This window comes from Crinia signifera, chromosome 9, assembly GCF_055691185.1.
Source record: "Crinia signifera chromosome 9, ASM5569118v1, whole genome shotgun sequence".
Lineage (NCBI taxonomy): Eukaryota > Metazoa > Chordata > Amphibia > Anura > Myobatrachidae > Crinia > Crinia signifera.
The window spans coordinates 126110181-126212673 of NC_139225.1; the positions used below are offsets into that span (position 1 = coordinate 126110181).

Consider the following 102493-nt stretch of genomic DNA (forward strand, 5'->3'; position numbering starts at 1 on the left):
GTGACCCATATTATAATAAAACTGGGATAACTGTTTATACGTCAATATATTGTTATATAAGACTGTTACCAGCAGAGGTCACCAGTGTTCCTTTGAGACTTAAATCATTACACTTCCCAACAGTTATATAGTTGTGGTCTGTAATGTCTGGGCAAAATCCCAGCAAATGCATGACTATAAATACAATTGTATCAATTTCTGAATAAGCCATATGTGGAGACAAATCCTCCTTGTTATATTATATGAAGGCAATTGCTACATATTGTAAAGCCAATTACGGCATCTTATAACAAGGTATTCCTATCATCTATCAGTGCAATTTCTTCAGTAATAAAGACATCATTCCAGTGGGATTTATCCCCTGCATTACAAAGACCACATCCTCCAACCACATCTGCCTACATTTTTAAATTCTATAAACACACTATTCTCTTTTTTTCGTCACCATATTTGTATGTTTATGTTTTAATTTAAACCCTTATTTTTGCTATGGTGGTGGGCATCTCCTTACCCAAAACATACCAATAAAGATATTAGGAGCTCCCACGGTTTTAAAAGAAATGGTCTACATTGACACTTATCAATTGTTCTAATAGGAGTACATCCATCCACAACTGCTTTTCTCTTTTTTCTTCTTTTTTTGACTATTGACCCCTAGTTGGCCAGGATGGCACCCCCGCTAACATGAATAAACAAATATAAAGCGGTTCTCTGCATGCGTAATAAAGGGCATAAATTTATTGTGTGTGCAGAATCCCTAACTTGTATCTTTATGTAGTGTACAAGTACCTGACATAGTGCAGTCCATCAGGCCCCTGTGTATAACACTCTTCTCTGCATGATTCCCCGGGCCCCACCTCCAAGTCTGAGAGCTTCTTCAGTAGAGTCGACTAATTGCTGCACCATCTTGGCAGCACGCAGTCTGTACTGCCGCTGCAGCTCCAAGTTTCTTTACTTCTTTACTTCACTATATCATCTTGAAATACTGACACTAATAGTTGCCTGGACGTGACGTTATCAATGTCTATACCACACACAGCATGGCAGCTATTGATGATGATGTTTACCATGTACAATTTTGTTGCACATGCAGTTATACTTTACATGGTAATCCTCATCATCAATTGCTGCCAGGCTGTGTACCATACTATAGGCAGGAGGGATAGGTTGTGTCAGTCGCACAAGATAGTGAATAATCGTAAGGACCCCTAAGTACGTATGGTCTAATATGATGTATAAAACTTAAAGGGGTGTGCTACCTATGGACACAAAAATTGAGAACAAGATTTACAAAGAAAGAAAGAATGTCCTTAGTAAGGTGCACCTCAAAGAAAGTATAAAATTTAACTTTTATTAATTCATATTAAAAGGCTGCGAAAATTTATTAAAAATTGACAAATAACATATAACATGGGTGGGGAACACACAACGTTAAAAAGAACTATGGTGGCAGGCAGAAGTGGCTATCCAATGTTGGTATCAAATTGATTGAGACAGGCTACCATACATATAAGGTGCCTGATAGGAGTGGGTAAACTTAACCTCTTACAACTCCAATGTGCCACTAGGTGAGTGAATGTGTTAGCCCGTCCTAGATAAATGCCGTCGGGTATTTTTATCTCAGCCCGGGCAATTTATAAGAACACCTGGGTTATTGTCATGGGAGTGGGTGTACTGTATATAAGACACCACTAATGACTCCTGTGTATCCCTACAGCTGCTGGTAAGTATATCACTGGGATAATCCCCCACTTGGCTGATAGTACAGAGAAGTAACAGAGTAGTAACAGAGCCTCCTTAGTATTACTGGGTATCCCACTAGGTAAATACTCTAGGGAATCTCAACCCAGGGAGGAAATCTCTTCTTTAAGGTATATATACCAGTCTGTCTCACTACTAGCCAGCGCCCAGTTAAACTGGTGTATATGGGTCCAGCGCAGCAGTTACAGGGATAGTCACCCAGCTAGGCACAACAACAATCAAAATACATTTGTAAGAAAAATAATAAACATGGAGCCAACTGCCTGCGCACCGCTAGCCGGCACGCGCTTCGCAGATTAGCTTCCTCAGGGCCAACCAGATGCTGCCACGTATCGAGTTTAAATACGTAATGCACATGTATAAGGTCCAATCCCTATCCACGGATCAGTCGCGCCTCCAGCGCATCACCTGGGCTATCCCGTCCTATAAGGTGATGCGTTAGCGTCTAGCGTGTTGACGTCACACGCTTCCGGCGGTTGGCATGGAAATCATGACTCAAATCGCCGTCAGTCGTGCTGTTAGTGGGCGTATACCTAAAGACGCGGGTGTGTATGTAGTCATGGGAGCCGCTGACGCGTGCCTCCCAGGTCTTCTCTCATTGGTGGAAACCGTCCTTGGTTAGACGTTGTCACGGAGACCGCTATCAGCGTCTCTTTCGTGACAACACAGCAGAGATCACTGCCCAGACAGCGGATAATCGCCGATGCCCAGTGTATGGATCTGCCTCTGTTGTTGTGGTTGAGAGATAAAATCCTACTCGTGTGAGTACATTGGTAAGCATATATGTCTCAAGTTCATGATGATATATCAAGATGGATGGCATAACGTAGAGTCCAGAAGGGAAAGAATAGGAAACGTTGGACAATTATATCTTTTTAAAGTATATAACAGATGGATATCCTTACATAGTGTAACTAGAGTTGGATCATCAATGTAGATTTGTGCACATTACATATGTATCCTAAAAATGTGAATTATACAAAGAAAAAAGGTGGGCTCAATAAATTAGAGTGTCTGGAAAAGTAGGAGTGTCTGCTATAAGCAGAGTACAACTATATGAGTGTGTAGATCTGTGAAATATATTGTGCATGTGTATTGCTGCATCTTACATGGCAATATAATGGTATGTGAATTCATGTGTTAGGATCCTTACATAAGGTCCAAAGTTATAATGAAGAAACATCAAAGAATCGTGTCCTCATACAGTGAGAAGAAAAAAAGAAAACAAGTGACATCATACTCAACAAAGCAAAAGTGACGTGCTAAAACCAGGAAACGACGCTTGTAATATAAGTGAACAGAGGATACCAAAATAAAATTAAATTAAATAAAAAATATATATAAAAATAAAAATAAAAATCAGAAATTTTAAGAAGTCAAAATATTATTATAGAATAATGCACCTAAAATAGGAATTTTTCAATGATCACAGTGGTGTCCAAAGGGTATGTGCATAGGACCTCCAACGTGTCTACCATCACCTCCAAAGTCAGGTAAATATCCATGGGGCCTGATATAAATTCTCAAAGAAATGCCGAATAGCTATTTTCTTCATTGAGACCATGGGGTGTCATAGAGTCCATCATAAAAATAAGCCTGGTCTCTTGTCTCAGAAGTTCAGTGTCGACATCTCCTCTTCTTATCCCCATGTCTATCTTCAGCATCCCATAGGCTAATAAGCCCGTGGTTTTACTGTCATGATGTCTGTAGAAATGGCGAGCTACTGGGGTGAGTATTTTCATTGCCCGTCTGTCCTTTTCTGCATTACGGATGCTGGAAATGTGTTCCAGCAACCTCTTCTTGAGAGGTCTCACGGTCTTACCAATGTACATCTTTTTGCAGGGACACTCCAAGTTGTACACTACTCCTGCTGTATTGCAGTTAATGTAGTCTTTAATTTGGTATACGCGTCCAAATTTATCTGTGTATTGTTGTTTTTGTCTCATAAAAGTACAGGCCTTGCATGTGCCACATTTGTAAGAGCCCACTCTTTGCTGTGTTGGTTTTTTGATTTTCTCCAAGTGGCTGTGTACCAGTGTGTCACGCAAATTGGTACTTCTACGCCAACTCAGTTGTATCCGATCTCCTAGCACTTCTGCTAGATCATGATCCGTTTTTAACACATGTATGTGTTTGTTGAGGATCCCCTGAATTTTTTGCCACTCGTTACAGTAAGTACCTATGAAGCGTATGGGTTCACTCTCTCTATTAGTCTTCTTGCTGGTTTTGGGTACCAGGAGTTGTTCTCTCTTATACCCCTTGCTTTCATTATAGGCTCGTTTAATACTCCTTTTACTGTAGCCCCTCTCCATCAAACGCATGCTCAACTCTTTAGCCCTTATCTCATATGTGGCCTCATCTGAGCAGTTCCTTTTTGCTCTCAAGAATTCTCCCTTCGGTAACCCTTGAATCACTGGGAGGAAGTGGGAGCTCGAGCTGTGTAATAAAGAGTTCGTAGCTGTTGACTTCCTGTACATGTCAGTCTTTAGGGAACCATCTTCCTCAATGGTGATGTGTAAGTCAAGATAATTAACCGTTTTTTTGCTAATTTCAAACGTTAGATGTAAGTTGAGATGATTTTTGTTAAGGATGTCCATAAAGGCAATAAACAGATCTTTTTCTCCTTCCCAAAGGATCAGGAGATCGTCTATATATCTTATCCATAATAGAACATGCTCCGTGAATCTCTCATTCTCCTCACTAAATACCACCTCCCGCTCCCACCACCCCAGGTACAGGTTCACATACATGGGGGCACAAGTGCTCCCCATCGCAGTCCCCCGTACCTGGAGGTAGTAGTTTTCATTGCACACGAAATAATTTTTGGTTAAAACAAACCGTAATAGCTGTACAATTAAATCATGGAGGTCGTTTTTCTTGTCCATCTGCAAAAAATACTTAACTGCCTCCAGGCCATATTGATGGTGAATACTTGTGTACAAGCTTTCTATGTCACAAGTTATTATCCAAGTGTCTTGGCTCAGAGTCACATCCTGGAGTTTGTTTAAAACCTCCATCGTATCTCTCACATACGACGGTGTACCATACTAGCAGGATATATCATCAATTTCTGGGGTACAGTATATATTACAATTATATGATTTCCTTCCTTTCAAATCAAGGGGGTAACGTCGGCATATCTAAATATATTTTGGAGTAAAAGGTAAAAAAGTTCCCTGACCCCTGCTCTAAAACATAAATCACGTGTTTTGAATGACAGGTGATAAATTGTTTGATGGAATAGGTTTTATCATTCTCAGTGCAACTTGTGAGTTTCCTCTCTTTGTTTTTTACCTTTCTGCAGACCATGCAGGATCCACAACGGTGAAAACTGTGTGTTCTCTCATTTTGTCCAAGGGGGAGGTCAATTCTACTCCTGACTAAATGGTCCTTAAGTGAAGGTGCTCTCTGATGTTGATGTACACAAAGTATTTTGACTCCAATAATGGATTTATCACAAAGCTATTAAGCACAATAGCACATTTCAACCAATCAACAAGCCACGATTCCAAATGCCTATCATATACATCCCAACTTAACCCTCTCCTGGAGGGACACAATACTCTATTCCTGGACTTCCCTCTTACTGTATGGTTACCATCACATGTGTTAAAGCACCTTTCTTTTCAAATAACCTGTTCAACACAGGTGATGACAATCATAAATTACGAGGGAAGTCCAGGAACAGACCATTGTGTCCCTCCTGGAGAGAGTCATGCTGGGAGGTATGCTGTCAGGCTACATATGACCCACAGCTATCATCATATATATATATATATATATATATATATATATATATATATATATATATATATGGATCCAATTTCCCTGATAGGAAAGAACGGCACTCAGAAGACTGATTGAAGAAAAAATAAATTGTATTGAAGGTGTAAAGGGGAATGTTTCGGGGAGTGACCCCCGTCTTCAGCCCCAACCTACAGCACAGGAGTGAACCACAGACATACAATTTATACTTACCTGACCCAGGAACGCTCTAAGATGCGCTGACAGCGTGTATCCAGCCGGCGGAAGTTGTCAGCTCACCGCTTCCTGTGCGTGACGCGGACCTGAGGTTGCTAGGCAACCACTGGTTTGCGCTTCACCAACCAGGAAGCGTAGCGCCACACTGCACACACGGCGGAACACTCTGTTGCCGCATACTAAGGATGTCCCAGGTCAGGTACAACAATATATCAACAGGCTAAATACCGCACATAGATCCAGCTCCAGTTTCAAAGCACCATGCGGCCAGTAACATGGACCTGCAGCCTGGTCGGAGTCTTCATAAAGCGCATCTTACCGTGGATATCCCACACAGTGATGTCACACAGGACACAGGGGTATGATAACATGAACTGTTGCCAGCACAGTGCCTTTTGCTGGGCTTCTTGATCCGTTGTGTAGGTAAACCTAAAGAAACAGAAAAAAAATACAATAAAGCAATTATAATACAGGTGGAACAGGAGAAACAATACACATGCACGGAATTACAGACTAGAAAATAAACAATCGACACAGTTTCACCACTGGGTCAATACTAAGACTTAATACAAAGTGTTACAATTGATCTTCTCATTGAGGTCATCAGGATGTATGGTCCCCGGTCTGAAGATCCATTCGGATTAATTTATTAGATCTATCCCCAACCTGTAGAGTTTCAGCTACATGATCGATCATGAAGTATTTGAGGGCAGAGATGGGATGACCACATTTTTTTAAATGGCGGGCCACCGGTTGGTCACCTCCCTGCCACGAAGGAACAGGTTGATGGCCGACCGGTGAGCCGTCATTCTTTCCCTGAAAGTGCGGGTGGTTTGCCCGATGTAGTATAGCCCACATGGGCATACGATAATGTACACCACATAGGACATCCTGCAGGTCAACACCTGTCGGATGTCAAACATTTTGGACCTGTGTGGATGTTTTAATTGTTTACAAGAAATGAGGTGTTTACAGGTCTCACAGGACCCGCAGCTGTAACAGCCTGGTGCTTTTGTGTAGGTGTTGGGCGGCTTGGGGATGCCTCTGCCAGTGATGTCAGCTTTCACAAGGTGATCCCTCAGATTAGAGCCTTTGCAAAAGGCTGCAAGTGGTCTAATCTTGTTCAATCCCGGTAAATCCGGGTCAGTTTTTACAATAGGCCAGAGGGCATTAGTCGCATGACGAATCACCACACTGGCCGTCGAGAATTAACTGGACCACGGTAATACGGCTGCAGGATTTTGGTGTCTGGGAGTGAGAAGATCTGTTTTTGACATCTGGAGAACCTCTTGTTTTTGCAGATGTAACGTGTTGGGATCATAGCCCCTGACTGCAAATTTGGAAACCAAGGAATCCAAGCGTGGCTCCACCTCAGATGGATTGCTAATTATGCGAGCAACATGCATCATCTGAGAGCGTGGTAAACCACACTTGAGGACTGGTGGGTGGTGGCTTGAACCTATCAGAAAGGTATTTCTGTCAATGTCTTTGTAAAAAACATCAGTGCCAATTTTGTTATTCCTAATTGACACTGCAACATCAAGGAAATGGGTCTCGTTACTGCTGTGAGTGGCTGTATATTTGATGGTGGAGTTGCCGCTATTAAAGTTGGCAATTAATTTGAATAACGCCTCCTGTCCAACCGTCCACAAGATGAAAATATCATCAATGTAGCGGGTGAACAGGAGCAGATCATCCCTGACAGCAGGATCATCAAAGAATCTTAATTCCTCCTCAAAGAACATAAAAATATTAGCATAAGAGGGGGCCACAGGAGACCCTATGGCACACCCTCTTAGCTGCAGGTAGTACCCACCATCGAACAAAAAATAATTGCGCTGTAATGTTAACATCAACAGCTCAATAAATAACTTGTGATCAAAGATGTTAGGATTCAGAAACTGTGCAATAAACTTACGTACAGCCTCCACCCCCACATCATGTGGGATGGAGGTGTACAGACTGCACACATTAAGGCAAACCATAATAGTGCCTTCTGGTAGCACATCGAATTGATTCAGCAAATGTAAAAAGCTGGTGGTGTCTTTCAGAAAAGATGGTTTGAGTTATAATAATGGCTGCAGTAGATGATCTAACAGTTGGGCAACAGTTTGATATAATGAGTCACGGGCCGAAATGATTGCCTTCCTGGGGGTAACAGAGAGTCTTTATGTACTTTGGGCAATGAGTAAAGCACAGGAAACAACGGATGTTCTTTGTAGACTGCTTTGAGCATTTTAGATTAAATCTTTCCTTCATTGACAGCCTTGGTTAGAATGTTAAACAATTCCTGTTGGTAGGAGAATTGTGTGGTTACAGCGCTTGTATATATGGGGAGCAGCTCCTATAGGGTTAAGGTATTGAAGGTTTTTCAAAGGAGCGCTAAGGGTTTTTTTCTGATCTGTTTATGAAATTAATTTTATGTAAATGAGGGGGTGGGGGGTGATGAATGTCTAAATAAAATCAATAAATCAATATAAGAGTGGTACCTGTAAGGAATGAAATGGGTTAGTATTGATGTTTACACCCTTTTGGTGGAAAAGGTTGGTATTATTGTGGAAATGGTGATCGTCCCGGTGCGTCTGTCCCTATCTTACCCTACTTCCGTAGATGTTAACTTCTCTGACTGTTGGTGGGTCCCTTCGGGGTGATGTTATGAGAGGGCTTCCAAGCGCAGAGAACAGCTGAACCACACTTGTGTGCGGCAGCCGCTACGCCGATGCTCCGTCTCTCCTGGCGAAACCGGAAGTGGCCGGAAGTTTTTATACGGCCGCAGAGAGAGTTGGAAATGGGTGTAGGTGACAGCCTGCCGGGAGATCTTTGTTGGGTCCAACGCATTTCGTGCGACATGCGCACTTTATCAAGGATATCCTTGATAAAGTGCGCATGTCTGCGGCCGTATAACAACTTCCGCTACTTCCAGTTTCACCAGGAGAGACGGAGCATCGGCGTAGTGGCTGCCGCACACAAGTGTGGTTCAGCTGTTCTCTGCGCTTGGAAGCCCTCTCATAACATCACCCCGAAGGGACCCACCAACAGTCAGAGAAGTTAACATCTACGGAAGTAGGGTAAGATAGGGACAGACGCACCGGGACAATCACCATTTCCACAATAATACCAACCTTTTCCACCAAAAGGGTGTAAACATCAATACTAACCACTTTTATTCCTTACAGGTACCACTCTAATATTTTATTGATTTTATTTAGACATTCATCACCCCCCACCCCCTCATTTACATAAACTTAATTTCATAAACAGATCAGAAAAAAACCCTTAGCGCTCCTTTGAAAAACCTTCAAGTTCCTGTTGGTACTTAAGCGTGGGGTTGGCAGGGAATTTTTTGTAAACATGGACGTTGGATAGTTGGTTTTGAAGTTCATGGCGGTATGTGGCTATATCTTGGACGACAATTGCCCTGCCTTTATCGGCGGGTCGAATTACAATGTCCTCGTATTTGCTTAAAGCACTCAGGGCTTGAGATTCAGGTATAGTTAGATTCATTTTCATCTTCCCTGGTGCCGACGAGAACTTGGATACTGATTCGTCCAAAAGCCTTCCAAATGTCCGAATTGATGAATTAGTAGAAACAGGGTCAAAGTGTGATTTGATATATATATTGATATATATCAATATCAATATATATAGTGACATTGAGGCTCAGAAACACTGCCATCTGTTGGCAGCAAGTGAAACTACAGCTAGTAGCTTTCGAAGCATTTGCTTCGAGCGGGCATACTAGCACTGTATACCCTACATGTTCTTCATCTTCTAGACAGTAATTACAGTCACAGGCTCAGTAGCAAGCTGTTTACCGAACATATTTTGGCAGGCATGCAGACATAAAGAGATAGAGGATCTACCCAAAAGGTTATTCACCACAAATGTGACCTCGTACCTCTCCTTTTGCTGCGTTCTAATGACATTGGCTGAAGTGCAGTTAAGCAGAGATTAGCTGAGTTTGATGGTACTGGGTAGTGGAACCAAATTTAATTGAAAACAGTAGTTGCACGAGGTGAGTTGGATATAGGAAATAACCTGCATTGTGCAGTGGGATAGGGGGTGCGTTATATAATGGTGTATGGCTGCATTGTGTAGTGGGATAGGGATGCATTATAAAATGGTGCACGGCTGCATTGTGTAGTGACAGAGGGATGCATTATATACAGTAATGGTGCACAGCTGTATTGTGTAGTGACAGAGGGATGCATTATATAATTCATACCCTTCAACATGACCCATTCCATTAGGTACAAAATGCTTTGTTCCTGGACTTCCCTCTTAATTGATGATTGCCGTCACCTGTGTTGAACTAGTTCATTTATAATACAGGTGTCAACACAGGTGACGGCAATCAGATAATTAAGTGTAAAGTCCTGGAACAGAGCATTTTGTACCTAATGGAATGGGTCATGTTGGAGGGTATGATATAATGGTGCATGGTTGCATTATGTAGTGACAGAGGGATGCATTATATAATGGTGCATGGCTGCATTGTGTAGTGACAGAGGGATGCATTATATAATGGTGCAAGGCTGCCTTGTGTAGTGACAGAGGGATGCATTATATAATGGTGCAAGGCTGCATTGTGTAGTGTAATAGGGATGCATTATATAATAGTGCACGGCTGCATTGTGTAGTGACAGAGGGATGCATTATATAATGGTGCACGGCTGCATTGTGTAATGTGATAGGGATGCATTATATAATGTGCACGGCTGCATTGTGTAGTGACAGAGGGATGCATTGCATAATGGTGCACGGCTGCATTGTGTAGTGATAGAGTGATGCATTGAATAATCGTGCATGGCTGCACTGTGTAGTGTGATAGGGATCCAGTATATAATGGTGCACGGCTGTAAGTGAGTAGTGACTGAGGGATGCATTATATAATGGGTGCACGGCTGCATTTTGTAGTGACAGAGGGATGTGTTATATAGAGTAATGGCGCATGGCTGCATTGTGTAGTGTGATTGGGATGCATTATATACAGTAATGGTGCATGGCTGCATTGTGTAGTGATAGAGGGATGCATTATATAATGGTGAACGGCTGCATTTTGTAGTGACAGAGGGATGTGTCATATACAGTAATGGCGCATAGCTGCATTGTGTAGTGTGATAGGGATGCATTATATACAGTGTTTGTGCACGGCTGCATTGTTTAGTGACAGAGGGATGCATTATATAATGGTGAACGGCTGCATTGTGTAGTTGTGTCACGATCCTAAGCATGGCGATTCCCCAGATACGGCAATCTGTGAATCCCTGCCATATGACACCGTTACTGGACACCCAAGCGTGTGTCTATTTTAACAAGATTTTCCGCTTGCCACCAACCATAGTACCTTTTGGACCTAGTCCACGACAGCTCTGGTTCTGCCGACTCACAAAATTATGAATATTACAATAGCGCTCTGTCAATTTCTTCAGAGAGCTGGATTGACAACATATACCGGAGCTAAATTATGATTTTTAATGGTACATGTGTAGTTTCACGGCGCCGCTACTTCCGGGTTCTACGCTCACCACAAACTATCTAAAATAAACTAACTTAACTCCATGCCAACATGGATAATTCATACCCCCACTATCCATGTTGGCATGGAGTTGATTTTAGATAGCGAAGGCGCCGTGAAACTACACAAGTACCTTTTTAATTTAAGTGAAAACACTACAAGGCTTATTACAAGAAAAAGGTTACAATATATTTTGATTCAAGTTAAAAGTCACTGGTAAAAACAATTTCAGAGAAAGCAATGATAGGGAAAAAACAGGAGATAGCGGGTTGGAGTGCAATCTCTCCTGGTATTGGGACATCACAGGGACAGGTTTCTGACCTGTCTCATTACAAGGATAATGAACAACTTTCCTTGTGTCAGTCACGTATTTAAGATCTGCAAATTGCACTCACTCATAGCCCCCACCTCAGAAATCCCCCATGGGGTCTCCTAGCCATTGCTGCAGGGGCTGGATAATTATCTTTCTTTGAATCTGAGCAATTAGCTTTCAACAAACAAAACACTGACACATTGGGATCTGGTTTGTATAAGAGGGACCCCCCTTGGTGTCTCCCGATTCTTATTTCTGATTTCTAAGGAGATTACTTTCATGAAGTCTTCCTGGCCTGAGAAGACATTTACCAGACTTCCGTGCCTAAGATCACTTAATTAGGACAAGTTTGATAGAAGTAAAGGGGAAGGAGATACAGTAACATCTGCTTCTCTGCTTGATTTATCACAAGGGCTGGGGTAAGGGTGGTTGGAATAAACATCTCACCCACAATTTATTCATAACCATACAGGATAAATGCAGGTCACTTAACAATATTATCATGTACATTTAGGCCCATTCTAGCATCAGAATGGCATTTAATCATGACAAGTGGAATAGGGATGCATCATATAATGGTGCACGGCTGCATTGTATAGTGTGATAGGGATGCATTATATAATGGTGCATGGCTCTAAATGTGTAGTGACAGAGGGATGCATTATATAATGGGGCACAGCTGCATTGCGTAGTGATAGAGTGATGCATTATATAGTGTGCAAGGCTGCATTGTGTAGTCACAGTGTGATAGGGTTGCATTATATAATGGTGCACGGCTGTAATTGTGTAGTGACAGAGGTATGCATTATATAATGGTGCACAGTTGCACTTTGTAGTGACAGAGGGATGTATTATATACAGTAATGGTGCATGGCTGCATTGTGTGGTGTAATAGGAATTCATTATATAATGGTGCACAGCTGCATTATGTAGTGATAGAGGGATGCATTATATAATGTGCATGGCTGCACTGTGTAGTGCAGTGGTTCCCAAACTGTGTGCCGTGGCTCCCTGGGGTGCCTCGGGACACATGCAGGGTTGCCCTAGGATGGTGGTCCAGGACCAACTCAAATTATTAATAGTTAATTATTTATGAGCAAAACCAGTGCTGGTGGCTGCCAATCATAAAATGTGTACAAACAGAAGCAAATCCTGCCCTTTACCACATAACTGACCTAAGAATCGCATATAAACCGCATATTAACCCAGTCAAATTTAAAAAAAAATTGGCCTAGGGGTGCCGTGAAAAAATTCTGATACTCTAGGGTGCCGTGATTCAAAAAAGATTGGGAACCCCTGGTGTAGTGTGATAGGGTAGCATTATATAATGGTGCACGGCTGTAATTGTGTATTGACAGAGGGATGCATTATATAATGGTGCACAGCTGCATTTTGTAGTGACAGAGGGATGTGTTATATACAGTAATGGTGCATGGCTGCATTGTGTAGTGATAGATGGATGCATTATATAATGGTGCACGGCTGCATTTTGTAGTGACAGAGGGATGTGTTATATACAGTAATGGTGCATGGCTGCACTGTGTAGCGTGATAGGGTTGCATTATATAATGGTGCACGGCTGTAATTGTGTAGTGACAGAGGGATGCATTATATAATGGTGCACGGCTGCATTTTGTAGTGACAGAGGGATGTTTTATATACAGTAATGGTGCAAGGCTGCACTGTGTAGTGACAGAGGGATGCTTTATATATTGGTACACGGCTGCAGTGTATAGTGGGATAGGGATGCATTATATAATGATGCATGGCTGTATATGTGTAGTGACAGAGGGATGCATTATATAATGGAGCACGGCTGCATTGTGTAGTGATAGAGGGATGCATTATATAATGTGCATGGCTGCATTTTTTATAGTGACAGAGGGATGTATTATATACAGTAATGGTACATGGCTGCATTGTGTAGTGATAGAGGAATGTATTATATACAGTAATGGTGCATGGCTGCATTATGTAGTGACAGAGGGATGCATTATATAATGTGCATGGCTGCACTGTGTAGCGTGATAGGGTTGCATTATATAATGGTGCACGGCTGTAATTGTGTATTGACAGAGGGATGCATTATATAATGGTGCACGGCTGCATTTTGTAGTGACAGAGGGATGTGTTATATACAGTAATGGTGCATGGCTGCATTGTGTAGTGATAGATGGATGCATTATATAATGGTGCACGGCTGCATTTTGTAGTGACAGAGGGATGTGTTATATACAGTAATGGTGCATGGCTGCACTGTGTAGCGTGATAGGGTTGCATTATATAATGGTGCACGGCTGTAATTGTGTAGTGACAAAGGGATGCATTATATAATGGTGCACGGCTGCATTTTGTAGTGACAGAGGGATGTTTTATATACAGTAATGGTGCAAGGCTGCACTGTGTAGTGACAGAGGGATGCTTTATATATTGGTACACGGCTGCAGTGTATAGTGGGATAGGGATGCATTATATAATGATGCATGGCTGTATATGTGTAGTGACAGAGGGATGCATTATATAATGGAGCACGGCTGCATTGTGTAGTGATAGAGGGATGCATTATATAATGTGCATGGCTGCATTTTTTATAGTGACAGAGGGATGTATTATATACAGTAATGGTGCATGGCTGCATTGTGTAGTGATAGAGGAATGTATTATATACAGTAATGGTGCATGGCTGCATTATGTAGTGACAGAGGGATGCATTATATAATGGTGCATGGCTGCATTGTGTAGTGACAGAGGGATGCATTATATAATGGTGCATGGCTGCATTGTGTAGTGACAGAGGGATGCATTATATAATGGTGCAAGGCTGCATTGTGTAGTGAAATAGGGATGCATTATATAATGGTGCATGGCTGCATTGTGTAGTGACAGAGGGATGCATTATATAATGGTGCACGGCTGCATTGTGTAGTGACAGAGGGATGCATTATATTATGGTGCAAGGCTGCATTGTGTAGTGTAATAGGGATGCATTATATAATAGTGCACGGCTGCATTGTGTAGTGACAGAGGGATGCATTATATAATGGTGCACGGCTGCATTGACTAGTGACAGAGGGATGCATTATATTATGGTGCAAGGCTGCATTGTGTAGTGTAATAGGGATGCATTATATAATAGTGCACGGCTACATTGTGTAGTGACAGAGGGATGCATTATATAATGGTGCACGGCTGCATTGTGTAGTGACAGAGGGATGCATTATATAATGGTGCACGGCTGAATTGTGTAATGTGATAGGGATGCATTATATAATGTGCACGGCTGAAATTGTGTAGTGACAGAGGGATGCATTACATAATGTGCACGGCTGCATTGTGTAATGTGATAGGGATGCATTATATAATGTGTACGGCTGTAATTGTGTAGTGACAGAGGGATGCATTGTATAATGGTGCACGGCTGCACTGTGTAGTGTGATAGGGATCCATTATATAATGGTGCACGGCTGCATTGTTTAGTGACAGAGTGATGCATTATATAATGGTGCAAGGCTGCATTGTATAGTGTAATAGGGATGCATTATATAATACTGCATGGCTGCGTTGTGTAGTGACAGAGGGATGCATTATATAATGTGCACGGCTGCATTGTGTAATGTGATAAGGATGCATTATATAGTGTGTACGGCTGCATTGTGTAGTGATAGAGTGATGCATTGAATAATCGTGCATGGCTGCACTGTGTAGTGTGATAGGGATCCATTATATAATGGTGCACGGCTGTAAGTGAGTAGTGACTGAGAGATGCATTATATAATGGGTGCACGGCTGCATTTTGTAGTGACAGAGGGATGTGTTATATAGAGTAATGGAGCATGGCTGCATTGTGTAGTGTGATTGGGATGCATTATATACAGTATTTGTGCATGGCTGCATTGTTTACTGACAGAGGGATGCATTATATAATGGTGAACGGCTGCATTTTGTAGTGACAGAGGGATGTGTTATACTGTATACAGTAATGGCGCATGGCTGCATTGTGTAGTGTGATAGGGATGCATTATATACAGTGTTTGTGCACGTCTGCATTGTTTAGTGACAGAGGGATGCATTATATAATGGTGAACGGCTGCATTGTTTAATGTGATAGTGATGCATTATATAATGTGCACGGCTGAAATTGTGTAGTGAGAGAGGGATGCATTATATAATGTGCACGGCTGCATTGTGTAATGTGATAGGGATGCATTATATAGTGTGTACGGCTGTAATTGTGTAGTGACAGAGGGATGCATTGTATAATGGTGCACGGCTGCATTGTGTAGTGATAGAGTGATGCATTGTATAATGGTGCACGGCTGCACTGTGTAGTGTGATAGGGATCCAGTATATAATGGTGCACGGCTGTAAGTGAGTAGTGACTGAGGGATGCATTATATAATGGGTGCACGGCTGCATTTTGTAGTGACAGAGGGATGTGTTATATAGAGTAATGGCGCATGGCTGCATTGTGTTGTGTGATAGGGATGCATTATATACAGTGTTTGTGCATGGCTGCATTGTTTAGTGACAGAGGGATGCATTATATAATGGTGAACGGCTGCATTTTGTAATGACAGAGGGATGTGTTATATACAGTAATGGTGCATGGCTGCATTGTGTATTGTGATAGGGATGCATTATATACAGTGTTTGTGCACGGCTGCATTGTTTAGTGACAGAGGGATGCATTATATATTGGTGAACGGCTGCATTGTGTAGTTGTGTCACGATCCTAAGCATGGCGATTCCCCAGATACGGCAATCTGCGAATCCCTGCCATGTGACAGCGTTTCTGGACACCCAAGCGTGTGTCTATTTTAACAAGATTTTCCGCTTGCCACCAACCATAGTACCTTTTGGACCTAGTCCACGACAGCTCTGGTTCTGCCGACTCACAAAATTATGAATATTACAATAGCGCTCTGTCAATTTCTTCAGAGAGCTGGATTGACAACATATACCGGAGCTAAATTATGATTTTTAATGGTACATGTGTAGTTTCACGGCGCCGCTACTTCCGGGTTCTACGCTCACCACAAACTATCTAAAATAAACTAACTTAACTCCATGCCAACATGGATAGTTCATACCCCCACTATCCATGTTGGCATGGAGTTGATTTTAGATAGCGTGGCGAGCGTAGCGAGCTACCAAGCCAGCAGCGTGGGCGAGCGAAGGCGCCGTGAAACTACACAAGTACCTTTTTAATTTAAGTGAAAACACTACAAGGCTTATTACAAGAAAAAGGTTACAATATATTTTGATTCAATTTAAAAGTCACTGGTAAAAACAATTTCAGAGAAAGCAATGATAGGGAACAAACAGGAGATAGCGGGTTGGAGTGCAATCTCTCCTGGTATTGGGACATCACAGGGACAGGTTTCTGACCTGTCTCATTACAAGGATAATGAACAACTTTCCTTGTGTCAGTCACGTATTTAAGATCTGCAAATTGCACTCACTCATAGCCCCCACCTCAGAAATCCCCCATGGGGTCTCCTAGCCATTGCTGCAGGGGCTGGATAATTATCTTTTTTTGAATCTGAGAAATTAGCTTTCAACAAACAAAACACTGACACATAGGTAGTTGAGGGGGGATCTGGTTTGTATAAGAGGGACCCCCCTTGGTGTCTCCCGATTCTTATTTCTGATTTCTAAGGAAATTACTTTCATGATGTCTTCCTGGCCTGAGAAGACATTTACAAGACTTCCGTGCCTAAGATCACTTAGGCCCTTATTCTGGTTGGTGCGGTAATATCCGCGTGCGTTCGTGCCGCCGATGTTTTGTGTCTGCGCATGTGCAGAGGCGTCTCTGCGCATGTGCCAGCGGAGCGTACGGCCAAATCCCGCATGAAATGTGAACACTCCGAACAGGGGGTGGAGAGGGGCGTGAAGGGCTATTTGGGCTCATTACCATATGCATACGCCCCGCGTTTCATGGGCGTTCCCATGCAAATGCTGGGCGTACGTATGGTAATGCAGCCGTGACGCACGTGTAGGGGGCGGACATATGACATCGCCGGATGTCAGCTGCCCGCCCAGATCCCTGCTTTTGCACGGAAAAATGTCCGTGTGGTCTGAGGTTGCGGGAGCTGGTGGAGCACTCGGTCCTGCATTCGATGGTCTGCGACCATCGAATGATGGGGGAGGTTCCCTGGGATGGAGGAGGCGTATTCCATGAAAAATACACGTGCGGTCCGTTCGGCCAGCTTCTTACCGCGTACGGACGGAGTTGGCGATCCGTATGGAAGGCGGGGTTTCGCACGCACGGTCCTGGCCGCATATTCGGATCCGGCCGCACCGATCAGAATAAGGCCCTTAATTAGGACAAGTTTGATAGAAGTAAAGGGGAAGGAGATACAGTAACATCTGCTTCTCTGCTTGATTTATCACAAGGGCGGGGGTAAGGGTGGTTGGAATAACCATCTCACCCACAATTTCTTCATAACCATACAGGATAAATGCAGGTCACTTAACAATATTATCATGTACATTTAGGCCCATTCTAGCATCAGAATGGCATTTAATCATGACAAGTGGAATAGGGATGTGTTATATACAGTAATGGTGCACGGCTGCATTGTGTAGTGATAGAGGGATGCATTATATAATGTGCACAGCTGCACTGTGTAGTGACAGAGGGATGCATTATAAAATGGGGCACGGCTGTATTGTGTAGTGATAGAGGGATGCATTATATAGTGTGCAAGGCTGCATTGTGTAGTCACAGTGGCCCTTATTCTGATCGGTGCGGCCGGAGCCGAATATGCGGCCAGGACCGTGCGTGCGAAACCCCGCCTTCCATAGGGATCGCCAACTCCGTCCGTATGCGGTAAGAAGCTGGCCGAACGGACTGCACGTGTATTTTTCACGGAATACGCCTCCTCCATCTAAGGGAACCTCCCCCATCATTCGATGGTCGCAGACCATCGAATGCAGGACCGAGTGCTCCACCAGCTCCCGCAACCTCAGACCACACGGACATGTTTCCGTGCAAAAGCAGGGATCTGGGCGGGCAGCTGACATCCGGCGATGTCATATGTCCGCCCCCTACACGTGCGTCACGACTGCATTACCATACGTACGCCCAGCGTTTGCATGGGAACGCCCATGAAACGCGGGGCGTATGCATATGGTAATGAGCCCAAATAGCCCTTCACGCCCCTCTCCACCCCCTGTTCGGAGTGTTCACAGATCATGCGGGATTTGGCCGTACGCCCCGCTCGCACATGCGCAGAGACGCCTCTGCACATGCACAGACACAAAACATCGGCGGGCCGAACGCACGCGGATATATCCGCACCGATCAGAATAAGGGCCAGTGTGATAGGGTTGCATTATATAATGGTGCACGGCTGTAATTGTGTAGTGACAGAGGGATGCATTATATAATGGTGCACAGTTGCACTTTGTAGTGACAGAGGGATGTATTATATACAGTAATGGTGCATGGCTGCATTGTGTGGTGTAATAGGGATTCATTATATAATGGTGCACAGCTGCATTATGTAGTGATAGAGGGATGCATTATATACCGTATTTTTCGCACTATAAGACGCACTTTTTCTCCCCAAAAAAGTGGGAGGAAAAGTGTGTGCGTCTTATGGAGCGAATACTACAAATAAAGCGAACTCCTGGATGCTGCTGCTGCTGCATCAGCATCTCAGTAGCTGCAGCAGAGCCCGATACCCCCTCCGCTGGTAATTGTAAGCAGCTCACAGAGGTCTGGGCAGCGGGGGTCATTAAGTGTGCTGTGGGGTCCATTTGGTGAATGGGATATCATCGGCGGGGTCCCTGTGGGAGATGGAACTAGCAGGGACCCCGCCGATGATATCCCATTCACCGAACGAACTCCACAGCACACTTAATGATCCCCGCTGCCCGGACCTCTGTGAGCTGCTTAAAAAATACTGATCCCCCGTAGCCCACTCACACAAACGAAGCCTCAGCACCGGTACTGACTGTAACACACGGAGCTTCACAGCGTGGACGGCGCACGGTGACATCATCAACCGGTGCACACCGGGAGGTCGCCCGACGTAGTGTAATAGATTTCGGTGGGAGGACACAGAGATACCCCGGCAAATCGTTAACGGTGGGAAGCGGCACAGAGGGATCGACTGCACAGCGTGGGACCGTGCTAGGAGCCTGTCCGCTGAACTTGTCTGCTTGCTGAGGTATCACCAGGGGTTCTGTGCCCTGTTCATTGTTACTCTGCTTCATTGCCTGGTGGGCCACAGCTCAGAGACCCTTTCCCAACCAACCACTTGGTTAAGAGGATTATTCTAAAAGTGCATGCTTGCTTATGTTTGTTTTTCACAATAAATGTACCCCTTTATTCACTATATACACTGTCTTATGCCTATATGTTAGTAAATCTAGTGACCACTAGCCATATTGTCATTTACATTGTACCAGGGGAGGGGGGGAGTGGGCATTACACTATTTGGTTCAGGATATTTTTTTTTCCTGTTTTCCTCCTCTAAACCTAGGTGCGTCTTATGGTCAGGTGCGTCTTATAGTGCGAAAAATACGGTAATGTGCATGGCTGCACTGTGTAGTGCAGTGGTTCCCAAACTGTGTGCCGTGGCTCCCTGGGGTGCCTCGGGACACATGCAGGGGTGCCCTAGGTTGGTGGTCCAGGACCAACTCAAATTATTAATAGTTAATTATTTATGAGCAAAACAGTGCTGGTGGCTGCCAATCATAAAATGTGTACAAACAGAAGCAAATCCTGCCCTTTACCACATAACTGACCTAAGAATCGCATATAAACCGCATATAAACCCAGTCAAATTTAAAAAACAATTGGCCTAGGGGTGCCGTGAAAAAATTCTGATACTCTAGGGTGACGTGATTCAAAAAAGATTGGGAACCCCTGGTGTAGTGTGATAGGGTAGCATTATATAATGGTGCACGGCTGTAATTGTGTATTGACAGAGGGATGCATTATATAATGATGCACGGCTGCATTTTGTAGTGACAGAGGGATGTGTTATATACAGTAATGGTGCAAGGCTGCACTGTGTAGTGACAGAGGGATGCTTTATATAATGGTGCACGGCTGCATTGTGTAGTGATAGAGGGATGTATTATATATAGTAATGGTGCATGGCTGCATTGTGTAGTGTAATAGGGATTCATTATATAATGGTGCACAGCTGCATTATGTAGTGATAGAGGGATGCATTATATAATGGTGCACGGCTGCATTTTGTAGTGACAGAGGGATGTTTTATATACAGTAATGGTGCAAGGCTGCACTGTGTAGTGACAGAGGGATGCTTTATAAAATGGTACACGGCTGCAGTGTGTAGTGGGATAGGGATGCATTATATAATGGTGCATGGCTGTATATGTGTAGTGACAGAGGGATGCATTATATAATAGTGCACGGCTGTATATGTGTAGTGACAGAGGGATGCATTATATAATGGTGCACGGCTGCATTGTGTAGTGATAGAGGGATGCATTATATAATGTGCATGGCTGCATTTTTTATAGTGACAGAAGGATGTATTATATACAGTAATGGTGCATGGCTGCATTGTGTAGTGATAGAGGGATGTATTATATACAGTAATAGAGACCCAGCGGATGGTGGCTTGTGCATCTGGCCCAAGAAATGGGTACCATGAGACTGTCATGTTAGACCCCTCAGAAGGGCTATATAAGAGTTGTCAAAACAGGCGGCAGGCTTTCCTCCCTGAGCCAGCCAACACCGCTGTAAACGACAGCTCAGCAGAGAGTATAGGTTGGGAAGGAGTCCAGGTCCTGTTCAGTATTAAGGGCCAAAGAAAGAGGCTGATACCGCTCATGGAAAAGGGTGCTACTTTGTCTCTATGTTTCCCCCACCACTGCAGCTGTAAACTTGCTGGCCAGCCAGATCTGACAATCGATCTACAGATCGATTGTCAGATCTGGCTGGTTCACACAAAAACCTGGTAATATCTGAATGCGGCTCCTCCTCCCGAATACCGCTATTGGCCACTTAGCGGCTCCTGATTGACCCTGAATCCCTGCCCAGGATGACCAGGCAGGGGGTTAATGGTTTGGCCGGGGGGACTTGAATAAAAAGTCTCCCCCCGGCTGTGGCATTACCCTGATGGCTGATTGGGCCTGATGCTGGTTCATAAAATACGTGGGACCCCTAGTTGTTTTGTCTCCCATATTTTGGAGACCAGGACAGGCCCTTGGGCCTGGTGCTGGTTTTAAAAAATACAGGGAACCCCTATTTGGCTTCCCTGATTTTTTTAAACCAGGACCGGCTCTTTGAGCCTGGGGCTGGTTATGGCCAATTATTATGGTATTTTTTCATTTTTTCTATTTTTTTTTACACTGCAGCCTACACGGATCTGACTGATCTGTGCAGTCTGCTGACTCGTATTTTTTAGCATACATACGGCCGCTAAATGCGAATTCGTATGGCCCAGCATATGAATGAATACGCCATCGGCCAAATACGAATTCGTAAACAGGGCAGCTTAAAAAATCTACCCTACTTACAATTCGTATTCGTACCAATGACCGGCCGTTAGCGGTCATTTGCATTCGTATTAAGAATACGAATAAGAGTTGTATTCGTATTCTTAGTAAATTTCCCCCTATGAAATTTACTAAGCTAAATACACATAAAATATGCGTATTCATATTAAAAAATATGCCTATTTTATGCGTATTGGTATTTTCGGCATTTAAAACCGCAATTCGTATTCATGTTCATGGCACATTCGTATTCGTATTTACAAATACCAATGTATACGCCATCAATAGAATATGAATAGGAATCACCATTCAGTTGAATGGTGATTTTTAATTTAATAACCGGCCGTAGGCAAGATACGGTCTGTAATTGCCATGAAAATACACCTCATTTTCCAGGTGTATTTAGTTGAAGCCTGCATGGATCAATTAGAATTCAATGGGGGGACGAATTAGTGACTTTTTTGGCTAGTAGAAAAAATGGCACGTAATTGAATACCCCCCTTAGAGGGGGCTGATCGTCAGTCAGATAAAAGGGAATAGAGCAAGCTGAGGTGATGTGGGAAGATGTGAATAAGGTAGCGTAAGGGGTATCATTATTGGCCCATGGCATGGTACTAGTGCAATATTGGTAGATACAGATGTGTCCTCATACACTATTGTCTCTACATCCACATGTGCAACCTGATATGTGGGGAATTATCATATAACCAGAATATATACTGCGTACCCATGTTTAATATTCTATTATGCAATATTCAAGTGCAGACCAATGCTCCCATTTCTCGGTACCATACCAGAAAAGTCCTTCTATATTCACACACTGAAAGTTCCACTTATTGCTTGTAGTCTGCTGGGCTATAAAAGGGCGTCTGGTCCGTTACGTACCAGTAGAATGGACTCGCCGGCAAGCTGAGCAGTCACAGAATATATAAAATGTACCGTAGGGTAACATGATGCCATACTGTATGCTACAGCTACAGACTAGAGGCTAGAGGTAATGTTGGGGTTTCACTGTCTCCACAGAACACTTTCATGGTCTCATGTGTATACTATATGAATGTGTGTTTTCTGTGGCAGGTGGAAACATGGAGTGGAACAGCACCCTCGTCCTCTTATTTGTCTTCTGTCTATCCTATGTCATCCTGAGCTTTCTGAAGTTATATAAGGAGAAAGCATCACTTCCCCCTGGACCCATGCCTCTACCATTCATCGGGAACCTTCTACAGATTGACACAAATGACATTGTCAGCTCACTTATGCAGGTGAGGAACACTCAGGACCTTATTCTGTTCACACATTTCCACGAGGGAGCAATGTTTTCGTAGTGGGCATGCGCATTTCTGCGCATGTGCATTTCAGAGCATGTGCATTTATGCACGTGTGCATACGCTGGGTGTGAAAGGGTACAGCGAACTACAAGTTTGCTGTTCCGTTCACACCCACCAGTGCGGATGGGGGTGTGAGTCTGCTGCGAGGGGACGGGCCAATGGGAATGCCCATCGTTTATTGGGTGTTCCCATGGATATTAGGCAGTGACGCAGCTGCCGGGGGCCGGCAGCTGACATCACCGGATGTCAGCTGCCTGCCCTCTTCTCGTCGGCAGCTGTGTGAGTGGCGGGCGGCATTGCGTGTGAATCAGAATAAGGTCCTAAATGTAGAGAACACTAGTGTGCTCACAGAACATGGCAATAAGGTGTTTTAAACAATATTTAAAGTAATATATTATTTACACACACGTCATTTCTATATATAATACTGTGATAAGGAAACACTCACACTGGATCAGATGAAGTCTCGGGGTTTATTTTTGTAGCAGGTAAACAGCATACCAGGTAATCAGCAGTGCAAGATTGGTTGCAGCATACAGGTGTACATATCTGGGTTTAGGGGGGGCTCTCAGAGTCAGTACCCCTGGTCCCCCCTCTCTGAAAGGGCCTGCTGTAAGATGCCACAGATCGGAACTCTGTTCCGATCCGTGGCACTGCTCTCCCCAGGCATACTCAGCCGCCAACGCTGCTTAGCCAGCACAGGATGTGATGGCTGATTTCCTGCCCGTCACATCAGCATGTGCTTTTTATGTAGTTGTAAAAAAAAACTAAGCAGTACAATAAACAATAAATGATTTTATTTGTATTTTTTTACAGCTTTGTTTGCCGGGTTGCTCTCATAGGCTTGTGGGTCCAGGGGGTCAACCTGCACCCATTTCTTCAATACCAAGCCCTCGAGAATACTATATGAGCGGCTGAAGCCCTGCACAGTGGGCATTTTCCTGGCATTTTGCACCTGTGGCATAACTATTAATTAAATAAACGCCTCCCTGCCCCCCAAAAAATCTAACACCCCCACCCCCCCCCCTACATTCATTGCAATTTTTTATACCTACATGCTCATTGTCAGTCGTTGCATGTTCATTGCCAGGGGGTTGTATGCTCTTTTCTAATGGTTTCTATGCTCGTTCCAAGACTATTTCATGCACTGCCATCCACTAGGGCATGGAGGGAGACTATAATAGGGTGCCAAGCATAGCGAGGCACAGAGTCCAAAGCATGGCGAGCACACACTGTGTCAAAAAAAAGGACAAAAAAAGTGAAAAACCTATGTGAACATGTTAACTGTCGACCTTTCCAAGGTCGACAGTTAACATGTCAAGGTCGACCCAATACTTGAGTCGACCTTTTGACCCTGTCAAACTTTTTTGTGTGTTGACCTAAGACCTGTCAATCTTCAGTGGTCGACATAATTCATGTCGACCTTAGTTTGGTGGATCTAATGACCCTGTGCAATGTGTCTATAAGGAATGATTGTAGCAACATCTGTTTAGATCTGGGGTAGCCAACCCTAGTCTTCGAGAGCTACCAACAGTGCATGTTTTGCAGGTCTCCTCACAGAGGCCCTTATTCTGGTTGGTGCGGATATTCCCGCATTCTTACGGAGCGGTCCGCACGCCACGGTGTTTTGCTGCATGCGGCCATCGTCCGTAGAAACGCCCACGTGTCCTCCGCATTCGGACGGACTCACTCTTTAAGAACAGGGCGTGTTTACGGACGACATACAAACCATGCGTGTGCGGGAGAAACACTCCGATTCTGCACGGTATTACAGAGTATTACAGAGTATGCTCGGAAATACCGCATCCGAACGGGAGCCAAGCGGTGCTACCGCCCGTAAGCGGAGTATTTACGCCAAACAACCCACTATGAAGTATCTTCTGCAATACATCACATGACCCACTTATTCAATTACCTATCCTCATAAAAAACAGCTTATTTGGAATTGGAATCAATTAGATGCCAATATATCCTTACAAGCATGCCTAACACATGCATTGCACACATTAACCCTTACAGCAATTGAAGTGCAATGGTTTCAATTAAAGCACTGACAAGCGTCCTATTAGTGAGTAATGAGTAAAGGAGTAGATTCTATTGGGTTCAGGTGTTAATGCTTGTAGTCATTAGGCGTACGTTCGCCTCCCGCATGAACGAGTGGTGTCCGCAAAGCAATAGTACACTTGTGGACACCGCACATTTCTGCCCTTTTTCATCGCGTGCATTCGGAGTGGTATCCGAATGTACGCCCCCCAACATAAGTGTACTCCCCCGTGTCCGCCCATGTTTCCGCCCCGTTTTGCCCACTTTGAAACTACGCCCATGTGCCATTCCGCATGACGCCCATAATACGCCCAGATTTCCCGACTGATTGCGGGGAACAGTTTTGGACGGGATTTGGCCGAACTGGTACGGAGTCTAGGCGTGGCACATGCGCGTTGCGTTCTCCACGCATGCGCAGACGCCGAAAAGACGCGATCCGTAAGAATGCGGTAAAGTCCGCGTCAATCAGAATAAGGGCCAGAATCACAAGTGAGCTCATTAGCTCCATCTGTGGATCTTTTAAAATGTGTCGGTAATTAATGAGTGCAGCTGGAAAATCTGAACTGTTGGTAGCTCTCGAGGGCTAGGGTTGGCTACCACTGGTCTAGATAGACAGTCAGTAGGTCAAAAGGTTGACGTGGTCAAAATGTCGACAATCAAAAGGTCGACATAAGTTTTTATTTTTTAAATGTTGGTGTCAATGTTGACAGCTGACAACATGGACCATCGATTAGTGTTACGATGCACTCAAAAATGCTTTGGGCATGGTGCCTTACCATACTCAGCACACTATTATTTTCTCCCTTGATGCCGACATGGATGGGGTAGTATGAAAAAGTCCAAAAAATTGTAAAAACAAGTTCGGTAAAAAAATCATGTCGACCTTTTGACACTGTCGACCTATTGACTGTCTATCTAGGCACTGTAGTTTATTCTCTCTCTCTCTCTCCTCAACCTACAGTATTTTTCCAGAAACATAGGGCCTTATTCTAGTTCACTCTTAAAGGCAAATTCTTTCTCAAATGGACAAAACCATGTGCACTGCAGGTGGGGCAGATGTAATGTGCAGAGAGAGTTAGATTTGGGTGGGGTTTTTCTTCAAAGTCAGATCTATATTGCACTGTAGAAATAAAGCAGCCAGTATTTTTCCTGCACCAAAACAAAATAACTCACCCAAATCGAATTCTATCTGCACCTGTTACATCTGCCCCCCTGCAGTGCACATGGTTTTGTCCATCTGAGAAGGAATTTGCCTCTAAGAGTGAACTAGAATAAGAGCCATAGTACTGTTTTTGTTTGTGTACCTCAGTGGATAATATCTTGTTGAAGGAGAACATTCTACGTTAGTAATCATTAACTAAAGATCCTCTGACAATATAATTTTCACGAATCCCTCTGACGGAGCCAAGCCTAGTCTTACAACAGCCCTGGTTTACAGACAACCTTCCTTATTGTAACCTCCTGTGGTAGTGCAAATGATTGTCCTTCAGTACGGATGCTCTCAATAAATGTTGGGTTGAGACCATAATTGTTCTGAATAAAATATTATGTAATGCTTTAGAGTTCTTTGGTGCACAACATGTTAAGGTTTATAATGATAGAAAGTAAAATCTGATTAGCTGGACAACATCCCATCTTCAATAGAACTCCCATCTTAGTAAATGTACCCCTCTGTGTCAACCCCCATCTGTCTGCCCCCTCCCTTTTAATATATAAGCTCTCACAAGCAGGGCCCTCTACTCTCATATGATATTCCATCTTCAGACCCGTTTCCGACATAGACGCTCATGCGCATGTAGAATCCTCCGGAGCAAACGCCTTCACCGAGTTTCACACTCGCCAGGGCATCACAAAATGAGTGACAGGCTGTGGCAGTTCTTGGGGTCCACCCAGTGTTTCATGTCATACACACAAAATCAGTGGGCGCACCCATGGAAACACTGGACAGACACCTGTGAATCCCAATAATTGGAATAGCTCATGGTTGCTGCACCACACTGACTGTTCAAAAATAGAAAAAAGTAGTGTGTGTGCATGGTGCGCAACCAATCAGCAGCTGACACGGGGTTGTCAGACCTCAAGGGGTGAAGAGGATAAAAAAGCAAGAAGTGTCAGCGCTGGCTATACCAATGAATGGATCAGACGGTTCTCAAAAGTATAACAAATTTAATAATACAGTATAATATACAATAAAACATAAAAAATAGGATTAAAAATGTGTGAAGCAAATAGACTGAATGTCCAATAATTTCTTTAAAAAGAATATCACCGGGATATTTGGATATATAGGCACTTATTGACTGACATATATGTTACCATCCTGGGTGGTCTGGTTGGTAGATGAATCCAGACTGGTGATCGATTGTATCCTTAGGTGTCCTATAATTTCAAGGACTCACGGTTCCCACTTGTATTGATTGCCTCTTGTTTTGCTGGAAGAATTAGGGATCGTGCTGTTATCCCAATAAGATAGGTCCAGTATTGATTGAGGAGTATCTGTGGGTGGATCGGACAAGTCACCAAATGGTCAGAGATGGAGTCAGTCGGCCAGGTATTGTGCAGCTCAACGCGTTTCCCCGGAAGGTTTGTGCATCCGGCTTCTTCAGGAGCAAGTGTCCAAATGAGAGCTCAGGGCTCATATATATACCAGAGGACTTAATTGTCTAATTGATTCACCTTGTTCATTCAGATTATTCCCGATTTGGCAAAATAAAATGTCACCAGCAATCTATTCGTCCTGACTCACCTGCTGCTGCTGCTGTTGTTGCTGGTGCGAACCGGACTCCTCACTGACAGCTGCTACTGCTACCGGCTCCTCCGCTTTGTTGTTCCTCCTCCCTGGCTGTCAGGCTAATGACAGCCAGGGAGGAGGAACAACAAAGCGGAGGAGCCGGTAGCAGTAGCAGCTGTCAGTGAGGAGTCCGGTTCGCGCCAGCAACAACAGCAGTAGCAGGTGAGTCAGGACGAATAGATTGCTGGTGACATTTTATTTTGCCAAATCGGGAATAATCTGAATGAACAAGGTGAATCAATTAGACAATTAAGTCCTCTGGTATATATATGAGCCCTGAGCTCTCATTTGAACACTTGCTCCTGAAGAAGCCGGATGCACAAACCTTCCGGGGAAACGCGTTGAGCTGCACAATACCTGGCCGACTGACTCCATCTCTGACCATTTGGTGACTTGTCCGATCCACCCACAGATACTCCTCAATCAATACTGGACCTATCTTATTGGGATAACAGCACGATCCCTAATTCTTCCAGCAAAACAAGAGGCAATCAATACAAGTGGGAACCGTGAGTCCTTGAAATTATAGGACACCTAAGGACACAATCGATCACCAGTCTGGATTCATCTACCAACCAGACCACCCAGGATGGTAACATATATGTCAGTCAATAAGTGCCTATATATCCAAATATCCCGGTGATATTCTTTTTAAAGAAATTATTGGACATTCAGTCTATTTGATTCACACCTTTTTAATCCTATTTTTTTTATGTTTTATTGTATATTATACTGTATTATTAAATTTGTTATACTTTTGAGAACCGTCTGATCCATTCATTGGTATAGCCAGCGCTGACACTTCTTGCTTTTTTATCCTTTTCACCCCTTGGGGTCTGACAACCCCGTGTCAGCTGCTGATTGGTTGCGCACCACGCACACACACTACTTTTTTCTACCTGTGAATCCCTGCCAGCTTGGAGTGAGCGGATGACGTCACATGACAAGTCTGAAATAACCCCAAATACCGAAATTCTGATACTTCTCCGTGCAGTGCAGTGATGTCTATGTACCCTGCACTTGTCTTCTATTGTATTCAAATGTAAGTTCGTTTATAGGTATTCTGTAATTGGGCGCTGTGGATACCTTGTGACGCCATATAAATTAAGGATAATAATAATAATAATTCTAAAGACTCTACTCACTTCTTTACAGCTAAAAGATAAATATGGACCAGTATACACTCTGTATTTGGGACCTAAACCAGGACTGGTCATATGTGGATACAGCGCCGTGAAGGAGGCTTTGATAGACCAAAATGATGTATTTGGTGACAGAGGGGACTATCCCGTTTTTAAGAACTTCATAGGGGAACATGGTAAGGTTATCTCGAATCTAACTTTCCCAGCTGTTCTGTTGGATCATCTATTCCATTTCCAATTAAGGCTTATTTAGGATTAAAGAAGAATTTATTGGAGACTCGCAGAAGCAGAAACACAGAGGTCTTGGACAAGGATTCCATGATTAAATAGTTAAAGTAGACGGGAGACTGAAGGGAGACAGGGTTGATGGGAAGAAAAGAGTAATGAACATAAACATTTTATAAAATTAAGACTCAAACATTATAATGTCTGAGGCAGGGCAGGGGCTGGCGGTGGATTCGCCAGCCGCCAGCCCCCGACAGCCGCTGGAAGGGGATGCGCATGCACGAGACGCACATGCATCCCCTTCAACCATAGCTCCCCCGGTCTCTGCCGCCTCGTTGCTGTCCCCCACCTCCCCACTTCCTCCCCCTAATCCTGCCTGTCTCCCATAAGCGGAGACGGCAGGGTTCGCATCCCAACCCGCACGGTAACTGGGACGCTCGGTGACTATGCAAGTTGCCAAAGCTGTTAGCAAAGGGGAGCTGAACATAAAAGACCATGTGCATGAGCAGAGCCCCAAACATCGGAACTGGGCCGAATTCACCCCATTCGAATTAATTAGAATCAGGCCCTCGATGCCTTCACTCTGTAAATAAAGATTAGCACTTGGCTATGAGGTTACCAGGAACCGATTATGGAAAATGCATCATTCATTCTCCTGCATATCAGCATTCTTAGTACATATGCATGCATTCTGTGTTTCTGCGGCTTTCACTCTATGGGAACTCCTAATACAAGTCAAGGAAGCTATGGTACGAGAATTATGCTCAGTCACTTGCCTTTAATGCACACCTTTGGCTATCTGCATGTGTTTGGTTATAAATCTATAGAAACTTTTGATCATATACCAACATTACTTGCACCATAGACATGGCCTTCACTAACGGGGAGATGTGGCAGAAACGCCGGCGCTTCATTCTGCAAACCCTGAGGAACTTTGGGATGGGGAAGCAGAGCGTGGAAGAACGGATACTGGAGGAGGCTCATTTCCTCATCAAAGAGTTTGAGAAAACAAAGGGTAAAACACTTTATGTAAACTTTTTGATTGATCTGATTATTTCACAGGATATCTACTTACAGTATGTAGCATTGCAATACAAAGTAGCAAGTGAATTGCAACATCACTGTACTTTGTAGTTCCATTCCCCATCACAGTAAACACAGGTTTGGATATACTGTATACAGAATAGGGTCGGGATGCAATGACGCAAGAGTTTGGTGGCCGTGCGGAGTCTCAGCTGAACTTTGATGTTCTTTAAAGGGGAAATCACTTACAAGGCAAAACCATGCCCTGTAAATGATTGCCCCTTTTAAGAAAAGATCCAAGTTCAGCCAACATCCCTTCACAGACGTCAAACTCAGGCTTCATTATATCTCACACAGAACATTTATTGAGTCATTCATTAATTTTTATTGTAGCTGGTGTGAGAGGACTGAGAGTTTAGGCTGAGGGGCAAGGCCAAGGTGGAGGCTGAAATAGTTCCACCTCACCATTACAGGTGGTGGAACTCAGGGGCAGATTTATTAAGCTTGGAGAAGAGATAAACTGGAGATAAAGCGGAGAAAAGGTAAAAGATAAAGCACCAGCCAATCAGCTGTGTTTGAAAAAGACAGTTGGGAGTTGATTGGCTGGTGCTTTATCTCCTTTTACCTTTTCTCCGCTTTATCTCCAGTTTATCTCTTCTCCAAGTTTAATAAATCTGCCCCCCAGTTCCACCCCACTTTAACCCTTGTATATCCTAAAATATAATATTGACATAGTTTAGACTGTTCGTATTGTACACGGCTGATAGTCATGTCTCACAGATCTGTATAACAGGTGTCCCGGTGCCTAGAAGACCCCCTGGAGTGACCAGGAAGTGAGGCACCGGGACTCGAGGGAGCTGATACCTGTGATTCTGCCCCGGGACATTTTCACATGCGCTATACGAACTGGCGATTCAGTTCCACCGTATCCGGTAATTGCCCCATTGTTTTGAGTCACTCAGAGGACTTCCCATAAGGAATTATTTTAATCATCTTGTCTTTGGAGTTTTTAAATTGTATCTGCACATTTCTGGAGGATTTGATTGTAACCTACCAGAGGGTGCAGTGTGTTCATTAAAATTTTGTTGTACCTAAGCTGTACTTCACTATATACATGTTTCCCTCCGCATGGTACACTGAGTACATCTACGTCGGAGAAGTACCATAGAAGTAGAACATATCAGCGCCTGTCCAAAAGTTATGTATACCTTCTGCTTGCATGTCTCACAGATCCTTGACAATTAGATCTTTACTCATTTGTATTGTAATCCCACTTCTCTCACTCATACCCTCACATTTCCCTGCCCAACTATTTCTTATCCCTAAGTCAAAAGTTCACTGTCTCGCAGCAGTGTATGGTCAGCCGATCCCCCAAGTGCCAGAATAAGAGTACCAGTAGGCGCCGTATGTACACAATAAAAATTTATTAACACTCAATAATATAATAGTAATGCAATGAATAAAAAACTAATAACAAACTAAAACAACACAAACATACAGACACATTGGCCAATGGTATTAACGTGCTCTGTACAGGTTCTTAATAGAACGGGGCTAGCTGTAAGTCAATGCGTGTCTCACTAATGGAGTAATACAGCTCCCAGTTTCTTAAATATGCGCACTTCCCAGATGGTATTGGGGCAAGAGCAGAGGTAAAAATTGGGGGAATCCTTGTGGAGTGCAATGCTCTTTAACGGAGCAATCGTACCCGTGACCGGTGGTAATCAGAACAGTCTGTATTGCCGGTGATCGGCTTCACAATGCTGGTAGTATGGGCGAATGCCGCTCTCCTCACTATTGTAGACTTTTCCGTCCAGCGGGCTTAGTCGGGAGGTGAGAGTGATCTGTGCGTCTACGTAGTTCTAAAAGGGGGAAAAAAAACCATGAAGAATGGCCCCTTTGTAAAATATGCACTTATCGTTTTCCCTATTCCTTTCTCGCCTGCTATTTATCTCTCTCTTCTTCTCCCCTCCTGTTTTCGATAATTCAGATATATACTGTATATTGCTAATTACTATAGCATGCTGTTTACATCTAGAATACCTCCTACAATTGTGAGACTGCATGATAGACAATAGATAATAGAGAATAGAAAATAGATATATGTTGATGAAAGAAACTGTCGACACGGAGGCGTGTCCTCACCTCCAATGTACTCTCTATCTGCACATGACGTATAACATCTTGAACTGCCCCGCTGTGGGGTGGGCAGCTTTAACATCTATTCATTTGTCTAAACCTAACACCTAACAGGGGTATACCCTCTTGGGCTGACATAAGAAATGAATGGAGCAATAAAGGATTCGAAATTATTAAAAATAAGTACTCTAGTTTCTTATGAGTAAATGAGTAAAGATCTAATTGTCAAGGATCTGTGAGACATCACTATCAGCCGTGTACAATACGAACAAACAGTCTAAACTATGTTGTCAATATTATATTTTAGGATATACAAGGGTTAAAGTGGGGTGGAACTGAGTTCCACCACCTGTAATGGTGAGGTGGAACTAGTTCAACCTCCACCTTGGCCCTGCACCTCAGCCTAAACTCTCAGTCCTCGGGTAAGATTGCTCTGTTAAAGAGCATTGCACTCCACAATGATTCCCCCAATTTTTACCTCTGCTCTTGCCCCAATTCCATCTGGGAAGTGTGCATATTTAAGAAACTGGGAGCCGTATTACTCCATTAGTGAGACACGCATTGACTTACAGCTAGCCCCGTTCTACTAAGAACCTGTACAGAGCACGTTATTACCATTGGCCAATGTGTCTGTATGTTTGTGTTATTTTAGTTTGTTATTAGTTTTTTTATTCATTGCATTACTATTATTTTATTGAGTGTTAATACATTTTTATTGTGTACATACGGTGCCTACTGGTACTCTTTTTCTACTTCTGTAAACTTTTGAGGATGGCATCCCTCCACCATAAGGCGGCCATTTGCACACAACATACAATCACCTGTCCCTAGCGCTCAAAACTTGTAATGGATCACATTTGACCTTTGTTTTCTGCCCCTGGGTGGGGGTCCGATATTGGATGTCAGACCAGCATGCTGAACCGTCCTCCAACTCAGGTCCAATGTGCACAGGACCGCACATCGGACACGAGGGAACAAAACACTAACCCGATTTGGGCTGATTTCTCGTCCCGATCTGACGGTAACGGGTGAAATCGAGGTAGTATATGGGGGCCTTCAGGTGAACAAATATGTTGACAGTGATTTGTACAGCTGATCAGTACTTGTGTAGTGTTTGCTTCAGCAGTCGGTCATGTCTTTGGCATGTGTTATTTGACCTACACCATAGATTTAAAAAATTGTGTTTAAAAATAATAACTATAGGTGCCAGCAGAGGTGACATAGGATCCTGGTGGTTTTTGTAGGTTGGGGGGGATTACCGCTATTATAAAAACTCAACCTCTTGGCTCACACGGTGATGATATGAATAAAGTATAATATTACACTATAGATATTACGCTGGTATCACATATAACAAAGGCAATAAATAAAGGTAAAAGAATAAGGTTGAAAGATTAACGAAAAGTCTGATGTCAATGGAGCAGCAATATAATGTATACAATAGTAGTTATTCATCTAAAGGGCAAAACACATTTTCTTGTATAAGCATACAGAATTAATGAAAAAAAATACAGGAAAATAAACCAAAAAGTGATAACAAAAGTTCTTGGAAACAATGACGTATTGTATGGCATTAAAATAATTCAAATATTTGCACCATTCTATGGAAACGCAGATGCAAAACAGTTAAATGCAGAACAGAGTCACGCCAATTTTCACTCAGCAACAAGTGCAACGGCACCTGTTCTCAGCCCTCTCTGTGTGAAGGAGACCGCTTACATGGAACCCTCCCTTAATCTTGTCCTGGAAAGGGGTTTCAAAATAATGCACACTATAATCTGATTTTCTATACAATTTGTACAATTATAAATTTGTAAGGTTAAAAATAATCAAAACAATAAAAACATTCTTCCATGTTATCACATAAAGGAGTATCTGAAGCTAATGCTAATGCAAATACAATAATTCATAAAAGAAAAAAAGCCTGAACTATTTGCAATATTCGTTGGAAGCTGGGCTGCCATCAGAAATGAAGTGGGCGTCGGTACTGACAACACAGGCAGGACTCGTCTTCGACCGGCATGCCTGGTGAGTTGTCCGGTTTCCGAAGTACTGGACAAACTACTCAAAACGGGCATTGCTTCAATCAAAATGTAACCTTTGTTTAAGACAAATTATATTTGACAGACTCCAGTCCTCGGCCCACTTTCTGGAGTCCGGGTACTCTTCCACCAGTTGGCATCCCTGGTTAGAAGTATGTTTGTACAGTTTTGACGGTGCGGCAGAGTTTGTGTAGACAGTCAGACGTCCTGAATAAACAAACAACCCATTTGCTTAACCCTATGAGTACCAACATCTTTGTGAGAGAGGTGCAAAATATTCACTAAAAAGACCAGCATCACTCACATTTGTTATATAAATTCAAATAAAAATGTTGTGTAAAAAAGATTATATTTTCTATATAAAGTAAGGTAAACACTACAGGTCATTATGATTAATAAAAAGGAAACAGGCGTACTTATTGTTACACACACTGATGGTGCGGAGCTTGATTCAGATGCATCACAACTTTGACGGAATTGCAACTGAGCATTATCGGTGACTGCACATGCATCGTGGCTGTTGCTGTATTTAATTTGGGCCATGACTTTGATGCCGGGTCATGCGATGTGAAAGGGCCTTTTCAAAATAGCCCGGTCCAGCAATCCAGCCTTCCGGCCCTGGTTAAAAGTAGGGTTGATTCTAGGTTTGACCCGGGTTGCTGTGCAGTGTGAATGGGTAACTTGGGTCAAGTAACACCCACCCCCCTGATGGCGCGCCTCCACTCCGCAATGCTGGCTTTTGGGGGGGCCAGACATTGCAAATGCCGGGTTGCTCCCGGGATGGACTCGTGTCCAAATTCCGTGTGCGGTCTGGCGTTTGCAATGTGAAAGGGGTATGATGTACATAGGTGGCCTCACTAAGTATTCCTGCCCATTCCACAATATATATGCAATGCAGTGGGTCTTTGAGAACATGATGATATTTTGTATTCATCAACATTGTTTATAAGGACAACTTCATCACCTCTTATTTCCATACTAAAAAATTATATTCATCAATAAAATAACTAGTTTATGTGGTTTTCCTGTTAGTTACATGCCGCTATTGAATTGCATCTCTTTTTAGCACTGCTTCATTGATTTCCATCCATGTATTGCCTTTGTTATATATAATACCAGCTTAATGCCTATAGTGCAATATTACACCTTATTTATATCACCACCTGGCGCACTGTTTTATTCTATCTTTCAATCGTTTATTTTAGCAATCCTGGTACATTTCAGTGTACAATCTACAGTGACATCTACTTACATAGAAACTTATGGGGCCTACATATGGGGCGATTTCAGGGCATTTTCTAAGCAATGTAACTAAGGACCTTATTCTGGTTGACTCGCAAGGCTGTGAACTTCGCAGCCTTGCAAGTCCACCAGACCCTCCCCCCCCTCTCACATGCCATGATCCCCCCACAGGGCTGTAAATGCATTTGCAGCCTTGGGTGCAGAGGAGAAATCTTTTGATGGTCTGTGAATTCTGAGACACCTCTGTGATGGCTTAGCTCTCTGAGGGGTGGATTTATCAATGTGTGGCAAATGGTCGTTATGGGCGCAGGTATTTTTCGCCACTTTTGCGCAGCGAAGCGTACCTGTTTCATGCCCTTATTTATGAATATGTGTGCGCACGTTATGGGAGTGCGTTATCACTGACCTGTGGTGATACGCCTCCTCCCATAACGAAGGGTGATCCTCCGTCCGGCGGTGTCTTCTGCGCATGCGCCGGATACCTTGGTCTCGCGTTGTGTATCCGGCACATGCGCAGTTTTCCGCTTGCTGATCTCCGGCGTCTGCAAATTCAAACTGCGCATGCGCCGGGTAATGTTCGCCGGGGATGTTGTGTACCCGGCGCATGCGCAGTTTGAATTTGCAGACGCCGGAGATCAGCAAGCGGCAGGAGAGACCTGCAGCGCCAGATATTTCTGGCGATAAGGACAGCGCCTCAGAGGCGCATAAAGAACGTTGATAAATCAGGTATGCAATAAGCGCCCTGTACTGAAAAAAGTACATGCGCTATCTCTCCGTCCCCGCACCGCCGCCGATATTTTACCTGTCAAGCAGGTTTGATAAATGAGGGGAAGCGCTATCCCCTGCTTTAGCGCAGGGGGATAGCGCAAAAACCCCTCTGCGCACAATCGTAAATCTACCCCTGAGCACCCTGTGCGGGAAGCAGGCAGGCAGCTCACTTCCGCTGAGGCGACAAAACAACACCCTGCAACCTGTCACCAGGACATTATCATGGGAACGCCCAGAGCTTTCATAGGAACGCCCATGAAATGCTGGGCGTTCCCATGGACTGTGCCTACCCCATGCCTCCCACTCGGACCAAGCGTCTGCACATACTGATAATTGCGCATGTGCAGATGCTAAATATCGGTCCCCCGTGTGAACGCGTGGTGGACCGATTAAATCAGAATAGCCTCCTAAATTTGAGTAGCTCAACTAGAAAATGCCCCTACATCGTTCCGTGTATAGAGGCTATAGCGATGTGCAGCGGTGTAGCTAGAATTTATGCGCCCCCCTGCCGATATCGGCAGTGCCGCCCCCCCTACCCCTCCCACCCACCTTCCCAAATTAAGTCAAAACCCCCCTTACCCCTCCGCGTGCCGCCGCCGCCGCATTCAGGGTCCCGCAGCCGTCTCCGTCTCCATCTTCTCCTGCAGTTCTATAATGACCATCAGAAAATGGCTGCCCCCTAACAGCAGACAGTTTTTAAAGATGCTAGAGGAGGCCCGCACCTCCTCTAGCATCACAAAAAACTGTCTGCTGTTAGGGGGCAGCCATTTTCTGATAGTTATTTTTCATTAGAAGTACTGCAGGAGGATACAGAGCCAGGACAAGATCTGCGCTGCGGCCGGAGTCGGGACCCTGAATGCGGCGGCGCTGGCGGCGGCTTGCGGAGGGGTAAGGGGGGGGGGGTTGTTAAATTTAGTTAACTATAGCCCCGCAGATCTGCGCCCACATCCCCTCAGCGCCTCTCCGCCACCGCGGGGGCTGCGGGGCTATAGTTACGCCACTGGCGATGTGCAGCCTAGCCCGTTGCTAGCACCCGGCGATTAAGATCTAGCATGCTGGATAAATCTAGTTAGATCACCGGCCAGGGCCAGTGTTCTCACCGTGCAGCGCTGTGTGCTGAGCAATATGAGCAATCTAGACCCCATTACATAGAAACAGCATACAGATACTTTCAGTAACTTTACCGTACACACAGTAGCCGCACTTACATAGAAACAACATACAGATGTGGTCTCATACGCTATGGCTGCAGTCACATGGCTGCTAGGTCCTGTATGACTCTGAATGCACCAAATGTCTTTATATGTCTTATTTTCTCAACACTGCACCTTAGTCACAATTATAAAGCTGGTTATACACTATGCGATATTATGGACTTTTTATATTTACAAAGTGATTGTGTCCCTCCTGGAATGGGTCATGTTGGGAGGTATGGTTTAACACATGACTTCCTCTTCCTTAGGGTCTCCAGTGAACCCCAGCATATACTTTGCACGAACAGTTTCCAATGTTATTTGCTCCATCGTCTATGGCAATCGTTTTGATTATACCGATAAGAGACTCTTGGCCATAACTGCCAGCATCAATAATAACTTCCATATCATGAGCAGCACATGGGGGACGGTGGGTATACACACACATTTGGATATTTGAATGTAAAAATCCAAAATGCAGTGAACATATGCATAAAAATAACCCTGTGCCTATGGGTCTTCAGACCATCCAATACTGTAAATAGGAAGGGACCCAACTATAAATACAGACCAATGTACAAGATCATATACAGAACAGGGATGCAGCCAATTTACCTACAATCAAGATCCAGTTGGTCAAAACATGGGCACCCATTGACAAAGATCAAAATACACTGTCAAAATGTCAACATTTAAAATGTCAAAAAGTCGACATACGTTTTTATAATTTTTTTCATTGAAACTGCCTATTTCATACTTTACCATTCCAGGACGTGGAGGGGGAATATAATAGTGTGCGGAGTGCACCGAGGCACTGTGCCCGAAGCATGGCGAATGCAGGGAGCCACGGGAGGGGACACGGTACACTTGTACAGTGTCAATGTCGACCTATATTGACACACACACCAATAATAACCTGATGTCGACTTTTTGACCTGTTGACATTTTAAATTATAGCATTTTGACCATCTCTGTATTTTGTAGAGAATTTCTTGTTGTATCTGCGCACTGAGATTGATGTTATGACTAGCTGCGAACACTTATGGATCTGACTGGGATCCAATATTTTTGAACGTATATAATTTTTGTGTGTTAGTGTCGCGCTCTGTCTTAATTATTAATCAATATGCAGTGAATATACATATACATGGGTGCATATGGCTGTATACAGTAGAAATTGGTAATAGACTCAGTATGTTTTCAATTGTAATTTACTTCAAACAAGGATTCAATTAAAATGTACACAATTGGCCACAAAAAAGTGTAAATTGGTCATAAGCATAAGTTGGATAGTCTGTATGCTCAGTCCTAACTGTGCGCATCAAAGGTTGGTGATTCCTCCCTAGGATTGCGTAAACTTTAGGAACAGTCTGATAAGTCTCTGGTGAGAGCACTAGTATAATAGTCCCTTAGGGTTATCTGAGTGTGGCGTCCCGCTGTCAGATAAGCTAGTGGATTCTTCGGGTACCCCTTTAACAGCCTGATGTCACTCCTAGGTTTTCGGAGGAGTGTGCGGTAGATGCAGTTTAGGGGGACCGGTGTCACTTCTGCTTGATGCCGAGTTGCTGCGGCGTCGCACACGTGTGGGGGACACTGTATATGTCCAGGGCCGGTTCTAGGGTGTTTGGCGCCCTCCTGCAAAATATAAATTTGCGCCCTCAAATACTTTTAGCGCACGCAACAACAAAAGAGCTTCATTTTACAAAAAACATGGCCACACAATAGTACCCACATATCATATTACACCAGTAGCACAATCTTATTTACAATACACCACATATTCACATTATGACACACAGTAGTACCCCTATTACATGTTAGGCTACACAGTAATACCCCTTATACACAGTGCCCACTGCGCTGGCTGTTAGTAGTGACAGTGACGGAGAGGGGGAGCCGCACTGTCCATACAGGATGACAGGGCAGTGCGGATAAGAGCCGCAGCGCACAGCAGCAGGGTCAGCAGTACAGGGAGTGCGCCTATTCAGCGCAGTGCCTCCCTGTTTTGCAGGACCTGCTGAGCGGCTAGCGCCGGCCCTGTATACGTCTGGCGCTGCCCTCAGATACCCCTAAGAGACTATTATACAAGTGCTCTCACCAGAGACTTATCAGACTGTTTCTAAAGTTCCTAAAGTTTACGCAATCCTAGGGAGGAACCACCAACCTTTGATGCGCACAGTTAGGACTGAGCATACAGACTATCCAAGTTATGCTTATGACCAATTTACACTTTTTGTGGCCAATTGTGTACATTTTAATTTAATCCTTGTTTACAGTAAATTACAATTGCAAACATACTGAGTCTATTACCAATTTCTACTGTATACAGCCATATGCACCTATATGTATTCACTGAGACTTGATTAATAATTAAGACACTAACCCACAAAAATTATAAACATCTCTGTATTTTGACCATCGACCATCAATGGTTTTGACCGCCGTGATTTTGACTGTAGGTAGATCATACTGAACCCACAGAACAAATGCAAATCCATAAACCTAGCCACTGAGTGACAGACAGATCATTATCTAAAATTCTCAACATACAGTAACCCAGACTATCTTGGATACAAATAGGAATTGGAAGGAGAAAAAGGATTTGTCTCGGTAGTGGTGAACCACTACCGAGACAAATCCTTTTTCTCCTTCCAATTCCTATTTGTGAATTTTGTCCTGTGGTAGCACACCCCCATGGAGCTCATATAAATACCCAATATTATATCCAACGGGGGCCTTCTCTCCAAACATAAATATACAATACATACTGCTGTCCTGTGCGACTGACCCCCCAAAATCCCGTTTGTATCTTGGATACAAAACAGATGCATTTCACCATTAAAAAGCAGCAATCTCTCTGGACCACCACAACATACACATCCAATCAATAATAGGTAGGTCTTCAGCAATAAATGGCAGCATTAGATATTTACTATTTTTATGATATTGTTTTACTGTAATTACTTTATGTACTATATACAGTAGGCATACTGCCTATCACTTCACTCAGCAAAAGTTGTCATGCCAATAGGGTGCATATGAGAGGGGAAAATACACAAATGATATGTACAGTATCAGTACATGAGCTATTTTGACAGATCAAAGTATTGTCATTAGCACAATATAGTACTATACAATCTGCAAATACAGTACGCTGCAATATACAATACACTGTATTGTATTGTATCATATTAATGGGCTCTCATCAGCATTCTGGTATATAGCAAATAGAAGAGGTTGAAGTAAATATTCATGTGGATGTAAAAAATATTTTAAAGTCAATGAAAAATATAAACAATTTAATTTATTTCTCCTCAGTTATACAACATGTTTCCAGGCGTTATGGATTATCTCCCAGGGCAACACAGGGCAATAAAAAAAAACTTTCAAGACATTTATGAAATCACAGCAGACATGATCAAGTATCATGAGGACACATTGGACCCAAACAATCCTCGTGATTATATTGACTGTTTCCTCATCAAGATCAAGGAGGTAATAATAAACATGTTACAGATGTGCACAGACAAGCATGTTTTGGATTTGGTTGTAAATCATCATCTTGATTTGGTTTTGGATTAGGCAAAACCAGATGTATTGTGGATCTGGATTTCTTAACAAAATTTGAAAAAGTTAAAATCATGCAATTAATTATTATTAACATTAACAACATGTATTTCCAGTCAATTCGACCACCTCACAGCTCAGAATGTTGTTCATCAATAAACTAAGCAACAGAAGCAGAGGCACAAACACATGGCAGTTATTTTTGTTTAAAAATGTTTTGAAAATTAGAAATCTTTTAGCAATAACCAATAGCACCAACTTGCAAGAACTTCTAATAGGAAACAATACAACACAGAAATGTACTAACAATCATGGGTGTGGGATATCATTGCTCAAAAGTGCTGTAGTTAACATAGTAACAGCAGATGTAGATGCCCCCTACACAAATTCACATGCACCCAGCAGATGTCTATTTCAGTGCCCAGCCTGTACCTCCCTTATTGGGGCACTGGGTTATGGGCTCTGTGCCCATGTAAAGCACTGATGTCTATGATGATGAAGATTGTTCAAGTGCTGCAGTATACACAGCAGTCTCTTTGTACCTGCCATGCTGGATTGTCTGCGGAAACATCTCCCTCAGCCAATAAGAGGTCAGCCCATAGATTTAAATTTGGCACCCAAATCCAGAAACCGCAAGATCCAACAGCAGGAAGATGATGTTTTGCCTTGTTTTAGGATCCAAGGCAGGTGGGGAGTCCTGGCTCCAATCTACTCTGCTCACGGAATTTAGAGTGGGTCCGGGTTTCTGAGAACAGAGGTTTATTTTTACAATTAAACATAGCCTAACAATACAGTTATCAAACTTAAATAAGTAAAATTAAAAAATAAAGGAATAAAAAAAAAGAAAAGAGAGAAAAAAGAGATCCAGCGACTGAGGATACTGAGTCCAACCAAATGGTGACCTGTTAGACGCAGCTAAGGAAGCTCATGGAGTAATAAAAAAGGGAGTAGCTAAGGCTTAGATAAACCCACAGAATGCTTTACACAGGTATCACTAATGCACAAAGGCCCTAAAGAGAAGCCAAGTGTGCCAAATCGCCATAAATTCTTGGATCTCTGGTAGAGGGCAACAAGCTTAGCTAAGCGGGCAGCAGAGCCGGCAGCATGATGTAAAATGGGTGGGGCTTACTGGATGAGGCCGTGCAGGGGGCATGGTACTTGACCCCCACACACACACTAAGGAGGGTTGTGGGGGACTGCAGGGGGTTACGTGGGCTTGCTTACAATTCTGAGAGGGTAGGCAAATATGCAGTAAGGGCTCCAATTACCAATTTGCCACCAAAAATAGCGCCAAATATGACATTTGGAGACAGGAGACCCAGCAGACAGTGCGGAAATGCAGTCAGCAGCACTTATTGAGCGCGCTGCCTGCTTTCCTCACATACCCAGCTCAGGGATTCAGATGGGGAATAGGCCACAACCCACAGGATCTGAGGAAAGAACTCCAGGCTTGACAGTCAGCGTCCTCCAGCAGTGGCAGGTGAGGGTAGGCTGGGTAATGCTGTGGGCAGACAGTGATAGGTATGAGGAAACAAAGGTTGCAGACAGGAGCTGCCTCAAAACATGGTTGGTCCCAATGGTTGCCAGGCCTTGCCCCCCATCCTCACACTTTAACATGTTCTAATCACCCTTGTTAATTATATAACCATTACAGTTTGTAATTGGCAGTAACATAAGTTTTTCCAAAGTAGCCTCCCAATCCAGTCCTGGTTCCTGGGTTTGCTAAACACGCTTTCTGAATAAAATATATTAAGTAAGAGTGCCGAAAGGTCACAGGATAAGGAAAACAATCATTTGTTCAGTAGGTGAACATTAATGCCAGATTCTAGAATGAGACAATCACTTTAAAGCTACTTTAAAGCTACTGTAGACACAGTATAATTAAAATTCTGATCGCTTGGGGTAGTAATGTTCAGCCTAATGGAGCAGGTAACAAAATAAAAATGAATGCAAACTTTTGACTCATTTTCAAATGAATCTACAAAATACTCTATTTAAACATTAGCTGCATTTCCATCTCCACTTGAAGCCATTTAAAATATGTGATAAGAGCAAGACTGTGCAAGTTATTGTTTGACATTATATTATACAGTATTTGTTATGTGCCTATCTACAAATGGATCTATATAAGGAATAACAGTTTCTACGATAATACAGTAGTTCAATTGAAATTTTTTTTATTTTTGTAAAAAAGACATGAAACCCACTTGTAATATTACATCTGTCCCTGTAATGATATAATGCTGCCATTTGTTCAGGAAATTGGTGACCCAGACTCTGCATTTTACTATGAAAGTTTGAGGAGAACCATTCAAAATCTACTCTTTGGGGGAACAGAGACCGTCAGCACAACTATCAGATATGGCATCCTGGTCCTTATGAAGCACCCCGAGGTTATAGGTAATCGCACATACTGTATGCAACATGTTATTAGCATTTAATTAAACTTAATACATATGGACAAAATGCATTGTAAACCTCTTGTTTGATCTCATGGTCTGATCTGCTAAGATAATGAACCTTTTAAACTTTTTATTACTGCTTTTGTGTTATCTGAAAAGGTTTTTTAAAATACTATTTTGCTCGGTTTTATTGGAATAAACTAGCTGAGGTACCCAGCGTTGCCCAGGTTGGGTTGTGCAATTAGCATTACTTGAACTTTATCCTATTTTTTGTTTTAAGCTTCACCACTCGCCATGCCCATGGTGTGACTGGAATACACCTGTTTGTGGTGGGTTCCCGGATCTGAACACTGTTTTTTTTTTCTACCCCCTTTATGTTATGCCACTCTGCCATATCTTGCATCTCTGACCCACTTTGTAGTGCCCGGTCACTTTTTTGGGCCCGGCAGTGTCAGGAATGTGGGTGTTAGTGACTGTGAACCTAATATGGACCCAATCAATGTCCTCTACCACCTCTATGTTATGCAACTTTGCCATATGTTGCTTCCCTGACCCCCTTTTTAGGGAACGGGACCCCCATGGGAGTGCTAAGGGTGTCTTACTCCCACAGTAATTTTTTCCAGATTCCAGAGTTATGGTGGATATCTTGCTTCCCTGATCCACTTTGTGTAGTGGTCGGAACCTATTTTGGGCCCCTGGGACCCCCACAGTATTTTTTTTCCAGATTGTAAGTAATATGTGTACCAAGTTTGGTACAAATTGCTCCAGACGTTCCAGAGTTATGCTGGAACATGCACGTATACACACGTACATCCATTTATATATGTATAGATTGTTATGGTGGTGCACATTTGTAGTGGAACTAGACCCAGTTCTATTTGTACAATAGAACTCATTAATTTATACATTTTTAAATATTTCTCTTGTCCCAGGAAAATGTGCAGTTGTTTTTGTTTTATGGACTTCTCTTGGTACCTGGCCAAAGCTGTCCTGAATGTGCTTGGAATACATTGTATATGAATGCCCTTTTTGCTTTATTTTCTTCATTGTAGTCAAGTTTTAGGACTTTATAAACCTTCTGTGCACTGAAGAAGTTGCCAAATATGTGGAGGACCCCTATTTTTTTTTTGGCTTTGTGGGACTGACAATCCTACTTTTAAGTGGCTGCTATTGACACCGCACCTCTGGTAGCCTCTGCTCACGTTACCATGGTAACACACCCCATGTGGATATGCCTATCTTTGGGACTTGAATTGTGTCAGATCTTTTAGGAATACTATCCCTGTCAGGTGTGGAAGAGTTGTGGCCTGGTGAATAATCCAGGATGTTTGAACAGTGCTAAGTGGCGGCTCCAGAGATTGGGCTGCAGCACAGTCCAACATTTTAATATCGGAACCACACCAACTGCCACCCCAAATGCTGCCAAACATCCCTATCTGGGACTTACAGGCAGTTGGTGTGGCATCGCTTTTAGAATTTTGGACTACAGTGCAGCCCCATAGGTCATCTCTATCAGAGAATATACATATAGGAAAAAGGTGCACCCACAGAGATGTAATAACCAGAACATATGATATATATATATATATATATATATATATATATATATATATATATATATATATATACAGGGCTATTTTTGTGCAGGCTCCAGCAGGAACTGTGGCCCTTATTCTAGTTCACTGTTTCTGACAAAATATTCCTCAGATGGACAAAACCATGTGCACTGCAGGTGAGGCAGGTGTTACTTGTGCAGAGATAATTAGATTTGGGTGGGGTTTTACACCTGCCTCACCTGCAGTGCACACGGTTTTGTCCATCTGAGGAATATTTTGTCAGAAACAGTGAACTAGAATAAGGGCCTCAGTTCCTGCTGGAGCCTGCACAAAAATAGCCCTGTATATATATATATATATATATATATATATATATATATAGTAAGTAAATTAACTTTGGTCCCTCATAGAGGGGATAATACATTTGAATGTTAACAAACACTGATAGGGGAACTGATATATCCCTCAATTCGGACACAATGGACTAATCCGACTGCTTAGTTAATGCAGGAGGGCTACGGGTTAAAGCATATCTCCTGCAATGAAGGGAAGAAGCCTCTGTGAACCACTACAGAGGTAAAAAGACTAATAAAGTTGGGGTGCTCGAGTCCCAAATCTGCGTGGCCACAGAATGACTGAGGTGGTCACGTGTGGGGACATATATAAGGAGAGAGCCGTTAACGGCTGTTGGTGGTTGTTGTCCCTGGGTTGAAAAAAAGCAGAGCTACGCATCATAGCGGAGGCGGAGAGCGACTGCTGGGACTGGACTGACAGGCTAAAAATGGGCTGCAAAGGCGATACTCCCCAAGGACAGAGATCCGGTGACCGGGTGCAGGAGCCGATCGCATCCTGGTCCGCCAGGAGGCATGACCCCACCCGCTGGGCGGTCCAGGAGCTGTGGGCGCCAATACAGAGGAGAGCCTGGTAGAAGAAGGCTTGCACTGGGTGGAGCCTAGGTGGATGCCGGGAGCGGCTATAGCAAAAGGAGAGCAGCGACTGGGTGACTGACTGATCAGTGCGGCTGCTGCTGGGCAAAGCTGTGCAGCCAGGGATGTGGTGCAGAAACACATCCAGTTCATTCACAGTCATCCATTAGGCAGCACCAGAGGCAGGGTTTATCCCGAACCCTGACATAGATGAGATGCAGAGGGGAATAGTGAGTGCTAAACCAAACCCCAAATCAGCATAGTACCACCTCTGGACAGTCCCAGATAAGTCCATAGCCAATCATAGAGATCCCTTGAAAGCTCTAGGGACAGCTGTCACAGGTATCATAGTGGGCACTCGGTGAAGAGGAATGTAAGCAGGCAGAAAGTGTAAAGGCTTATAGGTGCACAGTCACAGCGCTAAGTTATATCACCTGCTTATAGATTAGAGTGAAACAGGCTGCATATATCTTCACAATAGGGCATCACGGATGGTGTAATGGTTAGCATTACTGCCTCACAGCGCTGAGGTCATGGGTTCAATACCCACCATGGCCCTAACTGTGCGGAGTTTGTATATTCACCCCGTGTTTACGTGGGTTTACTCCGGGTACTCCGGTTTCCTCCCACAAACCAAAAATATACTGGTAGGTCAATTGGCTTCCAACAAAATTAACCCTAGAATGTCTGTGTGTGCAAGTACAAATATAGATTGTAAGCTCCACATTGCCATTTGAGTAAGGGCCATCAATCATCCGGGATCTGGCAGCACAGATTTTGTAAAGCTAACAGGAGAGAATCCAGTATAGCTATTTCCAGCATTTAGGATTACAAATTAAGCTAGTGAAGCGGATGAAGCTTTCTTCAGCAGTAGTCGTATAAAGACACCGATATTGTTACATTGGGGCAGATGTATTAAGCTTTAACAAGAGATAAATGCAAGGGTAATAAGGAGAGATAAATGCCCAGCCAAACACCTGCCAACTGCCATGTTACAGGCTGTGTTTCAAAAAAGTCAGTAAGGAGCTGATTGGCTGGATGTTTATCTCTCCTTATCACCCTTGCATTTATCTCTTGTTAAGGCTTAATACATCTGCCCCACTGTTACCAAGACTTATACATTGTAGCAGGAGAAATAAACTATAAAGCAAGATAACAGGAGACCCAGAGCCCTGGGAAGACAGTGTGACGTAACCGCATAAATCTGTCTGTGTTATATTATTTATGGTTTTTAATGTAATGGACATGTTAAGTATGTGAGAAAAATTGTTATATTATCATATGTTTATGCTTGTTTTAGGAGAATTTAAATGTAATGACAGAGTCATTAATACTGAAGTTGCATGATAAGAGAATTTGTAACGTATTGTCACATAGTCCAAATTGTAATTTTGTGCTGCATAATTTATGACAGTTCAAATGCTTTAAATGTTGCATATTTACAATCAATTACCTATTATAAAATAAATGACCTATACTTACCGCAAATGGAACAGTTCTTGTGGTGAAGAAGACAAGAGAATAACCTGAGAAGAAAGGGTTGAAATATTATTACAAAATTCCAGTATATTACAGAGACACAAGCAGGATTTATTTTAGAGCAGGTACATACAGGCTGGAGTGCACAGTATATGGGCATCGCAGGTAAAAAAATCGCGGGCATCACGGGCATTGAATGCACTAAAAATCAGGTGCGACGCGACCGACGCGATGCCCACGATTTCCCATAGGGAACAATGTTAAATGTCTCAATTGACCCGATTTTCCTGTTCAATGCCTCAATTGACCCGATTTTTCCATAGGAAACAATGTTAAATGGCCCACAGAGGCCAAATAGGCACCCTAAAGTGTGAAATGGCCCCCACAATTGTTAATGCCACCCCACGATCAACGTGAACCCGAAGCGTGGCGAGCGTAGCGAGCCCGCGCGGGTCGGCGGTACGCGTCCTACGACCTTTTCATACCCCCACTATCCACGTCGGCGTGGAGTTGAGAATATAATAGTGTGGTGAGCGCAGCGAGCCACCGAGCCCGAAGCGTGGCGAGCGCAGCGAGGGGACGCGGATACCTTCACAGGTAAACGCGTCCCTTTGCGGCCTTCACAGGTATCCTCGTCCCCTCGCGGGGCTCGCTGCGCTCGCCACGCTTCGGGCTCGGTGGCTCGCCACACTATTCTATTCTCAACTCCACGCCGACGTGGATAGTGGGGGTATGAAAAGGTCGTAGGACGCGTACCGCCGCCCCTCGTGGGCTCTCTACGCTCGCCACGCTTCGGGTTCACGTTGATCGTGGGGTGGCGTTAACAATTGTGGGGGCCATTTCACACTTTAGGGTGCCTATTTGGCCTCTGTGGGCCATTTAACATTGTTTCCTATGGAAAAATCGGGTCAATTGAGGCATTGAACAGGAAAATCGGCATTTAACATTGTTCCCTATGGGAAATCGCGGGCATCGCGTCGGTCGCGTCGCACCCGATTTTTTAGTGCATTCAATGCCCGCAATGGCCGCGATGGGCGCCATGCTAAGTAAAGAGTACCGAAACTGATAATTCAGAGAAAACAGGCGTAATCAGCACTAGACACTAGCAGTATAACCAGCACAGAGCTTAGAGTAAGCTGGTGAAATTTAGGGAGCCATTCTTAATGAAAACAACCAGGTAGGACAAGCCCCCTAATCACCACAGCTGGGCAGCCAGACACACAGGCAGGGTGCAGGTCATAATAGTTACTCATAGCGCAGAACAAAGGCTTTAATATGAGGTTTGCTGAGATTCCTCAGGATTTCCAAAAGTGCAGGATATTTAAGAAAAAAATATTGAAACATAAAGTTAGAATATGCACCATACAGTGGAAGTCATGTTTTACTCATTCATGTCTACAACTTTTTCACCTTTATACAGAGAGAATGCAGGAGGAAATTGACCGAGTTGTGGGGAGAGATCGAACTCCAGCTATAGTGGACAGGAATAAGATGCCTTTTACCAATGCAACTATCTATGAGATCATGAGGTTTTGTGACGTTATACCGATTGGGCTTCCTCATAGAACATCAAAAGATGCTGTTTTCAGAGGCTACTACATTCCAAACGTCAGTGAAATGGAATCTTAGTGCACTGTTAAATGAAAAATTTGAAATGTCTACTTAATCCTTAATCATTTTCACTGATATTATATGTCGTCTACATAACTTCAACAGATTACAAATTCTAAAAATAGTTCTATGAAATACTGTAACCTGATCTTCTTCATTGTGTAAAGCCCCATAAACACTAGAGGATATTGTGTAATATATCGCCCAGAAAGGGCCTTCTGAGGAATATCGTTAACAATACCATCTAGTGTGTATCTAATATTGTTAACGATGTGCGCTCCCACTTGCCGACAATATCAAAAGTGATTCATATTCCTCGAATACGACCGTGGCATATTTAGAGGATATTTTGCACATCTCCCACAGCAACATTGGCACTCAAATGGTTAACTCGGGTAATTAAAACACTACGGTATCCCTCCTACCTACTAAACTGTGGTTGGCACATTGGACTTTATTCTGGTTGACTCGCATGGCTGCAAATTTTGAAGCCTTGTGAGTACACCAGACACCGGCCACAGTGCCGGCCTCCTACCCCCATCGCACGCCGCAATCCCCCGCATGATTACGAATGGATTATTTTGTATAATCATCCATTCGCATGCTGGGGAGAAATCATTCGATTGTTGGCAACCATCAAACGATTTCTCCGGGCGCTGGCAGATCAGAAACACCTCTGATGTGTCTCTGATCTCTGAGCACCCTGTGCAGGAAGTGGGCGGGCAGCTGACATCTGGTCGTGTCAGTTGCCCGCTCCCCGCACCCACATCGCTGGGCGATTAACATGGGAACGCCCAGCATTTTCATGGGAATGCTCATGAAATGCTGGGCATTCCCATGGGCTGAGCCCCCCCGCTGCGGCCCCACACCCCCAGCCACACTGCTAGGTGCGAGCAGGACAGCAAACCTGTAGTTGGCCGTGCCCGCTCGCACCCTGCGTCTGCACATGCACAGAAATGCTCTGCATATAACAATAATTTATTTATTAGCGGTTATTTATATAGCGCACACATATTCTGCAGCACTTTACAGAGAGTTTTTTGGCCATCCACATCAGTCCATTACCCTGGGGGAGCTTACAGTTAATTTTTGCAAGAGCTAATTCACCTACCAGTATATTTTTGGATTGTGGAAGGAATTATACATACATGAACGAAACCCAAATGAGCAAAGAGACAAATACAAACCGCACAGTTAGGGCCATGGTGGGAATCAAATCCATCACCTCATATATATGAGAATAAAAATATTCTGGTCATTCTTTACAGTGTCCAATGTTCTAACTTGCAAAAAATAAAAATATTACATAACCAAGAAACTAATACGAAATACTCCATTTAACCTCTGCATCTTCTAGGGCACTCATGTCACCCCACTGCTGCACTCTGTCCACTATGATCCAAATAATTATGCGGAACCAAACAAGTTCAACCCAAACAATTTCCTGGATGACAAAGGTCGTTTTAAACAGAATGACGCACACATGCCCTTTGCTGCAGGTAAGCTGGATATTGATAGAGTCCGATTTTTTAGTGTGCCCAGTGAAATAATAGACTTTTAAAGTACAATTGTCTCATAAAGATGTGTCCTCATATAACTACCCTTTTTGTGCTATTTTGCGAGTGATGCCTGGTGCAATTCCTGTGCTGTATACTTTTTCCTAATTTTTGCTATTTTTTTCTCAGTTTGTAGCTCAGGTCAGATATAGGGCCTGGTTCAGGTCCTGACGAGAGTGGGCTTAAACCAGACCACCCATTCACTCAAAACATCCCTTTTTCAAATTTAAACAGCAGGTTGGCAGGGAGCAGCGCCTAATGCCTATTACACATTATGCCAAACACCGTAATGCCTATTATATATTATACCACACACCATAATGCCTATTACATATTATGCCAAACACCGTAATGCCTATTATATATTATACCACACACCATAATGCCTATTACATATTATGCCAAAAAAAGGACCCCTTACCTACAATAGATGCCAGGAATTACATGCTCATTGCCAGAGGTTTCTTGCTCGATTAAACATAGCAGGAAATGGATCTGCACAGACTGCATATTTATCATAGCGAATACCAACTTATAACATATATAAGAATTTATGGAAATAGTTGAAATGAAGGGTTGATGGTGCTCTGACATTTCAGTTAATAAGAACTATAAGCAAAAAAAGTGCAGAAGGCACAGAAGATAGAAATCCTTACTGGGGCACTCTTATTTTAATATTGTTAGTTTAAAATATAACTTTTAATATGACTTAAGTTTAAGATAAATTGAGGCAAACAAACAACAAATACTTTATACAAACATGAGCTTGTGTTTGTATAAAGTATTTGTTGTTTGTTTGCCACAAATTATCTTAAACTTAAGTCGTATTAAAAGTTATATTTTAAACTAACAATATTACAATAAGAGTGCCCCAGTAAGGATTTCTATGTTCTGTGCCTTCTTCTCTTTGTTTGCTTATAGCTTCTTGCTCAATGCCAGGGGTTACATGCTCTTTGTATGAAATGTGAGGAAGGTACATAGTACCACTACAGTCTAAGAACTATAGTAAACCCCAAGGAAACACCAGTAGGCAGACAGACATTAAATCAGTGAATATTACAGCTCCATAAGTGTCGTTAAAAAAAATGTTGAATAGTCTATAAATCCTGCCCCCCCCCCCCCCACACCAAAAGGCTTGTTATGGCCTTATGGCCCTGGTTACAAGGTTTTGTACTGGCCAAAGAGGAAAGTAAGAAATGTTGGTACGGATACTGCAAATGAATAGGAATTAATATTTTTAAGATAAAGCACAGGAAAAGTGGCAGTCTGACATACCGTCATATACTGTCCCACCTAATCATCTTATAATACCATGAAAATTAATAAAAACAACTACAGTATGTCACTGACAATTGGCTTACCACTCTAGCTGTCTTAAAGCAAGTTTCACTGGACACAAATTGTTTCTCTCTATCAAGGAAAGCGGTTATGTGTGGGCGAGAGCCTGGCCCGGATGGAGCTCTTTCTCCTCTTCACATCTCTGTTTCAAAATTTTCACTTTACACCAGTGATTGGGAAGGACGAGATAGACATCAGACCAACAGGAAGTGGATTGGGGAGTCTCCCTACTAAGTACAAGTGCTGTGTTTTACCTCGCTAGTCAACCGTTCTCTCTAAATTCAAGTCGGACAATGGGCCTTATTTTGGTTCATTCTTTCTGACAAAATCCTTCTTAGATGGACAAAACCATGTGCACTGCAGGGGGGGGGGGGCAGATGTAACATGTGCAGAGAGAATTAGATTTGGGTGAGTAATTTTGTTTCTGTGCGGGGAAAATACTGACTGCTTTATTTTTACACTGCAATATAGATCTCACTTTGAAGTAAAACCCCACCCAAATCTAATTCTCTCTGCACAAGTAACACCTGCCCCACCTGCAGTGCACATGGTTTTGCCCATCTAAGAAGGATTTTGTCAGAAAGAATGAACCAAAATAAGGCCCAATATGATTCCATCTGTTCCAAAATCCTTTTTCTTGGAAAACTACTGTAGGTACAGTATAGCAAGGTCTTTCAACTCAACTACTCATGTACCACCAACAGATTATATTGTATTTTGTGGATTCATTAAATCATGCACAGGTTAGTTTATCTATTTTTTGGAGTGCGTAATTATCCAACAGAAATTCTAAAAACATGACCTGGTCGGAAAGTCAGGGTTGAAGTTGAAAAGCACTGCACTATATTGTAGCATTGCATTCTGGCACACGCTGGACAATATTTATAACAATATTGAAGATTCTGATGGTTGGGAATGACAAAATCGAAATATTGTCCAGTGCATTTCTACTGTATAATGTCGCTGACAATGGGCAGTATTCAATGCGCCCATTTCGCTTATTTTTTGGTGAGGTTATTTTTATTTTGGGGGGGGGGGGGGGGGCGAGAAGGCCAGTCCTCTCTCCAAAAATGTTCCTCACCCTATTCAATGCTCCCGGTTTGCCAAAAATAAACTTAGAGCTTCGCCCTGTTCACCGCTTGGTCATGGTCATTGTTCACCATTGCTTTCTTATGTGGAATTTTCTGTACTTTGCCGTTTGTGTATTCAATGCAAAAAAAGGAGAACGCTGCCCGTTTTGTTTTTTTTGTTTTTTTTTGGGGGGGGGGCTTGCCTTACCGTTTTGCTCTCTGCATTTCGTTTAGGTCAACTGAACTTAAGTACTTATATATAAAAAAAAAAATCTTTTCTTTTTGGTAGTCTATTTTTTTTTTATTATTTGAAGCATCTATATTATTTTTTTACTTTAGAAGAGCCACATTAATATATTTTTATTATTTTGTGGTAATTCCCTCCCCCATAAAGCATTTTTTTCGCACTGTGGGCCTTATTCTAGTTCACTCTTATAGGCAAATTCCTTCTCAGATAGACAAAACCATGTGCACTGCAGGAGGGCAGATGCAACAGGTGCAGATAGAATTAGATTTGGGTGAGTTATTTTGTTTCTGTGCAGGGAAAATACTGACTGCTTTATTTTTACACTGCAATATAGATCTCACTTTGAAGAAAAACCCCACCCGAATCTAACTCTCTCTGCACATATTATATCTGCCCCACCTGCAGTGCACATGGTTTTGTCCATCTAAGAAGGAATTTGTCAGAAAGAGTGAACCAAAATAACCCCCTGTATTTTCTACCCATGATTCACCTCAGTTATTACCCATGACTCACCTCTTCTTCCTCACTCCTTTGTTGTGACTTTAAGGAGATACTCAGGTTTTCACACATTAGCTGCTTTGGAAACCGTTTTTTAGGCTAATTTGCATTTTTCACACTTGCATCAGCAAGTGTGTATGCACATCATTTAGTGAGTACCCAGCCTTACTCATGTTGAGTTGATGGACTACTGTGATATGAACTATGATGATTGTTTGCTTAAGTGAGATTCTTTGTACCATTTTGCAACCTTACAACATTCTTCAATAAAAATGACATTACATAATCATTCTTTTGTCTACATTCATTGTCTGTGGCACACCAGATAAGTTGTTGGGATGAATGTTTTTTGAATGTATTAATGCTGCATGTTACTCTTTTACAGCACATCTATTTTTTTCTCAATGTATGAAACTGCATTGATGCCTTGAACTCTGTCATATGTCTTATACCATACCTCCTAACTTCTTGGGAGCCGGAGGAGGGACAGGGGACTGCGCGCTGGAAAATTGGGGGGCGTGGCCTAATTTCGGGGCATGGCCTATACTCGCGGTTCACCCGCGAGGCCAAGCCCCATTTTGACGCTATGGGGGCATGACCCAGAGGCTCTGTGAGCCTCTAGCCATGCCCCCAGCCCCCTGGCTGCGGGAATAGATGCGCATGCGCACAGCGTTTATTCCCCGCTGCTCACCAGCCGACAGGAGGAACTGCCAACAGCCCCCCCCCCCTCGACACGGGACACTGCCGACCGCGGGAGGGATGCAGGAATGTCCCCAAAAACCGGGACATTCCAGCAGTTTTCGGGACTGTTGAGAGATATGATATACACAGAGGCAGATTAAGGGGCTTCGAAAATAATATGAAAAAAAGTGTTTCTCACACTTTTTGCATTATGTTAGCATCACATAAATGAATTACAGGGCCTTTGGAGTAGTGTTTGTGAAGTAAGTAGATCTCCTTTCCCATACTTATATTGTGAAATGTAATCTGGTTGAATTGACTTAAATAAAAAATGTAGTGAGCTTACTGTGAATTCCCTATCTAGGTAGAGAACGCAGTGTATGGACATGACCAATGTTCCCTCTAATTTTACGAAGGCTATGTGCGGCAAAAGATTTTAGCTGTGCAACTTTGGAAGGAAATTTAAATTTTTGTGCATCACTTATATATAACTGGAAAATGACGTTCAGAATTTGTGTTTACTTCACTTCAAAATGATATTAAACATTTAAACATTCAAAACACAGCACACAATGTAGTTAATGGGTAAAACACACATTAATTGAGTCCACAACTGCAAAAATGGACCACTGCTGCTTTGTGCGCTCTGTTATAATGTCTGTGCGCACACTCGAGTTGTGTGCGCGCGCACATGCGCACAGCTTAGAGGGAACACTGGACATGACCAGTGTGATCAGCTATGTGTGTCAGACGAACATACTGCAGTGCTACCAAGCGCCATCACACTTTACAGCCCTGTAGGTCAGAGCAGCTGGAAGCCACAGTAATTGAGAACCCTCCAAGAGCTACGATAAGCCATTCCCCTGGGTTTAGTAATTATAAACAGTGGTGGTTGGAGGGGGGTCACGGGATCGGGGTTGTCAAGATGTGGAGGGGGTGGTAGCCTAAGCAAAGTGGCTGGTGCTGTACATGCAGCTTATGGTCAGTGTATTTTTTTGGGGGGGTCAATACGCACCCAATATGGCTGCGTAGTGACATCGCAGGGACAAAGCTTACTCGCAAGCTCTGTCAGTGCATGCATTAATTTAAATATCTGCTAAAAATGTCAGCATTGCTCACAGCGACTGTTCTTTTAGTATAAATAAATACAAATACAGCCAAGTCAATGAATTGAAGTTTAGATAATTATTGCACCCAAAAAAAGTACAGTCTCTGTGAGTGGAGCAGGCATTTGTTGAGGATCTCTCACACCAATGTGGCACTCAAAGGGTTAATAAAACCATTTGCTTAGCAATTGTCTATGTTGTCAAATTCCCTTGGCACTCAAAGGGTTTAAGAAAGTATGAAAATATACCTACCGGATACAATAAAAGTAAATGTGTCCACAGAGATCTTGGTTTCATTGTGCCATGTATAGCATCATTTGGCACGCCTTGGACTCTGCAAAAGTCACGCTTTGTGATTTTTCTAAAAATTTGCTTCTCTAATCTATTACTTTGTACAATTTCTGCAAAATTTTTTAGAATCCATCTACTTCGGAAAAGCAGCTAAGCCGTGTTTTGCATATTATGCCACATTGAGAAAAAAAAGCCAAGATATATATGGACACATCTGTATCTGTATCTGTGGAAGTGTCATTTGAAATGGAGACAAATCTGTTGACTTTTTAGGAGGTGGATATATTTGTCCGCCCCTGTACACAATTTCAAATAAACAGTACATTAATCACAATGTACATGTTTGTTCTCTCATTGGGCCAGATGCACTAAGCTTCAAAAAGTGATACAATGGAGAGTGATAAACAACCAACCAATCAGCTCCTGTCTGTCATTTTTCAAACACAGTCTGAGATATGGCAGTTAGCTCCTGATTGGCTAGATGTTTATCTCTCTCCATTTTATCACTTGTTGAAGCTTAGTGCATCTGGACATACAGTATGTCTGGTTGTTTTCCTGCAGGAGACTATTTGGATAGTATACTCTATTGAACCAGCTTATACCGCTTTCACATTGCCAAAACGTTTCAAAAACCGGTATTTTTAAATGGTATTTAAAACGGGTCTGAGCCTTCACATTGCAGTAGATTATCGTTTTAAATACCGTCTAAGTCCCATTCACATCAGTCAACTTGTTTAATCCCCTGAACGCGTTTCAAGGCAGAATGCAGGGACAGCCTATCACAGGTCTTTAATCTGTCGTTTTTTACTAAATACCGTTTCAGAGCCATTCTTACTGCATAAAACCCGGCTCTGAAACGTGTAGGACTCTGCTTTTTAAACGTTTTGAAATACCGGTTATCTTTAACCAGTAAATCAACTCTGGCGCTTTCCCACTGCAGCCTTAAACGTTTTGAAATGTGAAAAAAATGGCAATATACCGTTTAACAAGTGCAGTGTGAAAGGGGTATTAAATGTACTTCTATTGTTATTGCTTTGTATCATTTTTGACGATCAACATTTACAACTTCTATAACAGATATGAATGAAACATAAAAAAGGAAAATATAATAATAGAATGCAAACTTATACAAAGTGTTAAAATGTTATGGTAAACACCCCCCGGAACCCCTCCCTCCCTCCCTCCTAAAAAAATAACATAAAAATAAAACTCTGCTTATAGCTACTGTTACCCTTATACAACCATGGGTCTAATTCAATTCTTTCATTTATGACTTCACATTCTTCACATTAAAGGTCTGATTCAGCCTGTTCGCTAAGCTGCGTTTACTCACAGCCTAGTGAACAGATCAGTGCTACCCCGCTAAATGCCTGCCCATACCCCCTGCTCCCCACGCCTCCCGCATCCCCTCACTAGCATGCAAGGGCATGTGTACTTGAACACATCCCCTTGTATGCGGCCGATGGCGAGACAAATTGTTCGATGGTTGCCGACCATCAAATGATTTTTCTCCGCTTTGGAAATAAAAGTAATTTTGAACTGACTTTTATTGCCACCGCTGATGGCTGAAAAGGGGGCATCCACCCGCCTGCGTTCCCAGGGGAAAACGCAACATTTTCATGGGGACACCCATAAAACACTGGGCATTCCAATGCTGCCGGACCCTGTCCGCCTCCCTCCCTTACCCATGAAAACGCCTCGTGAGTGTGATACTCTCCAAAGGCATTCGCTAAGAAGGTTCTGCACATGCTCCGACCCCCAACATAGGAAACGTGCTGCATTTGGGGTCTGAATTAGGCTCTAAATGACACGAAGAATAAACGAAGAATCTATATTGCAAAAGATGAAATATTGTAAATCTTTATTCTGGCCAATCCACGCAGTCCATTTGCATACATGTATCCCTTAAGTGCTGCTACATGAATACCAGTGTATCTCATATCTGGCCTTGACAAATAATGTACTGTATTACTTTTCTGCTCCACTTCAGGCGATTATGTTTTCCAGTGCATGGACCACGTTATTACTGGGAACGAGATAAAAGGCAAAACTCATAGTTGGGAGGAATCTGTACAATGCCCACTCCCACTGGAGCAATGGAGATCTCCTCGGGGGGCACCGGTGACTTAATGGTGAAGTTCTGAAGCATTGTGGTGACGTACAGGAAAATTTCCATAGCGGCCAGGCTCATTCCGGGACAAATTCTCTTCCCTAAAAACGAGAAGGTAGAAAAATTTTACACAGAATGGGCCAGATGCACCAAGATTCAAAAAGTGATAATGTGGAAAGTGATAACAACCAACAAGCAGCCCCTAACTGCCATGTGACAGACTGGGTTTAAAGGTGACAGTTGGGTGCTGATTGGTTGTTGATCACTCTCCACTTTATCACTTTTTGAAGTTTGGTGCATCTGGCTCAATGTATAAAAAATGCATTCTTGTCTATCTGGTTGATTAGGGTCCCCTTTGGACTAAGCCCATATCAATAAATTTTGTGTGGCATATTGGGAGGATATCAAGCGTATGTGCCCGTAGTTGGATTGCAGAATGCAAAAAAAAAGTTCCTGTTTAATCATTCGGTAGGTCATAGGAGGTTTTAAAGTTTCAAGTAGTCTGAGGTTTTCCTAACTTAAGTAAGTCTTTAATTAAGATTTGTGTCTGCGTACAATGCAAGTTGGAACCCATATTTATAGACCATGACCTCTCCAGCAGTGGATTGTACAGATCGAGCCATCCTCATCTATCCCTTTAATACTGTGGGACTAAGTGAGTCTGAGCTGTCAGACGGGTGGCTGACATCACATGACATCAGCGCCCGCCCCGAAATCGACCATCTCCGGCCAGAATAAAAGTAGGTCTTGCCGAATGTAAACAGCCTAGCAAGAAGGTCTGAATCAGGTTCAATGTTTGCAGCTCTTCTGAGTAGGTTTGGTGTGGGATTTCCCTAGTGGGACTGACCCTGCCTGACTTGCGCTACCGTACAGTGTTGGCCTGGTGCCAATGTTTTTTTTTTGTATCAAGCTTTCCACTTTCTTAATTACTGTTAAACGGTGTAATGAAGAGAAATTCCTCTTTCTTTTCTTTATCCCACATCTTATATTGGATCAATTCTTTCCTTTCTATTTTTTTTTTTATTCTCTTCAGTTGTGTATCCAGAGGGATTTCCTTCTGTCCTTTTTGTATGAATTTTTGTTTTCATTCGTTGCTTTGATTATCAAAAATGTTATAATCTGCGCACTTGCGTTTTATTCTCATAAACTGTCCTGCTGGAATATTTGCAATCCAGTCGTGATTATGATGTTCACACTCACGGGCCACCTGATAATTTTATGGAATTTTAACGTATAAATAAGAAAATACGTTTTTCGTGATTTTTTCTAAAAATGACATGTGCATGTCACCAAAACCTACAGGAAATCCCGGCACCGGGCTTCCAGTTCCGGTTTTAACTAAAGACAATAATAGGAAGAAAATGTTTCTCAAATGGATCCTTTCTAAAGTCCAATAATTGCACGAAACGCATTGGAACCATAACATAGGATGACTAGAGCGCACTGCCCCAGCCACGACTTTGGGATACTCCCCAGCAATGCCACATTATGTCATCAGAGCAGCTCACTGTTGTGGGAGGATTATCATAGGCCTTTTTTAAGTTGGGTGGAAAGTGAAATGTGATGATGCAGCAGTCAATCAAGTTCTGTCATTTTTAAACCCAGCCTGTAACTTGACAGATAAGAGCTGATTGGCTGGTGCGTTATTAGCTTCCAATTTATCACTTCACCAAGCATAACACATCTGCCCTGTTGTTTGCTACTTCAGGCATTTCTGTTGCATTGCAACCATTTGATTTAACTGCCATCGCCTCACCTGCTGAAAATGGCATCAGTGCATTGTTGTTCTTAAATTTCCCATTTTCATCAAGAAAGTTATTTGGGTTAAACTCTTTTGGGTTATTGAACTGGGTTTTGTCATAGTGTACACCTGCCAGTAGTGTGAGGAACATGGTTCCCTGTTAATGTAAAAAAAAAAATAGAAGAAATTCAATAGCAATTTTTATTATTTGATTTCCCATATTCCATTATCAGACAAAATTACTTTTACCTCACGAAATTCATAATTCCGAATCTTCGTGTCCATGATCAGCTCCCGTGGAAGACCTAATGGAGCTACATTCGCATATCTCTGAACCTCATGTAGAAATGCTTCCGTATAAGGCATCTTATGTCTGTCTTCGTAATTTGGAGGACGATGACCAATGACATCATCTATCTCTTGGTAGACCTTCTCTGTGGAGACAGAATGTTACCTACCAATCAACAAACAAATTCTTATGTGAAAGAGCCTATCATGGACTTGGTACTAACCTGATAGATCAGGGTGTTTCAAGAGAAGTAAAAAGATGTAACACAGTGTACTGGCCACTGTTTCTGTCCCAGCAACAATCAAAATCATGGTATTCATCAACAGTGTGTTGTGGTTATAGTAGGTGGCGTTGTTTTTCTCTTCCTGAAGTAGAAAAGGTAATTTAGATTTTTTGGAAACATACTGTAAAAAAGATTAACTTAGATTTCTATGAATTCTATAGAATGTTAAGGAAACAAAGAAAAGATTTACTTAGATCACCGGTTTAACCAATAGGGAGTGCTAGCGCTAGATACCAAGTGTTGCGAGGGGGCTGCCAGGCTGGAGTGGTCCAGGCTCCTAAACGGTAATATATTATTGGGTAGGTAGCCTTGCGCTCAACCTCTATATGTGACACTGATGTATGTGGTTGGATATAATGAGTGAAGTGGCACGTGATGTTACTTTTAAAGGTTTTATTTTGCTTAACAAACTTTAAACTAAAATGCAATGTGAGTCCGTTTGCACACAACCAGTGCTGCAAGGTGGTATCGATGCACAGTGGTGGGTACGGGTTGTATTATTGCGGTGGTGGTGGTGGATCGGGGTATAGGGATGACTCTGTGATAATAATCTCACAGAGTGAGTGTTCTGGTGGGTATAGTTAATGACAGTTTATGCAGTGAGGTCAAGGTGAGAGTGTAAATGTCACCGGGGGCTGACGTCCCTAACCTCCCGGTGATACACTCAACTCTTACCCGATACCTGATCTTCTGAGGCTCCGAGTCCCTCGCCGAGGTCTGTCTGTCTTCACCTGTGTGTGCACTTGCAGCCGGCAGCTGTTCCACACTGCTCTACGGCGTCTCCCGTCACTTCCGGGTTTAGCTGGTGGGCGTGCGCCCGGAGTTCAGGTTCTGCCGGAGCTGTGTGTGCTCTACTCCTGTGTGTGGAGGAGACTTGGAGATGGATGTCTGGAATGTAGTGGAGCTCTGTCTTTAAGCACAATAAAACCTTTAAAAGTAACATCACGTGCCACTTCTCTCATTATATCCAACCACATACATCAGTGTCACATATAGAGGTTGAGCGCAAGGCTACCTACCTAATAATAACTTAGATCACCGGTTCCCAACCTTTTTTCTTTCCTGTAACCCCTGATTAGGCTTTTAATTTTTGAGTACCCCTCCTCTCAATTTGAAATATCCAAAGTCCTTTCTGATTGGAGTGGAAGTGAGCACTATGCGTGTCCTTATTTGTATCCTGATATTAAGGAATAGCGGAGGAGTTGTGTGCGATCAGGAATCGGGTCCCTCTATGGGGTTCCCAGAGATGCCTGAAGAATTAATGCCGCTGCTTCCTCCACCCGTGTCAGTGCAAAGCAGATGATCATCTGAGGGCACCGTGGGTAGCTCCCAGTGGATTGCTGATCGGGCAAAAGCATGAGGAGACTCTGATGACGGAATCGGAAGTGACTTCTTCTTCCCCCATTACCAATATTATTTTCAAGTACCCCCCAACCGGTCTGCAGAGTACCCCCAGGGCTACTGACTTAGATAAATATGAGTTAATTGAGGACATAGAAAAGATTAAATTACTAGAACAATGAACACTTCTGAAATACATTGCATCTGATTCAAAGGTGAACAAAATGTTGATTTTTTTTCTTAGCTGATGTTTTTTCTATTGCACATGATCCGAGTCGCACTAAGCATGTTCCATTCGCCGGGAGTAAAGTACAGGGGAATTCTCGAGAGAGGTTGGTAGTTCTCGTGAGATTCCTCTTAATCAACAGCAGCCATAGACTGTCAGTCCTATTCAGCAGCAGCCGCCGGAGCGTGGGACGGCTGCAGCAGGACAATATGTAAGAGAATTTTTTACATTTGGCCCCCGAAGGATTTTTTCCCCATACAAATGGCCCTTGGCACAAAAATGGTACCCACCCCTGCTTTATGGGATGCATAAATAGGAATCTGGCCTTTTTTTTTTTTTTTTTTGCTGAAACATGGAAATAGTAAGTAAGTAAGTAAGTTTTATTTATATAGCGCACTTTCTCCAACAGGACTCAAGGTGCTTTACAGACATTAAAAATAATGCACATACTGTAATATAAAGGGTTGTCAGAACGAGCAACAATGGCAGTACAGATATACATCACACATACAGCTATGCACTAGATACTGAGCTGTGCAGAACCCAGGAAGCCATTCAGCTGCGCCACATGGTGATTACACAGCCAGATAGGTAGCCGGTAACAGTACAGATATATATAAAGATATATATATATATCTATATCTATATAGATATATATATAGATATATATATAGATATATATATATATATACTAGATGTACTCTAATGGGGGACACGGACATGGGGAACATATAATTTCTGAGCTATGCAGCACCCCGGCAGCCATTCAGCAGCACCACATGGTGATTGCACCAGCCAGATAGGTAGACAAGTAAAACAGTACAATAATTAAATAGATTGGTGTAAATGCACAACTTTAATACATCAGTGGAAGGGCATGCAAATACAAGTGTTGAATAGCCATAGATATGTGGCCTCCACTTACTATATGCATATTGGTCTAAATAATTATCATTTGCATTTTTTTGTTTTCCCATTATTTTAGTTACATTTATGTACTATATGAAGAGGCTTTCAGAGAAGAGCCAGCTAAATTGTCCTCCAAACACATTTACATTTTGAAATGAAACAGATTACATTGCCATACTTGTAATGGAAAATATGATCTGTTCAAATATACTGTACTAATTTTACAATGTAGAAAAACACAGAAGGGAGCAATGCGATATCTATGTCACCTTCAAGTTGCAGAGATACTGTAGGCTCCCTCAGTACAGCATTTTGTTTTCAGGCAGTCAAAAGCAAGAGATGCTTGAAGCTCCATTCTCCCCATCACCACCACCACCTCTGCTGCAGTGGAAAGTACAGCATATGGAGCAGAGCCAGGAGATTCCTGATGTGTTTTTACAAAAATAGTGTGTTCTAGCTGCTTTTATTTTTGTAATAAAAACCTTTAATTTTCACAAACTGATGCCTTATGTTTACTTGTAAAAAACATTCCTGCACCTTTCATTTTTAAATTTGCATCCATTTCCGTTTGTTTTCTACCCTCAGTGACCAGTGTCTTTTTTCAGCAGCATGTATTATATGTTGTTAGATGTAACGATGTCTTCAGCACTGAGTATATGTATGTGGTTTTAAGTGCCTCCACCCCAAGGTTTGGTATTATATAGAATGAATATATAGCTATTTAGATAAGGGGATCAGGGCGAACTTGGGGAATCACCCTGAGGAACATCAATCCACTACGCAAGTTAACAAGTCATTTACATAACAATCATATTATGTACATATATAAATTCACGCATCACAAATAACTAAGGCCCTTATTCCGATCTAAGCGGTAACGGCTGCATGCGGCCGTTCCGCCGATGTTTTCGCTCTGCGCATGTGCAGAGGGCACTCTGCGCATGTGCAGGCAAAATCGCCGCACAATTTTTTTTACCGCCGCAAAGGGGGTGGATAGGGGCGTGAGGGGCTACTTAGCCTCATTTCCCTATGCATACGCCCCGCGTTTCATGGGCGTTCCCATGCAAACGCGGGGCGTACGCATGGTAATGAGGCTGTGACGCATGTGTTGGGGGCGGGCATCTGACATCGCCGGATGTCAGCTGCCCGCCCCCATACATGCTTTCACACGGACAAGTGTCCGTGAGGTCTATGGTTGCGGGAGCTGGTGGAGCGTGCGGCCCTGCCTTCGATGGTCGGCGACCATCGAATGCAGGGGGCTGCTCCAAGATGGTGGATGCGTATCCCCCGCCATTTTCATGCGGACCGCCACATGTCCGCGTACGGACGGCCGTGGCGATCCGTATGGAAGGCGGGGATTCGCCTGCACGGTCGGAGCCGCATATGCGGCTCCGGCCGCACCAAGCAGAATAAGGGCCTTAGTTGTGATAAGGGCATCCACCAACACCAAAGTTTTATTTGACTGGAACTTTAGAAGTGTAGTTCGACTCAGTCCTACTTCAGGGATGCCTCCTTGAAAGAAAACAGTTTACAATCCTACTGTATTATGCTAAAACAAACACATTTCACTTCAAACACAAAGAAAGAGAACCGTGTCATACAATAGTAAAAAACAGACATTAATTAACTTTAAATTATTATTGCGCAATAATATAAGTGTTAGCCAGTGTACACTAGTTCTAGACAAAAAATATATATAAGCGCTTTGTTTTTTCTTTTAGAGTTTCGAGAACTGTTCCCACCTGAGTCCTTTAAGGTGTGTACTTAAATTATAGGAGTGTAACTTCATATGAAGTATTTGTAATCCACTAGAGTAATAGCTTGAAAAAATAGAAACTGAAATTCCAAATATGAAAGTAATAATATCTGCCAAAATTCTGTCCTTCCTGTTTTATAGCCGTTAACTGAAAAGTATAGAAATTGGTTGGATGTGATAATTTACAGGTGCCAGAGGTTTAGTAAAAACATAAAGATTTATTTAGACAAATGACATGTAATTAAAAAAGAGAAAAGATGAATCCTTACTCCTAAGGGTATTTGGAGCCAGCAAGGGATGGAAAAAGGCAGGGGTGCAGTCCAGAAGTGCACCCTACTGTGGCCCCAAATACCTTAGCACTGGTCAGGTTCAGTCCAATGAAAGTCCAAAGAGTCACTGCCTCCAACGCGTTTCGAGCATCAGGTGCTCTTCTTCTAGGGCATAATAAGGGTTACGAGATAACCCAAAGGCAGCCTGAGAGGGAGCGCAGGACAATTGGTACTCAAATCTACAATGTTATCTGAAAAGTATCTGTTCTTATTACAGTATGTTCTTACTATGTCAGCTTATGATACGTATTAAACTTTTGCCACATTGTAATACTTCATGTATGCAGTGTGAACTTTTCTACATCTCTCTGTGGTAGCTTGCTCCTGCTTTCAACAATGTACTGTACTCATACAATATATATATATATATATATATATATATATATATATATATATATTCAGCGTGCGATCTTCAAATACACTGGGTTTTGCTCTGCTGTCTCTCAGAAGGTTATATCTGTCTGTACTGTATCATCTGTTACATTTATACCTGGACTCAAGGATGATGTAATTCATCTAAATCTTCTATATCCAGACTACTCCAGAATAGTCAAAAGTCTCTGCCTATAGCCTGCAGGGGAATTTTCGTTAGGCTGCCGAGGTTCTCCCCACCTGCCCAGGGTTGTTTGCTGCTTCTGAGGAGACTTCAGGGTCCTCCGGTAAGCGTGCTTTCCCTACAGCACCGCTATCTGACCTGCCTGCTGTGTAACTCTGCAGATCCCAAAACGATCACCTCAGGACTCCCAGCCATTAGCGGCTCTCTTCTTTTTATAACTTCAGTTTAAGCTGGCAGAAATGGTGCTCGTGTCAAGCGCAAGCACCCCAACATTATTAACTCTCTGGGGTAAAGTAATTTCACTTTGAAGTCTCTCCCCCAACTGCAGGGAACTTGGACCAGTCCACAAATTATCTTCAGTAAATAGCTGATAAAGGCCAGCCCACCTCCATGGCGGTGAGGGGGGTTTCTGTTATAATGGGAATTTTCAAATATACAACAGTATTACCAGTCTTTTCTTTGAAAAGGTGATTCTATAAATTATTCCCTTACATAGTCCATATACAAGCATTAATATAACAGGGTGAATAAGACTGTACCTACACCTTACACAGATACATCTTTCTATATAATAAGTTGAAGAGTGTGTGTGCGTGTGTGCATGTCCGTCGCATTGCGGACACACCGCGGCACTCAGAGACACCAAATTTGGGAACAAGATACCTCTGGACCCGGTGGTGTGCACCTCGAAGCCGTTTTGGGGAAATTTGACTTAGAATTTTAAAAAACACCAAGTTTTAATTTTCCTTCATTGATGATCTGGGGAAAAGATCGACGATCTGGGAAACCGTTGACGAAGGAACAACTCCACACTTGATTTCATTGCTGTTATTGAGCATGAATGACACATTCTAACATTATGGTGAAGGCTTTAAACAATTAGGAAATAATTGAGGATATACATAGACCATACATAACACACACACACACACACACGTACACATTGTACACGCACACACAGAGAGTACACCACATACGCACACATAGCACACAACACACACATTTATACGTAGAGCACCACTTAAGCTGTGTACACATGGGGAGATAGGGGCAGAAAATGCTGGAAATATGGTCGCTGGCGACCATATTGCCAGTGATTGGAGTGCGCACCAGCGATCCCATTTTCAGCCCCATTCTAATCACTGGTCGCAGGAGCTTGCTCCTGCGACCAGCTGATTACCTCGGCTGCTCCCCCGGCAGAGGTTCCCTTTCATCAGCGACCATATCTGGTCGCTGATGAAAAGGAGAAATTGAGAAATATATTGCTCAGCCATATATTGCTAGCAATATATGGCTGAGCAATATATCTCCCCCGTGTGTACGGGGCTTTACACATTGGACAGATACACACACACAACACAACACATGCAGTACAATACAAATCCATACACACTACAACACACACCCAAAAACAGTACAACAAACACACAGAACACACACACTTAAACATTGCCAGGATACGCACAGCACACTACACACACATATATACGTAGTGCACCTCACAAACTTACACATTCGGCAGATACACACAACACAACACACACACACATAACACACCACTCACAGTACAACACACACCCACATTCACTACAACACACACCCAAAAACAGTACAGAACACACACACTTAAACATTGCACAGATACACACAGCACACTACACACACATAACATACTTCTAACAGCACAACACACACCCACATTCACCACACACACCCAAAAAACAGTACAACACACACTTAAACATTGCAGATACACAAAGACACAACACACACATACTGTATATACATAGCACACCTCAAACACTTACGCATTGGACAGATACATACAATAAAACACACAACCACATACACAACAACACACACACAAAAACAGTACAACACACACAAACACACAAAAAATAATTTGCAGTTTATTTAACAGTCTATACCGGCAAATAAAACTGTACCTAATGTACCGTTTCTACTTTGTTCCCCATATCTGTCTCTCCAGTCCTCCAGTTGCACTGAGAAATCTTTGTCCTGGCCAATGCAACCATTGATCAATACAAAGTGGGTACACTGCACTTACCCTGTTAGTCAGTTGGATATCAGGCACTGCTCTGCCTTAAGGGTTTCCCAGACTCTTTTAGTTCATAGATAATGTTTGGTCGATGGGCATGAGCACTGCATGCATTTGTTTGAATGTTATGAATGTAAGAAGTTGAAGAATAAGACTGAGATGAAGATTTGTCACGTTACAGTGTACAATTTACTCAATAAATCGTGAAAAAAATATGTGTACATAGAAGTACAATCAAGAAATGAAAGTAGGATTAAAAAATAAATTATAGGTGGAGGGGGTGGTGAGAAACAAATCTATAGGTGGAGGGGGTATGGATATTGTGGGCATAATTGGTGTTTGGTACACCTACAGGGGGTCCCCAGTTGATGAGAAATTTTCACTACAGTTTCACCGTAGGGGGATTTCCAATTGGGGTTCAGGTGGTCTTTTAGGGACCCCTTTACAATCCAGTTGGTCTCTTCTCCTGGAGCCTATGGTCTCCCTCAGTGATTGACTATCATTAAGGGAGACCATAAGCTCAAGTAGAAGAGACCTACAGGATTGTTAAGGGTCCCTAAAAGACCACCTGGACCCCAATTGGGAATCCCCCTATGGTGACACTGTGACCGTGACACTGTAGTGAAACTCCCATCAATTGAGGGCCCCCTGTAGGTGTAACAAACACCAATTATGCCCACAATATCCATACCCCCACCTATAGATTTGTTTCACAACCCACTCCCATCCAAACAATTATCAGTTTGAATCAGAACTTATTTTTTAATCCTACTTTCATTTCTTGATTGTACTTCTATGTACACTTACCTTTTTGTTTTTCACGATTTATTGAGTAAATTGTACACTTTGTAACATGGCAATTCTTTTTCTCAGTCTTATTCTTCAACTTCTTACACTTAAACCTTATCAATGCACCCATTGATGATTGTGATGGCTGGATCAGTGGATTGGCCCAGCGGGTGTAGGGAAGAATTTGGCCCATTGCACCCATTCCCAGTGGGGCATTACAGTGGTGCGGGTAGCTTGCTTCGCGTCATGACATCATGTGGCCAGGTCCGCGGACCTGCTCCCACACTCAGGGGCTGCCCCACTGTTTGGTAGAGATGCCCGGTGCATGTGCTTTACAGATCCCCAGACCTCAGAGACTGCTGCAGGTTCAGTGAGGGGAGTGGCAGTGGCAGGGAGCAGTGAATTTTTTGTTAATAATGGCGGGGTAAGTAACGCCCACCCCGGTCCCCACGCACTCAGCGCCTGTAATTACACACCCTAGAAACTGTACCATTTGAAAGTATAGAAATGGAGGTGTGGCCACGTCCCTTTCTGATTTTGTACCGATTTCTGACCCTCAGATGTTGGAGGATATGTCATATAGTAGTTGCTAAATCTCAGGAGTGGATGTGGAATTCATCAACACATACAAGTTATCAACTCAGGAGCGTTGTGTTTCAAACAACAACACCACACCTGATTTCATTGCCATCATTGAGTATCAATGCAAACACATTCTAACATTATGGTGGAATCTATAACAAATAACAATCTTAGGTCTTTGGCACAGCATACTGTAAGATGACATTTTTCAGCAATTTTGGAAGTAAAGAAACCCCAAGGTTTTCCCGGGCAACACCGGGGGGGTCAGCTAGTATATATATATAAAACTATACCAATGGGTATGACAAAGAGGAGGGACTTTAATTTGACAACTGCAGTACTGTAATATCAGGATGATACCTTCTCCATTTTGATCAGGAAACAGTCTATAAAATCTCTGGGGCTATTCCTGTCCAACGTCTTCATATTGCTCTCCACTCTTTTCTTGATGTAGTCTGTTACAGATATAAAATTCTTCATCATTTGCTTATGAGGTCCTGGTATGTACTTCATGAACTCCGGATAGGTGTTGTATAACTAAACAAGACAAAACATTGTATATAAACTGAATGCTAAAGTGTACCACACAACTTCACAAACACATGTATGTATCATCCATAGTATACATCACTATAGCCACCAATCATAGCATATGATGTTGTTACAGTAGAGTACAGCATGTAAGAATAACAGAAGCCCAAATACAGTAAAACTGGATTTTACACACAACTTGGTTCTTGATTCAAATCACCATTAGTTGGATGGGAAGAGGATAGCTTTTTGGATCTCTTTGTTGCGCTCAGGGTGTAAAGTGGTTTTGGAGAGGTGGGGGAACTCATTTCCATCTGCCACCAACTTATCATCCTCCCATTCGGCAGAGCAAGGGCCAGTGGTAGGATTTTTGGTACCCCCCTGCAAACTATAAATTATATATCATTTATAGATAATTTTTTTGTTAGAATTACTGTTCAGGGCCAAGGTGGAGGTTGAACTAGTTCCACTTGACCATTAGAGTTGGTGGAACTCAGTTCCACCCCTTTCACTTTAACCCCTGGTTGCCATTCTGTTCCACAAGAAGGTAGATGGTTCTATGAGCTTTCATTAGGACATCTGAATTACATTTAGACCACTGTGCCACCCGGTCAAGCTCATCATCTGTAATAAGGATCCAATGCCATGCTAAAGAACATTGCAAAGTTAAAGAGGGTGCTTGCAAGATTGTGGACCATATATAAATGTATATGGATGGCGTGCACCTCACTTTAACATCAGGAGGAATATGATGCAGTCTGCCCGACTCTGGTGATTTGAAACTTGATGTATATCCTAATCACCGTCAACATGTCTTGATAAAGGCTCAGACAAGAGCTGAAACATTGGCCAACCATGTGGCAGCTTGCTTAAATAAAGGTAAATGGATGTTTAGATCTAGTATAAGTAAAAGGTAAGTCACCTGGTGGACCGACAGGTCTGTAGGGCCACTGGTGGCCAGTAGAGCATAAAGACACACTGGTGCTTTGGGTGTATAAGGAAGTAGAGGGTGGCAGGCTAGTAATGTGGGTGTATAAGGGGCCACTTTTTGAAAAAAATCCAACATTTCCATCCTATTCAGTTATAGCCAAAATCAACAAATGATCCTACATTTTACTTAGTAACCTTACCTGTATTTATATTATACTGTAGATGTTCAAATGTGGGTTTAGGACATCAGTTATTAGGGCATTTATAATAACAGGAGCCCAGATTGGACTGAGGGATATCAAACCACAATGCCGATTCATGAATGAAGAATAGCTTAGTTGGGATTATTAATGGTGTGCTGGGGCTGGGAACATTGGAGAGTTAACAAGGGTGTTGCAGTATTGGGGTTTCTTTTTCTTTTTAGATTTTACACACTGGGTTTGGTGGGTCCAGTATTGGTTCAATGGTAAGCCCAACAAACAGGCCCAGTGGCCATATAAGATGTGCAGAAGATGGTGTAATCAATAGTCACCACCCACATGAGGGTCTATTTGGATAGTAGGCATAAGAGCAATGGGACCCAAAATTGTAGTACATTGTCCAAAAGGAAATGTTTTAATCTCCTCCCCAATTCATTTATATTGGTTTGTGAATATTATAAAGCTGATATTACCTGTTTGCTTGGGTTTGGGTCACCACTAGTTGTTTTTATTCGGTTGTAATATTTAAATATACTCAAACGAATAAATTATCCTCAAATTTAGGCCCAGCTCAAGCTGTGGGTTTAGGACATCGGCTGATACTGTATTTACATTTTAATAATTATGTTAACTATATGATTACAATATTTCCACAGTAAAAATACATACTAGCCCCCAAGGATTACTCATGATTCTGATGCTATCCTGGATGCAATGTATAAGATTTTGGAACTCTTCATCTTGGTAATCAAACCGCTTCCCAAACAGGACAGAGCAAATGACGTTAGACACAGAGTAGTGCAATTGATGTTTGGGATCTATAGGGGAACCTAAAATATAAACAGCAGATAGAAAGAAATTTAGAAATATGGAAGAAGACCAAAAAATTATTGGGCAGATATTTCATGCACGTCTTATTAATGTGAAAAGTGGACAAAGGGGTTGATTCAGGAATGGCCGTTTCGATCCAAATTCGGTCTCAGCCACGACAGTCGGAGTTTGCGCATGTTTGCTTCGGCGAGTAACACACTCGCCAGACCATTCGCTGCGGGGAGGGAGTGCAGGGAGCGATAACCAGGCTAATGCCCATTGATTTATGGGCATTCCCTAGGGAATGCAGAGGGGTCGATGCCTGTCAGGGTCGGGTGGCTGACGTCACATGACATCAGGGCCCGCCTCCTCTTTGGTGGACACTGCAAGGGGAGAGAAATTGGCTGCATGCAAGGGGATGTGTTCTCTTACACATCCCCTATCATTGTACCAAGGGGATTCAGTGGTAGGGGGGCACGTTCAGCCGGGAGGCGGGTGGCGTTAAGCCCCTCACTAAGCAGCTAACAACTACTGCTTATACTGCAATGTGTATGCCTGTGCGTATGCAGCACAGTATGAAAGGTTGTGGCTACATCTGTATGATTTCTATTGGGTACAGCCCTACTCACTTAGATACACACTGATTGGATACTGTAGACCAGAGCTTGAGTGAAGCGGCCAGCCAGTGAGTTTATAGTATGCAGGATGGCCATCTTTGTTAAGGAATGAAGCCACCCCCTAGGAACCAACAAGGAGTCTGTGCAGTAGCCGCTCCACTGTCCAAATGCAATGGATCTGCTTCAGAGTTGCTTCTTATGCATATATTCACAATAAACGGACATAGTTTCTCATCTGCGCATGCATCTGAGTAGCACAAATATACAAGGCACATCTGTGTATTTTTACATTTACTACATTTCAGACATGGAAAGGGGTAATATAGATGCTTTGAAGGTAATAGTATTGCCAAAGACATATTATCAATGTAAGTCACTAATGCAGGAGATGAGGTCTCAGGACTTTCTAACTGCGACAAATTTCATTAACGCAAATCCCCTCAGTAGCCTGTGAGCTAATGTGTACACTAACATATCCCCTCGCATGCGGCCGCATAGCCGAAAAATCATTCGGTGTCCGCTCAATGATTATTCTGCCATTCGCTAATAAAAAATCAGTCTAGATTGACTTTTATTATGCCCGCAGATCACCGAATTCGGGGTAGGCGCATCGTCACGCCTGTGTCTGCAGGGGAACGCCCAGTGTTTTCATGGAGACACCCATAAAACATTAGGCATTTCTCTGCCCGCCCCCCTTCCCTCCCCTCCTCGAGCAAACGGACCGGCGAGTGTGAAACTCAACAAAGCTGTTCGCTCCTGGGGTTTGATCATGGGCAAACACCGAACATCGGGGATGGGGACTAATTCAGCCCATAACGAATTGGTCTGAATCCGCCGAAGATTTTTGAGTTTATGTACTGTACATTACCATTTGTTTTTCTTAGAACATCAATGAGATATTCGGCCTCCTCCTTTATTCGCTCCTCAATGCTACGTTTCCCCATCCCAAAGTTACTCAGTGTTAATAAGGTAAAGTTCCTCAGCTCCTTCCACTTCTCACCATTGCTGAACACCACATCTGGATAACATAAATAGTGAACCATTCATTAATGGAATAATGTGCTCTAATTTATAAGTAAAAATGCTAATCATGCCATTTTCAGCCCGGACAACGTAGGGGTGTGCAGACCATTTGCGGGGGATGCGGTTCTGGCTACTCAGCTAGGCTAGGCAGTCAGGGGGCTACTGGTATTACATGAGCGCACATAGGACCTTATTCTGGTCCATATGGAACGCTGCAAATTTTGCATGTGAACCAAACGCCCCCTGCAATGCCAGCCACTTCCCCTCGCACCCACGATCTCCCTCCCCCCCCACACCCACCTGCAAATGGATGATTTGCATAAATATCCATTCACATCCTTGAGTCGGGAGAGAAATCATTCAAGGGTTTAGCGGCCATCAAATAATTTCTCCACTGCATGCAGATCAGAGACACCTATATAACACACACATTTTCTGTATCAGAGAATATTTGTTTATTCACATTAGCCCCACCCCAGAGGAGCTTATAATCAATGTTCCTTACCACATGCTCACACATACAGTACATATCAGACTTCTTGTGAGCCAGTTAACCAACCAGTATATTTTTGTAGTGTGGGAGGAAGCCCTGAGTACCTGGAGGAAATTTACAAAGACTCACGGAGAATGTAAGAACTCAACCCAGTTGGTTGGAATCTTGTACTGTAATGTACTATTCCACCATCCGTGCTACCCTAAATGTGATTTAGATTGAAAAAGCAAGTTTTTTTTTTCAGACAGCCAATGAGTAGCCTGTTACTATGATAGTAGCTGACTATTGGTTGGCAGCAACGCAAATGACGGAACACATGTGGATACTGCCATTTGAATAGAGAAGAGCCATATGTGCATTGAAATCCGATTGCAGTTTAGTTTGTTTTACTTTGAACTTAATCTTGTTTAACCCACTAAACCAGAGTCCAGCTCATATTCCAATCTGTGTATAAATCTAATTTTCTTTTCTCCGGACATTCATTATTTCAGTGCATATATTAGTGTAGCTCTGAGATGCTCAAAGGAACGGTATTAAAGGATCAATCACTAAGATCCATATCCGGCTAAACCATCTGAGATCCTTCAAAAACGAGACAAGCTGGTCTGGCTAAGAAGAAACACAACGTGTGTGTACTGAAGAGATGTCCATATAACCTACATATAATTCTGAGCCAGTACTTACCATCTCCCTTGGTAAAGTCAAAGAATGAAGGGTAATAAGCTCGACCACTGAACTCTTCTGCCTTGTCAATCAGAGTCTCCTTTATGGCTTTATATCCACACAGCACCACACAAGGGCGGTTCCCTTGATAGATAGTAAATATATCTCCATAGGTTTTTTGCAACTAATAAAAGTACAGAAGAAAAATTATATAGTTTTTATTATTTTTTTTGGTACTTGTTTCCTAGCACGGCCACAACGATTTAGATCGTTGTGGTCGTAAGATAAAAAATCGGATCGATCGCATCGCATGCGATTTGGTCGCATACGATGCGACCGATCCGACCGACCGATTTTTCACCCGATTTTTTTTTTTTTTTCACCAGATTTTTTTCAATTGCCCCCCCCAAATGTTACTAAGTGGGCTAGACCCCACGATAGACGTCAACCCGAAGCGTGGCGAGCGCAGCGAGCCCGCGAGGGGCGGCGGTGCGCGTCCTCCGACCTTTTCATTCCCCTACTATCCACGTCGGCGTGGAGTTGAGAATATATAGTGTGGCGAGCGCAGCGAGCCACCGAGCCCGAAGCGTGTCGAGCGCAGCGAGCCCCGCGAGGGGACGCGTATAACTTCACAGGTATACGCGTCCCCTCGCGGGGCTCGCTGCGCTCGCCACGCTTCGGGCTCGGTGGCTCGCTGCGCTCGCCACACTATATATTCTCAACTCCACGCCGACGTGGATAGTAGGGGAATGAAAAGGTCGGAGGACGCGTACCGCCGCCCCTCGCGGGCTCGCTGCGCTCGCCACGCTTCGGGTTGACGTCTATCGTGGGGTCATGGCGGGCACATAAAAAATGTGAAATGGGTCATATTGGCCCATTTCACCTTTTTTATCATTTTTCCCTATGTGAGATGGACTTAATCAAGTCCATCTAATCTTGTGCCATTATAATGGCACAAGACCAACGCGATCCTCCCGATTTCAATGTTAAAAGATTTTTTAACATTGAAGTCTATGGAAAAATCGGGTGAATCGGTCGGTCGCATCGCGGCCGATTTTAATTGGTCGCGACCGACCGATTGACCCGATTTCTGTCATTCAAAGTGAAAAAATTGTAAAAAATCGGCCACATCGTGAGGATCGTGTCCCTTAATTAAGAGCCACGATCACTCACGATTGTGGCCGTTCTAGGAAACAAGTACCTTTTTTTTTATTTTTTAGGCGTAAAAATAAAACATTGCATACCAATGGGATAGTTACTGTAAGTGTGCATACTGTACATTTAAAACAACAAAGAGCAATAAACCGAAGTACATAGTAGTATGTAGTATGCAGACAAGACGGAATTGGAATATTGGGAGGGTAGCTGACATCCGATGATGTCAGCTGGCTGCCCCCAGAGCCCATGTCACAGCCTCATTAGCATGAACACGCCCAGCATTCTCATGGGAACGCCCATAAAATACTGGCCATTCACATATGCTTATGGGGCCGCCCATCGCCCCATGCCCCTCTCCACCCCCTTCCGCTGTCCTCGGTGCATGCAGTGGGTGCACGCACCATGCACATGCACAGAAATGTGCATGTACATTAAGAAAACATCGGCCCCCATGCAAAAGAACCCCCTTTGTGAACGGACCTGAATAAGTTAATAGCAGTCAATTGAATTGGAATCACTTTATACCCATTCAATTTAAGACCACATGAAATGATATAAGGGACTGGTACGGTCCAAATGTATACATGCGGTTATTCTATACGGTATTTATTGCTTTTAAAGACCATTCAGGTCTTTAGTATTAATGTGAATATTGGCCACTTTTATTAAAGAATATATTGTACATTTGTAAAACTTTATTGAACCATATTTTTTTGACCAGAGTTGTCCAAGTTGGACTAATTAAGTATAAAAGTAAGAAAAACCAATATTTGATTTGTTGCCTTTACTTCTCCTGCAGTTGTATAGGTCACGGTCTCACCTCCAGTAGTGACTGGACAATATTGCCGATGTTTATCTTGTGTAGGGTTCCGATAATGGGAAGAGGAGTTGGTCCAGGAGGAAGTTTGGCTTTTTCCAACATCATCTTCCTGTATGTAGCCCACAAGCAGCTGATGAGAAGTACCAGGAGTACAGTGCATAGAGAGTAGACGACCATCCTAGAGAAGAAATTGATTACTGGGCACACAGCTTACTTAATTGGAACAATTTCGAAATCAGCTTCCAGCAAACAAAAGGATTGCGATATCTTTGCTATTGTAAAAAAAAAACAAAGGGAATAATTCAGCTGCATATATTTGCTGCATAGGGAACAGGTAAATGCTGCCCCACCAAACACATGCCCACCCCGCCGGGGTGTGTGCTTACACATCCACTTGCATATGTCTGCACAGAGGAAAAATCATTCGATACTTACTTTTCATATATATATATATATATATATATATATATATATATATATATATATATATATATATATATATATGTTATCTGCCGAATTCAGGGCGGGTGCTGACATCATGGACATCATCCGCTCAGCCCAAGCAGGCAGGGCCACACCTGCCATTGTTGGGGTCTGCCCAGCATTTCCATGGGCGCACCCACAATTTTTGTGGGCAAGTCCATAAAAAGGACATGGCAGGTCCCCCCTGCCTGTCACTCATTTTGTGAACGTCCCAGCGACCTCACCAAAGGCGTACACTCCGGGAGATTGCACATGCCATGAGAGACTATGCGCATGTCCATCAAACACAGGGACGAATTTGTACCTGGTCTGAATCCTCCCCCAAAGTTTCCCTGAGGTTTTATTTGTGTATTATCCACTAGGTGATTCATCGCGCCCTACGGGCGCTCTTCACACCGTCGTAAGGGGCTGCGCCCCCTTAATTTGTGAACGTTTGTATTATGAGAAATATGGTTAGAATTGTATGAAAGATGCCCTGTATTGCAACTTGAGTTATAGGTGAAATGTGTTAAATAGAGAGCATATGATTTGGAAGGGGGTGTGTATTGTTTTGTTTAATTAAAAAGCGGTTACAGAGAAAGATGTACATTGATAGTGTGGATGGTACAGTGACATTTGTGGGTGTGTGGGGGGGGGGCTGTGTGTGCATGTTGTTTAGGTGTGTGTGTGTGTGTGTGTGTATGTGCAATAGTATAGTAGGGTGTTTTGGAGTCAGCGGCTCCCAACTGGCGGAGGTCACGACACAGAAAAACACGAGGCTGGGTAGTGATAGGGGTGTGTGGGCATAAGGGGGACTAAAGAGGAGGGTGGGAGATACTGTGCAGCTTCTGCCAGTGGGTGAGGGTCCAGCGTGGCAGTACAGGATGGTGGCCCTGAGTCAGAGCCGGCCCTAGCCTAAATGATGCCCTAGGCAAGATTTTGGCTGGTGCCCCCTAGCACCGCCACTAGTTCCGCCTCTGACACTGCTCCCCTTTCCCAGCACCATCAACCCTCATCATAGCAGTCATCATTTTGGTGCTCCTACCTGCAATATTTTAAATAGAAACAGTGCACACATTTGGTGCGCAGCCCAAATAGGGGTGCGTTCTTGCTGGGAAGGGGCATGGCCACACAATTTTACCCCAAATTCAAATGATGCCACACAGTAGTGCAACTTTATTCACATTATATCATGTGAGAGTGTCCCTTATTCATGTTACATCACATTGTAGTACCACTTTACCTTATATACATTACTCATCAAATTATACCCTTAGAAAAAAATCCTGAGAAAATATTGTATTTTAACCACCTCCATGGCCACACTGCAACCCAGCACAAAGCAGTGTGTGCTGGGCAGAGGAGAAGAGCTGCAGCTGCTGCTGTCACTTAAGGGGAGGGGGCCCAGGGCCCCCACTGGGCCCTCCCATCAGGCTTTGGCCTGGGTAATTTGTACCCCCTACCCCTTTCTCTCGGCACCCCTGATAATACCACACAGTAATGCCCCTTACACATGACACACATTATTTATGTCCTTATAACCGTAATGCCCCTTACACATTATGCCAACCTTTATTAATGCCCTTCATACACATGACACACATAATGCCCCTTACACATATGTTTCACATTATTAATGCCCTTATACACATGACACACAAAATGCCCATTACACATGTCGCACATTATTAATGCCCTTATACACATGACACACATAATGCTTGTTACACGTATGTCGCACATTATTAATGCATTTATACATGACACACATAATGCCCCTTACACATATGCCGAACACTATTGCACAACCAACCCACCCGCAGACCGCACTCGCACAGCCGCTAATACTGTGGCCTCTGCCTCTGCTTGGATTCAGATGTTTCCTCATACATCTTGTCTCAATAGGCCATGCAGCTCCTGGCCAGTTCTGCTAACGTTGGGTGCCTTTTTTGCTGAAAATTCGTCTTATTTGCATTGTTATGTGACCAGGATACACAAGGAGCTTCCGATGATTAAAATGATATGCGGCATGCCTATATTCTGTGTGCGACTGTGGCTGTACCTGCATACGGAATGCTATGTTACAGTGATTTCCATGAATACACTATTTCATATGCAGATACAGCCTCACTCACACAGAATATAGGCATGCTGCATATCATTTTAATCAGCAGAAGCTGCTGATGCCCCTAGGAATTCCAAATGCCCTAGGCAATTGCCTAGTGTGCCTATGCCTAAGGCCGGCCCTGAGTGTCTCCTCCTACTGGGTGGGAGTTAGGGAGCATGAGAGCAGGAGGCTGGGCTATGAGGCATGATAGGGGCATGTGGGCAAAACAGCATCAGCGACTCCCCAGTGATGGAAGTTACGGTTCAGGAAAGCAGGAAGCTGGGTAGTATAGGGGTGTGTGAGTATACGGGGGACTAAAGAGCGGCACGGGGGGTGCCGTGAATCAAGGGAGGGAGGGGGCGCAGGTGTCCGCAAATCGCAGGAGAGGGCGGGGGTCCGCAAAGCGCGGGAGGGGGCGTGAATCGCGCGAGGGGGGGTTGCGAATTGCGGGAGGGGGGGGGTTCGCGGGGGTGACGTGAATTGTGGGAGGGGGGCGTGAATCGCGGGAGGGAGGGTGCGCGGGGGGGCCGGGATTTGCGGGAGGGGGGGCACGGGGCGCGATGAATCAACCTAGTTGGTTATATATTCTTGTAGAAGGATGGTAGGATGTTGCTGTCATTCAGAATGCATTTACATAAACAGTAATAGTAGCAGTAAAAGATCTGACTTAAAGCACCTACAGTAAAACAGAACAGGTGTTATATATTATACAAAGAATTGGTTGATGATGTCTAGGTTGACGTGCACATAGTTGTCACTGGAAAAAATAGCCACAAGAAAAAATCAACACAGAAAGGTCAACACATGTAAATGTTGACATAAGTGTGACACCTCATTGGTGTCCATGTCGACACATGAGAATGAATATGAAAACATTCAAAAAATGAAAAATAAATTTACAAAAACTCATGTCAACCTTTTTCATTGTCGACCATAGCCGTGTCAGTGTTTTGCATGTGCCATTTAATCCTGGGGTTGCCGTGAATCACGCGCGGGGGGGGAGAGGAGGTGAGGGGTGTCCGCGAATCACGGGAGGAGGGGTCGTGGGTGGATGCCGTGAATTGCGGGAGGGGGGATGTCGCAAATAGTGGGAGGGGGGGTTGCAGTGAATCGTGGGAGGGTGGGTCGCGGGGGCGGGGGGTTGCCTCAATGACAGGAGGGGGGGTCGGGGGGGGAATCGCGGTGTGGGTACCGTGAACCGCGGGAGGGGGGGCCCCGGGGGGTTGGCCTGAATCGTGGGAGGGGGGGTCGCAGGGTGCGGCGAATCGCAGGAGGGGGAGGGTCATGGGGTGGGGCCGCGAATCGCGGGAGTCGCTGGGAGTGCCGCGAATTGTGGGGGGTGTGCTGCGAATCGCGGGAGGGTGCCGCAAATCGCCACAAGAAAAAATCAACACAGAAGAAAGGTCAACACATGTAAATGTTGACATAAGTGTGCCTCTTCATTGGTGTCCATGTCGACACATGAGAATGAATATGAAAACATTCAAAAAGTGAAAAATAAATCTCATGTCAACCTTTTTCATTGTCGACCATAGCCATGTCAGTGTTTTGCATGTGCCATTTAATCGTGGGGTTGCCGTGAATGGGGGGGGGGGAGGGAGGTGGGGGGTGTCTGCGAATTGCGCGTGGGGGGGGTCGCGGGGGGTTCCGCGAAATGCGGGAGGGGGGGTTGTGGGGGGTGGGTGACGCAAATCGCGGGAGGGGGGTCGACACAGAAAGGTCAACACATTAAATGTTGACATAAGTGTGGCACTTCATTGGTGACCATGTCGACACATGAGAATGAATATGAAAACATTCTTAAAATGAAAAATAAATCTTCAAAAACTCATATCAACCTTTTTCATCGTCGACCATAGCCGTGTCAGTGTTTTGCATGTGCCATTTGATCCTGGGGTTGCTGTGAATCGCGGCGGCTGGGGGGGGGGGTGGTGAGGGGTGTCCATGGGAGGGGGGGTGGTGGGGGGGGTGTGCCATGAATTGGGGGAGGGGGGGTCGTGGGGGTGGGTGCTGGGAATTGCGGGAGGGGTGGGTGCGGGGGTTGCAGCAAATCGCGGGAGGGGGGTTGCGGGGCCGGGGGGTTTGCCGCGAATCACGGGAGGGGGGGGTCAGGGGGGGTGCCACGAATCACGGGAGGGTCGCGGGGGATGCAGGGGGGGATGGGCGCGGGGGGTTGCAGCGAATCGCAGAAGGGTGGGGACGCGGGGGGTGGGGTGCCCCGAATCGCCGGAGGGGGGGGTCGTGGGGGCTGGGGTTGCCGCAAATCGTGTGTGGGGGGCGGGGGGTGCCGCGAATCTGTGTTGAACAGGTTAATTGATAGGAAAGGTGCTTCAACACAGGTGATGGCAATCATACATTAAAAGGAAAGTGCAGGAGCAGAGCAATGTGTCCCTCCTATGACTGTGGGCTCACTGGACTGGTTCTCTGTCATGTGAGTCAGAGGCTCCACCCAGCGTTAGAGGGTCAGACACACTTTGAGTGACAGATGTAGCCAAATATATAAGAGATTAGGCAAACAATTTAGTTTTACTGTTATAGTAAATGTCATATAGGTTTACTATTTCAAATTATATGATATGATTGTATGCTTGTTGTATTATGTGTAAAGTTATTTTACTTTTAATAGCACTATTGGTCTCATTCCAATATTTCTGGTTTAGTATCCAAGCTTCATCGCCAAACGTTTTCCTTTTTGTCTACTGTACAAATCCATCATGTAAACAGAGACCAGATAATCATTCTCAAGTTCACAATGCAACAATTACAAATTGAAAGTTTTCAAGATGAGTACCATTGTAATAGTCCCGTAGTTAATCCGTGTATTTAAAGCTTAAGTGTAAAAAAAAGATGAAATCACTTTGGAATTAATGACGGTTGGTCTGAACCAGTAACAGTGATTTTGCTGCCAATGAGTTCTGTTATAATACACATCTGCAGTCTCCAATCATTTATTCCCCATACTCATCACATTGCGCCACATTACATCTCAACATTATCCGTAACTTAAGATGTATAGCAGTAGAGAGAAACGGAAAAAGGCACACAGAGAAGCACAGGTCACAAACAGGAAGCAAAACACCATGTAGAGGAGAAAAGGGCAGGATAAACCAAAAACGACAATAGTAAAAATGAAAACAAAAAGCTACTGCACATGCGAATGATAATCAATATAATAAAATTAAGTGCTGATAAAGTAAATAGAGAAGTTAAATGGAATAAATGGAGAAGGGTGGGAGTGAAAAGGGGGGGGGGGGGGGCTTAAAAGACAGTTGGGTCATTCTAATTAAGTGTAAAGTGCCATTGCTGATGAATTTTATCACCAGCACCCAAACTTTCACCCTTCACGGACTGAATTCAGCATGGCTTTGCACAAGTGTTCACAGTCCTATGGGGTAGTGAGCACTTTTGTGACTTGCACATGCGAGATCATTGCATCAATAATGGATTGACCAAAGAGAGAGTGAGAGAGAATGGAAGAATACTCAGCACAACATCTAATTGTATATATATATATATATCTCCTATATATTTGGCTACATCTGTCACTCAAAGTGGGTGTCTGTGTCTATAACGCTCTGTTCCTGGACTTTCCTCTTAATGTGTGATTGCCTTCATCTGTGCTGAACACCTTTCTGAGAAATCAACCTGTTTAAAACAGGTGATGGCAATCATACATTAAGGGGAAGTCTAGAAACAGAGCACTGTGTCCCTCCTGGAGAGGGTCATGTTGGGAGGTATGTGACAGAGAACCAGCCCAGTGAGCCCACAGACAGTGCCAGACACCCACTGCCTTCCCATGTTGCCCAGCACTGCTACTCCACAGCCACCAGGTGAGTGCCCCCCTCCCGCGATTTGCGGCAAAACCCCCCCCCCCTCCCGCGATTCGCTGCAAAAACACCCGCTCCCCCGCGACCCCCCCTACCGCGGTTCGCAGCAAAAACACCCCCCGCAACCCCCCCTCCTGCGATTCGCTGCAAAAAGACCCCCCCCACGACCCCTCCCGCAATTCGGGGCGGCACCCCCCCTGCGACCCCCCTCCCGCGATTCGCGGCACCCCCCCTTCCCCCTGCAATTCGCAGCAGCCCCAGGATTAAATGGCACATGCAAAACACTGACATGGCTATGGTAGACAATGAAAAAGGTTGACATGAGTTTTTGAAGATTTATTTTTAATTTTTTTAATTTTTTCATATTCATTGTCATGTGTCGACATGGACACCAATGAAGTGGCACACTTATGTCAACATTTACATGTGTTGACCTTTCTGTGTTGATTTTTTCTTGTGGCGATTCGCGTCACACCCGCCCGCAACCCCCCCTCCCGCGATTTGCGGCAACCCCCGTGACCCCACACCTCCCGCAATTCGCGGCAACCCCCCACCGGAACCCCTGTGAACCCCGCTCCCGCGATTCGCGGCACCCACCCCCGCGACCCCCCCTCCCGCAATTTGCGGCACCCCCCCCCCCCCCCCCCGTGATTCGCGGCAGCTCCAGAATTAAATTGCACATGGAAAACACTGATATGGCTATGGTCGACAATGAAAAAGGTTGACATGAGTTTTTGAAGGTTTTTTTTTCATTTTTTGAATATTTTCATATTCATTCTCATGTGTCGACATGGATACCAATGAAGTGCCACACTTATGTCAACATTTACATGTGTTGACCTTTCTGTGTTGAATTTTTCTTGTGGCGATTTGCGTCACACCCCCCCCACCCCCCCCACACCCCCCCCCCCCCCACAACCCCCACTCCCGCGATTCACGGCACACACACACCTCCCCCACGATTCTCGGCACCCCACCCCGTGACCCCCCTCCCGTGATTCACGGCACACCCCCGCGACCCCCCCTCCCATGATTCGCCGCAACCCCCGCCCCGTAACCCCCCCTCCCGCGATTCGCGGCACCCACCCCCGCGACCCCCCCTCCCGCAATTCGCGGCACCCCCCCCCCGCGATTCGCGGCAGCTCCAGAATTAAATTGCACATGGAAAACACTGACATGGCTATGGTCGACAATGAAAAAGGTTGACATGAGTTTTTGAAGTTTTTTTTTTCATTTTTTTAATGTTTTCATATTCATTCTCATGTGTCGACATGGACACCAATGAAGTGCCACACTTTGTCAACATTTACATGTGTTGACCTTTCTGTGTTGATTTTTTCTTGTGGCGATTCGCGTCACACCCCCCCGGAACCCCCACTCCCGCGATTCACGGCACACACACCCCCCCCGCGATTCTCGGCACCCCACCCCGTGACCCCCCCTCCCGTGATTCACGGCACACCCCCCGCGACCCCCCCTACCATGATTCGCCGCAACCCCCGCCCCGTAACCCCCCCTCCCGCGATTCGCGGCACCCACCCCCGCGACCCCCCCTCCCGCAATTCGCGGCAAACCCCCCCCCCGCGATTCGCGGCAGCTCCAGAATTAAATTGCACATGGAAAACACTGACATGGCTATGGTCGACAATGAAAAAGGTTGACATGAGTTTTTGAAGTTTTTTTTTCATTTTTTGAATGTTTTCATATTCATTCTCATGTGTCGACATGGACACCAATGAAGTGCCACACTTTGTCAACATTTACATGTGTTGACCTTTCTGTGTTGATTTTTTCTTGTGGCGATTCGCGTCACACCCCCCCGGAACTCCCACTCCCGCGATTCACGGCACACACACCCCCCCGCGATTCTCGGCACCCCACCCCGTGACCCCCCCTCCCGTGATTCACGGCACACCCCCCGCGACCACCCCTACCATGAATCGCCGCAACCCCCGCCCCCGTAACCCCCCTCCCGCGATTCTCTGCAATCCCTCCCCTCCCGCGATTCGCAGCATCCACCCCCCCACAACCCCCCCTCCTGCAATTCGAGGCACCCCCCGCGACCCCCCCTTCTGCAATTCGCGGCACCCTCCGCGACCCCCCCTCCCGCGATTCGCGGACACCTAAGTTGCAATACAGGGCATCTTTCATACAATTCTAACCATATTTCTCATATACAAACGTTCACAAATTAAGGGGGCGCAGCCCCTTACGACGGTGTGAAGAGCGCCCGTAGGGCGCGATGAATCACCTAGTATATATATATATGTCTAGTGTCCGGTTGTGTGTCTCCGAAACACTTCCATCTGTTGGCAGCGAGTGAAGATACATCTATTTCTCACACATGCACAAACACAGAGGCAATCACAAGGTAGCAGAAAAGCATTTGCTTTGAGTGGACTTACTAGTTTATAAATAAGCTGTGGCAAACAGAAACATTTTAGAGTAGGATTTCAAATTGCGTACATGCAGTGGGGTGCTCTTCCAATAGAACAGTCATATTTAGCACTTAATTGCTTCCAGTCACATTTCTAATTACCATATCTCAATTGATTCGTAATTGCATCCTCTACTATTTGATTATAATCTTCATTGCTGTTTTTCTTGTCTTACTCTCATCCTCACCATTTCCAATATGTTCTGGCTGACCCTCTAATGGCTAATTACCACCCCCAATATCCACATTCCTGTCTGATTCCTACCTACAGTACTGTTCCCTTCTTTGTCTGACACATTGACCTTGCTGTCCTTCCCCTAATAGAGTGCTCAATTCTAAGAGATCACAACACTTAGAAATAATAGACGTGATTCAATATAAGCAAAAAAAACCCTGATTTATTCTGGGAAATTTACTAAGATTTTGATTTCACTTGGGATGTGGCTATAGGCAACCAATCATAATCGACTTATTTATTGAGCACCTTCTAGAAGATAATAGATATAATCTTATTGGTTGCCCATAGCAACATCCCATCTGAAATATAACACCCATGTTAGTAAATTTCCCCCATTGGCAGGTATTCAATGCCGGTGCGAGCGGCCGGCGAGGGGGTTAAACTGCGAGGATCACAGAAAACCAGTGATCCTCGCAGTTTAACCCCCGCGCCGGCCGCTCGCACTATGCAACGTTCCGGGGGAATCCACGCCGTCACAGAACGGCGAGGATTCCCCTAAACTGCGAGAGCCGCGGCTAGTGCAGCAAACTCGCTGTAATTAGCCTCGATTCTCGCAGCTTTTGGAGGCACATTCGCAAATTCCCCCTCGCTCAAAAAACGGAGCAAGGGGGAATTTGCGAATGAGGGGGGTCAGTTGAATACTGACAGGGTGAGCGGTGACTGCGAGCAAAAAGTCCTGCTCGCAGCCGCCGCTCGCCCACGGCATTGAATATAAAAGATAATATAGGTCACATATATGTAGAAAATATGAACAAATAATTTATGATTTTTATCAAAGCATATGTATCAAATCAAGTATATATATTAAAAATGCTTTCACATTTGTACGATGATGATGATGATGATAATGATGATAGAAATGTATATCAAGGAAATGAACAGGCAAATTACTATACCAAATTATATTTAAATACACAGAATACTGTTTAAACAAAACACAATATACATAACATACACCTAATGCTGATCATGCAGAAAAGGCTTAATTAACTACTCATAAAGGAATGCATCAAAATCAAAACTACTTCTATTAATACTATCTACCAGTCTGTACTCTACTCTCACTTTAATTTTCGCACTCATTCCTAACTTCGTGGTGCGGTAAAGGGCAATCTCGAAATCACTTACTTGAAAATGTTGTGTATGGGACAAGATTTCAGTTTACAGTTGCTGTACCTCTGAGCGGAGTAGATTGTTGCATTTGGATACACATGAAAGTGCCTGTTGAATACAGTACATCATGTTTCTTCGGCTGGAAACTACCTACAGTGCCAAGTCAGGGATGGCTTACCCTGGCTCAAATCCAAAATGTCCTTTCTTTAATCAGCCACTGGTTACTCTATTTATAAAGGATTATATGATAAAAGGATATAAAATGTACCATTAGCCTACAATGATAGCAACAGACTTCACAACACTTATTTTTCAGGAATCAAAAATGATTAATAAAATATATTAACAAGACAGGGAGTGAAGCAGAATTTTGCTTACATTAACAGTAGCTGGGGGGTGGGGTGGGGAAGGGGGCAGGGCACTTAAGACAGGGAGCCTGGGGGAAGATTATACATACTGCATAACATGACATATTCCAAGATGGACAAAATGCTCTCTATCTGGACTTCCCTCTTGATATAGGATTGGTCTCATCTCGTTAAATCCTATAATTTAGTAAACCGATGGACAATAAGTCAGTTACGCTGTTTACGTAGTGCTATGCAAACCTGTTCACCTTTATTTCTGACTACGGGCATACCTAATTGTACCTTCCCAGCGTTCGTGACGCTATAGTAATACCCTTATGGCGGTACAGTATATTTGGTGATGTCAGTGCACTCACACAAACCTTAATATATTTCAGGGAGCGTCTCTGACGCTCTGTCAGCTCTCAGTAATAATTTAGACAAGACTGTTGGATATATTCAGATCAAGGGTCCAAACCCCTAATCCAGTGGCGTAACTCCCGGAGGCAATGGAGACATTGGCCGCCGGGCGTTAGCCACTAGGGGGGGCACAGAGGAGCCGACACCAGGAGCCTATAGACTGACTTCTGCAGTGAGCGGTAACCACCCGCTGCTGCAGTTGTCAAAGCAGAGAAGGAGCCAGCACAGCCCACAACTATTAGAAGTCAGGACAAGTATTCTCCAAAGTCCACTTACAAAGCTGAAGCAGCAGCAGCCGGGTCACGGTGACACACTACACTGCAGGAGATGAAACTGAAAGTGAACTCGTACATCATCATTCACAGCGTCTTCCTGGACCAGGAAACTGCAATCAAAGATTGAGCACAGCATACTAAGTTCCTGGCCCAGGGAACAGCAATTTATAGTTACTAGACAATAGGATCCGGAAGGTCTTCCATTGGTCAGGGGGTCAGCTTTCACCTATTCTGATTGGCTCAGTAAAGATGCACAACTGGGTCTTTGTTCTAGGCTCGCCATCATGTTCTGAGGTCCCGCTGTGCCACTTGTTCAAACTGGCCATCATATGTCCCCTTTCCATGTGGGAATACCTTTATGTGTCATATCTATAGTCCATAACATGTGAATGATATATGCTGCTGTTTCCAATCAAACACGAACGCTGCATATGAGACGCTGAACACACAGATACCAAACACGGGAGGGAAAGACTATGTTTTAACATTTACTATGTGTAGTGCATAACAAAGATAAAGGACTATTTTTCTAGTATTATGTTGGTATGAGTATGAAACTATCTGCACATGTTACATCTGCCCCCCTGCAGTGCACATGGTTTTGTCCATTTGAGAAGGAATTTGCCTCTGCGAGTGAACCAAAATAAGGGCCTATGTGTAATATTATGGGGGAGATTCTCTAAGAATCTCAGCCCCCTTCGCCTCTCTTTGCATTTATAATTATCGCATATGTTCTAACATATGCGATAATTATAGCAATGGACAGCTCTTGCGTTAAGAGCTGTCCTTTGCGGTGAGAGTCGACGGGTCCCAGCAGGTCCCGGCGGCTCCCCCCTCCCTCACACACCCGGCGCTGCTGCTGCTGCGCCGGGCTCTCCTCCTCCCTGCACCTGGAAGAGGATCAGTGCAGGGAAGAGGTCACAGGTCCGGGCAGCACAGCTGTGTGCTGCCCGGACACAGGTGAGGGGGCGATGCGGGGCGGCGGGGGTCCGTGCGGGGCGGTGGGGGGTCGTTGCAGGGCGGCGGTGGGATGCGGGAAGACCATTGGCTTCTATGGGGCATCGCCAGATTTTTCTGGCGATGCCCCCCCCCCGCGGTAACCCGGCGGGGGGATGCTTACAGCATCCCAAAATGTGGTAATAACTCCGATAACAGGGTTTTTACCGCATTTTTCGCTTAGAGAATCTCCCCCTATGAGAGCAATTAGCAAACACACCTTCTCTCGTTCTCCTCATTGCGCCCTTTACATAAATATGCGAAAGCGAATGGTGGCCATTATATTATAAAGTTGTGTAGATGCAGTTCAACTTCGACTACCTGGTGATTGCAATCATATATTAAAAGTAAATTCCAGCTAGAGAACATTTTGTCTCTTGTGAAATGAGTCATGTTGGGAGGTATCTATTAAATTAAAACCAGCTGTATTTATTAGATTTAAACTAATAGTTTAATAATACCTTGATACTGTTAATAGCTCCACACATTTGAGAGACAACTACTTTATTTTTTTTTAATCAGATATTTCTTTATTGCATTTTCCTTTTTATCAGCACATCAAACAAATTATAATACACATAGCAAATATTTACATTTCGTAGATCTCTTTAGGGCTGGCTCCTAACTATCTGAATCAATGCAAAAATGGTATTTAGCAATCTAATTTTTCCTCATAATGGTCCCCTTACTTCTGTTTATATGCATATATGAAGGGGAGGAAGGGGAGAAGGAGAGAAAGAATAATAGGAGAGAGAAACGAAAAGAAAAAGGAAAATAATTAAAAGAGGGATTTTAAAAATTAAAAGGGGAGTGTTTTATGTCAATATTATTACATACATTTACCGTGTACATATCTCTCACTTTTAAGTGTTTAATATACTATCTACTGTGTATAAGGCAGCAGTATAATATACTGCTGTGTAAGGGCATTTGCCGTAGTGTAAAAAAAAAAAAAAAAAAATATAAAAAGAAAAAAAATTAATTAAGGGGTTTAATTACTGTGCCTATACTGTGTTTTGTGTACTAGATTACTATGTGACGCAAACTTTGCGATATTATAATGTATTACTATGTGAGGGTAATTACCAACGTGAGAGAAAAAAAAAAAATTATAATAAAAATAAAAAGAGAAAAGGGGTGAATTCCGTATATCCTCTCCCATCTACAACTACTTTATAAAATGTTCTTGCAGTTGAACTAAGACAACTCAAAAAAACTTAAAATATACATAGAAAAATAAAATCTGTACTTTATCTTGTCACATGCAAGAATATCAGCAGCCTCTGTAGTTCCACACTGGGACAGGACTCAGAGGACTCCTTGTATGTGTGTGTGTTTGTGTGTGTTATGTGTGTGTGTGTGTGTGTGTGTCTAGACCTGAATGCTTTCATATATATAAGGTCGCATAAAAGACCGAAACGTTGCCCGCAGGTCAGGCTGTCTGTCCTCATTTATTAGTACAAGTCAAGTGCCTCCGCCATACCTTGCTCATATATATATATACCGAGTAGAACTGACGGCACTCTGCAGATACAGTACAATGATGCCCAGGTGCCTTCCAATGTGTCAGGAACACAATATCAATAGCAATAGAGACGGTGGCACTCAAGGGACTTGTAGAAAGAAGTATACAGACAACCAAGTGTCAAGCACGCTTGACACTTGGTTGTCTGTATACTTCTTTCTACAAGTCCCTTGAGTGCCACCGTCTCTAATGCTATATATGTACATATAGATATATGCAGGAAAAAAAACAGAAAGCGCACAAACGGGCTTATTCTGGTCGATGCGTACTTTCCCAAACTCTTTCGGATGGCGTTTTTTAGCCGTCTGCGCATGCGTGGGCAACGCTATGCGCATGTGCCACGCAAGGTCTCCGTACTTGTTCTCACTAATACCGTACAGAAATGTGCACCGCATTCACTCTGGAGATATGGGCGTATTATGGGCGTCATTCGGAAGTACACAGGGGCGTAGTTTCAAAGTGGGCTAAACTGGGCGTAAACATGGGCGTACACGAGGGAGTTCACTAATTCTGGTACGCGTACATTCGGACAGCACACCGAATGCACACGAACAAAAAGGCAGGAAATATGCGGTCTTCATAAGCAAGTATTGCCTTGCGGACACCACTCGGTCATGCGCTAGGCATTCGGAATGCCCAATCAGTACGGGCGCACCTCAACCAATGTCAGCTGAACACAATACAATCCACTCCTTTACTCATTACTCATTAATTACACTCTTGTCATTGCTTCAATTGGAACCATTGCAGCTTAAATGGACCATTACTAAACACACAAATATATGCTGCATTTTTGACACACATTTACACTGCAAGCAATGGACAGAACTTCCTATCACTAATATAAATATACATGTCACTTGTACATTTACCAATAAAACCACACATTTGGGGATCAACAGTGGCGGAAGTCCCGGAGGCAATGGAGTCATTTGCCGCCGGGCGTCACGTTTAAAGGGGACACCCGGCCTGACATCCATTGCCTCTGGTAAACTCCAGCCCCTGCGTGCCAGCAAGAATACTTGATGAGAGCAGCGCTGCAGTGATCAGCAGCGCTGCTCCAGGAGCTCAGTGAGAGGAGGAGATGGGACTTCCTGTCACACGCAGAGCCCCTGTCTCCTCCTGACAGCCCTGCAGCCCATCCAGCTCTCCACCTCCTACGATCTTCTGGCTCATGCCTCATGATATAGATGGATGCCTCTTTTATAGGTGAGAGGGGGCAGTTGTAGTGTGTGTTAAAGTATTTGTGTATTGTGTGTGTATCTATATAGAGCTGTGTTTATATACATGTGTTGCTTTGTGTGCATGTATGGGCTGATTGTGCATATGTGGCTGTGTTTACAGAGGTGTGTGCAGGGCCGCCGAGAGGCAGGGGGGGCGGGTACATTTTACCTGGGCCCGGGCCTGCCAGGGGGGCCCGGGTCCGGCGGACCCACACTTTAAAAAAAATATTTATTGGGCTGCGGGTGCGCCGGGATGACAATGACCCGCACGCCCATGTGTCCGGCCACCCGCCCGCCCATGTGTCCGGCCACCCGCCCGTCAGCTGCGGTTGCCCCTGCCCTCCCCTGTCTGTCCTTCCCCTGCACACAGAGAGACAGACGCTAGAAGTCATAGTTCACCTCTAGCGTCTGACAGGAAGCACAGCTCTGCACTTCCTGGTAACGCTGCAGAGCTGTGCTCCCTGTCAGAGACGCTGGAAGTGAAAAATGACTTCTAGCGTCTGTCTCTCTGTGCGCAGGGGAAGGCAGGATAAAGCAGGGGCAGCTGCAGCTGATGGGTGGGTGGCCGGACACACGGGCACATATTAACAACTTGGCAACGAGCTAGAACCCCTGGCAACGGAAATCCCCCTTGGCAACGAGCATTAACCCCTGGCAAAAAATATTAACCCCTTTTTAACATTCAATAACCCCTTGCAACGCATATTAACCCCTTGGCAATGAGCAAGAACCCCTGGCAATGGACAATAAACCCCCCTTGGCAACGAGCAAGAACCCCTGGAAACGGACATTAACCCCCCTTGGCAATGAGCATTAACGCCTGGGAACAAATATAAACCCATTGGCAACAAGCAATAACCCCTGGCAATGCATATTAATCCCTTGGCAACGAGCAAGAACTCCTGGCAACGCACATTAACCCCCCTTGGCAACGAGCAAGAACCCCTGGCAACGCACATTAACCCCCCCTTGGCAATGAGCAAGAACCCCTGGCAACGCACATTAACCCCCCCTTGGCAACTAGCAAGAACCCCTGGCAACGGACATTAACCCCCCTTGGCAACGGACATTAAACACCTTGGCAACGGACATTAACCCCCTTGGCAACGGACATTAACCCTCTTGGCAACGGACATTAACCCCCTTGGCAACAAGCAGGTAATTTATAATTTATTAGAAGCCTTACTGTGGGGGGGCAATGTGGTGTGGCATAGTCAGTGTGTATCGACTTTTGTGTGACATCCCATTTTTTTGGGGATTTTTTTTGCATGCGTCTAATGAGGCAGGGAGGCTGAGGGCATGGCCAGCAGTTCACACAGCACTGGCCATGCCCTCACAGCGACAAAACGGCGCCCAAAAATTTTGCCTCTGGCATGCAAATATATTCCTTTCTCCACTGCCAAAGTTGGGAGGTATGCATTAGGTGTGAGGGGCATTGCAATGTGTTGCATAATGTGTCAGGGGCATTACAGTGTGCAGCATAGTATCATAAGCATTGTGGTGAGCTGCATCATGTTTCAGAGAAATGGCGGTGTGTGGTATAATGTATCGCTCGCTCAGACACTGCCCAGCTGTTCCCGACCCGGCCTGCGCTGCGTGTCTCAATCATGGGTCATGCTGCGCAGGCCGCAGCACTAACCACCAGCGCCGGAACCTGCTTGCCGCCGGGCCTCCCACATCCTCCCACATCATACCCGACGCCGGAACCTGCTCGCCGCCGGGCCTCCCACATCCTCCCAAATCATACCCTACGCCCGAACCTGCTCGCCGAACGGGCCTCCCACGTCGCCGGAACCTGCTTGCCGCCGGGCCTCCCACGTCGCACATGTCTACCCGATGCCTGCCTCTGCACTGCGGCCGCCTGCCCCCCTCCGCAGCTTAGAAAAAGTAAGTCAGTGTGGGGGCAAAGGGGGAAATTTTCTTTTAGGGATGCCAATCCCGGGATTGAGCATTTTTCAATCCCGGTGATATTGGTGTACCGGACCCAAGATTTCTGTTGCCATCCCTTACATAGAAATGACCTTCTAGACCTAATTTGTCTCTGTCCCTGCGTCCCCACCATCTCTGTCCCCACCCTCTAGCCCTTCGTCACCACCGTCTCTGTCCCTGCATCTCGCCATACCGCTCTATGCACCTTTGTCCCCGCCATCTCTCTCCCTGCATCCCCACCATTCCTCTCACTGTCCCTGAATTTTGCCACAATCTGTGTGGCATAATGTGAATTTTGGCACAATCCATGTGGAATAATTTGAATTTTGTGTCATTCCATGTGGCATAATGTGAATTTTACGACATTCCATGTGAATTTTGGCTCATTCTGTGTAGCATAATGTGTAAGGGGCAAGTATAAGGGGTCTACTATTGTGTTGCATAAAGGGTATATGGTGTGGTACACACCCCTATATCCTTTTAATGGCCACACCTCTTTTCTGTAGCTCGCCACTCCAGGGGGGCTCCGTGACACTGTTGTACCGGGGCCCAGGTTTTCTCTTGGCAGCCCTGCAGAGTATGAGGTTTGTTGTGGAAAATGACAATGGAGCATACAGGTAAAACTGGAATGCAGACAGACTAAGGGCCAGATGTATCAAGCTTCAACAGTGATGGAGAGTGATAAACAACCAGCCAATCAGCTACCTGACATTTTTCAAACACAGACTGTGACATGTCAGGCAGCAGCTGATTGGCTGGCTTTTTATTACTCAAAATTGTATCACTTTTGAAGCTTAGTACATCTGGCCCTAAAGTGGCCATACACTACTGTGAGACGTTGCATCAGTGTATGGCCATCTAATCCCCCTTGCGCCACCTGGGACCATCCTGGGCGGAAGTATCTCAGTTGATACATCACATGCAACCCCAGTCCCCGCCATGGGGATGGGGCGGAGTCGGAGGTCGGACGTATAGACAGGTCAGTCCTCTGACTCCGATCCAATGTGCACTGGACCGTGCATCGGATCAGATGGGATGTCAGACACATACGATTTGGGCCGGTTTCACAAGATTTCTCAGCCCGATCCGTCCGAATCGGGTGAAATCATGGGGTACTTTAGAACACACAGGTTAATGAAATCTGCATGAATATTGGAGATATTATATAGAAGCAATGCAGAGGTATCTGATAAACTTGTAAAAGCTGATTGAACTTGGAATAGCACATTCAGTTGAATAATAACAAATCCAGATCCCAGAAATAAAGCTGAATTGTAACCTGATTAATGGCAGAGTTCCTTAAGCTTGGCTGCCACAGATGCCATCAGGAACAGGTGAAGGTATCCAGGGATCTTGGCAAGACTAAGCAAAATGTGCAAACAAAAATTCCTTGGTGTAGCAGCTCTAGAACATAAGTAAACACCAATGACCCAGCCCTGATTGCTGGGATTACAGACTAAATAGACAGCTGTGTGAATTTTTGCAGCGGGCAATAATCGGTAGACTGCTCATGCGCAAGAGTCACAATGTACATGCACGACCCGGGCTAGCGAACAGAAGGCCAGATGCACTAAGCTTCAAAAGGAATAAAATGGAGAGTGATAAACAGCCAGCCAATCAGCTCCTGCCTGACATTTTTCAAATACAGTCTGTGACATGGCAGGTAGGAGCTGATTGGCTGGCTGTTTATCACTCTCCATTTTATCACTTTTGAAGCTTAGTGCATCTGGCCCAAAGACAGCTACTTTTTTCCCTTCGCTGGCCATTGCTGCAAGATGATTGACATGAAGTAGACGCACTAGGGATGGTTACCGACAGTTTAGTGGTGGATGGCGGAAGGCGGCGAATGGCGAAAGAATTGCCAAGAGCTGCTCCATCTGTATGTTTCTCACTGAAAATGTAATGGCAGCATTTCAGGTTGGGCAATGGGTCATACTGAGGGGCAGATTTATTAAAGCATGATGAAGTGATAAAGAGTAAGGTGATAACACAGCAGCCAATCAGCTCCTATAACTTCGTAGATAGGAGCTGATTGGCTAGTGCATTATCACCCACCACATTATCACGTCTCCATGCTTATTACATTTGCCCCTCAATGGTCCAGGCCCCCTTAAGCCTCTGGGTGTCAGATGGCACCCCTTGCACCCATTATAATTACTTTAATGAATAAACCCTAAAGTTTGTCCTACAGTATGTCACAACACTCTGGTCATTAATATGGTGGATATCAAAAACTCTCCCCGCTGTTAACATTTAATATACAAAAGCAAAAAATCAGTCCTTCTGTCTTTCTATACAAATCCACAGTTTACAAGCAACGTTCGTGAAATTTTACATACAGGCATATTAAAATGCGGCCGAGGCAACTAAAAAAAATCCAAATATTATTAATTAAAAAACACAATTAAATATATATTTAAAAAAATGGACGTATGGCGGTTTGTTCCAGTATAACTCTGGAATGCCTGAAGAAATGTACATCAAACTTGGTACATACATGATTTACAATCTGGAAAATAATACTGTGGGGGGTAATACACCCCTACCAACCCCCCCCCCCCCCCCCAAAAAAAAAGGGGTACAACCATTACACAAAGTGAGTTAGGTATCCAGCATAACTCTGGAATGCATGTAGCAATTTTCACGTTGTACAACTTGGTACACATATGACATACAATTTGGGGGAAAAATATTGTGGGGGTAAGTCACCCCTAGCACCTCGTGGGGATCCCAGGGGCCAAAAAAAGGGGTCCAGCCACTACATAAAGTGGGTCAGGGAGGCAAGGTATGGCAAAGTTACATAACATAGAGGGGGTGGAAAACATTGGTTCAGATTAGGTCCACGGCCACTTATACCCCCAATCCCAACCTCGCTGGGGGCCCATAAAGGGGTATGGCCACTACACAAAGTGGGTCAGGAAGGCAACATACTTTTTGGCACAGTTGCATAACTTAGAGGGAGTATAAGACATTGATTGGGTACAGATTAGGTTCACAGCCACTAACAACTGCAATCCAGACACCGCTGGGGTCCTGGGGGCCCAAAAAGGGGTCTGGCTACTACACAAAGTTGATTAGGGAAGCAACATATGTCAGAGTTGCTTAACATAGAGGGGGTAGAGAACATTGATTGGGTCCAGATTAGGTTCACAGCCACTGACACTTGCAATTTCAACACTGCCAGGGTCCCAGGGGCTCAAAAAGTGGTTTGGCCACTACACAAAGTGGGTCAGGGATGCAAGATATGGCACAGTTGCATAACATAATGGGGATAGAGGACATGGGGTTTAAGGAAAAAATGTGCTCAGATGTAGGAGCCGGGCACACCATGGGCATTGCGAGCAGTTCAGCGTAAAACAAAGGAAGGATAATGTGCATGTAATGCTGATTGTACAACCAAACCTGAGCAATGCCGGGTACCTCAGCTAGCTATAAAATAAGTTATTTCAATATTTATGGTAGAAAAGCACAAACCTTAAAATGCTGGGTCTGAGCATGCAGTTTTCAGAGGACAGTTCCCTTGGAGTGGTTTAAATCATTGTCAGGTTTTGGAGATTATTTAATATACTAGGTGGCTGGAATACTTAATTAGCAAACTGCATACATTGCCAAGTATTTCAAAATCTAATACTGTATGTCTTGTCTTACCTCCAATGTCAATATTTTGTTTCAGTTACTCACAGTTTATGCAATACGTATTATCATTCTGACTTTTCCAACTATTCCAGGTTACCACAGGAATGTCCAAAATGTAACAAGCCCCTTGTCCCTGCCTTCACAGAGGGCATTGTCAGAGGTTATGGCATGAACATTTGATTTTAAATGTTTTATTTCATGTCAATATGTATATGGTACAGTTTGACATGTTACGTTTGTTAAGCAGAATAGAGTGTGCAAACATTTAACCAACCGCCATACATTGCACTGACAAGATATTAAACCAGATAACATAAATCTATAGAAGGTTATACAAATGGGGGGATGTCGTGGTGGGCCAAGAGGCATTGCATTGATCAGAGGAAGACTTTAGAGGTGGATAGGCTGCTATGCCCACAGAGGCAATTTTATGTAGCGCATCGAGACCCCGGAAAGAAAGGGACAAGATAGAACTATTGTTTGGGTGGGGAGGATATGTAAAGAGAGGGGGTATTTTGGAAGGGGGTTAGTGGATTGGATGGCAAGATATGGAGGGAAGGTGGAGCTTCTCTCTAATCTCTGGGTCCAAGGAGTTTATAAATACTTTCCATTTTCCATTAAAGGTTGTGGGTGTATTTGATCCCAGGGGTCTGATATCAAAAAGTAGTATCTGGAATATCCTGCCGTTGAGTTCGTCTGCAGAGGGAGTAGATTGTGTAGTCCATTTGGTTAGAATACGTTTTTTTGGTCATTGTAAGAATTATTGGCAGTAGGGGAGGAGGTTGGGGTTTGGTGTTAGGGGGGAACCAGGTTTATGCTGAAGATTTTATTTGTATAATGGAGTACTTTGCGCCAGAATTTTAAAATTTTACGACATGACCAAAAACAATGGAAGAATTTGTCATTAGTCAGGCCACACTTTGGACAGAGACCGGTCGCGTCTGTGGACATATGTTTTAATTGGGCTGGACCTATATATATAGATGGTGAATTGTTTTAAAGTGGACTTCTTGGATGTAGGCAGACTTAAGTGCCTTCATAGAGGCTGGGAAATGTCCAATTAGTGTTTCAATGTCTGTTATTTCAGGTATGTCTGAAGCCCAGGAGAGGCGTAACTTATCAAGTGTAGGCTAGGGGGGTATCGGAGAGGAGAAGATCGTATAAGAAGAAGGTCTTGAGTGGTTGAGTATGTAGTATAAGGAAGAGTGAGGTGAGGGGGTCTGGATTGTGTGGTGAGTTCTTGGATAGGGATGCAGTTTAAATCCCGGCGGTCGGGATCTCGGCGTTCAGAATCCCGATGCTAGAATCCCAACCGCCGAAATCCCGACACTTTCTCCCTCCGTGGGTGTCCACGACACCCCTGGAGGGAGAATAAATTAGTGTGCTGAGCGTAACGAGGCACCGGGCCTGCTGCGCGGCGAGCGCAGCAAGCCCGCAAGGGGGGGCGATCCACGTCCCCCCTTGTCGGGATTTTGAACGCCGGGATCCCGACCGCCGGGATTTCATACTGAATCCATCTTTTAGGGTGGCAAACGGTAAAACATTTCGGTACTTGTTTCCTAGCACGGCGCCCCTGATCGCGCTCATATTCCGCGTGCGCTCGCCACGCTTTGGGCTCGGTGGCTCACTGCGCTCGCCACACTATCTAAAATCAACTCCACGCCAATGTGTATAGTGGGGGTATGAAAAGGTCGGAGGACGCGTACCGTCGCCCCTCGCGGGCTTGCTGCGCTCGCCACGCTTCGGGTTGGTGTTGATAGTGGGGGTGTCGTTGACAATGGGGGTGCATTTAACATTGTAAGCACCCATCAGGATGCTTGTACAATTAAAAATCGCATCACATGCCATTTGCTGGCATGCGATGCTATGCGATATTTCATTGTACAAGCACTCCTGTTAATTTAACGTGAATATCGCATGCATCGCATACCACTAAATATGGTATGCGTTGGGCGCCGTGCTAGGAAACAAACACCAACATTTCCACCTTGATCAAACATTTTGGTAGCTAAATCTAAGCCTTTTTGTTTCCAGGTCAGAAATGACCTGTACTTGTAATTGATGGAGGGAACACTGGGTTGCCCCAAATTGGGATGTATGGGGAAGTTTCAGGGTTCTGGGAAAGGGCTTTGTTAATTTGGGTCCAGGTGTTAAAGGTACTTTGAAATAAGATATGGTTGCAAATATTATGGGGGATGAGACGTATGGGAGTGTGGAGTAAGCCACCAGGAGAGACTGGAGAAAAAAGGGCTTCATCTAATTTTATATCTGTGTAGGTAAAACTGTCCTGCAACCAGTCATTTTTGAAACGGAAGTGAATTGACCAAGAGTATAATTGGAAGTTGGGGATCCGAAGTCCTTCTTTCTTTGGACACATCAATTAAGCCATGGACATTCTTGGTCTTTTACCATTCCAAAGAAATTTGGACATGACTTTTTAGAGTGTAAGTAAGTAAATAAGGTTTGGGAAGAATACAAGGGAGTAATTGAAGACAGTAAAATTATTTCGGGAAAATTAAGCTTTTTAGGACAGCTGCTCTGCATAATAAGGAAAGAGGGAGTTTGGTCCAGCTATCTAGTTGTGAAGTGATCTTGATGAGTATTTAATGGAGGTGTGTTGAACTTTAAACTGAGATTGGGGAGGAGAGAGTTGGTGGTGAGAAGGGGAGAGGGGAAGCAGTTCAGATTTGCTAACAATTATTTTCTATCCTGGACGAGGGCTAAAAGACTGGATTATTTCCATGATAGTGAGGATAGAGGAGAAGGGATTGGAGATAAAGAGGAGCATGTCATAGGCAAATAGTGCCAGTTTGAGCTCATAGGAGTTTAGGGTGATGCCTGTGGAAGTCAAGGAGGATCTTAAGGCAATTGTTAGGGGCTCAATGGCAATGGCAAAAAACAGTGGGGAGAGTGGCCATCCTTGGTGTGTACCTCTTTGAATGGGGAAAGGGGGGGAGAGATATCCATTGCAAGAAATTTGGGATGAGTGGGACAAGTATATGGTTTGTATGATAAAGGATTGAGGGATACCAAATTTAGCCATTGTAGAGAAGAGGTGGGGCCAGCGGACCAGATCAAAGGCCCTTTGAAACGTTGATAGATAAAATTGAGCTTGGGGAGTCTGAGCTGACATTCGAGTATAGAGATTGGGCTGCGGCTAACACTTTTCTGACATTGCCTACTGAATGTCTGCCTTTGATGAAGCCCATCTGGTCTTGGTGGATGATATGGGGGAGGGTAGGATTTAGTCTATCACTTAGGATCTTGGTTAGGGGTTTGTAATTGCAATTTAACAGGGAAATGGAACGGTAAGACTCCGGAAGGGATAAATCTCTCCCCGGTTTCGGAAGGACCTTAATCACTGCCGAGTTGAACTGTGAAGGGAGGGAGCCATTGTTTAGTATGAAATTGAATACTGAGACTAATATTGGGGCTATCTTGTCTGGGAACATGCAGTAAAAGTCTCCTGAGAAACCATTTGGGCCCAGAGTTTTAGCAGGTTTCAAGGAATATTGATTTTGATTTTTTGAAGTGGTGAACCGGGAGTGTTGTGTGATTACATTGAAAAGCATAACGTGACGGAGAGCCCCATCAAGTTCACGTTTTCTCATAGTTTGATTACAGTAAATTTTCTTGATGTTGAGTTACAGTTAAGAAAGGGGGACATTCATACCTCCCTCTATACTAAACCTACTGACAAAAACGATCTGCTACTATATTCTAGTTGCCACCCTAGATCTACTCTCAGAAGCTTACCTTATTTACAGTATGTTAGAATTAGAAGGATAGTTTCTGATCCATTAGTTGCTGAGCAACAGATGGACAAAATGACCCATACATTTCTCGAAAGGGGTTATCCTTTAAGAGAATTACAGTTGGCAAAAAGCAGAGCTCTCGAGTTGCATAGAGAGGATTTATTAAGACAAAAAAAGCAAAAAAGAGCTGATAAATCCTTCATACCTCTGGTTACTACTTTTCACAATATGAGCCCAAATATCATTAAGATCATTAAGTACAAATGGCCCCTAATACAGTCTGATCATGACCTTAAACTTGAGTCCACAACATTGATGCCATGTTTCAAAAGGTCTAAATAGATATTCTAGTAAAAACTAATTAGAGTTGGAGAAAGCGATGTAAGTGTGCTTGTTGTAAATTCATGTTGCCTGGTCCTACATTCAGTCACCCTAGGACTGGTAAAAAAGATGTATATTAGACATACCCTCTCTTGTACATCTAAATTTACAAATAATCAAATTATATGCCCCTGCGGTTTGACGTATGTGGGCAAGACTGAGCGTTCTTTCAAAGAAAGGATGGCTGCCCACAGGTCAGCCATAAAAAAATGATGATATCTGGCACTAGCGACCAGCCAGTTGCGCGTCACTTCGCATTAAAAAAGCACAATTTGTTAACTTTAAGATATAGAATGATCGACCATGTTCCCCCCATTTTGAGGGGAGGTAACTGTGGGTTACAATTATTGATATGTGAAGCGCACTGGATACTCCGTTTAGGCACAATGTCACCGCATAAATGAACAATCTGGGATCTCTACGTTAGTAAATTAATTGGGGATCTCTACGTTAGTGAATTAATTGGGGATCTCTACATTAGTGAATTAATTGGTCTAAATGAACAATCTGGGATCTCTACGTTAGTGAATTAATTGTTTTGTGTTTTGCAATATGGCTCTATATTGATTGTGCTTTAGTCCATTCTTGCTGCTAACGTGTTTTTAATAATGTCTGTGTATATTTGTAGTTGCTGTATTTAATTTGCGGCGACTTTGTTTACGTTGTTAGGTTGCTATAGCAATAATTGTTGGCCCAAACGCACTGTCAATGTCTGACCGTTCAACATGTGACATCATCCTGCTGTGCCCCCCGCCCCCCTTCCTGCATGTCTACCTTAATTCATGTCAACCTAAATGCATGTCAACTAAATGGTGTTGACCTAATGCTCGTATCCCGTTCTCCCTGATTAGTTTAAATAATTGTCAGGATTTTGGAGTCACTTTAAAGTGCTGAGTAAATAGATTAAACTGTTTAAAAATGCAAATTACATAAAGTGCCAAGTGTTTCACAATCTATCATGGATGGTTCTGGCTTCAGCTTCAAAAATTTGTTCCAGCTGTTAGTTTGAGACCTATCAATATTCTGACTTCCCAAATTCAAATTCCAAGATTACAATAAAAACATGCATACAATAGTCAACTACTAGTTACTTTAGTCATAAAGAAATTAATGTAAAGTTATGAAATGTATCGTTCCTTAAATTGATATCAAACAACTTGACAACGCTATTATGAAAGTCATTAAAAACGACTAATAAAATGAATTAAACAACATATGAAGAAGGAAAGCCATAGCATGATTCCCCCCTGGCATAATGTATACTATCTCTGCCTTGTTCAGCAAT

At 43.8% G+C, this 102493-nt stretch overlaps 2 protein-coding genes across 2 annotated transcripts; one reads left to right on the forward strand and one right to left on the reverse strand.

Moving 5' to 3' along the window:
- Nucleotides 1–9633: 9633 nt before the first annotated feature.
- Nucleotides 9634–54533, forward strand: LOC146035964 (cytochrome P450 2F3-like). The gene is made up of 10 exons (XM_083159692.1): nucleotides 9634–9757; nucleotides 23136–23320; nucleotides 29376–29538; nucleotides 30453–30602; nucleotides 38264–38424; nucleotides 41313–41489; nucleotides 43820–43961; nucleotides 49345–49532; nucleotides 50893–51034; nucleotides 52510–54533. The coding sequence occupies exons 2-10, from the start codon at nucleotides 23144–23146 to the stop codon at nucleotides 52689–52691; spliced, it is 1482 nt and encodes a 493-aa protein (XP_083015818.1). The 5' UTR covers nucleotides 9634–9757; nucleotides 23136–23143; the 3' UTR covers nucleotides 52692–54533.
- A 3670-nt stretch (nucleotides 54534–58203) lies between these two features.
- LOC146035963 (cytochrome P450 2F2-like) lies at nucleotides 58204–86901 on the reverse strand. The gene is made up of 10 exons (XM_083159691.1): nucleotides 86737–86901; nucleotides 76538–76715; nucleotides 74581–74743; nucleotides 73249–73398; nucleotides 71623–71783; nucleotides 69653–69829; nucleotides 60686–60827; nucleotides 60423–60607; nucleotides 60189–60330; nucleotides 58204–58533 (listed from the first exon to the last, which is right to left on the reverse strand). The coding sequence occupies exons 2-10, from the start codon at nucleotides 76712–76714 to the stop codon at nucleotides 58346–58348; spliced, it is 1485 nt and encodes a 494-aa protein (XP_083015817.1). The 5' UTR covers nucleotide 76715; nucleotides 86737–86901; the 3' UTR covers nucleotides 58204–58345.
- Nucleotides 86902–102493: the final 15592 nt, after the last annotated feature.

Bases quoted from the DNA above. Each gene is read 5' to 3' on its own strand.
- LOC146035964 (XM_083159692.1), top strand. From the start codon at position 23,144: ATGGAGTGGAACAGCACCCTCGTCCTCTTATTTGTCTTCTGTCTATCC. The intron at 23,321-29,375 runs GTGAGGAACACT...ACTTCTTTACAG, and splicing joins TTGTCAGCTCACTTATGCAG to CTAAAAGATAAATATGGACC. The intron at 38,425-41,312 runs GTGGGTATACAC...ATTTCTCCTCAG, and splicing joins TGAGCAGCACATGGGGGACG to TTATACAACATGTTTCCAGG.
- LOC146035963 (XM_083159691.1), bottom strand. From the start codon at position 76,714: ATGGTCGTCTACTCTCTATGCACTGTACTCCTGGTACTTCTCATCAGC. The intron at 60,828-69,652 runs GTATCATCCTGA...TTTCTACTTCAG, and splicing joins TCCTGATCAAAATGGAGAAG to GAAGAGAAAAACAACGCCAC. The intron at 60,608-60,685 runs GTTAGTACCAAG...CTGTCTCCACAG, and splicing joins GAAACACCCTGATCTATCAG to AGAAGGTCTACCAAGAGATA.